Source organism: Quercus lobata, chromosome 3, assembly GCF_001633185.2.
Source record: "Quercus lobata isolate SW786 chromosome 3, ValleyOak3.0 Primary Assembly, whole genome shotgun sequence".
NCBI classification, from domain to species: domain Eukaryota; kingdom Viridiplantae; phylum Streptophyta; class Magnoliopsida; order Fagales; family Fagaceae; genus Quercus; species Quercus lobata.
In genome coordinates, this window is record NC_044906.1 from 66,376,158 (window position 1) to 66,497,818 (window position 121,661).

General features: G+C 34.8%; 9 protein-coding genes, 2 long non-coding RNA genes, 1 other non-coding gene and 2 pseudogenes across 19 annotated transcripts; 3 read left to right on the top strand and 11 right to left on the bottom strand.

Moving 5' to 3' along the window:
* Positions 1-2,321: 2,321 nt before the first annotated feature.
* LOC115982951 lies at positions 2,322-5,416 on the bottom strand. Of its 3 annotated transcripts, none has more exons than XM_031105714.1 (2): positions 4,349-5,416; positions 2,322-2,844 (listed from the first exon to the last, which is right to left on the bottom strand). In XM_031105714.1, the coding sequence occupies exon 1, from the start codon at positions 5,259-5,261 to the stop codon at positions 4,671-4,673; it is 591 nt and encodes a 196-aa protein (XP_030961574.1). In that variant the 5' UTR covers positions 5,262-5,416; the 3' UTR covers positions 2,322-2,844; positions 4,349-4,670. The 3 variants fall into 3 exon arrangements, with proteins under 3 accessions (XP_030961574.1, XP_030961576.1, XP_030961577.1); XM_031105716.1 differs by lacking the exon at positions 2,322-2,844 and adding an exon at positions 3,117-3,356; XM_031105717.1 differs by lacking the exon at positions 2,322-2,844 and adding an exon at positions 3,518-3,659.
* A 4,925-nt stretch (positions 5,417-10,341) lies between these two features.
* LOC115982952 lies at positions 10,342-13,875 on the bottom strand. Of its 4 annotated transcripts, none has more exons than XR_004089791.1 (6): positions 13,537-13,875; positions 11,798-11,874; positions 11,220-11,410; positions 10,821-10,911; positions 10,647-10,731; positions 10,342-10,556 (listed from the first exon to the last, which is right to left on the bottom strand). It is a non-coding gene; the product is annotated as an uncharacterized LOC115982952 (long non-coding RNA). The 4 variants fall into 4 exon arrangements; XR_004089790.1 differs by having other exon boundaries at positions 10,821-11,031; XR_004089792.1 differs by adding an exon at positions 13,368-13,415 and having other exon boundaries at positions 10,821-11,410.
* Positions 13,876-16,573: 2,698 nt separating this feature from the next.
* On the bottom strand, positions 16,574-23,253 carry LOC115982953. Its single transcript, XM_031105718.1, has 4 exons — positions 22,556-23,253; positions 19,018-19,623; positions 18,616-18,907; positions 16,574-17,124 (listed from the first exon to the last, which is right to left on the bottom strand). Exons 1-4 carry the CDS (start codon positions 23,147-23,149, stop codon positions 17,093-17,095), a joined length of 1,524 nt encoding a protein of 507 aa, XP_030961578.1. The 5' UTR covers positions 23,150-23,253; the 3' UTR covers positions 16,574-17,092.
* An 8,195-nt stretch (positions 23,254-31,448) lies between these two features.
* LOC115979116 lies at positions 31,449-35,797 on the top strand. Its single transcript, XR_004088948.1, has 2 exons — positions 31,449-31,678; positions 34,429-35,797. It is a non-coding gene; the product is annotated as an uncharacterized LOC115979116 (long non-coding RNA).
* A 9,717-nt stretch (positions 35,798-45,514) lies between these two features.
* LOC115982956 (LEAF RUST 10 DISEASE-RESISTANCE LOCUS RECEPTOR-LIKE PROTEIN KINASE-like 1.5) lies at positions 45,515-48,092 on the top strand. The gene has a single exon (XM_031105723.1). The coding sequence runs from the start codon at positions 45,833-45,835 to the stop codon at positions 47,759-47,761; it is 1,929 nt and encodes a 642-aa protein (XP_030961583.1). The 5' UTR covers positions 45,515-45,832; the 3' UTR covers positions 47,762-48,092.
* Positions 48,093-49,040: 948 nt separating this feature from the next.
* On the bottom strand, positions 49,041-56,152 carry LOC115982958 (tetratricopeptide repeat protein 38). 2 transcript variants are annotated; one of them, XR_004089794.1, is made up of 15 exons: positions 55,798-56,152; positions 55,552-55,704; positions 55,349-55,447; positions 54,356-54,457; positions 54,027-54,170; positions 53,497-53,591; positions 53,274-53,403; positions 53,064-53,168; positions 51,959-52,065; positions 51,828-51,879; positions 50,489-50,578; positions 50,300-50,384; positions 50,162-50,226; positions 49,794-50,043; positions 49,041-49,645 (listed from the first exon to the last, which is right to left on the bottom strand). XR_004089794.1 is itself a non-coding variant. In XM_031105724.1 (14 exons), exons 1-14 carry the CDS (start codon positions 55,885-55,887, stop codon positions 49,957-49,959), a joined length of 1,404 nt encoding a protein of 467 aa, XP_030961584.1. In that variant the 5' UTR covers positions 55,888-56,152; the 3' UTR covers positions 49,659-49,956. The 2 variants fall into 2 exon arrangements, 1 of the variants encoding a protein (XP_030961584.1); XM_031105724.1 differs by lacking the exon at positions 49,041-49,645 and having other exon boundaries at positions 49,659-50,043.
* Positions 56,153-61,921: 5,769 nt separating this feature from the next.
* Positions 61,922-64,785, bottom strand: LOC115982959 (glutathione S-transferase U17-like). Its single transcript, XM_031105725.1, has 2 exons — positions 64,210-64,785; positions 61,922-62,557 (listed from the first exon to the last, which is right to left on the bottom strand). The coding sequence occupies exons 1-2, from the start codon at positions 64,525-64,527 to the stop codon at positions 62,180-62,182; spliced, it is 696 nt and encodes a 231-aa protein (XP_030961585.1). The 5' UTR covers positions 64,528-64,785; the 3' UTR covers positions 61,922-62,179.
* Positions 64,786-65,183: 398 nt separating this feature from the next.
* On the bottom strand, positions 65,184-74,010 carry LOC115982964 (annotated as a pseudogene).
* A 1,660-nt stretch (positions 74,011-75,670) lies between these two features.
* LOC115982961 (glutathione S-transferase U17-like) lies at positions 75,671-80,050 on the bottom strand. Its single transcript, XM_031105727.1, has 2 exons — positions 79,604-80,050; positions 75,671-76,201 (listed from the first exon to the last, which is right to left on the bottom strand). Exons 1-2 carry the CDS (start codon positions 79,919-79,921, stop codon positions 75,821-75,823), a joined length of 699 nt encoding a protein of 232 aa, XP_030961587.1. The 5' UTR covers positions 79,922-80,050; the 3' UTR covers positions 75,671-75,820.
* A 556-nt stretch (positions 80,051-80,606) lies between these two features.
* Positions 80,607-83,853, bottom strand: LOC115982962 (glutathione S-transferase U17-like). Its single transcript, XM_031105729.1, has 2 exons — positions 83,414-83,853; positions 80,607-81,165 (listed from the first exon to the last, which is right to left on the bottom strand). Exons 1-2 carry the CDS (start codon positions 83,729-83,731, stop codon positions 80,788-80,790), a joined length of 696 nt encoding a protein of 231 aa, XP_030961589.1. The 5' UTR covers positions 83,732-83,853; the 3' UTR covers positions 80,607-80,787.
* A 3,762-nt stretch (positions 83,854-87,615) lies between these two features.
* On the bottom strand, positions 87,616-89,798 carry LOC115982963 (glutathione S-transferase U17-like). The gene is made up of 2 exons (XM_031105730.1): positions 89,376-89,798; positions 87,616-88,147 (listed from the first exon to the last, which is right to left on the bottom strand). The coding sequence occupies exons 1-2, from the start codon at positions 89,691-89,693 to the stop codon at positions 87,773-87,775; spliced, it is 693 nt and encodes a 230-aa protein (XP_030961590.1). The 5' UTR covers positions 89,694-89,798; the 3' UTR covers positions 87,616-87,772.
* A 13,438-nt stretch (positions 89,799-103,236) lies between these two features.
* LOC115981308 lies at positions 103,237-114,864 on the top strand (annotated as a pseudogene). Its single transcript, XR_004089353.1, has 6 exons — positions 103,237-103,467; positions 111,294-111,476; positions 112,226-113,021; positions 113,107-113,323; positions 113,659-113,837; positions 113,994-114,864. The product of XR_004089353.1 is annotated as an HIPL1 protein-like (transcript).
* On the bottom strand, positions 106,865-106,935 carry TRNAG-GCC. The gene has a single exon. It is a non-coding gene; the product is annotated as a tRNA-Gly (tRNA).
* An 882-nt stretch (positions 114,865-115,746) lies between the features above and the next one.
* Positions 115,747-120,628, bottom strand: LOC115982960 (pentatricopeptide repeat-containing protein At1g05670, mitochondrial). The gene is made up of 3 exons (XM_031105726.1): positions 120,450-120,628; positions 116,743-119,228; positions 115,747-116,394 (listed from the first exon to the last, which is right to left on the bottom strand). Exon 2 carries the CDS (start codon positions 119,113-119,115, stop codon positions 116,860-116,862), a length of 2,256 nt encoding a protein of 751 aa, XP_030961586.1. The 5' UTR covers positions 119,116-119,228; positions 120,450-120,628; the 3' UTR covers positions 115,747-116,394; positions 116,743-116,859.
* Between the last annotated feature and the right edge of the window lie 1,033 nt (positions 120,629-121,661).

Here is a 121,661-nt window from a genome sequence, read left to right on the forward strand (position 1 = left end):
ATATATATAATGAAAATAAAAATAAAAAGAAATACCAGAAAAAATTACCCCACAAAATCCACAACTCCAAGCCCAAAAGCACACCTTAACCCAATTAAAACGCAAATCACAACTAAAATCGAAGTCCTATGCCATCATCGCGTGAAGAAAAAGAAAGAATGAAGAAGAATAAAAACAAGCTGAGAAAAGAAACCAGAGTGAAGAAGAAAAAAGAATGGCGTTGTGAAGAAACAACCCATCAAGAAAAGACTATAATAACCCAGAAAAAAATAAAGAATGGTGTTGGCCAAAAGTGCCTAGAAAAAATCGGTGTGAAGAAAGAAAGAAAAAAATCAGTGTGAAGAGATGAAGAAAAAAAAAATAGAAGCAGCAGCTGCTGTGAAGAAACAAAGAAAGAAAAGAGAAGAGAAGAATGGCACTAGAGTGAAGAAGGAAGAAAGAAAAAGAAAAATAGAAAGAAATAGAGAACCAGAACCAGGAGTGTGACCCGAAGAAGAAAGGAAGAAAGAAAGAAATAAAAATAAGAAAGAGAATTGATGTGACAAGATTTTACGTGGGTTCTATTATTTTTATGAATTTACTAAAATGTCATTTAACTCATAATTTGAAAATTTGAAAATACCAAAATTGTGTTTTCAGTTTCCATCATCCAAACTAAAAATTTTAAATTTTTTAGTGATGGAAACAATTATCCAAAACCAAGCCAAATACTTCATCATCTGTGAGGCCCACTTATTTTGGATGATAGATCATGAAAATCGAGTGATATCACTCCGTTTTTATGCTATCTGAATATGAAAGAAAGAAAGAAAGAGAATTGATGTGACAAGACTTTAGGTGGGTCCCATTATTTTTATGTATTTACTAAAATGTCATTAACTCATAACCTGGAAATGTGAAAATACCAAAATTGTGTTTTTAGTTTCCATCATCCAAACTCAAAATTTTGAGTTTTTAAGTGATGGAAACAGTTATCCAAAACCAAGATAAATACTTCATCATCTGTAGGACCCACTCATTTTGGATGATGGATCATGAAAACTGAGTGATATCCAAACATGCTATCCGAAGAAGAAAGGAAGAAAGAAAGAAAAATAAGAAAGAGAATTGATGTGACAAGACTTTAGGTGGGTCCCATTATTTTTATGTATTTACTAAAATGCCATGTAATTCATAACTTGAAAATGTGAAAACACCAAAATTGTGTTTTCAGTTTTCATCATCCAAACTCAAAATTTTGAATTTTTGAGTGATGGAAACAGTTATCTAAAACCAAGCCAAATACTTCGTCATATGTGAGACCCACTCATTTTGGATGATGGATCACGAAAACTGAGTGATATCACTCAGTTTTCATGCTATCCAAACATGCTCTGAAGTTCTTTTTCTTTTTTCTATCTTATCTTGTTGGAATCATATTTATGTTTTGTTTAGTTGCTGAGAAAAAAAGAAAGTTATTTCGTGGTTGTATTTCTATAGCCAAATCGAGGATTTTGTTATTGATGATGTTTTCTACGATGATTGATATATGTATGATTTTGGATTTATTTGATTGTAGTATTGTGTTCTATATCTTTTGCTAATTCTTATGTTATTCAAGATTCACTACGTGGAAAGAATTAGTTATTGTTTTCTCCTGCGGTTGGTATCATTGTTAACCTTTTTTTTTTTTTTTTTTTGAGAAACCAAAAAGGGTGGCTCACGTGTGATATCACAGCCGACCACACCCCACAGATACATCGCCTGTGAGTACCACCAGCACATAATGGTGCCCGCGACTTGGACCCTCTGTAACTCTGTTTGGTTCAATAATACATGATATTAAATCGCATCTCTTAAGATGGCAAAGCATCTTCACACAATAGTTATCGCAACATTATTTTTCACAGATTCTACCGAATGCTTTTCATTCACCTTTAAATATCATGTTATCAAAACATGATTTTAAAAACCTTTATTTTTCAAAACAAGTATTTTCACCACCGTGCACCCTTTGTGCAGTGGTCACTCTACAAGTATAAATGCTTGTGGGGTGTGAGAAGTAAGGATCGGGGTTCAAGTCTCTAGGAGGGAATTGCACACATATGTTCACTTAAATTAAACTAGAGGAGAAATTTTATCTTGTAAAAAAAAAAAAAAAAAAAAGTATTTTCAAATAGCTGACCATGAGGACACATTGCGTGTTTTCAAGCTATCATTGACCCTACGCTGACTAACTCTCCATACACTCGAATCTTTTGAAGTTATTCACACCTTCAGCGAGATTTCTCCTTAATTTCATGCACCTTCGTGAACACATGTTTATACCAATGATGACATGATTAATACTAAACCATCAAATATATTAGATCAAAAAACCTCTGCTAATAATTATACAATAGAATTATTTTAGCAAGCCTAGGAAGAGAAACTAAAAGCAGCAGGGGAAACAAAATAACAAAACCTTACATTGCTTGAATGCAGAAGAGCGTGCATATATATATATATATATATATATACATAACCTTTGGTGAATACCACTGAGTATCATCAGAATCAGCTTCCTAGGAACCAAACAGGAACTTTATTGATGGGGGCACGAGTGCTGTTATGAGTTATGGCTCCCCATCATGGCAAATAAGAGCATGTTCTTAGAGCTTTCTCAATTTAACTGTATGGATTGCCAGTACTTAACACAACAGAGTAAGATGTGTAACCTGTGACAATTTATTCCTGAATGCTTTGAGGTCGCATATGAAGCAGCATGAATCATAATTTACAGAATAGTTGTGCATTCATACGAACAAAATTGTAATGCGCCCCATGATGCTTTTCATGATGCTCGTTTTGTGAAGTCCTGTGCCACTGATGCACCAAAAACAAAAAGAGAAAAGGTAAGGCAAAAAGGTATTAGGAAATGGAAATGAGCAATAAAAAATAAAAAATAAGAATACAAAGAGTTCGCTGTAGCCCTTATAGCTGGTGAAGATGAAAGAATTAGATAATACAAGTCAAGTCATAGTTATCTCGGTGATATTATGAAAGTAATAGAGACGCAACATCTAATATCTTGATACAATCAAGAGGATCAAAATAGTAGGAATAAACTCTCATGAAATTATATTTTTGATAATGTTTATGTCATTTGATGAACCGCATCGGAAATCCTCCAAACTCACCTATAGTACAGCTCCACATACTTAGCAATATGGTCCCTCCCAACAAACTCTTGATCTTTCAAATATGTTGGAAATTGCAGGTATTCTAGAGGAATGGGATAGAACCTCCAAACCAACCATATCTTTCACACCTGACGGTTACTTTCTTCTGCTAGCCTTCATTGTATAGTTATTCTCTCTATATCTATAAAACTCCTCCTAATGTAAAAATAGAAATAAGGATTGAACAAAAAAACTTGGGTACCTATCAAAATTCAAAAGCTACGCAAGTAGATCACATGGTAATGATCATTTGATATAGAAAGCAATCTTGCCAGAGAGTGATAATTGCTCCAGCTCAGTAACAACCATTTACTATAATTAATATCCTTAATTTCCACCTTTATAAATCTTTGTACATTCCTTGTATAACCTTAATCTTCATCCATAGTTTCCCAGTATCCTTCAGCAGTCTTATCACTTATGACCACATCTTCCTAGCATGCAACAGATGACCAATGACTGAAATGAAGAGGACAATCAGAGATTCAAATGATCCCTCTAAGCACACGTGCATTTCAAATTCAATATTTAATCTACAATCATGGTTTTGATCACTCTACAATGAGCTTCACAAAGCATGGTTGTGCTATTTTTGAATCACTTTTAAGTGCCATTTGCTTGATAATAAAACATAGGGAATCAGATCAGAGCAAAGGTAATCATACAACTAGCACCCATCCCATAATATGCCGAATCATGATTCTTGCATCCTCAACAGCCAAAGTTTCTTCGTTTTTTTTTTTTTTTTTTTTTTTTCCTTTTTTTCCTTTTGTTCTGGTTGTTTTGTTGGGGTGGGGTGGTTGGTGGGTTGGTGTGGAAAGTTGCCATTTGAGCCAGAACTCATTAGCCAAGAAAAAGGGGGGCACAAAAATGTGTACTGTGATGCTCAACAGTCAACAGGTCTACTAACCTACTTAGCATGCTACAAACTGATTTGAGTATTCTACTTATTTAGTATTTACTCAATACAAAAGAAAAAGATTCATATCATTTATCTGTTCGATAACCACTTCCACAACCTAAATCAAGATTCAAAGCCAGTCAAGAAATCTATTAACCCTTTAATCCATCGATGCGCTAATTATCACAAAATTGATTTAAAATATAAGAAAGATCAAAACAACTGAAGGTTAAAACTTAAAACTCACCTGTTGATGAAGCTAGAACCAAAACAACATGCATAGTTGTTTTGAGGAAGCTGCAATCGAAGGGGATAAAGCTTTCCATTCAAGGGACTTCGATAATACCTTCCAAACCCGTCTCTTCCTCGAATTTATGAGTCAATTCCTCAACCCCATTACCCCTGAAAGTAAAAGAATACCCCTCCACAACTTCATCATCCACTTCACCATTATCTTCAGCCACATGATAGAATATAGTCCTCCCCTCTGACCTTGGTGATGCTGCACTCACATCATTCGAACCACTAGACAGCAAACCAAAACACAAAAAAACAAAAACAAAAAACTTTTACAGCAAAACCAAAGATTTCAATTTAAAAAATAACAAAAACAAAACAAATACAGAAAACAAAAAACAACTCAGAACCCCCATAGAATTCTGATGTGATGGTGGGTGTGAGTTTTGACTCGGAGACTGAGCTTGAATCTCGACAATATCAACATCCCAGAGAATATAATTCTGAGAAGAGTCCCTGAAAGGAATGTCATGGGTGATAGAGTTTCTCCAAGGTGGCATACCACCATTGGCTCTCAAGAACTTGCCGAACCGGGTCTTTAGCTTGACCCGGGACCCTTCGTTGATGGGTTCCCACTCGTGCGAGGAGTCGAGCCTCTGAGGCAGAGATTGCACCACCTTGTGACCCGTCGCGCCCAAAAAGAAGGGGTGGTTCGAGGCAGTGAGGTACGTGTTGTAACAGCTCTTGAGTCGGACTACGGACTGTGTGCCTTTGACAAACTCGACGGTCCACCAGGCTTTCTTGCTGGAGGTGGAGGATCCGTTTCGCTCTTGGGTCACGGACACTTGGTCTTCCTCGGCTACAAGGTACTTGTCATGGTGGCTACGGAGGCGGACCGCTTTGGCGTTGCGGAAGAGGTCCATTACTCTAAGCAAAAAACTTTGTTGTTGGAATTTTTCAGAGTTTAGACAAGAAATGTTTTAATCCCCATGCATGTGAATGATCGGCCCTGAAGAGAATGGTAAAGTGAATGATGAATTTGAGCTGTTGTGCAACTGGTACTTTCTATTTAAAAAGATCGCTGGTAGCTAAATGCTAAAAACATGACGGCAATATTCTTTTTCTCTATCCTCGTACATGTCGGGTCTCTTATTTTGTGGTTGAAAATTAAAGTAAGAGAGGTGAGGTGGAGTGTATCGTCGAATGTTATCTTATGATAGATAAATTAACTTTTTGATATGTTAAAATATATATATATATATTTTTTTTAAACAACTAATGCTAATTATCTAACTGTGCTAAAGTAGTTGATTACAATTTTTAGAACATGAAAGCTTAGAAATTGACTTGCCGACGTCAAAAGACCCAAATGAGTCATGTGATTTGCATGTGATTGAGTTTTCCATCTAAGATAATAGAAGAATTGATGTCGGGTGAAAAGTTTAACATCGATATATTTAATAGTTCATGAAGATAAGTGATAACTGCACGATATCATGAAGATAAGTGATAACTGCGTATTCTGAAGATTATCGTGCAGTGTAATTCTACGGTACCTCCCAAAAAAGGGGAGTACGGTATCTACTAGTAGGTAACCTGCTATACCAGGTTACTTTTTTCTCACATTTGATAGTTCTATTATGAAAGTTTATGCAGTTCTAAGTAGGGATGGCAAAATGAACCCGACCCGCGGGTACCCGGTCCGACCCAACCCTAATGGGTCGGATTTTACCTGACCCGTTTAACATTAGGTCGGGTCTGGGTTTTCATTAAAAAAACCCGAAGCGGGTTCGGGTCGGGTCCGGGTATTAGGCATACCCGGCCCGAACCCGACCCGTATATATAATATTTAAAAAAAAAAAAACCCTAACTATAAATACTCATTTTTCCCCTAAATCCCTCAGAGTCTCAGACCCATTCTCTCTCAAGCCGCCTCCCATTCTCTTCCTCACCCTCACTCTCACTCTCACTTAAGCAAGACCGCCGGCGCTGCTGCTTCTTGCGTACCTCACCTCGCCGACGCCGCTGCTCCCTGCCTCCTTCACCTTGACGCAGCCTGCAGACACCACTGCTCCTCCCTCACCTCGCCAGGCCCTCCTCCACCTCACAAGGCCGCAACTCTCTCATCTCCCTCACCTCGTTGGGAACTCAAGCTTTTGCAATGAAAATTGTCCTTTTTGTTCAAAGAATCAAATTTGTAATTTCTAGTTTTAGTGCTATTTTGGTTGAATAGATCGGCTTGTGCAAATTGATTTTGTAGGGTCTTATTGTTCAGTCCTAGGGTTTGTATGTTAATTCTTTTTTTTGCTTTTGATGTGAGAAAATATTGTAATGAAAAAAAAGGGTTTCTGATCTGTTGGTTGCTGAGAAAATAATGGGTTTTGTTGGTTTCCGATTGTTCAGATCTATTGGTTGCTGAGAAAATAATGAGTTTTCTTGAGTGTTCTCCTGTTTGGTTACTGAGAAAATCAATATTAGGCAAACGTTTTTTTTTTTTTTTTTTTTTTTTTTTTTTTTTTGGGCCACAAAATGGGCCCTGAAGTACCACGGCCAAACGAGGCTCGTGGAGCCCGCAGGGCCTGGCGGGGGCGGGTCCGGGCTCCGGAAAAAAATCTGTTTAGTAAACGGGCCGTTGGTCTTGACCTGCGGGTCGAGTTCGGGTATGGAAAAACCCAGCCCGAACCCGACCCGTTGCCATTCCTAGTTCTAACATCACATGTGACAGTTCTTTTTCTCACATTTGATAGTTCCCTTACTTTTTTCTCACATTTGACGGTTCCATCCTTACATTGTGCAGTTCCAACATCACATGTGACAATTCTTTTCTCACATTTGGTGGTTCCCTTACTTTTTTTTCTCACATTTGACGGTTCCATCCTCACATTGTGCGGTTCCAACATCACATATGATAGTTCTTTTATCACATTGAGTGATTCCCTTATTTTTTTTCTCATACATGATGGTTCCATCCTCACATTGTGCAGTTCCAACATCACATGTGACAATTCTTTTCTCACATTTGGTGGTTCTCTTACTTTTTTCTCACATTTGACGGTTCTATCCTCACATTGTGCAGTTCCAACATCACATGTGACAGTTCTTTTCTCACATTTGGTGGTTCTTTTTTTTTTTTCTCACATTTGATGGTTCCATTCTCACATTGTGCGGTTCCAACATCACATGTGACAGTTCTTTTGTTACATTGGGTGGTTCCCTTACTTTTTTCTCACACTTGATGGTTCCATTCTTACATTGTATGGTTCCAACATCACATATGACAGTTATTTTGTCACATTGGGTGGTTCTCTTACTTTTTTTCTCATATTTGACAGTTTCATCCTCACATTGTGTGGTTCCAACATCACATATGACAGTTCTTTTGTCACATTGTGTGATTCCCTTACTTCTTTCTCACACTTGACAGTTTCATCCTCACATTGTGCAATTCCAACATCACATGTAATAGTTCTTTTCTCACATTAGGTGATTCCCTTACTTTTTTATCACATTTGACGATTCCATCCTCACATTGTGCAGTTCCAACATCGCATATGATAGTTTTTTTCTCACATTTGGTGATTTCATTACTTTTTTTTCTCACATTTGACAGTTTCATCCTCACATTGTGCGGTTCCAACATCACATATAACAGTTCTTTTGTCACATTGGGTGGTTCCCTTACTTTTTTCTCACATTTAACGGTTCTATCCTCACATTGTGTAGTTTCAACATCACATGTGACAATTCTTTTCTCACGTTGGGTGGTTTCCTTACCCTTACTTTTTTTCTCACATTTAATGGTTCTATCCTCACATTGTGCAGTTCCAACATCACATGTGACAATTCTTTTCTCACGTTGGGTGGTTTCCTTACTTTTTTCTCACATTTGACAGTTCCATCCTCATGTTGTGTAATTCCAACATCACATGTGACAGTTCTTTTCTCATATTTGGTGTTTCCTTACTTCTTCTTCTTCTTCTTCCTTTTTTTTTTTTTTTTTTTTTTTTTTTTTTTTTTTTTTTTTTTTTTTTTTTTTTTTTTTACATTTGACGGTTTCATCCTCACATTTGGCAGTTTCAACATCACATGTAACAGTTCTTTTCTCACATTTAGTGGTTTCCTTACTTTTTTCTCATATTTGACGGTTCCATCATCACATTATGTAATTCCAACATCAAATGTAACAGTTCTTTTCTCACATTTGGTGGTTCTCTTACTCTCTTTTTTCTCACATTTGACAGTTTCAACATCACATGTAACAGTTCTTTTCTCACATTTAGTGGTTTCCTTACTTTTTTCTCATATTTGACGGTTCCATCATCACATTATGTAATTCCAACATCAAATGTAACAGTTCTTTTCTCACATTTGGTGGTTCTCTTACTCTATTTTCTCTCACATTTGATAGTTCTATCCTTACATTGTGCAATTCCAACATCACCTGTGTCAGTTCTTTTATCACATTTAGTGGTTTTCTTATTTTTTTTCTCATATTTGACAATTCCATTCTCACATTGTGCAATTTCAACATCATATGTGACAGTTCTTTTCTCACGTTGGGTGGTTCCCTTACTTTTTTCTCAAATTTGACGGTTTCATCCTCACGTTGTACAGTTTCAATATCACATTTGACAGTTTTTTTGTTACATATAGTGGTTCCTTTATTTATTTATTTTTTCAAATTTGATAGTTCCATTGTTAGATTAAACAGTACCAACATCGCATTTGTTCTATTTTTGTTATATATGACAGTTCTTTTGTTACTACACCAGGTTTTATATTTTTTAGGTATTTTCATTAGATCCATGTGTATGGAAGTGTCAAATGACTATGTCCGACATGAGTATAACCACCCCAACTAAAGTGTCTACGCAGTTTTGTTTCATAAAATTATTATTATGTTCAACTCTACCTCATAAACAGGTGGCCATATTGCAAATTTAATCAGGTCAATATTGTTTTGGATTCCTATCTCATCAATACATATGATCCGTTGTCATGCAAATTATACTAGCCTTGCAATGAAGTACTTGGTAAATAAATGAATATAGCTTTCTTCTACTTTCTTCTGTTCTATTTTTGTTACATGTGACAGTTCTTTTGTTACTACACCAAGTTTTATATTTTTTAGGCATTTTCATTAGATCCATGTGTACGGAAGTGTCAAATGACTATGTTCGACATGAGTATAACCACCCCAACTAAAGTGTCTACGCAGTTTTGTTTCATAAAATTATTATTATGTTCAGCTCTACCTCATAAACAGGTGGCCATATTGCAAATTTAATCAGGGCAATATTGTTTTGGATTCCCATCTCATCAATACATATGATCCGTTGTCATGCAAATTATACTAGCCTTGCAATGAAGTACTTGGTAAATAAATGAATATAGCTTTCTTCTGCAGCATTGCACAAGGGGCATTTATTCTCCCCCAAATTCCATTTTTGCTTTTAAAAGACCCAAACTATTTGGATTGACCCATTTGAGACGTGTACAATGTAATGTGTAATTTTTTAACAATAAAAAGGTTGTCACATCACTTAAAAAAAAATGTTATGTCAATGTTCTGTTAAATACATAGGCAATAAAATTAATGGAATGACCAAATGTGCTTATTTTTTAAATTTCAGAGATTAAAAGGGCTTAGCAAACAAACTTTAAAAACCAATATTATATTTTTGCCAAAAAGTAACTTACCTCAAAACCCACTTTTTATGGATTATGGTAAATGTCAATTCCCTTTTCACTTCACTTTCTTTGAGAATATATTTTCTTCAACTTTTTTCAACATGCAGTGAAATTACAAACCAAACAAAGCCTAAAAGAGCTGTGGCAAACTTGTACAAGAATAGTAAGAGATAGAGAGGATGCAGGTTTTATCTGTTACAAAATTGGTTATTTTCTATGATTTAGTATATTATACACACCTGTAATGGCAACACCATGTCAATTACACTACAAAGCCAAAAAGCAAGAGGCTAGGCTAGGGAGATGCTCATCTGAAATATGAAAAGATACAGAATCACTGCCATTGCCAAATGAATGGTTCTATATTGAATGTTAAAAAATGGATACAATGAAATGATGTTATCTATGGTTACAAACTGGATTGAGGACCGGAGCATAGAAAACACTGGGCCTCCTAAAGCCACCCCCATGTTTTAGATCTGGAGATCATTTATTGAAAGCTCGTGTGCTGTCAGCATCTTCAATTTCTGCAATCAAAAATGAATTTTTAAGGTTTAGTTGGTCGGGAAAATAAGAGGTAGAGCTGCTAAATAAAAAATGGAACTGAAATTAATCACCGTAATAAATTGTGGAGGATCATCAATACTTAATGAGCCCAGAACAACTTCCCTCTTCAATTTAGTTGTAAGCTTGTGACAAACTCTAAGTTGAGGATCAATAAATTTTATGAGTACAAATAATCCAGAAAGGCAATTGTCGAAACTATACAAAATGCATAAAAAATTTCATACCTCAGATCTAGTAGCTCCACCAATGATGAATACAAAAATCCGTTGGCCCATCTTCTAAAAATCACTAGATGCATGTCTTAGAATTGAATCACTATAGACCAGGGGGGAAAAAAAACATTATGAAGATGAGAATCTACAGAAAGATATTAGAAAAGGCTCCTATCAATCTATGTCAGTTCCACCAATGCCTACCAGTCCTCTAAGTAAGTATCTACATAGATCAAGATAACATAAAAATATAAGGCATCACTTTGTTAAGACAAACAACATATAGAAGATAACCATCGACATATTGGGGAAAGAGAAAGAAAGGAAGGGGTGGAGGGCTTGTATAATGCAGGCTATTATTGAGTTTATTGGACTACTCAGACCCATGTGAGGGAAGCATGAAAATAGCACCTTGAATACCCATCATTAGAGTTCCGAGGCCAAGCCCATTTATGTGTCTGCTTTGATTGAGCTGTATTAGCAATTGAAGTATGATTTACTGTAGCAGTCTGAGACGTCCCATGAAAAGTTTGACTCGGGTCATTCAAACATGGGTAATCATCTTTTGACAGTTCACCTTTGTGAAGTTTTTCAATAAGTTCCTGAAAGATGTCAAGAATTTGGGCCTAGTAAGCCATTGATTCCATATAGCTTTAATTCAAAGTTACAGGATAACTAAATTGATCACATTATGAGAATGTAGAAAAGATATTGGTCACACATAAGTCCTCCATTGCCACGATACTCTCAAGGTAGCAAGATATATTTAAGACATGCAAACGTCAACTAATATGGTTTTTCTCTTAGGTCTTAAATCACTAACAAAAACAAACAACCTTAAGCAGATATAATTGTGGGAGCAAATTATAAACATCACCATTAGCCAAAACAAAGACCACAAAGGTACTCCCAAATACAAGATATCTACTGATGACAGGCATGTCCTATATACATAGAACCATCTGAAAGGAAGTTAGTGTTTATTTTACCTCAATCGTGGGGTAAAAACGTGATAGTTGCCATGTTTCTTCTTCACCAGTACGGTCTTTCTAGCACCACGCTTTTTCTGACATTTAAAAAGTTCAATTAGGCAAAAATCATCAACCAAGCTGCATTCAAAACTAACATAAAGCAATTACCTTATGCATATCAAACTTCAAAGAGAAACTTCCACAAGAGAGACTAAGAAAGTAATAAAACATAATCTATATTAATGTTTGCAATATATTATAGCGTTTGCTAGTTCATCTTGAATCAACAGAAGCCCAAATAGATGAATATGGTCCCTACTAATGAGAGAAATGAAAAAAGTAGGCCATATTATCAATAATAAAAAAGGTTGAACAAGATACAATACAAGCAGCGATGGAAATAGTGTAAAATGCCAATGACCCAATTGGTCTAAAGCTTAAGAGATTTCTAACCATTTCAAAAAATAATAATAGGGGAAAACTTTCATCTGCCTTCATTTTCATTTTCCCCTTCCCATTCTCTATCTTTCAAGTTTCAAATAGGAATTGTTTTTCTCCTAAATGTAAGTTTCAACAAACTAATTTCTCAATAAATAGATATAGTTTATATAATCCACAGAATTACTCTAAAAATTATAGCGGATTTTATTCCATAATTCTAAAGCTTGGGGAACATCATGAGCCAGAAATTATACCCCCTGAAATGGACAATCATCTTCCTTGATTTCCTTTTCTAATGGCTTTAATTTTTGTGAATAGCCATTATAGAGGTTTTGGTTTTTGTTAAAATAATGGCAAGCAAATCATTGTCACAGAAACCACTATTGTACTTTGTAAACTTGGAGTGCAGCAGCTAGGTATTTTGAGTTTTCTGACTAATTTGTTTCATTTTGTTTAGTTACTATTTAACTTTATAGTTTATTCTGGTCACTTTTTCCCTTATTCTCCTCTCTTTTACTCTCCCATCCTCCAAACATAGAGCTCGGGTGAATGGGAAGCCCAACAAACTTAAAAACACTAACAATGAACATTGAAAGTAACTTTTGGGTCTAATGCATAGGCAGTGCTCTCCTCTCTTTTACTCACCTTTCTTTATACCAGAAGATAAACCCCTTCACACTCTAATGACCAAGAATACATATATTCTTCTTTTCAATACGCCTACACACTTATGTTTATACCATAACATAAACCCCCTTCACACTCTAATGACCAGGGTCAAAGCAAGGCACTTCACTGCTTCAACTGATAATTTGGCCCAAAGGTTATCAATATATATATATATATATATATATACACACACACACATATATTTTATTTTTTTTCTTTTTTTCAGTAAGCAATTTAAATCTGATTGTAAGCGGTTTACCCAGAGAAATTATCCAACTCCTAACAAGCTAGAGAAAAAAACCCAAATTGTTCAACCCAGCCAGAAAAACCTATGATAAATAACCCAAATAGTATAAACGACAATACTAACAAACCCAGCCAGACAAAATAAAGAAAAATAAACCAAATTGAAATCAGTATTAAACATATAATTAGAAGTTTTACTAATTCAAGTATATATAATAACTTAATCTCTCACTTGCTATGAACCAAAAGGAAAAATAGATTGGTTTAGTTCCTAGCAACCCTGTGAAACCAAAAGGTAAACAAAAACAAAACAAAATTTATAACAATTCAGCCATACAAAGAACAAACGGCAACAGTTAAAAAACCCATATGGAAAATTAAAGAATAAGGATGAGACATACTGAGATTTTAGATTCGATAAACGATGGAAACTTCGAACAAAAGGGCAGAGAGACGGAAGAAGTGCCACCGAATTGGATTGGATGTGGATTTGAGGTTGGATTGGAATAGAAGAAGCTAGAGGGTGGTGCCGCCGAGTTGGATTGAGATTCGATGGTGCACCGTTGTCTGGTTCTTCAATTGTGGGTATGGGTTTGTTGAGCTAGAGAGGCAAATGTGATATTGTTATGAGATGAGATAGAGGAAAACTAGACAGAGCAGGAGAGGCTTTAGCCTTTAGCGTTGAGACGAGACAGAGCAGAGAGGAAAACCAGAGGCGTTGTTGATGTGTGAATGATTCTGCGTTCATTTGCTTTGTTTTTTTTTTTTTTTTTGGTTTATATATATAACCTGTTTAGCCAGTATCCAGTATCCCTTAAAATTATACTAATGGTTAGGATATAAATAATGTTAAATCAACGGTTAAGATTAAGGAGGGTACCGTACTCCCCTTTTTTCTGGTGGGGTACGGTAGAATGACCCTATGGTGCAATGTGTAATCGAAGATATAGTTTAAAGTGTAAAGTGTAATTTCCACTTGATATTACTTTAAGTTTGTTTGTTTCGATATTAACATTTTCTTGAAAATGAATTCGTTTCCAAAAAATATTTTCTAAATTATTTAATTTTCCTATATTTGGTAACGACTTTACATTAAGTTGGAAAACTATCTTTCTACTTTCTTTATTTAGCTTGGAGTGAGATAGAGTTGATTTTCAAAAATAATTAGTGATAAAAACAATTCTATCTCACGCTGAGCTAAATAAAAGAAGTTAGACAGTTTTTCTTTGATTTTTTTTTATTCTTTTTTATACTTCCAACCATAGGAAAATGCAAAAACTATTTTCATATAAGGTTTTTTTTTATTAAAACTTAACAATATAATAAATGAATGTTTGACTTACTTTTTATGATTCTTGATACTACAGTTTGTACTAAAAACTACATTAATATTCTCAAAAAAAAAAAAAAAAAACTACATAAATATTTCATATTTTAAAATCAAACTCTAAAATTTTTAAATTATTTTAATTGAAATTGCCAATCAAACTTTCCTTTTCTCTAAATATCAAGCCAATTTCCTTTTCTCTCTCCTCTTACATGTCAGGTCTCTTATTTTGTGGTTGAAAATTGAGGTGGAGTACTGTATCGTCGAATGTTATATACTTATATTATAATAGTTAAATTAACTTTTTGATACGTTAAAATATGATTTTTTTTAAAACCAGTTAATGCTAGTTCTCTAACTATGCTAGAGTTAACTACAATATTTAGAACATGAAACCTCCTTTTGGATACAGCTTATTTGGTTGAAAATTGAAAACATTGTAGTAAAATAATTTTTAAATGTGTAAATAGTGTCGTGGTACCCATTTTTAATATTATTTTTTTTCCTGAATAAAGTGGTTGTGGGTCCCATGAACAGTGCGTGAATAGTGCATGAACAGTTCACTTTGTCTCCTGCACAGTGAATCTATGTGCATGAACAGTGCGGTTACTATTCATACGTGCTAAAAAAAGGAAACGTAAAACTCAAAACGCAAATGCGCAATAAGCCCAATCCAAATGGGCATGAATGCTTAGAAATTGACTTGCCGACACCGTGAATTGGTCTATATTAGGAGAAATTACATTTTACCTCTATAAACTATATCCTAAATTAAATTTTGCATCATACACTTTCAAAATATAAAATGCACAGCTAGCATTATAAATTATAACTTATGTTATACTTTGCATCCTGACATAAATTTTGCCAGTATCTTAGATAGAAAACCTAATCACATGTAAATCGCATGACTCTTGCTTAAGTGGCACAAGGTCAAGTGATTCACACGTGATTGAGTTTTCCACCTAAGATAATAGAAAAATCGACATTGGGGTGAAAAGTATAATATTGGTATATTAATAGTCTATGAAGATAAGTGATAACTACGTATTTTGAAGTTTAGGGTGTAAAGTATAATTTGGGATATAGTTTAAAGGGTAAAATGTAAGTTCCACTTGATATTACTTTAAATTTGTCTGTTTCAACATTAACATTTTCTTGAAAATGAATTTAGTTTCCAAATAATATTTTCTAGAAAATTATTTAATTTTCCTATGTTTGGTAATGTCTTTACAATGAGTTGAAAAACTATCTTTTTACTTTCCTTATCTAGCTTGAAGTGAGATAGAGTTGGTTTCTAAAAAAAATCAGCGATAAAAACAATTCTATCTCATGTTGAGAACACTAGAAATAGTAAAGCTAAATAGCTATATTGTAATTTTAGTTTCACCAAAATACAAAAATTGCTCTACAATATTGAAGGTATAGCTAAAAATTTTAGCTTTAGAGCTACAGTACGTAGCTATTTTTGGTTGCATATTGGAGCTTGAAGCTAAATAGAAATTTTTTTTTATTTTTTTTTATTCCAATTAGCATTAAAATAATATTTCTTCTCTTTCTTTATTTAATTCTTTTTCTATTTCTTTACTTTCTTCCGATTCCCATCATCCTCGTCACAAACTCTCACCGATTCACATCATCCTCGTGCTTGTGCTTGCTCGTGGGTTTCAGTTTTGGGTTGCTGGAAAGAATTAGTTATTGTTTTCTCATGCAGTTGGTATCATTGTTAACCTCTGTAACTCAGTTTGGTTCAATAATACATGATATTAAATCGCATCTCTTAAGATGGCAAAGCATCTTCACACAATAGTTTTCGCAACATTATTTTTCACAGATTCTACCGAATGCTTTTCATTCACTTTTAAATATCATGTTATCAAAACGTGATTTTAAAATCCTTTTTCTAAACAAGTATTTTCAAATAGCTGACCATAAGGACACATTGCGTGTTTTCAAGTTATCATTGAACTTTGAACCTACGGGATTTCTCAATCACTGACAAATTCTCCATTACACTCAAATCTTTTGAAGTTGTTCACACCTTCAGCGAGATTTTCTCCTCAATTTCATGCACCTTCGTGAAACACTTGTTTATACCAATGATGACATGATTAATACTAAACCATCAAATATATTAGATCAAAAAACCTTTGCCAATAATTGTACAATAGAATTATTTTAGCAAGCCTAGGAAGAGAAACTAAAAGCAGCAGGGGAAACAAAATCACAAAACCCTTTTTTTTTTTTGGAGAAGCAAATCACAAAACCTTACATTGCTTGAATGCAGAAGAGTGTGCATGTATATATTTTACAACATAAACTTTGATGAATACCACAGGAGTATCATCAGAATCAGCTTCCTAGAAGAACCAAACAGGAACTTTATTGATGGGGCACGAGTGCCGATATGAGTTATGACTCCCCATCATGGCAAATAAAAGCATGTGCTTAGAGCCTTCTCGATTTAACTGTATGGATTGCCAGTACTTAACACAACAGAGTAAGATGTGTAACCTGTGACAATTTATTCCTGAATGCTTTGAGGTGGCATATGAAGCAGCATGAATCATAATTTACAGAATAGTTGTGAATTCATATGAACAAAATTGTAATGCGCCCCAGGATGCTTTTCATGACGCTCGTTTTGTGAAGTCCTGTGCCACTGATGCACCAAGAACAAAAAGAGAAAAGGTAAGGCAAAAAGGTATTAGGAAATGGAAATGAGCAATTAAAAATAAAAAAATAAGAACACAAAGAGTTTGCTATAGCCCTTAAAGCTGGTGAAGATGAAAGAATTAGATAATACAAGTCAAGTCATAGTTATCTCAGTGATATTATGAAAGTAATAGAGATGCAACATCTAATATCTTGATACAATCAAGAGGATCAAAATAGTAAGAATAAACTCTCATGAAATTACATTTTTGATAACGTTGATGTCATTTGATGAACTGCATTGGAAATCCTCCAAACTCACCAATAGTACAGCTCCACATACTAGCACTATGGTCCCTCCCAACAAACTCTTGATCTTACAAATATGTTGGTAATTGCAGGTATTCTAGAGGAATGGGATAGAACCTCCAAACCAACCATATCTTTGACAACTAATGGCTAACGGTTACTTTCTTTTGCTAGCCTTCATTGTATAGTTATTCTCTCTATATCTATAAAACTCCTCCTAACGTAAAAATAGAATTAAGGATTGAACAAAAAAACTTTGGGTACCTATCAAAATTCAAAAGCTATGCGAGTAGATCACATGGTAATGATCATTTGATATAGAAAGCAATCTTGCCAGAGAGTGATAATTGCTCCAGCTAAGTAACAACCATTTACCATAATTAACATCCTTAATTTCCACCTTTATAAATCTTTGTACATTCCTTGTATAACCTTAATCTTCATCCATAATTTCCCAGTATCCTTCAACAGTCTTATCACTTATGACCACATCTTCCTAGTATGCAATAGATGACCAATGACTGAAATGAAGAGGACAATCAGAGACTCAAATGATCCCTCCAAGCACACGTGCATTTCAAATTCAATATTTAATCTACAATCATGGTTTTGATCACTCTACAATGAGCTTCACAAAGCATGGTTGTGCTATTATTGAATCACTTTTAAGTGCCATTTGCTTGATAATAAAACATAGGGAATCAGATCAGAGCAAAGGTAATCATACAATTAGCACCCCATCCCATAATATGCCGAATCATGATTCTTGCATTCTCAACAGCCAAAGTTTCTTCGTTTTTTTTTTCTTTTTTTCCTTTTCTTTTGGTTGTTTTGTTGGGGTGGGGTGGTTGGTGGGGTTGGTGTGGAAAGTTGCCATTTGAGCCAGAACTCATTAGCACAAAAAAAGGGGGGACAAAAATGTGTACTGTGATGCTAAACAGGTCTACTAACCTACTTAGCATACTACAAACTGATTTGAGTATTCTACTTATTTAGTATTTACTCAATACAAAAGAAAAAGATTCATATTATTTATCTGTTCGATAACCACTTCCACAACCTAAATCAAGATTCAAAGCCAGTCAAGAAATCTATTAACCCTTTAATCCATCGATGCACTAATTATCACAAAATCGATTTAAAATTTAAGAAAGATCAAACCAACTGAAGGTTAAAACTTAAAACTCACCTGTTGATGAAGCTAGAACCAAAACAACATGCATAGTTGCATTGTTTGGAGGAAGCTGCAACCGAAGGGGATAAAGATTTCCATTCAAGGGACTTCGAGTACACACAATTATACCTTCCAAACCCGTCTCTTCCTCCAATTTACGAGTCAATTCCTCAACCCCATTACCCTTGAAAGTAAAAGAATACCCCTCCACAACTCCATCATCCACTTCACCATTATCTTCAGCCACATGATAGTATATAGTCCTCCCTTCCGTTTTTGGTGGTGAACTCTGATTCGATTCACTAGACTGCAGAGCAAGAAAAGCATAAAAAGTAAAAAACTTTTACAACTAAACCACACAAGATTGATAATAACTTCTACAAAGATTCAATTTTTATATCAAAAAAAATCTCAAACCTCTTGTCTAGAAAACTTCTCGGATTTGATTGAACCCGAAGAGGGTGAATTGGGATCGAAATCCAAAGAATCCTGATGTGAAAGTGGTTGAGATGGGGGCCGCTGTGAGATCTGTCTCGGAGACTGGACTTGAATCTCGATAATATCAACATCCCAGAGAATCCAATCCTGAGTGGCGGTCCTGTGAGGAATATCATGGGTGATGGAGTTTCTCCAAGGTGGTACACCACCATTGGCTCTCAAGAAGTTACCATACCGAGTCTTGAGCTTGACTTGGGACCCTTCTTTAACGGGTTCCCACTCGAGCGAAGAGTCGAGCCTCCGAGGCAGAGATTGGATCACTTTTCGACCAGTCATCCCAAGCAAAAAGGGCTGGTTCGAGGCAGTGAGGTACTTGTTGTAGCAACTCTTGAGCCGGATTATGCTATCTGTGCCTTCGACAAACTCCACAGTCCACCTTGCGTTTTTGGAAGACCCGTTTCGATCTTGGGTCACCGACTCTTCATCTTCATCAGCTAGAAGGTACTTGTCATGGTGGCTACGGAGACGCACCGCCTTGGCGTTGTAGAAAAGGTCCATTCCTGAGCGAAACATGTTGGATTTGCTCTGTGTGTGCGTAAGAAAGTTTGAAACTTTTAGTTTTGTTTTCAGACTTCAGACAAGAGATTAATGTTATGCAAAAATCTTGAAAAGTCAGTGATTCAAGAGTTGTACTTGGTATATTTATTATGTAAGAAAGCGTAACAGACTAGCGGATGTGAAGACTGGAAAAAGTATTATATTAATATTTACCGACGAGAAATGCCGGTGTCACAAATAAAATCCCAATTTTTTACGCAATTCGTTACGAATTAACTATTTTTTTTTTTCACTCATAATTTATCACGTGATAAATTAACTTATTACCACACGTAATAAAACGCGGCAAAAATTGTGATTTTCTTTTTTTGTGTCGCTGACATTTCTTTAGCTAGAAAGAAATCAAATTGAATGTGTGTAACAGTCAAAGCAATGAAAGCAACCAAGTTGTCACAAGTCACAACACGGTTTGATACACGTATATCCATCTCTTTTTTGGTTCCTTACTTGTGTGGACAATCAACAATGTGATATACACGCCTCAATGCCTCATTCCTATGACTCTTTGATACGGGTCTAAGTTTCTATATAATAACGCCAAAAGTCCTGTCTAACTAGGTGTCCTAGAATTATCACATGTCAATAGTTTCTAGTTTCTTCTAGAGTATTTCATTTCTACACAAAAATTTACCCTGTTTTTTTCTGCCGAAAGGCCAAGTAAAACAAGGAAAACAAAACAAAAGGAAACTGTGATTTTTGATTTTTATGGAGGATGGTAGGGGTATAAGTTGAAATCTTTAAATGTTTTTTGTTTTATACTTTTGTAACGTTTTGTTTATAATTTAGCAAATAAATATAGGAAAAGCCAAGTGGTATTATCAAGGAGATAAAACTTAGGTCTTTGGTCATTCCTTAGCCGAATAGGAACTTTTGGATATACCTCATCTTTTTATTTTGTCGATTTCAAGTGGTGAGGTTAGGCCATGTCAATTTCTTTTTCTTTTTCTTTTTTTTATGAGAGAAAAAATACATTTTGAGATTGCCTCATCACTTAAAATAGACAAAACAGTGGATGATACAAAAACGTCAATTTCTTTTTAAATGCGGCTGATGTTCAACATTTTTTTAAAAATATATATATATAATAAAATGGAAAGAAATCATAGTCTCATAGACTATATTAATATTTTTTGTGAAGCCAACTGAAGATGGGATAAAAGAATAAACGGCACTCTACGTCTTCAATGATGAATAAATTAGAAAGAGAAAAGATGTAAAGCAATTCTTATATTGACAGGTAAAACTTGAAAACAAACAAAAAATAATAAAAGCAAAAACAAAAACCGTCTGATACAAAATCATAGTAAAGTTTATTATATTATTTTCACCAGAAGAAGAGGATAAAAAAAAAATTAAATTTTTTTAAAAACCCAATAAATCCAATTATTAAGAAGTAATCTTAGATTCTTAATTTCACCAAAAAAATCTTAGATTCTTAATCCCCATAAATCCCACACCTATACATGTCGAGTGTGACACCTATACAAGGAAGATAAATTATTAATTTGACAACAAGACAAAATAGTGATTCTATTTTTTTATTTTCTTTTTCTTTTTTAATAAGCAAAAATCAACAAGGATACCAGTTACCAAAACCATGTGATATGCATGGTCCATTTAGCCATTTCATAAAATTTTAGGCAAATTGTTGGCCTATTGGCCATTTCTTATAAGGAAAAATTTGAAGGCAAAAAATTGAGGATACAATTGTACTTTTTTTTTGATCTATCTGTTTATGATGCAGACGTATAACAGCCAAGGAGACTTTATTTCTTTTTGGGTCTCAAAATGAATCACTACCCCCAATACCATATAATATGCAGAGTACTAAAAAACCATTAAATCACACAACTCTATTAAATACCACAAGGAGTGCACGATTGACCAAAGTTTACAGTGAGAACTTTAAACTAGTGCGGAAGGTTTGGTGGACATGTATGATTTATCTTTAGCTAGAACAGCATAGCAGATTCATTCATTCATAATTTTGTTCTGGACTGATTGAAGCCAGGCGTGAAAGTTTGGAAAGTGATCCAACTCAATCACCATTAAATTACATTAAAGTGGCTTTCGCTATGTTTACAAGATTTTAATGGTCCAGGCATGCCCATTTGGCCACGACCACTAGTGACCATCTATTACTATTTCTTGAGTTGACCAAAGTAGTTACTTTTTTTAATTTGAGCAATTTCCTCGGTGCTCAATTATTGTTCTACTGTTTTTGAAATGACACATTGCATGCTAAAAGTTTTATAGTTCCATTAATTAGTTAACAATTTACGCGCTTTTTTTTCTTTTTAATTTTATTGTTAAAATCCCCACTTTCGTAGATAGTGCCACACCTACAATTTCTGTCCTCTAGAAAAGATAATCTAACATTTCCTACCCATTGCTAAAATATGTATTAAAAACCATAATTTTAGACTTTTAGCCATGAAAAAAAAAAAATAACAATTTTATGAATACATTCTGGTAAGATTTGATGATGATGTACTTTTATGATTGTCATAACGCCAGCATGAACATATTCTAAATTCCAAAGAGAGACCTTTCTCGACAAAAACATACACTAAAAATCAATTTTACCAATCACTATACACCAAAATGATCCCCATAGATTCACACCAAGATTAAAAAGAAGGCTTATCTTATCCTTTCCATGTCGAAAAGATTGCAATTCAGAACATTTCTGAATCATTTTTCAGTCCTAGAAGATAAAACTATTTTAACTCTTAAACCCTACCATAAGTCTTCTCCTATCGTTAACAACAAGCTTTGTCACATGGAATTAAAAAAGAAAACGAGCTTATTAATCATAAACCAAAACAACCACACAAAACTAATACCAGACATATGAATTATTATCACAAACATGAATTTAAAAGTTAAAAAAACATACCAGCTTATTATTAGAAATCGACTTCGGCGAAATCGAGGAAATAACAGACATAGGCGAGCCGGGTTCAGAACCAAAAACATCATCGGACAAAGAAGACAAACTCGACTTCGTATGGAGAAAATCGATAACCAAGTCAGTCCCAGAGACCTCGACAGCCTCGACATCCCAGAGAACCCAGTTCTGAGTCGACGAGGTATGTGGGTCATCGTGCGTGATCGAGTTCCGCCACGGTGGCGTGCCACCATTGGCTCTAAGGTAGGTACCGCACCAAGTCCTGAACTTGACCTGAAAGCCGTCTCGAATCGGCTCCCACTCGTACTTCCACTCGTACCCACGATCTGGCACGGTCTGCAACACCTTGTTCCCAGTCATGCCTAGCAAGAACGGCAAATCAGTTGCCGTTAGGTACATGCCGTTCCAGCTTTTCAACCGGATTGCGTGGCTCTTTCCTTCCACTAGTTCTACGAACCACCTGGCCTTCCTCGATGTGCCGTTTCGGCTCTGCCGGACCGTTTTGTTGTCGTCGTCGGCAACTAGGTACTTGTCAAGGTGGCTCTTGAGAGTCACAGCTTGTACTTTGTTGAATTTCTCCATGAAACCCCTATTCCAAAGTCTTTCTTTAGAGTCTAGACTGACCAGCAAGAACTAAAACTAAAGCCCCACTTGCTTGTTGTTTTAGTTTTTACTTTTTAGAGAGACGGGCCTTGAATATTCAAAGGATTGATATGAGTGAAGACTGAAGAGACTGTATAGTGTGAACGCAGAATAGATTATTATTATTATTTTAATTTTTAATGATTGAAAAAAAGGTTAATTGTGTTGGGTTTTGCTTGTTTATATTGAATTGCTTTATGTATTATTTGGATTCTTTTGGTTAGGCGTATTATTTGTTTTCTTAATTGACAAGATCTTGAAAAGTATCAAATACACAGTGACATAAACTTTTGCAACTTTTTAAGAGTAATATAAGGGAAATAATTTGTTTCACAGTAATGGATATTACTAGTTTATTGTGATTGAAACAATATTACTTTTTATCTGAGTCCATTACTAATGATACTTTCATTATCTTACACACACCTTTGGGGCACTTCGGCGAGCTAAGGCTTTATAGGAAGATGTTAGTTTTGCATGGGATGTAGGTATACATAAGTGATGCAGAATTCAAATGTGACTCCAAAATAGTTTCAAACATAGAATCAGGCTATAGTAATCCATCGGTGGCTATTGATAATGTTATTGTAGGGGTTCGTCAGAAGTTACTAGAGTTTAAATTGGCACAGATTTCACACGCAAAGCGATAATGTAATAGTTTAGCACATATCTTGGTATAATACGTCAAGGGGTAGTAATAGCTATTACTAATATCTTTAGATGGGAGACAAAGCATACTAATTCAAAAACAATAAACATCTAATGACAATAAAAAATCTAATAAATAATGTATTTTTTAATCAAAATCATTGATGATATTACTTTTTTGTTATTAATGGTATATAATAAAAATAGCGTCCTCCAAATGATTTTGCACCCATCACAACTTACAACTTAAGAAGGTATTGAAGAAAGTGGTGAAATTTTAGTGTCTCAACTCTCGAGCATTATTCGTTGAGAAATAAAAGGCACATGCCACTAGTTTAAAGGTAGCAAACTTATGAGCGCTCTCACTTTCCTAAGAAGTGGTCTAGTTGGGTGTCAATGATAGGTCATGTGAAAACAATGTTACTTTAATTAAAATTTATCACATTATTAAAAAATAATACTTATCTAATTGGGTTTAACTTATCTCCAGTACTTTTTTTAATTGGAATTTCCTTTTGTTTTAAGAGAAATTGCCACATCATCCAATAACTAAATAAAAGATGGAGACTTGTCATTGTATATTTAAAACAAAAGGACATGTTCAATTAAAAAAAATACTAGAAATAAGCCAAACCTTATCTAATTATTTCCACCAACTTAGATTTGATTATGTTTCCATTGTCGTCAAAGTAATTAAACTTGAGCAATAATACCACAATTCCTAATAAATTGTCTCAATTTTGTTTCCACTGTTGTCAAAGTAACTAAATTTGTGCAATAAAACCATAAAAATCCTAATCAATTAATTCTCAATTATCTTTTAGAAAAAAAAAAAAAACTATAAAACTTTATTTTACATAAATAATTACTCCTATAGCCTTAGTTCAAATTATACATGTTGCATTTTATTATGCTTGCAAAATAGGGATGGCAATGGGGCGGGGCGGAGTTGAAGGATGGGGTTTTTGTCTTCATCCCCGCTTCGCATGGTTTTGTTTTGCCTCATGCCCGCCCCGCCCCGCATGACGGGGAAAACTTTCTCACCACATCCTTGCCCCTTGGGGCCCCGTGAACCCCTGTCTCACCCTGTAAAACTCTACTTTTTGTTAATTTGCCCTACAACTAATACAATTTTTTTTAATGAAACCTATTTCATTAATAAAAATATACTTAAAATTACAACTAAATTTATCCCATCAAATCAAATCAATTTTTAGAAAAAATTGAATAATATATCCAAGGGTTTAACAAGACAATATAAAATAAAAAAATAAAAAAAATCTCATAGTATAACACATAACAAAATAAAGGCAGAGAACTACATTGGGTAGAATAAAATAAACTAATATTAATATATTTGTTTAGATAGTAGGGTTTTAGAGTATGAAAAAATTACAATTATAACCCTTAGCAGTGTGGGGCGGGGCAGGGACGAGGAGGGGCAGGGGTGGGGCAGGTCTAAAAGGTTTAAACCCATCCCCACCCCACCCCGTGGTACGGGGCTAAAATCTTGCCCCATCCCCGCCCCATCACCTTTGCGGGGTAGGGAAAACCTGCGTGGGGTGAAGCGAGGAGGGGTGGGGAAAATTGCCATTCTTATTGCAAAATATTAAGGTGATAAACTATCAATAATTATTTTCTTTGCAAAGTATTTAAATTATAGGTTTTTTATATTTTATACTAAAAACAAAACGTAAGGTTACTAATTAACGGTAAATAATATATGATTAACACAAAAATTTGGCATGTATGTCAAGGACAATGAAAATGTGTTATCCAAACAGTATTAATTTGTTTTTAAATTTTTGGTTTGAATAATTGAAAAAATAATCTTTAAATAATTTCTAATGTTACAAATATGAAATAAATGTTGCTTTTGGAGAGTTAAGGACAATTTTCAAATAATAATGGACAAAAAGACTAAAATGACTGTATTGTTAGAGCTAACGAACTAACACAAAAACTTTAAATTAGTGGACTAAAATAAAAATTCACCAAACTTTGAAATAAATGCTAAATTTTGATAAGGTGGAAGTTTAAATGTAAAGGATCTCATAAAATGCACTACAGTATTCTCAAAAAGAAAAAATAGTAGGTTAATTCCACATTAGAAAATAAGTGTGAGTTAAAGAGATTTAAAGTCTATGTTGTGTATCAAAGAGTTAAGCCATTTTGAATATATCTCACTGTCACTCTCTTTAAGACCTCCTTCCCTTTCCCTGTGTGTGTATGTTAAAATATTTAGTATTCTAAAAAAGAAAAAATGGTGGGTTAATCCCACATTGGAAAATGAGTGTGAGTTAAAGAGGTTTAAAGTCTGTACTGTGTATCCAAGAGTTAGGCCCTTTTGAATATACATCACTGTCAGTTTCTTTAAAACTTTCTCCCCCCTCCCAGAGTGTGTATGTGTGTTAAAATATTTAGTATTCTCAAAAAGAAAAAATTGTGGGTTAATCCTACATTAGAAAATGAATGTAAGTTAAAGAGGTTTAAAACATGTGCCGTGTATCCAAGAGTTAGACTCTTTTGAATATACACCACTGTCAGTTTCTTTAAGACATTTTCCCCTCTCCCCATGTGTGTGTTAAAATATTTAGTATTCTTAAAAAAAAAAAAAAAAATTATTTGATGAGTAATGTGATTTAATAATGGTTTATATACCATTTTGGTCCCCAACGTTTATTCTACGAGTCAAAATGATCTATAATGTTTCAAATGTATAAGTTTAATCCCTAACTTTTTGGTACTGTGTTAAAACAGTCTTTGTCATTAAGAAATAGATTCAAAAAGCTAATGAACAAACAGTGTTACTAAAAATATTATTTTTTGGACAAATTTTAGCTTCAAACATGTTTGGAACCTTGGGCTGTAGTTATTAGTAAAAAGATGACATTAGTCATTGCCATGTGCAATGCATATGACTCACTTGACTCAACCAACCAAGATTTGCATTGCACATGACGGGACACATGTTATCTTCCTATTGATGGTTGGAGTCAAAGGCTCTAAACATGTTTGGAACAAAGCATTATTCCTGCCATATGATCTTAATAAAAAGAGAAATGTTGCATCCACAACAATTTCATAACAAATCTTAAGTGATAAGTTGTTAATGACTGTTATTGGTGGGCAAAAAAATAATTTTAGTAGTAGACCCATATTAAAATTAGTAACAACTTTTCATATAGGATTTGTTGTAAAATTATTATGAAAATATTGTGGACATTGTATTTTTCTAGTAAAAAAAATAAAATAAACTAAGCTAATATCTCTAAATCTAACCGATTTGGGATTAAAAACCCTAAGATATTTTAGATAGAGTTGAAATCCATCAGGGTTATTTATTTATTAGATTATATATATATGCACACACACAATTGTGGAACCCCACAGGATTTTTTTGGTTAGAGTTGTGAGATCCCTCATATTTGGGGGTTGAAATCCAATTGAGAAAATGAGAGAGTTGTGAAATCTTTTAGAAGAGGAAATAAAAAGAAAAGGGAAGAGAGAAAAAGTGAGAAAACTTACCATGAGGGAGAGAAAGCGCCAAAAAATTATGTTTCCCACGGCTATAGATGAAGATAATATTTATAGGAGATGCAACGCGTGAGAGAGAGATTGTTTTCCAAAAAACAATTTTGGAAAACAACCTATAAAAAATAAGCCTTATTTTTATTAGGGTTTTCCGTTGATCAAAGATAGTTTTCCATTTACCAGGTTTTTTTTATGCTACTAAACACTGGAAAATGTAAAAAACTATCTTTACAGAAGGTTTTCCAGCGAAACAAATAAAGCACAAGAGAAAAGTTGGTAGAACTTGAAATTTGAAGAGAGAAGAAAGTATAGACTAAGCTAACACATTTGAAATGTTAGAGATTTTTTAAATACAAATAATGAATATCAGAGACCAAAATGATAATTAAAACTTTAATATTTTATACACATAAATGATTTTATAAATTGTCATCTATTATCTCAGAGAAAATTTTTTCAATTCAGAAGAAAATTTTATCCATTTAATAAATAAATAAAAAATTCTTTTTCTAGGTAGGTATAAAAGAAAATGAAAGAGTAGGAAATGGGAAGGAAATGTCCAATGACTAATTAATTGATCTTTCCTGGAATGTTCGGAAAGTCTAAAAGGGACGCGTAGGCTTAGTCTTGTGGGGCACGAAGGTCACCATCTAGAAGGTGCGAGCGCTTAGACTAACATACGTTGGAAATGTTCTTCTAAATTTTGTGATAATTTCCTGGAAGTTGGTTATTGGTTACATTTATGTATGCAGTCAATTGTGAAAGGTGAGAATACGAGAATTTTTTTTGACCAGCTGCCAAGGCAACAGGAATCGTTGGTCCAATCTATTGGATTTAAATGCAATTTATGTATATAGGAAAATGTTAAAAATGAGTTGTTATTAATAAATTAAAATATGATGTTAATAGTGGATGTATACATAACTAATAATAATTTTTCATATCATAAATTTGTAAATGTAAAGTAGTTTTGTTCATGTAGTATTACTTTAGACAAAAAGACTTTTTGGTGTTTGATAACCCCATGCATTTTGATAACTTTTTTTATTTTTCCTTTTTTGCTGAGAACATGTATTTTGATTTTTGACAACTTTAGAGTTCGTTTGAGAACAATTTATTTATCTAAAATTGAAAACTTTCTGTTGAAAATATTGTAGATAAAGGTAAAAGGTAGCTGAAATAGTACAATGGAACCCATGAATAGTATTAAAAAGTGGGTCCCATTGTATTATTTCAACTATTTTTTATTTTTTAGCTTTATCTATTGTATTTTCAGCAAAAAAGTTTTTAGTTTCAACTAAATAAATTGTTCCAAACATACTCTTAGTTATTAAATTTTGACAAACACGGTTTGTCTAAACACCTTGTTGTTTAGTCTTTTACTCTTTTATGAATCTGGCATTATTACCAAAAACAAAACAAAAACTATGCTGTAATATGTAAGGAAAGATTCAAAAGTAGGAATGGTGAAATTCCTTCTATTGAAATTCCTACACGGTTTGTCTAAATACCTTGTTGTGATTGATCATCATGGATAGTCTTCTGATTGACTGACCACATAATAGGTTGGAAGAAATTCCTTTAAAAGGATTTGAACATTTGTTCTCCAATCCAATCTACTATTGGATTGTACAAAGTCCCAAACGTTCCTAATATAACCTTAAAATTTATAAACCAAAAAATAATTTTCCTTTAAGTCAAGTTGGAAGTTGTGAAGCAAATGAGTATTAGTAGTAATAGTACCTGAAGATTAGAGAACTTCCCAAGCAAGTCAGACCCAGCTGCCATTAGCTGATTACGAGCCCAGTTTTCCCCTTCCACCAATTCCTCCTTGTCTCCTTTATCAGCAAATTTCTTCAATGCTGCCAATGGACATTTTGGCATATCCTTCAAGGGCCTATTATTATTTCATTTTTTTTTGGTAAAAAGGAATATATTACTAGAACTAAACAGCCAGAATAGGCTCAGTACAAAGTCTATTTAAGTACAAGCCTTCAAGGGCCTATTATTATTACAACATAATATTCCAAATTCAATTACAACCAAAAGAGAAAAAAAGAAGTAATAATTCATCTTTGAAACATACTTAATTGTTCTTAATGTTTTATCTTATTCCAAAGATGATTTCGTATTTCAAGAAATTCCCTTTCATCTTAGCTGTCCTTTGATTAATATTGCTAAAATGATCTGAATTTTGCTAATGACAATTATACCTTGCAGAATTGTAAGTTGCTGCCGAAATTGAAGCCTTATGATGGCTTGTCACTTGTGTTTGTAGTTGCTTTCAAGTCACGGACCCTGAAGAAATTGTAGATGGATCCAGTCATGGAAACAGCAGCCATCATAATTCCCCCATTCACAACTTCTTTGACAAGGTACGTGTATTAGATTTCCTTAGCATTTTCCAATTGTTACTAGAGGAACTCTTTCTGCCTTTTTTAAGCAGAGTTTATGATAAGTTCTCGTCATCAACATCAATATGAGAGAGAGAGAGAGAGAGAGAGAGAGAGAGATCCAAAGTGACCACTCTTAAGAATTACCACCATTTCAATTTTTGTCTATTTTCGCTTACAGCATAACTGGAATAACTTATCTATAAGTACAACCTATAGATAACATTTTAATACCATGTATAAAATATAGGGGTCATTTGATATGGTAGTTTAAGCAACACTTTTCAGTTTTTAAACAATATTACACGTATTTTTATACATTTTTTCATCCACACATATTTCCAAAAAATATAAACAACGTTATTAGAACAACATTATCAAATGACCCCTGCCAAAATACAAGGTCGTCTAAGAGGGTGTTTGTGTTTGGATAGGATTTATTGGAAAAAGAAAAGAATGGAAAGGAAGGAAAGCTGTGAGTTATTTCTAATTTGGAGTTTTGGGCATGCAATGGACAAGGATATTAAGGAAATGACATGTTGGACAGTAACATCATACTGTAATAATGTTTCAATGCCTCTCTCATGTTAAGGGGATTGAGAAGAAGAAAGAAAATCTGTCATGAAAGTGGTAGAATGCTCTTGGTACAGTCTACTAACCACACAATTTAGCACACGAATCCCATGCCTATATACAAAAAACTCCAACTACTGCCCATTAATTATTTTTATGGCAATAGAACAGCAGCACATGGAAACAAGGTTGAACAGAACACAAAATTGTGGCTTGGCTAGAAGACGCATATCATGATGAATACTAGAATGTGAAAAAGCCATCTTTCTAAACTTGTAAGCAAAAATCTCAATGGCACAATCAATTTCACAAAAACTAGCAATCACTGAGGTTTAGACAACCCATCGGGTGCTTTCAGAACTAATTGAAATGCAAAGGACCACAAAACCTATAATAAGGTCAGATAGCCACTTGAAACAATCTCTATTAAATTCGTCTACCTACACTAACTGTGTTTTCCATCAAAGTATATGAAATTTAATTTGTAACATTACCCAGTGGTAGGGACCTTCACTGGCCAAAAGTGACCAAGTCTTTGTGAATTTCCCACACCAAAGCAAGCAATAGGCAATAGCTGAGATGCTATTGCAGAAAAATCTACTAGCTCTCACTCTACATAGATTAATAACAAAACCTCCCCCGAAATTCTATCACAATTCCAATGCATAACAAAAATCAATAATTTACTGATCCTTGGAGAGGAATAAAAAATTGAAATTCAACAGAGTCATCATCCATAAAGGATGCAATATCATCTTCTCTGAATTACATAACATTATTGCTAAGGATAGATTAAAAAAATAAAAAATAGTTTATGGTATCTATATATATATAATAGCAGAAGCTGAGAGGAAATGAGTTCCTAAAATTAAGGAGGTAATGACAAATAGGAAAAGTTCCTACTTAAAATTTAGACTTGTGTAAGTTTAAAAAGCGATACATTATATTGTTTTCAAAATATTAACACCGTTTGGCTGTAATTTTTTATATTAACAAAAAAAAAAAAATCTATTAAAAGAAAAAAAAAAAAAACGTAGAAATTTTAAAATATCTGCCGATCCCTTCAGATCACTTAACATTTTCTCTTTCTTTAAAAAAAAAAAATGCCAATATTGCGATACAGAGAAAGGGAAAAAGGGAAAAATCCTACCCTCTTCACATCAGTCTTCTTAACTTTTTTTTCTCTAAAAAAAAACCCTAGCCGTACTACGATAGAGGCGATCTCTTCACATCAAACTCCGCTAGGAGGAAAAAAAAAAAAATTACTTGCGCCACACTGGAGATTCGATTGATCATCGCTATCCCCTTTTGAGTTTTCCAGGTACGTTCTTCTCTCTCTCCCTCTCCCTCTCCTTCTCTGTATGAGTTTTTGTTGTTTTGATTCGGTTTTGAAACTTCTCTATGATTTCGGGATAAGTTTCCCCTGTTTCCGTCAATTTACGGAATATTCTGTGTGTGTTCATTCTACGTTTTTGGAGTGCTTTGTTGTGAAAATTGGACGAAATATACGCATCAATTCTCTGTGTTCATTTTTCCCCTTTTGGTGCTTTGTTGTGAAAATTGATTGTTCAAATTTCTGCAGGAATTTTCCTGCATAATTTCGTTTAAGAACTATTGTTGTTGTTTCTGTTATGTATGTCCACGGGTTGTATTTCTGTTGCTGCATATTTTGTTTTCTGTAGAACAGGTTCAGGATTATCTGCATAATTTGTGCTTACAGGGGGTAATTGTAATATCTGTTGCTGTTTCTGTATTCTATTTCCATGGGCTGTATTTATTTTGTTGCATATTTTGTTTTCGGCAGAACATGTCTTTGTTCCCCTGTATTTATGCTTACAAGGTTGTTGTGTTTGTACATGTATTTCCCTTTTATCAAATAAAATTTCTATCGTTATCCCAAAAAAAAAAAAAAAACTTCGTAAGTACTGCCAACTGCAATTTGTTGGCATCGTTTGGTTTTGTTGAACGCCTCATGGGTAGTTAGAATATCTTCTCAAACTTTCAAATGTCATTTATCTCAATTGTTAATTTAATTTTTTCCCTACCAGAAAAGTTACTGGGTTCTCTAATAGAAGAATTACCGTTGGGTTTTCTACAATAAAATGAAAGGTATGATAGCTTAAATTTTCCTCTTTGTTTCATTGTTCAATGAAATCTCTTTTCCATTTGCAATTGCTTTGTGCAATTGCTTTGATTTAGAACAAAGATTTCCTTAACAGCAACACAAATAAGACTATGAGTGCAAAAGTTTTATGGGAAAAGAAAATCTTAAAAAAAGAGATTTTGAGAACTTAACTGGAACTTAAAATAGATGAGTACATTCAAGGTTTTACTTTTAAGTTAGAAAACATTGGAGGAACTATTGTCGGGAGAGAGGAAGGAATTGAACAAATGGGGAGTAAAACCAAACTTCAAAACATAGATTATGACAAAGTTTATTAAGCATATGGGCCAACATCAAAATGAAGATTATCTATTATGTGACTAATTAGTGAAGGTGAGGGAAGAGTACAAAAAATTAAAATGAAAACTCACTAGGAAATGAAAGAGGAGCCAGTTGTTGGCATTTAAGGGCCTTGACAGCCCTTCTCTTAAACTTATAGCATTTTTTTTTTTTGCTAAATTTTAGTTGACTATAGATTTAATTTTAATTCTTTTGCTCAATGTTTTCTAACTGCAGATTTTTTTTTTCTTTTCTGGATAGGATCTAACCGCAGATTGGTGATGAATAAATGTGCCATTTTATTGTGTTTGAGCTGGAATATAATCTGTTAGGAATATAATCTTGGAATCACCTCACTTTCTCTCCTTCTCTGTATGAGTTTTTGTTGTTTTGATTCGGTTTTGAAATTTCTCTGTGATTTCGGGATAAGTTTCCCCTGTTTCCGTCAATTTACAGAATATTCTCTGTGTCTTCATTCTACCTTTTTGGAGTGCTTTGTTGTGAAAATTGGACGAAATATACGCATCAATTCTCTGAGTTCATTTTTCCCCTTTTGGTGCTTTGTTGTGAAAATTGATTGTTCAAATTTCTACAAGAATTTTCCTGCATAATTTCGTTTAAGAACTATTGTTCGATAAATCTGTGTGCTGTGATTGATGTATGTGATATATTAATTCAAGTTTCGGATACTGTGGCTTGCCATATATATAATTTTATATGGGTACAAACTTGATTCGTAAAACCGAAGGTGTTTGGGTTATAATTGATTTTGTTTTGGGTATTTGGTGTGAGATTCAATTCTGATGTATATTTGTGTTGTTGGTTAGATTGGATTGTAAGATTTTGAAATCTGAAAGTGTAATGTATTTTTGTTGTTGTAACTTTATGGTTGCTGGTAGGTGAATTTTCATTTATAAAACAATGAATGTAATTACTATTAAATTGACAGAAATTGTTTGTAATTCATTTAGTAGATCATGTTTGGTTGGAGCACACCTCTTTTTCTTTGAGTTTCATACTGTAGAATACTTACAAAGATTGTATGTGCAGCAGCCAATGTGGCATGACCCCAAAAGTGAAGCTGCAAAGGGGTATCAAACATTTGATTAAAATTAAAATTGTTTGTTCAATGTTGTTCAAGATAATATTCACCAAAATGTATAAATATTGTCTAAATTTGTTGGATTCTTTTTCATATGCAAAGTTTATGGTTCTTTGTTTTCTCATGGAATTAATTTAAAGCACTAAATACATACTAAAATTTAGAAGTTGGCAATTACAATTTACCTTAGGCTATTGGCTGTTTCTGTTATTTTGAATGGGTGTAAATATATACTAAGTTTACTTATTCATAAAAGTCACTGGTCATATGACATTGAACTATTATGTTTTATTTACAAAATATATTGTAAATTTTGCTTTAAGTTTTACTGTTTGATGTGCTTTAAGTATTTATTTATATTTATCCTTGGCTAATGGAAGCCAAATTCTTACCATCATCATATTAGAAATAGGTAATAGATTATTAAAAAGTAAAACAATCTTTCATATTTTTTGCAACTCAAACCATATTATAATGTTTGCGTCCGCTTCTTTTATAGTCTCTCTTCATCTCTCTTCTTTTACAGATTTACGCAGTTCTCTACCAGATACGATGGTTTAGTATTTTGCAAGAAGAGATGCCGAATCATATTGAAAGGTTTAGGTTAGCCTGACTTTCCTTTTGTCTCTCTCTTTTTTTTGGGTTACGTTTTTTTCATTTGATGTCTTTGGGTTTGAATTAATTTTTTCCCTGCACAATATAGTTAGAATTGTTTTTGAAGTATTTGGTTTCAATTAAATTTTTTTTCTTCAGTAAATTGACCTGTAAAAGTATTGTCTGTCTTATTTTTCTTAAAGTTTGGAACTTCACTTTTTAATTTTTGTTACTTGCCAAAACTTGCAAATCATCCAATCCTATTTCTTAAGATATGTGGATCAGTTTTTGGGGTATTTTACTATTCAGTGTAGCTCAATGATTACATTATGTTGGTTTTGAAGGATTTGAATTTCTATTTGTGATGATTATGTAATCATTAATTTCAGTTCTTATTTCACATCCTCAACGTTATTTTTGTTATTTGGAATTGAATTAAAATCCGGACATTTATTCTCTTTCACTCAATGTTTTGGCCTCAAGTTATAATCTTTAATTTTCTTATTTCCTATTGGCTTTTCTTTTATATATGGTTGTTAGATCCATTTCTTGGGTTCTTCGTTTATCTCACTTTTCTTTTCTGATTGTCTTTACGTTTTGTAAGATGGATGGTTTAAGAACTGAATGTTTGAGGAGTAAAATTATTTTGTAATTTTTAGTAAGTAAATTTTTTTATTTTTAATGTTAATTACTGAGTTTTTAATGTAAAATTTATTGTTATTTCCTTATTGATATATGTCTTTAATTTACTAGAATGCTTATAAGTCTTTGTTTCTTTTAATTTTTGTACTACTCAGACTATTACACTCAATTTATTGGGAGGCTTTTTTAAATGTTGTTGTTAGCTTTATTTATTTTGTTTACCTATTTATTTTTATTGTGTGTATCTTAGTGTTAGTGTACATAGCCAATCAAAAAATAGAAATAGGAGAAACATCTGTTCAAAGACCTGAAAGAATGCCGCTCCAAATGCTTCAAAAACGTCAAAAAAGTACTAAGCAAATTGCTACAAAGAAGAAAAAAAAAATGAACTCTATTGTATATACTACCTTACTCTACAAGTCTTTATGTATTTCATAGTATTGTTAATTATTATTTTTTTTCCTTTAGAAGAGTAAACTCAATGTACTGAATAAAGCTGACAGATTAGAACAGCGTTACTATAAAATGTAATTATATTTCACAATTTGGTATATTAGACACTGTGATGGTCCCAAAACGGTTGATTTCAAAGTGTATAAGCTGAATGAAGAATGTAGACAACAGGATTTGCTTTATTAAAATAAATAGATTTTCCCCTATTGTTCTGTTATTGTAAAGTAAAAAGTTATGTGTGTTCAGCTACTACATCTCTATTTTTTTGGTTACTTTAATTTTTCAACTAACTCAATATAGTGTATATAATTGTATTATGGCTGTTTGGATCAGTTATATATCTGCTTGAATACATCAAAATTTTCCTTATAATGTCAATTGTGCTATTTTTCCATCTCAATTGCTTAATGGAACACTATGGAGTTTTACCTAAGAAATATAATAAGTTAAAACAAGTTTTTTTTAAAATAGTATGCCATGGTTCAGATATATAAATATAACAATCTAAATTTTTCTTCCCATTTCTTTTCCTCTCTTCCTTTTTATTTTAAAAGAAATATAAAGATATCTAATTCTTACAACTTTATTACTTCTAATGAAACCATTTTTATAGCTATACACAGGTTATCATTTTGATCTCTTATTTTTTTAGGAGGGTTAGTTATAGAGTGAAAAACATGTCTGTTTATTTCAATTTAATTTGTCAGGATCCTTCGTAAATACCATAAAAAATAGAGTTGTAATGGCTAAGAGTCTTAACAATGTATAACATATATTTAAAGCAATTACCTGTATTTTCTTATACTTATGAGATTTTAAATGATCCCGCGCATTACGCAGGTTAAACACTAGTACAAATAATTAGGAGCACAATAACTCTAAAACACATTTCCACCATTTAATGAAACTAGGCTCTCCACTTAGAGCCGAGCATGGCGTGAGCGAAATGAGTTTGGAAGCCCTGAATGTTGAAAATTCTTAATTTCTTGAGAACCAGTGTTATACAAGGCTATTGTTTGATCCATCGTCACAAAGTAGAATAAGCTCTTCATTCTTCACAAATCCTAGTGGTTTCTGAATTCCTTCGAGGGGTCCTACAACAAGTTGTTTGGTCCAAGAATCCTCGACCCCATATTCACGCATCACCCATATATTGAAGTATTTCTTTGGTATGGTACGGTTAACAATAAAAGCAAGGCAATCATCCAACAAAGCAAGCGTTTTCATAAAACCTGAATTATGCAAGAGACACAACTTTTGGCACAATTTTGTGTCACAACTCGCTATATGACGAGTTATGATTGATAAGAGTATGTCAGTGGGCCATATGAGGACACACCCTTATCAATCACAACTCGTCAGCAAGTTATGGCACAAAGTTGTGCCAAAAGTTGTGTCCCTAACATAATTCATAAAACCTACAAGCCTGTCCTGTTGTGGGAGACTTTGTTTATTAAACACGTCACTTGGATACCTCATTAATCCACACACCTCACGGCTCATGCCAAAGGATATGATTACCTTAGTAAACTTACGATTTCCATCGTCGTCAGTGACAAAGATGGAACCACACCAATGATGAACTCCATTTAAGTATGCAAATTTTAAAAAATCTGGTATTATAATGTTTGAATGATCAATAGAAGTGTTCGTTATTTGCCTCCAGGAACCTGTACTTAGGGAGTAGACATGAACAAGATTGCGGCTTTGTTGGTTTCTCTCAGATGCACCCTTATAATTGACAATTCCAAGCACCTTATAGTCATTAGAATTGTGATCATGACCAAATGCATCTCCAGCAGTCTCTCTAAATTTTTGCCTAATTTTTGCCTGTTTGGAGAATGAACAGTGATATTTAGCTTTTAACTACTCACTTTTTCAAATACACTTTCCAACAGACTCTCTATCACATTCTCTATCTCATTTAAATATTATATCTTAATTCATTCTTTATTCTTTTTTTATCATTCTTTATTCTTTTTTTATCATCATTTATTCTTTCTATATTCATTATCAACAATTATATTTTTCAATGAAAAGTATTATATTCACAATATTTTTCACAATACTTTCACAAGAATCACATCAAAATCTTATGTGAAAAATTGTTACTAGTTCTAATTTGAACCCACTATTTAAATTATTTTTTTACTCACCAATATCAACTAATAATAATCTACACTTAAAATTTATTGTGAAAATACCGTAGTAATGTTACTCAATATTGATTTCTTTTATTCCTTATATTATTTTCCTTTCTTTCGTACTTTTTTTTATCATCCATACATTTTTTTTTCTTTTCTTTTTTCTTGTTTTTTCTCCTCCACACACGTCCACCTACCCCCAATATCTATCTTCACTCTTTGTTTGACCTTTTGTCTTTCTAGTTATCTCCAAAACATTTCTCCCTTCTCCCTCTCTGTTTTGTTCTCTTTCTCTTACACACACACACACACACAAATTTCTCTCCCTCAATCTCACACAAACAAACTCTCTTTCAAACACACATAAATCACCGGCAGAGAACAAAGATTAGAGTCCTCCCCACTTCTAAGAACATGCAGCTTAATCACCATATTGGTTAGATCGGCGTTCTACATGGTTTTCTTTTTTTTTTTTCTTTTTTTTTTTGGTTCTGGTTTGATTAGTTTTATTTTATTGTTCAGATTTCATTAGGCTTATCAGAAAGATTGCTTTTGTGTTTCAAATCTTTCGATTGGGTTTTTGTTTTGATTGTGGTATGTTTTAGATTGTAGCCGTTGAGATAGAGAAGCACGAGAGAGTGAAGATTAAAGAACGAAAGAGAAAAGGGATGAGAGAGAAAGAATTATTTTTTTATTCAACCGGGTATTATTTTAAGTGTGAATATTCTTTAGATATGCTACAGTGATTGCTACAGTGCTCTCCATTCCTGGAGAGCTACTGTAGCAAATCTAAAAAAAAAAATGGAGATGCCGAGTCTGTTGGAGGAGTGATTTTGCGTGAACAGTGATTTTTGCTCTCCAAAATTTAGAGAAGGCTAGCCTGTTGGAGATGCTCTTATAGTCATTAGAATTGTGATCATGACCAAATGCATATCTGGCAATAGGGTTGGCTGGAGAAGGTTTTATTGCAAGATGGGCAGGAGATTTAGGAAGTTTGGGATGAGGAACAACCTTAGATTCTGCAATTGCCGGATTCCATAAGAAAAAGCCGGAGAAACCACTATAGAATAGAAGTAACCACCAACGCAAATTAGGGCGTTGATGCAAGCAAACATGTCCATCCTATGAAGTTCGGCCACACGGCCCACACCCGTGATCTCCTGCATGTCCACACTGCATGCGTACTCCTTGATGAGAATCAACATTTTCACTTTTCAGAATGAGGGTGCAGAGACAGTGCCCAAACCCAAGGCTCAAAGTCAAGGTTCGCGACAACAAGATCTGGATTTGTTTGAGAACGGTGGCGCTGGTGTTTGGCGATCGATGAAACTCGGGTTTTGGAAGAAAATAGCAGTGGACCATGACTTTTTTACGCACTTGAAACGTGCTAGAGATTTCACTGGAAGCCATGACAGTATCTCTTCCAACATGTCTTCTGTTAAATAGGGTGTCAACCTCGACGACCTCTTGGATTACGATGATTTGAAACATGTTAGTTGAAAAAGTACTGAAAATAAATCAAACCATTTCTAAAAGAGAGGAAGACATCTATCCCTTACTACCTTTCTATTTTTTTTTTCCTAAGCCAATCCAAGGCCTAGGCCTAAGACCCCCACCAAAAAAGAAAAAAGCTAGGGAAAAAGACCCCTCTCCAATGGTAAAAGGTCCAAAATTTTTATAAAATTACAAATATTTAATGGTTGTGCATTTTTTTTTTATTAGTGATGTTAAAAATACTACAAATTTTATTATAAGTATAAAAATTAACAGGTTACCAATCACAAAAAAGTAATTTAAACATTCATTAATTAGATGGTTGAAATTCATCATAGTCATTGTCACATCATATTGTAAATATTTTGTAATAACTTTAGTGCATTTCCATTTTCATTTCTATCGTGACTTCCAAAATATATGACCAATAGAAATCTAACCTAATTGAAACCCTAAAATATTTCAAAAAAATGTTGTAAATGTGTTAAATCATCAATTATAGATTAATTTCCCCTAATAGTTTGAGACTTTAATTTTTATAAACCGATACTACAAAGCTACACATCAAATAATCTCTCTCTCTCTCTCTCTCTCACAAACAAAATAAAAAATAAAAAATTAGATTACAATTTTACTTAACTATGCATCGTCATATATCCAAAATAAAGTATATTTTTTAATCATAATATATTTTAATTAAAATTCATGAATCAACTATGATATTCAATTCTCTATATGAGATTAAGATTAATTTAGCTGATATTATTCATCAAATTATGTATTTAATGTATCAAATTAACTTTGATTTGATTAATATTAAATAATTTTATTTAATTAGTACTTATATATAACATTCACAGTAAGAGCATTCACAACCGAAAATGCCATCATATTCTATTTTACCATATCAAAAAGTTACTTTATTAATTATGCCATACCATTTTACAATACGCCCAACATTCCAACTTTTATTTTACAATACAACACATTAAAATAATATAAATTATACAATAAAATAAATTATTAAATTTTTTTTTTTTTTACTATTTCTCTCTCACCACCAAACAATGGCCAAACAACCATAACAACACAGTAAACATACTGCCACCCCCCATATATCCCAGCACCACCACCAAATCATCAAACCAAAAGCAAAACCACTAACAGAGCCACCATCAGAGCCAACAACAGAGCCACACACACAGCTCCATGCTGATTTTCCACAGCCACCACAGCTCCACACCGATTCCCACCACAACCCACCTAACCCACGCCAAACAAACCCACCACCTGAACCACGCCACCAGAGAAACCCACGCCAAAATAACCCACGCCTCCAAAGAAACCCACCACTGATTTGCCATGCTCTCAACCACAAACTCACTCGATCTTCAACCACAAACACAACAAATTCCTACCAAAAATACCCACCAATGCAAGAGCCACCACCACCACAAGATTTAACACCACCAAACAAAGCATATAGTACTCACCACCACAGCCACGGCGAGATCAGCCTCCACCTGGTCTGTGAGCATCGCACAGCCTAGAGGAATTTTGGTACTAGATTGAAGAGAGAGGCTGAGAGTTTGGGGTTGGAAAGATTAACCACCAGTCATGATCCTCCATGAACAACCCATCAACAAACTTCCATACCACGTCGATCGTTGTGAGAGACCCATCAAACCATGCCGGGTGAGACAGTGGCCAATGACGACCTGGGCTTGGGCGTCACTAGGTGAGATGCGACCTAGGATTGGCATTGCTGGGCAATGGTGGCCAATGGTGGCCTAAGGAGAGCAAAGGGAGATGGAGAAATCACTGAGAGAGAGCAAAGGGAGAAGGAGAAATCTGAGAGAGAAAGAGAGAGAGAAGTGGGAGACAGAGTGGGAGAGTCAGGGAGACAGTTAAGAGAGAAAAAGAATAAAATAATATTTTTTTTTGTTTTACAATTGAGCACAGTGCGATTCTACCTTTAGAATCGCATGGTAGCACAATTGCAAATTTTTTTGCAATAGTCAGATTTTGCAAGACTAGTTGTTGGGGGGTTTTAAGGCTTAGATGCTAAATACTACCAACATATGACATATGCCATCTCTAAGAGCATTAGCATTGGAGAATGCTAATGCCAAATCTAAGGACAATTTGGCATTTTAAACCTCAAAATGCTTTGGATCAGAGAATGGTAAACCCAACTATTGCAAATTTTTTTGCAATACTACTACAATACAATTCTAAAGTTAGAATTGTACTGTAGCAGTATTCTGAAAAAAAAAAAAAAAATTTATTCACTTTTTCCCCCGAAATTTCTCTCTCTTTTATCTCATTATTTCAGTTCTCTTCTCTCTCTTTCTTCTCTGTTTCTCCATCTGCTCTCTCCTCTCTTCAGACCCAAATACCATTCTCCTCCCAACATCAACATCACACATCACAGTGGCTCATTTTTTCTGGTAGGTTATGATTCGACGGGTTCTGTGGTTGTTGTTGTTGTTGTTGTTGTTGTTTTTTTTTTTTTTTTTTTTTTACTGTGACCGGTGCTTAAAGGGGTTGTGGGTCGTGGTTGGGTCCGGTGTTTGGGTCGTGGTTAGGTCGTGGCTGAAGTGAGTTGTTGGTTGTGGATCGGCAAAACTTCACACAGCCTCTCTCTCATCTCTCATTGTGGATTGGCGAGCTGGGTTTGGATCGGTTGATGGTGGGTTTGAAACGGTGGATCTGTTGATCGGTGGGTGGATCGGTTGGGTTGATCATCAGTAGCTCCGATGGTGGCTCCGGTGATGATTTTTTTTGAATGGGTTTGCTCCATTGGGTTTCAAATCGACTGGGTTTCAAATCGGCGGCGTGGGTTTGCTGATCGGTGGCTTGGGTGGTGGGTGTGGTGGTCGTTGTTGGCTCCAACTGGTTTGATGGTTTGTGTGTGTATGTGGCTCTGTTGATGGTTTGATGGTTTGTGTTTGTGTGTATGGCTTTGTTGATGGTTTGATGGTTTGTGTTTGTGTGTGTGTGGTGATGGGTTTGGATAGGTTGATTGGTGTATCATGGGTCTGTGTGTTGAACCAATGCTAGAGGTTGAGGGAGAAAGAGAGGAAAAAAAATGACTGTTGGAAAGCCCAGGAAAACCAAGTCTGAAAAAAAGTGACGGTTGGAAAGAAATAATAAAAAAAGATTAAAAATAATATTTTAATAAAAATAAATTTTTAGGATGCTAAAGGTATTGTAAAATGGGATGGTATAATGATAAAGTGACTTTTTGGAATGGTAAAATAGAGAAGAATTGGAATTTCCCAATGCTAATGCCCGAGAGAGCTAAAAAATTTAGTTTTTAGCAACTCAAAAACTTACTTTATATATTTTAACAATACACTTTACAATACACTCAACATCAAAATTTCTATTTTAACATACACCACATTAAAATAATATAAACAAACTAATAAAATAAATATAATAAACCATAACTCACAACCACCATCAACCTTAACAACCTACGGCCACTATCACCCATTGCAAACCACTGCCTCCATCAACCACCACAACCCATAAACACCCACAGCAACCCACTACCACAATAAAAACCAACACAACAGCAACAACCACCTCCACCATCGCCCCACCAACCACTAGCCAGAACCACAAACCACAACAGCAAAAAAAAAAAAAAAAAAAATACACAAACAAACAAACCTCCGCTGTTGCCCCACCTTCCTCTTCCACTTCTCAACAGCCATTAACAACCTAACAATCCATAAACAACCACCGTGCCACCAGCCCCATCAAAAACACCACCAAGACCCATCATCACTGTCGTTGAGGCACCACCGATACAAACAACCAAGACCCACAAGCACTGACCTACTCACCCACCAAATCAAACCCACGAACCATCGGACCACAACCGCCACCGAGACCCACAAAACCCATCGAATCAAACCCACATCACCATCGTGCCTCTTAACCACAATCACCAAACCATAATTGCTAAACCACCAAGCACAAACAAAGGCACAGGAGTGAGTAAAGAGAGAAGAGATTGAGGGGAAAAAAAAAGTTGTTGGTGAAAAACAAATTGTTTTTGTGTTTACCTTCATGCTACAGTAAGCTGTTATTAATAACAGCTTATTGTAGCATGAAGGTAAAATATAGCAAAAATTTTTAGCTATAGCAACTTTATTGTAGGCCCCTTTTTAGTGTTTGGGCCTCACTATGAGTGCTCTTAAGCCCCATGTTAAGTTGGGCGGCCTCTATCTGAGAAACCAACGTGTTGATGGATAAAAGATTAAGCCAATACCAATCTTTTGAAGATTTCTTCTAAAGACTAGTCCTTTTACACGTGTGAAAGTATCCTTGCTTTGTTGTCTCGTAATGGCTGTAAGAGACTAAAGAGGAGTTGAAGCTTCGTGAGAGAGAGATGGGCTAAGAATAAATATTCACGGGTTTCTTCTTGGTTAATGGTTGTATGGGTTATCATGGGCCAGAATATTGGGCATCTAAGTAGGTACAATGATTTATGGTAAGCTTTCAAGTTGAGTTAGGCTCAAGAGTCAAGAGAGGTCCTTATTGTACAAGATCAAAGCAAGCAACTATCTAAGACAGGCTTTGGAAGATTATAAGCTACATGAAATATCTGACCCAGTAACAAAAAGAAACCTTAGGCAGGGTGTCAATTATGCATCTTTTTTTTATATGAAATAAAATAAAATAAAAATCAACAAATCTATGAGGATAACAAATTTTACAATTTGTTTCAAAATGCATTAAAGTGTTAGATTATAATTAGTATAACATCATTTTCATGAGATTATAATTAAACATTAATGATGAAAGATTTTGTGAAATTTATAGTGTGTTTAGACTTAAATGTTAATAACTACAATTGAATTGAACTATTACATTCAGGTCATATGTGACCACAAGGGCTAGTAAAATCTTTTGCCCCTCACCGCGGAACCATGACTAATCCATTGACAAAACTGTAACTTTGGTGGACGAGGTGCTCAAGAAAAAGTGAGAAACCTTTAAAATAATTTTTGGCAGAGAACTCTATGTCTATGGCCTATAGAATTATAGATCAGACCCCAACAAGGGTCACAACTTACACAGCACATAGGCCAACAGGATCAAAAACAGGATATTATATCAGTTTGTCAGGTATTATTGAGAAGCTGTTGAAATGTTTATGGATGGTTGGGGCTCTTTACCCTCAGCACTGTTGAGGGTTGACCTTATAGGAAAATTCTGTAATTTGATTCTATAAAATTCATTATTTGATTTTGATTAAGTGAGACCCATCTGAAACTTTAAACTTGTCGAAGAAAAACCTGTTTCACCCTCTTGCCATTATATAAAAAATCTTTTGAGCTGGGTTGGACTTGAGAATTGACTTTAACATAAATTAGGAGTGTCAAGTTCTTATTAATGGTGGTTACTTGTTAGGTACCCCAATCTTGCAGACAAGGACAGGACAACCCACCCACCCAAAAAAAAAAAAAACCCTCCAATCTTGTAAGAAAAATGATAATATATCATATTCTTAGGCTAATTTCAACTTGAAATGTGAAGAAGTTTGTAATTTATTGGTATTATTTGATTTTTCTTTATAAGAAAAATAACAGTTTGAATTTCCCTTTCCATTTCTTGTAAAAATGGGAAAAAAATAAATCAAAATGAAATTTATGGAATCCTATATATCTATTTTGGAAGTAGCATATTGAATTTTAACATAAATCTTCAATAATTTAAGTGAATAACAAAGTGCTAGTGTCTTTATAAAATTACCTTAAAAAGACACTGTATCTATTGAATTCCTAACTTTTCTCATTTAATTATGGTGAATCAAGAATACCAAATCCATAATTATCACCTTCTCAAAAAAAAAATTTCATAATTATCATTTTTAAATGCCATGGTCACATATCCATGAGCTTCATTATATTCCAAATCTTTAGTAGATAATTACTTAACTAAGCATATCGCCTATCAAATTAGGCATATACACCTTTCTAAAAAAAAAAAAAACTAAGCAAATCCTTTTTACTCTATCCCTTATGTAACTAATATAATTATACATTTAGCACTTTACTTTCCTCACTTTAATAATTACTTTATTTGTTTTTAACTTTTTTTACCAATAAATTGATTCTCAGTTAAGGGTATACCTCAAGCCTCAAGGTCAACATTCAGTCACCTACCATGTCCCAAAAGAATGAAAGAGAAAGACTGAAGGTGAGAGCAAATTGCCAAATTCTAAAAGCACAAAGACATTAATTATTATAAAAGGGAAAAGAATGGCCAAGATTTTCCAATTCGGCAATTTCCACACACCACACCTCCTCAGGACCCCAATTCCCACGTCTCCTAGGCAAACTGCCCAGCCTTTTCTACTGAGGTGTTTTTGTCTTCACTCAACCTCACTTCACGTGACTCTCTCAATTCTCTAGGCTCATTCCCCCCCCCCCCCCCTCTCTCTCTCTCTCTCTCTGCAACTCCAAGAACCTATGCAGCTCACAAATCTGCATTAATATTCTTTAGAGATCAGATTTCAGATCTCACATTTGATGACTGCAATACAACAAATCTAGCTCAACTTCTTTTTCTTCTTCCTCTTCCATGCCTCCACTACATTCCACCAAACTAGTTTTCCTCTTTCTGATATTGCATCTGTACCTTTACTTCACAACTTGTGTGTTAGCTCAAAGATGCAATTCAGAGCCAGAGATTTTCAGATCTCCATGCCCACCATTCACTTCCACCCTTTCTTTTCCTTTCTCAACTTTACAAGGCTGTGGCCACCCTTCATTTCAAATCAAATGCTCCACTCCACACTCTACCATCTCCATCAACAACCTCACCTTCTCTATTCTTCACTACGACCCCAACTCTCTCTCTCTCACAATCACCCCACATCTCTTAAACACTACCACAAAAGCCAATGATTTACAGGCTCACTCAAACTGTTCCTCCTCTCACTTCCCCTCCATTCCCAATCGCTCTATCAACCTCTCAGGCTCACCATTTCGAGCCTCAGACTCTTCTTGTTCTCGACTTGCTTTTCTTCAACCTTGTTCCCATCTAAAACCCGCATACTGTGAGCATTGCGCTTGGGAATGCGACCTCATCGAGAACCCACTTCAGCTACTCCACGGTTGCACTCATAGCTCCACACAAAGTCCCATCTCAGACCAACGCTGCCAAGACGACATCTTGGGTTACCTCGACAAATTCTTCAGCAGCATTGGGATCGAACTCGAGTGGGACGAAGCTCAAGACACTTACTTCTCGAGCTGCAAAGATTGTGAGTCCAAAAACGGTGTCTGTGGCTTCAACTCCACCGACCCAGAAAAGCAGTTCATTTGCTCTCACTATGATCATAACACTCACTCCTCCCCATGGCCTCGACAACACAGCCCAAAACGACTAGCTATTTTGTGCTCGATATTCTTGTTCGCAACCTTGCTCCTCGTTGCCACAGCTATTTTCAGGTCCAAGCGTTTGAAACTTTCATCCCCTTCAGATTTAGAAGACCCCAACACTCTCTTCCTTCATCGACACCGCTCAGCTAGTCTCCTCCCACCAGTTTTCACCTACGAAGACCTTGAGTCCTCGACCAACAAGTTCGACCCGAAACGCAAAATCGGCGACGGTGGGTTCGGGTCAGTCTACTTAGGCCAACTCCACGATAATCGAATCGTCGCTGTCAAATACCTTCACCACCACAAAGCCACTAGCAAAGCCTTCTCGACCAAGTCCTTTTGCAACGAAATCTTGATCTTGTCCTCAATCCAACACCCGAATCTCGTCAAACTCCACGGCTATTGCAGCGACCCAAGAGGCTTAATCTTAGTCTATGACTATGTCCCAAATGGCACTCTAGCTGATCACCTTCATAGCAGAAACAAAGCCTCTTTGTCATGGAATATACGTGTCGACATTGCTCTACAAACTGCTTTGGCTATTGAGTACTTGCACTTCTCAGTGAAACCAGCTATAGTTCACAGAGACATTACTTCCTCTAACATTTTTGTTGAAAGAGATATGAGAATCAAAGTTGGTGACTTTGGGTTGTCTAGGCTGCTAGTCTTTCCAGAAACGACATCGTCTTCTTCTTCATCTGGATATGTTTGGACAGGTCCACAAGGTACACCTGGGTATTTAGACCCGGATTATCACAGGTCGTTCAGGCTAACAGAGAAGAGCGACGTGTACAGTTTTGGCGTGGTGCTTTTGGAGCTCATATCTGGGTTGAGACCAGTGGATCAGAGCCGTGACAAGAGGGAGTTCGCTCTTGCTGATCTTGTTGTGTCGAAGATTCAAATGGGTCTGTTGCATCAAGTGGTGGACCCAGCTCTGAGGCTCGATCATCATCATCATCATGGGGGTGTAATGGACGGCGTTGATGCAGTGGCAGAGCTTGCATTCAGGTGTGTCGCGGCTGACAAAGATGATCGTCCTGATGCTAAGGAAGTTGTGGAAGAGCTTAAGAGGATTAGGAGTTGTACAACAAGGGACATTGGGTGTGATGACGTGGCAAAGAGTTGAGTTCGAAGGTTTTTGATTTGATTTGAGAAAAAAAGTGGGGTCAGTTTGCACATGTGGGAGAGTTTGACTGATGAACTAAAAAACACATTTTGTCAGAGGGTTTTTTTTTTTTTTTTAATAATTTTTGTTTGGAAGCATATATAGAAGTTTATTAATATGATATGTGTAATAGCATTAAGAAAGAAGAATGTGAATAGATCTGTCAGCTTTTTTCAGCATTCTCAACTGTGCTCTAGTCTCTGCTTTGTTTATTGTTCTGTGTCTGTCCATACCTTTTTCTTTTCAATCTTATCAGAATTCAGAACTGCATTGCTATTAGCTATGCTGTGTAGCTTTTTGTCCTTTGCTTATATCACATGAACAAGAATATCATGAGTGATAATTATTACATTATTCGATTATAACTTTGTGTTATGTTATGATAAAGCTTAAAAAAAATTCCATGGGGTGATTCATGAATTTGCAATGATTGAGATGCTAGTAAAAATGTATTGGAGGTTCATATTTGTAGGAAGCCACAGCCTATAGATTTAAGAAAATGAGCAATGTTAATGTCTTAAAGATTCTCATGATTTATAAGGTAAATGAATTTTGATTGTAATAATAGTATCATTTTTTCACTTTATTGCCGACAACTTTTGTTAGTATCAATTAAAGTTATTGTTAAAGTATTGTTAAACAACAATGTTTTACATACTTAACAAATTTTATGACTTTTTAAGATGATAGATCTTGATTGTGCAACAACAATTGCATTGGGATCATCACTTAACATCAATTTTAATGTTAGCTAAGAGCATGTGTTATTAAAAAATTATTTTAACGCTTCCTTTCATTTCATAATGCATCCAATATTAAAAGTTCTATTTTTTTTAATTATTTTATTAATTATTTTTATCACCTTTATGTTACAGTAACGAGGGAAAATTCACATAAATAAAAAATAAAAAAAACAAGGGAAAATCTCATGAGACCTATGTCTCATGTAATGAGAAGATGTGACCCCATTGGAATAAACTAATATTTTTAATCACTTTATACTACAGTAAACTGCCGGTAGCTAGTTTGTATAAATTTTTAACTTTACCACTGCACATGTAGTGTTAGTTTGAATTGCGCTGAAAAACGTTTTTCAGCGCGTTTGTGTCTTTTATCAGTGGGTCTCGTGTACTGTTCATGAGACTTATAAATATTCTTTTTAGTAAAATTTTGATTAAAACTGAGTCCCACGATACTATTTAAATATTTAAAAGTTATTTTGCTACAATATTTTCTATTTCTAGTTTTCAACAATAAACGATATCTAAACTGACCCGTAGTGTGCTTTTTAGTGTTTTTTTGGGTGCTAAAATAGCGACCAATGTGAATGTGAATGTGAATGTGAGTGTGAGTGCTCTAATGGTAACTTATCATCTGTGAAATTTGTTGTCATTATACTTGTTTATGAATTTTTGTGTGACTAGACTTGTTTGAAAGAAAATTCTAACAAAAAGACTGATTCGTATGTGCACAACCCAAGTCACCCCATATGCTGCTAGCCTGCTAGTGAGATGACTTTTAATAAGACTTAGTCCCTCGAAACAAAAGGCTATTGCGCCTGAGATCGAACGTGCAATAATTTTTGTCTTCTTTTTCCAAAGCTGCCTTTGACTACATGCTATCATCACTTGATCACATCCATCCAAACACTCCACTAGTGCTTTATTCAATTGTGGCCTTTATCTTGATTTCAACAAGCCAATATTTTCTACACCTTCCCCTTTAACTTGAATGGCTTAAGGTCAAAAGCAGATTAAAATGCAATGTCACTTAGTAGGGTTCTTGACTTCCCCTTCTTCTCTTTCCTCTCATTTTTCCTTAATGCCAATCCACGTGCACCCAAAGCTACAAAAAGGTATGGAGGAAAATGAACTAAAGTTTAGAATGCTTTACAAGGTCACTCTACACCAAATGAGTCATTATTCACTTCAGGATTACATTATTTTTACATAAAGTATGGTATGGAGCAAGTGTACACTTGATAGATTAGTACCTTTTTATTAGCACACGTTTGAAGAAGCACAATTAAGTGCAACTTACATAGTTTGCGAAATATACTGCAGGGTATTTGTGTGATTAGCTACTCAAATATCTTGAACTGCTGAGACCAAAGATGAGAAAATAACATATCTGGCTGTAACTTGTGGTCATACTGGCTATTTGAAATATGCAGTCTCCAAAGCCCTGGCCTTCTCCCCTATGATTGCAGCTTCCTTTTTTCCTGCGAGGTTATAAGCTCTTTCCTGAAGCACAGATTCAAGAACTTATATTACTTCATGTGACTATGCCAGGTGCAAAACTTCTTAAAGCTCTTATACAGAACTACTAAGCATGAAATTCATAGATAAGGCAGAGTTATACCAAAAGTCGCCACAAGAAAGGGACTCCTTCTCGCTTCTTGATCTGCTTCTCAATTACTTCAATTGCTAGAATTAAAAATTTACAGTTAAAACAAAACTGTGTTGAAGTTTGATGGCAACAGAAAAATTTATGTCTTACCCTTCACAGCTTGTCCAGTATTAAGCAACGTACTGTACCAGATTTCATTGAATACATCAACTTGTTCATCAGATGCACCGATCACCTAGCATAAAGGAATAAAATTCATATTATAAACTCCAATATGTGAAAATACTGGCCAGATTTTGGAGCACCCAGATCAAGTTGTTCAGTAATAGATGACCATACCTTGCAGTTATTGGCATCAAAATCTGGACCAAGCAATTGCAATGCTTCTTTGTCATTTCCCCTCCCATACTCATATAAGGCTTCTGCAAGCTGAGAACAACAAATTTGAAAATGGAAAAAAAATTTTAAAAAAAAAATTAAAAATTAAAAATAGAGAGCTTTAATTTGTTCTTAGTTTTTTTTTTGGGGGGGGGTGGGGGGAAGGGGGGAGGAATGAAACCAAGTCCTAAGTTTGAAAATATTATCAGGTCTAAACTATAAACAATAACAATGAATAAACACACACACACACACACACACAACAATCATGATTTCCTGATCTCTCTCATTGATGAATGATAATAGCAATAGAGCTGAAGTTTCCAGAATTTTCTTTATCTTTTTTGGGCAAGTTTGTTCATAGTACATGTTATAAGGCCAGTTCTAATTTCTCCTAAAAGAGTGAAAAGGCTCTATCCCCATGTGGTTAGAATTTAGTAGAGCCTATTAATGTGAATAATAGACCACTAATGCTCCGTTTGTTTTAGTGAAACCTGTTTTCCGCATTTCCCAATGTTTGGTATGGTATAAAACTCTGGTCCACGAAAAACTTGTTGCATGGTCAATAAAAAATAAAGAGTTTTGAGAGGAAAATGTTTTCTGCCTTTAAACCAAAGCTGCCAGAGTTAAAATATTTTCCGTTTTTGCACGTTTAACTATTTTTTATGGTTATGTACATGTTGGGAATACATGTGCGAGTAAAATCCCACATTGAATAAGAATAACAAGAGGGAGCGGTTAACATAACATAGTTGGGCCCAAAATCATAGGCTGAAGTCTTCTTTCTTCTTTTTTTTCTCTTTTTCTTTTTTCAAGCTTAAGTCTTTTGGGTCAAGTGATGTCCTTATATGTTATATTAAGTTCATAAGTGGTATGATATGTTTAACAATTTTGGACATTTCATTTATACATATATTTATACTTTCATGTTTTGTGAACTAGTTAAAGTGTATTTGAGAAAAAATTAATTAATTTTAGATCAATTCTCTAGTTGCTTTACATAATATTCATGCTATAAACGAAAGTTTTGGTTCATATAATTATTTGGAATTACAAGAAAAATTAATATTATGGAACCATGAAAATGAGCTGAAAAAGTCAGGGTTGGAACTAAACACAAGAAAATGATCTAGTTCTCTAAAAAATATTTCCCAAAAAAAGAGTCGTTTTCCAGAAAGGTTTTACTGCTGAAACAAAAGGAGAATAAAGGTAGCTTATGAACAGACAATAGAGAAGTGTACAAATAATAGAACATAGATAATGTCATTATATGGCAAAGGAAGCAACAATCAGTACAAACCAGCATTCCTCTGTGCATTTTCTGTTGCTTCTTCTTGCTCATCCTAGAAAATCTACAGGATAACAAAATTTCATTAATTGCTGGACTACATTTTAATAGGTGTGGATGAAAGAGGACAAGATCCATCTAACCTGGATTTCAATCCCTTTAGTAAATCCTCTGCTTTGGACAGCTCTCCAGTACTAGCCAAGGCCCATAATATCAAGCAATCAAAGTGCCACTCTATGTACCAATTCACCTGAACATTTTGGGGCACACATCCAAATATTGCATTATAATTAAATTATGCTCACATGATATCTACCATGGTATATACGGATACTGTATTGAGGATGACTACCAATACAACACGAAACACGCCAACTGAGAAAATTTACATTTGATATGTGTGTTTCATATCAAGTTCATATAGACCTAGCACACATTACAGTGGCAATCTTTTAAGTGATTTATTAGTCCTTTCACAAACCTTTTTGTTACCTTGTCAACAGATGGTACTTTAAATTTCATTGTCTTTGGTCCATATAACAAGGGTAGCTTCATAACAAGATGAACTGCAATGCACTTATGGGGGCTTGAACAACATGAAAGAAACATTGTAGTTGTTGAGTGTGATAAAGAAAAAGAATTTTCTGTCGCACATTGCCAACAATACTTAGAATGAAGAAAGTAAGCACTACAATCAACAAAATCTGTGTAGAAGTTGAGAAACTATTTACACTTTCAACATCTACCAGCTTTCATGGTTTAGAGTTTCATTGCAATTTGATGTAGTGGCATGATATTGCATGTTACTGTTGTTCCACAAATGCCCAAATACACGAGAATATTATGATATACTCTTAAAATACAACACACGACACAAATGCATGCTTGATTTTTCAGTTTCTGCTAAGGGACTGTTTAGTAAGCCAATAATTAAGCCAGCATGTAACATTTGAGAATGATTATTTATTGTTTTAGATTCTGTTGAGGGCCTATCTGGAAGCCTTTTACAATCCATATAGGTGACACCATGCTCCATAGACAGAGAAACATGTGATGCCTTGATAAATATCATAGCATTTTTTCTGAGAGAGGAAAAAAAAAAAAAAATATATATATATATATATATACACACACACACATATTAAAGAATCAATTGCCTGACAGTATATAACTCCAATGAAGTCATTTTCAAGAAATTAAGCAATCAAATATACAATTATTTTGCAAGGATGATATATTGTAGCTCACTTCATCTGTTAGGCAACCTGCTAAGATCTTGAGTCGGTCATCAGCAGCATCAATTTCGCCCCGTACATACAACCGCAATAATAAACCAACGGCATTTAAGTACACCTAGAAGTAGAAGAAGTAGGACTTAGGACTCATAGTATCTATATATAAATATAATAAATAATAAATAAAAAGGGGGCTATGTTGAATTTGCACAAAACAATATACCTCTGGACATGCAGCATCACTTCTTTCCAACTCCTTCAAAATACAATGATCATATATTTCTAAGACTCTCTGAATTGGAGAACTACCTTCCAAATAACAAAGAGCTACATGCCACCAATTATGTGTCAGCCTGGAGATAACAAGGTTTTTAGGACATCCAAAAAAGCCAGAAAAGAGACTAAAATTCATGACCAAGATTATTTAGAAAACTAACTATACATACATAAATGATCCACAAGAACTCCAAGAAGATGAGCATCCTTCCATGAACTCCACCGCTTCCTTAAAGTGGCACTCATACTGTAGAACATGGCACAACTGGATGGAAAATCAATATTATGGTAATCGATCAGGGGCTGGTACTTAATTAAATCCTTCTTACTGCGACAATTTATTTACAGTAATATGAACTGACAATGTATTGATTCTTAATTTTAACTAGGTTGGCCGCATAATGAAAATTTGAAACCACACTTGTATAAATGATCAATCTTTTCTCAATTCATCGAAACTTTTTCCATGATCAGGAATTGCAAAGTATAATTATCAACTCTACAGAGCTGTGTTAAGAGTATTGAACCACTATCCTTGTATATAAAAAATCCAAGAAGCTCAATATTCCATTTTATATTGAATGATGGGAAACCAAAATTTTGACTCATGTAAAAATCTTGAGCAGGCAATCTGGTTTAATTATAAACAGGAGATAAAATTATATATCTTTTTAATTAAACTAAAATAGAGATAGCTTACAGCATGTTGTGCCCAATAGTCTTGCTTGTTGATCTCGAATCCCTTTTTTGCAGCTTTCTCAGCATCTGCCATTTTGCCAAGCTCCAGCAAAGGAAAAGCAAGCATGCCATATATGTAATTCTCTTCTTGATTTATGGGTAGAACCTGTTGAATTTACAAATCATGAATCAAATTGAGATGAGGTGACTGATTTCAGAACCTTAAGTTAAAATGTCATATATCAAGTCATATAACATTATGCTTTGTCAACATTGCTCTGCATACATCCCCAAGGAACCTGATAGAAAATACTCTTCCAACAATTTCAGGAAATAATGATAAAATTGAACCTGTTGAACAAGATCCAAGGACAGATCAGCTCGAGCCATGTAAAAGCATAGCACTTGGGCCCTCTTCAGGGATACTAGATCTCTTGGGAAATCTTTTAAGAGCTGCCAAAAATAGAGATATCACATTAAACAAGAAAAATTTGAACACACTAAAGAGTAAACCTAGACCAAATGACCATGGAGACTGGAGCTTATATCAATTACATAATACAGAGTATAAATTCAATCATTTATCACTAGTGCCAAATGCTTAAATATAACAAATTTGTGCATAAACCATGAAATTTTTATAATTTAATCATAAACAAAGATCAAACCTTAAACCATTAAAAGCAACTCTCAGCAAGATCAATTTTTTGAAAGCCACCATTGATAAGTTTTATCTATAACCTCTTTAAATATAAAAATTGTAAGAGGGAGGAGGGAAATATTAAAAAGCCAAGGGGGCATGCACCCCCCCCCCCCCTCCCGCCACTTATTTTTATTCACCTAGAATTAGTATCATAATTTTGTAGGAAAATGGTTGAAAATAATTTTTTAGGTGAATAAAAAGATCACTCGCTTATATCATAACTAGAGGACCAGAGAGGTTCATCATGAAAAATTACATTTTGTTAAATTACCGATTGCTTCAAAAGCTTAAGATGTTGGGAAATGGTGAATTTATTAATTAACCACAATTCTAACACATTTTAACAGATCATTAGAGCAAAATCAGTGACTTTACTGGTTACATTTTTTAGGTGATAAATGGAATTATTTATTTTGTTCCAAACAATATGATGCTAAAACCATCAAATATTTGTTTTAATCCACTATTCACTAATAGCTATCACATGATTCAATTCAAGTAAGTTTTCAATCTAAAAGCTGGTATTGAATTATGAATAAAGATACGTTGGACATAAGATACAAAGTAACATGTGAACTAAACAAACATATTAGCATAAAAGGAAAACTATGTCTCAATAATGAGTTGAGATCCTCACAAACCTTAAAATATAATTCGACAGCGACATCATCATCTCTGTCTTGAGATATCAAATAAATAACAGCATCAAAAACAGCTTTCTCGTACTTGGTCGCTTGCTCCTTGTGCAGAATAACGAAATTTCAGATAGAACCCCCAAAAAAAAAAAACTAGTAAAAACAAAGAAGGGCCATGTGCCCATGTCTAACCAAAACAAAAGACTCACAAGGAGGGACTTAGCGGCTTGGATATGAGAAGGAGCTCGTGAAGGATCAGAGGAGCATAGGAAACTAGCAGCCAAAATGTTGGCCAACACACAGTCCTTGTCATGGACCAGCGCTTCTAGAATCACTGATCGCTCTCTCCCATAACTAAGCACCTTCATATCATCCATAAACCATAACCCATTTCAGAAAAGAAACCAAGTCAGACACCAAAAGAGAAAGAGAGAGAGACAGACAGACAGACAGACCTGGTGATAGTAGGAGTTGATGGCAGAGATACAAGAATCCGAAGATGTCCTAACCTCGTACCCCCACATGTCCAGCTTCACTCCCTCCATCTCTATGTGTGTGTTTCTGAATTAGAAGTACAGGTGCAGAGATTGAAGAACTCTCAAAAAAAAGTCTTTCTCAGGAAATGGTATTTCTAGGACTCAAACGGGAACTGGGTTTTCATAGTTTCTACGAAATTTGGATTTTTGGTCGGCATAAAATGAGTAAATCCATCACAAGGTTTTTGTCACAGAGATTGGCGGTTCAGATGGAGATGTTTTAGTTGTCTCACAGTCGGTTGCCTAATTGGGTAACATCTTGTCTTGTTTTAACAAGATTCTATTGGCTGTGTGCCTTTAGGATAGTGGGCATCGATCCTTTTATCCTAAGTAGTGACTTTATTCTTTGGAATCAGCTTAATCGAATATTAAAAATTTAGACTATTTTTATTTTTTATTTTTTATTTTTGAACATAAATTGAGTTCAAGTTTATCTCGCAAACAAATTATAAGTTTAAATTTGGTTAATTTTCTTATCGAACAAATTCAAACTTATTTAAGAATTACTTTATTAACTTTTTTTTCTTATATATAGTAAAATCAAAATTAAAATGTTTTACCCCTACATAAATTTATAAACTTTTTCTATAAATAGACAATCTATATTATTAATAAATTACAAATAATAATATTAACCTATTTACAAACTTATAGTTTATATAAATATATTTTTAGATAAGTATACATATAAAAATATAATATTATAATAGTTAAATCAAGTTCTTGTATTCATGAGTTTGTTCACAAACACATTATTGTGTATGATCTTAACTTGTTTAACAATCAAGCCTAAACTTACGCTTGTGCTTGACTTGTTTACTAAACAAACGAATAAATCAAATTTTTCGCAAGTCAAAAACTATTTATAAATGTCTTGATTCATTTACTGTCTTATTCCTGAATTGCAATTAAATTTGGTATCTCCTACTTCTCATAGCTTATTTTGCATAGTACTTATCAAAAGATATAGTTTTTTTTTTTTAAAAAAAAAAACTTTTATCAAGTGTGACAAAAAGTTAAAAACTAACTTATTTTCAAAAAAAATTCTAAAAAAAAATATTTATTTTGGAAAAAATTTAGTTTTGCTAAATTTAAATTAAAAAAAGGAAGATAAAGCTAATTAGTTTTTGCCAAACAAACACTTGTAACCGGTACACAAGATTATTTATGGATTATAAACATGGTGTGTGTAAGGACTCGATTTGTAACGAACCATAACAGTGTTGGGTTCACACGTAAAAAGGCCCAAACAATATCATTTGTAGAGCGTGGGTTTGAAAGGCTAGGCCTTAGTCACCAGACGGCGGGTCTTTCGTGGTGTTCATACATGGTTTAAATCGTGTTCGTCCTGGGAGTCTTTCTCCTGGAGGCGGGCTGGGAGACTCTGGTTTTTGGCCATTTTTCCCAGCCCCCGCTATGAATTGCTTACTTTTCCTTTTATACTAGCCTGTGTTTTTTATCCTTCGTCCACGTGTAGGATCGACATTCCAAGATTGATACTTGTCCCATCAGCCCATACCCAGAGTGGTTGGGGGTGGTTGTAAAAGCTGGAGAGTATGGCTCTGTCAGGTGCAGAGTATTGAATGGCAATAAGAGCAACTTTCCCTGGTCGTTATACTTTCCAGCATACCCTTTTCTATTGGCACAGATATTTTAGATTTTTTCCCAAGTTGTTTCTATACCATTTTTGCCCTTTCTTCTTGTGAGATCTCGGACATGCCGAGGACTTAATCGTCCTCGGCTGTGTCCCAAGGCTATTTTGTACTTGTATTAACGATCCTGGACTATAACCCTTCTCGGCTCGGGCCTTTGTACCCCAATGAATAAATGGGCCAGGGCCACAAACTATTGGGCCCCACAATAACCCCTCAAAATCCTGTTGTCCGACCTCTTGGTTGGGATAGGAGGATTTTGGTAACGCCGAGGCTTTATTACGGCTCGTTTAACTCTGTCTTTCATTAATGCTGGTGTCTCTTCATCTACCCAGGAAACATATCGGACTACAAGACATTCCTATGAATTCATTCACAATGCATCCCCGCCGTTTGATTATCCGAAACGCGCCTTTAATGACTTACCTTTACGAGACCATTTAAATTTGACGGTTTGTTGACGATGTGGGGAAGTGGAACGGATACATTCTCGTTTACAGATTTTCTTGGAAATCTGGACGGATTAAATACCTTCCGCTCTACCCTTCATATATAAGAAAGAAGGCAAGAGGTTATTTCTCTTGTACAGAGACCCTTTTAATCCTTCTGAAATCTGAAACCTTTAGCTTCCTCCAGAGTTTACTTTATCCGCTAGTTGTATCTTAACTTGTGATACACTCGAGATAGGAGTAAGTAATGAAAGAACCATACCCCTCCTAGAAACACCACATTCTTACGAAACTCAAAATGGCTCGGTCAGGGCAAGGATGGCGGAGACTCAAGATCCTTCTTACCCTCCTTTCAGCCAAAATCCGAAGCAGGGGCTCGTCACGTCAAACTTTCGGCGCGACTGAGCTGGGGTCGCCCATTATCAGTACCAGCCGCTCTCTCATGAGCATAGCTAACATGGTATCAGCGTGTTAGGAGTCAAGACTGACGCAGGGACTAAGTGTCCCTGCTTCTTCCTCTCTTTGTTCACTGGCGCCTCCTTTTACCTCTCTTTCTTCTTCTTTCCACCACCAAATCCATCCTGGTGCTTTTCCTTCTTCCTCTTCTTCTCCTCCTTCTTTCTCTTCATCTCCTCCCTTTTCTTCTCCTCCTTCTTTCTCTTCATCTTCTCCCTCTTCTTCTAAAGAAGGTCCTCCTCTCAATATGGGCGCTACTAGGGCAGAGTTTGGAAGGACTTCGGAGACGAGTTTAAAAGGCATCTGACTGTTTATTTGTCTGTATTGTTGTGGTTTTTTTTTTTTTTTTTTTTTTTTTTTATTGTTTTTGTAATCCACCTTCTGTATAGGCTTGTTTAAGCCCTTCTTTGTACGTTGTAATACATCTTTATATTAATAAAAGTCGTTATTGTTTTACTTCACATGTTCTATCTCTTTATTTCTGAAATGGTTACGCCGTGAATAGACATATTATCTTGTGAATCCTTTTTATTTTTACACTTTGATCGACGTCTAGGACCGAAATCTCAGTTAATAGAAAGATCTTACTCTGTGTTTATTGAAACTATCCGGCTTAATTATACTGAATCGAATAAATGATACTTAGGGTTGGAACCCACATTAAGAAGAAAAAGACAGGATATTATGATGAGCTTATTGGGGCGGTCTGGCACAATACCGCCGACCTGAGAGCACAATACTTAGGACCGAAATCCCTTATCAAGGAAAAAGGTACTATTATGAACTTTTGAGAGCTGTTCGGCACAATAATACCGACTTGAACAAATGATACTTAGGGTCAAAACTCTTGCTAAGGAAAAGATATTATCATGAATTTAATGGAGTTGTCTGGCACAATAATGCCGACCTAAAAGAAAACAACACTTACCCCAAAATAGCCGAGATGACTACTGAATGCTCGGCGCGGTGTAGGAGGTAATCATCCGAAGACATATAACCCAAAAATGAACAGCCCCTCCAAGTTGCTGAGTAATAGGGCGTTTCACCATCTTCCTAACAACTTTCATAGCCTTAACCTTTTTCTGGTATTTGAGCCGAGGATTGAGCAACTCAAAAATTTTTATTAAGTAGCCGACCTTTCCATAGGTTTGAGTCTGAGGACCATGTGATACCTTGGTTCTGACCAAAACTCAGTTTTCTCATCTGAGTAGTTGGTTTCCCCATAGTTTTGAGTCCGAGGACCATACAATACCTTGGTTCTGTCCAAAACTCAGTTTTCTCATCTGAGTAGTTGGTTTCCCCATAGGTTTGAGTCCGAGGACCATACAATACCTTGGTTCTGTCCAAAACTCAGTTTTCTCATCTGAGTAGTTGGTTTCCCCATAGGTTTGAGTCCGAGGACCATACAATACCTTGGTTCTGTTCAAAACTCGATTTTCTCATCTGAGTAGTTGGTTTCCCCATAGGTTTGAGTCCGAGGACCATACAATACCTTGGTTCTGTCCAAGTCGGTTTCCCCATAGGTTTGAGTCCGAGGACCATACAATACCTTGGTTCTGTCCAAAACTCGATTCTCTCATCTAAGCAGTCGGTTTCCCCATAGGTTTGAGTCCGAGGACCATACAATACCTTGGTTCTGTCCAAAACTCAGTTTTCTCATCTAAGTAGTTGGTTTCCCCATATGTTTGAGTCCGAGAACCATACAATACCTTGGTTCTGTCCAAAACTCAGTTTTTGGCATGAGGCCTTGGCTTTAGGGGAATTAGCTCCTCGGCCAAGCCCCTAGAACCATCCATGCGATCGACGCTACAAAGCGTAGCCCCTAGTCAAGAATCATAGCCCCTAGTGGAACTTTACGTTAGAACTCTATAACCGACTGTTAGAAATGACAATGGAACTCTCTCGACCTACCGCCTATGCCAACACACAAGCCCTCCCCACAGACGGCGCCAATTGTAAGGACTCGATTTGTAACGAACCGTAACAGTGTTGGGTTCGCACGTAAAAAGGCCCAAACAATATCATTTGTAGAGCGTGGGTTTGAAAGGCTAGGCCTTAGTCACCAGACGGCGGGTCTTTCGTGGTATTCATACATGGTTTAAATCGTGTTCGCCCTGGGAGTCTTTCTCCTGGAGGCGGGCTGGGAGGCTCTGGTTTTTGGCCATTTTTTCCAGCCCCCGCTATGAATTGCTTACTTTTCCTTTTATACTAGCCTGTGTTTTTTATCCTTCGTCCACGTGTAGGATCGACATTCCAAGACTGATACTTGCCCCATCAGCTCATACCCAGAGTGGTTGGGGGTGGTTGTAAAAGCTGGAGAGTATGGCTCTGTCAGGTGCAGAGTATTGAATGGCAGTAAGGGCAACTTTCCCTGGTCGTTATACTTTCCAGCATACCCTTTTCTATTGGCACAGATATTTTAGATTTTTTCCCAAGTTGTTTCTATACCATTTTTGCCCTTTCTTCTTGTGAGATCTCGGACATGTCGAGGACTGAATCGTCCTCGGCTGTGTCCCAAGGCTATTTTGTACTTGTATTAACGATCCTGGGCTATAACCCTTCTCGGCTCGGGCCTTTGTACCCCAATGAATAAATGGGCCAGGGCCACAAACTATTGGGCCCCACAGTGTGCATAACAAATTTTTTTTTTTTTTGGAGAAAGTAAAATATGTTAATGCTTATTAAAAAGAAAAAGAAAAATAACTATCAAAAATAAAATGTGCTAATTATGGACCTATGTAAAAGTGATGGTTCATAATTAACATATTTTACTATGCACAAATAATATCGTGTTACAATTTTTTTCCGTGAAAATCATTTGTGCATAATACGAAATTGTGAAGCTTAAACCGATTTGAGGCAGTGTGATTATAATTAGATGAAAAGAGTTGGGAAGTAGTTAGTCAAAGTATGGAAATCCAAGGCACATGTAGACTCGACTACATTTCTAATAGTCTAGAAAAATATTTTGGGAACCGTGAAGGGCATTGTGGCTAGAAAATAAAAGAAATACATAAACTAATTTCACCTTTTTAACCAGCCTGTGTCCCAAAGAGATGGATGGCAAGGAATTCAGAATTGTATCATTGGTTAGTAAATAGTCCTGACCTTCGAGAAGAAGCATATTTCTTGTGAATTGTTGGGTTTAAAAGTTGATATGCAAAAGGGCTTTGATAGAAATAGAATTGAGTGGTCTTTTCATTTATTTAGAAGGTGTCCATTAGCAAAAAGACCTTTACTTCATATCCAAATGTGGGTTTTATTTGAAGGAAAATGCTAAATCCATAAACTTTTTTACAAATTACTGTTGTAATAAATGATTATTTTTAAGTAAAAAAAGTAATATTAGTCATGAACCTAAATGTGAATTAGTAAGAATTTTCCATATCAATGGTTGGTAAAAATATTGTAAGACAGGCCTTTGTAAGACTTCATCCTCTGCATTATTAAATAAAAAACAACATAAACAAAAATCCCAGCCAAGAGTAGTTTTCAAAACAGCTAATGCATCAGCAGCTATTGATCTGGAACCATGCTTTTAATGTGACACGCAAAAGTCCAAAAGGAAATTATAAAAACTACAGCTTAGTTCACACTGCATCATCCTATAGCATGTCAAATTATTTCTCACAACATTTCTTTTCAGGTACCCCATAAACCAAAAGGCCATTTCAGCTAAAACAACAAAACAGTGGCCATAATTAAGGTACTTCCATGATCAACACTAAAGTTGTTCACAAAAACTTAATTCTTAGGAGGAGGAGCCCCTTTCATTTTGGCCGCAAGAACCTTAGAAAACTCTAAAAGCTTCTCTGTCTCAGGCATGACACTCTTAACAGCAGCATCAGCACAAAACCTCTCAGCCCACTTGACCAACCCAGGAGTCTTTGCTTCATCAAGCAGCTTCACACCATTCACCTTCTCTGTCACCTTCAGCCAGCCCAAGAAGGACCCAAAAGCAATATCAAGGAGCCCAATTCGATCTCCACCAAAGAAAGCCTTCCCCTTGCTACATTTCCCAAATGCTTCCTCCAACAGTGCAAGTCCTTCAGTAACTTGATCCAGAAAAGCCTTCCTCTCCTCTCCTTGCGCACTCCTAAGGCCTTTCATGGCAGCGAACCACTGCACCCATTTGCAATTCATAATGACTTGAAAACTAAATGTTGTCCCCAAAAAAAAAATGAAAGGAAAAATGATATGCCCCCTATATATTTTGAAAAACAAACACACACAAAAGGGAGAAGGAAGGGATATGCCACATATATTGATTTAATTGGAGTGACCAAACAAGAAGCAACATCCCTTATTATTAACCATTAGTCTGTATTTAAACCTAAATTGCACATGCTAAGAATGTAATCAATTAGTCTCACTGTCTCACTATGGGATAAGTCGTCATAAAATATTTACGAAAAATTATTCTGGTTTAAGCATATCAGCAAGCCATCAACCAGGATAATATAGCAGCCTTGTACACAAAATTTTATAAGAGTAATGCTACATACATAATATTTTTCACATCACCTGAGTTAGCAAATTTTTATCAGTTCTCATTTGAGTCCAGTCACCCTTTTACCTATTATAAATAACTTGCCACTTCAGTCGTTATGAAATTTTTTGTATCTTTAGAGTTATTGAGATTATAAAGCATCAACTACTATGATCCATGGATCATAAGACAAGCTACCAACCCTTTTGTTCGCACTCCATAGACCTTATACTTATAATGAAATTTGTCCTCTCTAGTTTCTAAGGATTGCCTTTGTTGAATATAGAAGAAATATTTGAATTAACCTTATAATATCAATATGTTCACTAAACAGTAACACCACCACCACAACCAACGACTACGCTTTATTTCCAAAATTTTAGAATCAGTTATAGATCCTCAAAAGACTAATCATCATTAGCACATCTTCTTCTTCTTTCTTTTTTTATTTCTTTTTTTTATCATTCTACTCTATCTGAAATCATGGTCTCTTTTATCAAAAAAAAAAAAAATTCATGGTCTCTATTATTTCCCTAATTGTCATGTCATTTTTTCTTAGTTCTACAAAAATTATTTTAGATCTTCCTTTATACTTTTTTGTTCCCTCACCTCAAATCAACTTAGCTCTTGATGCACTAACCATTCTCCTGTGCACATAATCAAACAATCTAAAAAAACACTCATTTTTTAATCAATAAAGGCACCCCAATCATTATAATTTGTTCACCTAACCAAGGGTAAAACAAGGGATTCTTTTTTTGTTATTGTCTTAGAGTCTATTCTGTCATCTTATGGATTTCAAATAATTATATTTTCACATTTTATATTATATCAATAATATCAACTGCATAATTTCAACAAAAAAAAAAAAAAAAATTATATCTACTGCATAATATGTCACAAATATATCTTATGTTTCTAGACTAAAATGATTATATAATCATCATCATAAAAAAATAAATTAATTAAAAAAATTCAAACTATAATTTGCCGTCATTAATCAAACAACTTTCACCTTGCAGATGCTGCTGTCAATATATTTTTTTTCTTTCTTTTCTTTAGCACCATATGATATATACATGCAACTTTCAAATCCACACAAAATTAACTAGTAGAATTCTTTCTTCTTAAAAAAAAACTACTACAGTACTACTAATCATTTAAACTTGGTTAACTTCATTGGTGAGAGTAGTTACAAAACTCTTAAAAATTAAGTATTAAATTTAAAAATACAGAAATGATGAAAGAGAAATAATTAATCAAACAATAAACAAACATGTGGTACCTTCTCATCAACATAGGCAGCCCAAAATCGTTGAATAGCACGATCATAAGGATCAGAAGGGAGGATAGAGGGACCAGATGTCCAAACCTCGTCAATGTATTCAACAATGATCATGGACTCACAGATGGGCTTGTCACCATGAATCAGAACTGGTATTTTCTTATGAACTGGGTTGGACTGGAGGAGAAGCTCACTCTTTGACCCAAAGGTCTCTTCAAGAAACTCATAGTTCACAGATTTGATATTAAGTGCAATCCTAGGCCTCATCACATATGGGCTAGGCCATGCACCCAGAACCTTGACATCATTCTTTGCCATGAGTACTCACTCTCAAATTTTCCAATCACCAAGTTTTGCAAGTTGATCTGGTTCTCTGTGTCTGTGTGTGGGAAATAAATAGAAACGGTGAATGAAATAAGTGCTCAAACAAAGGGTGTCAACTAATTTGGTTTGGTACGTGAAGTAAATAAGCTTTGGAATTAGGTGCGAGAGTGGAATTTGGTCTCGCAGGTAGTGGATGAGTATGGAACTTGAATATATATATTTGGATAAAGGCATTGCTTGTGATTCGTGTTGTTCTTGGACTTACCGTTTACAGTCCCATTATTTTCCTTATTATAATTTATAACTTCTCGAAAAGAGAGTGTCGGTAGCTTGTGTGGCCGAGAGTGCAACACGACTAATATAAATAGGATTTTATTAATGTATGCCTGCATTAATCGGACTCATATAAATAAAATGATAGGACCATAATTTTTGTCATAATTTTTATTATAATTTGTCCAAATGACAAGTTATGTATGATGAAAAAAAAATAATAAACTTATATAAATTTATAATCCTATCACTCATAACTCGTCACATAATTAAATTTAAGAGAAGTGTAATTGAGTTATAGAAAAGTCTCCAAAGCAGTTTTCAAAACAGTTAATGCATTTTAGGTGATGGAGTAGAATGAACGGTACTCCCTTCTTTAGAGCCCACCACAATTTAATGAATACAACCACTTCAATGTGAGAGGAGTAGCACTGTTCACACATAAAAGTCTAAAAAGGGAATTACGTAGACAACAGCTTAGTTCACACTACATCATGTTAAATTATTTCTCACTACATTTTCTCAGGAACCACATGAACCAAAAGGCCATTTCTTGGCAAATACAACAAAACATAAGCCATAAAGCTACTTCCATGATCAACACTAAAGATGTTCACAGAAACTTAATTCTTAGGAGGAGCCCCTTTCATTTTGGCCATAAGAAGCTTAGAAAACTCAATAAGCTTCTCTGTCTCAGGCATAACACTCTTAACAGCAGCATCAGCACAAAAACTCTCGGCCCACTTGACTAGCCCAGGAGTCTTTCCTTCATCAAGCAGCTTCACCTCACCCGCCTTCTCTGTCACCCTCAGCCAGCCCAATAAGGACCCAAAGGCAATATCAATGAACCCAATTCGGTCTCCAAGAAAGAAACCCTTCCCTTTGCTGTATTTCCCAAATGCTTCCTCTAACAGAAAAAGCCCATCAACCACATGATCCGCCAACTCCTGCCTCTCCTCGGGCACCCCTGATGCGTCTCATGGCAGGGAACCACTGCACCAATTCGAAATAAAGAATGACTGGAAAATTAAGTGCTGTACTAAAAAAATATATATATATATATTTATTTATTGTGAGGACACGATTTGTAACAACCCGTAATAGTGTTGGGTTCGCACGTAAAAAGGTCCAAACAATATCATTTATAGAGCGTGGGTTTGAAACTAGTCACAAGACAGTGGGTTTTTGATGGTGTTCATACATAATTAAATCGTGTTTGTCCTAGGAGTTCTTCTCCTGGAGGCAAGCTGGGAGGCTCTGATTTTTGGCCATTTTTCTCAGCCAGTCTTTGGTGCATTAGTCTTCACATTATATAGCCATTCTTGGTTGATCTTAACCCTCCACTTGTTGGTCAGGCAAGTGCCTACTTCTGTACTCGTCCCATCAGCTGTCCCCTTTTGCTTTCTGTTAGTTGCGACGATTGAAGTTACACTGTCTAGACGTCTTTTCTCATTAACATGGTCAGGACGCTGGCAAGTGCATTTAATGCGGAGGGGACGTGTTTACCTTGAACCAATTTTGCACCGTACCTCCACGTGGACCCCATTTTACTCGCATCCCCTTCAGGGGGCTGTTTGGGGATAGCCTTCATCGAGACGTTGCTCTTCCCCTTGAAGTCCTGGAGTGCCGAGGATAGGGTCGTCCTCAGCTGTTTCCCTTGACACCTCGGCCTTTCATCATTCGTTTTCGGCACACACCCTCCTCGGCATGGGCCCTGAGCCCTAATAAAGCGTGGGTTGGATCATAAGTTCCCCGGCTCCACAATAGCCCCTCAAAATCCTGCTATCCGACTCCTCGGACGGATAGGAGGGTTTTGATGACATCAGACATCTGCCAATGCCTGTCAATCCTTGTCACCTATCGGTTCCCGAGACTTTTCATCTGCCCGAGACATGTTTCTAGAGCCCTTGGAAGGCAAAACGTGGCCTCATTAAATACGGGCGGCTCTGTGTTTCCCACGTTCTACGGCATGATGAAGATCGAACGGTAGTGATCCCTTGGTCTTTATGGGCGGGAAAATTTGTGCAATTACCCTAGAAAGTATAAAAGATTTTTTAAAACGGATCTGTCTCTTCAGCTTCGCACTTAAGAGTTCTAGCGCGTATACCCTAGGTTCATCTGAACTTTCGCCCAAACTCAAGTCTATCTCCAGCACAAAAAGCCAGTCCGAAGCGTCTTTCCTCCTTTATGTAAGTTTCCTGCCTCCATTAACTCGTACTTTTTCTTTTCTGGGTTTATTTTTCTCTGGTTCCCTTCCTTTTCCCGTCATTGGTTGAGTTAATTTAGTAAATCATAGAGATGGCTAAATCGAGATTGAGGAAATTAGTCGATACTGAAGAGGCGATGAATAAGTTCATCGCTGATTACAGGATTCCTCCCAACATAAGTCTGAGGCATTGTAAGATGGGGGAGTGGCACTATAAGAGGAAAACGGGCGAGGTAGTGATTCCCGTCCTCGCCTTTGTAGAGGTGGGTATGAAAATTCCTATGGGGCCGGTAACGAGGGGTTACCTCAGACACTTCCGATTAGCTCCCACCCAGTGCATCGGCAACATGTTTAGGATTCTGGGTTGCGTGGATGCTTTAAACGAAAAGATGGGGTTAAGGCTGACCCACCACAACGTGAATTGGTGCTATAATCTCCAAAACTTGAAGGGGAAATCCTACTACATGAAAACGAGAGACGAAAGGGTTCGACTAATTCAATGCCTCCCTGATTCCAACAAGGGGTTAAACAAGGATTTCCTAATCGTCTCCGGTGAATGGCATGATGGCAATCCGTGCCCTATAGTAGAAGGAGAACCAGGTGGGGTGTAGGGAATGGAAGGGCGCTAACCCTTTGTGCCGTTCTAATCTGATATGATTTAGTAACTAACCATGCTTATGTGTTTTTCTTTTGTAGATCCACATGCTTATCAACGGCATTTTCACTTAGTTAACCGGGTGGACCTAGAGACTGTTCTACAAGCGGCAGTTTTCATAAATGACGGGGATGGTCAAGTCCGAGCCGCTCATAAAATATTAGGGTACACCCCTGTTCAGAAGTCATTTGCCGACGCTAGGCACGTGATCAGCGTCAGCCATCCTCGACTTCCGAAAATCACCGTGGTCGAGACAGGATTTTTAATCTCCGAAATACCATCTGTCTTAGAGAGCATCCCACTGGTGGACCTCTCCTCATCTCATCAAGTAGCGGAGGACGAAGGCAAGTTAGATCAGCCCGAGGAAGGGTTTGGGGTATTTGACCTAGCCAACCAATCCGAGGATCCTCCTGGTGACATAGGTGACCCAGTCTTGTTCGAGGCGGAATTGTCATCAGTAAGCACATCTTCTCAAGCCAAGATGGGACTTAAAAGAAAGCCCCCGACCACCCTACTCGAACTCCTCGAGGGTCAACTAGGAAAGGTCTACGCAGGGAACGCCACAATCCAATGCTCCTTCTCCACCACCTCCGCCCCAAGCTATTCAAACTAGGTTATCCTCCTCAAATTCACAGCCACAATCCCCTCGCCCTAAACTTCCTGCTTCTCCCCCACCAGCTCTGCCTCCTCGGCCGGAGAGCACTGATTCAAAGAGGAAGAGGAGTCCCAAGGGTAAGGAAACCATGGATGGGGGAAAGTCTCAACCTTCTAAGGAGAGGAAGGAAGCCCCACGTGCGAAGCAATTAAAGATTGGGCACCAAAGTAAGGGTAAGGAGACTGAAGTCCAACCTTCCCAAGGCAAGGGAAAGGGGATTGAGGCCCAATCCTTGCCAAGCGCCTGGCTTCCCGCCCCAATGCTCCACGGGGGTCCACTGCTGGAAACCGCGTCCATGAGGGACCTTGGAGATGGCGAGGTTGGTTACGTGGCAAACGCACTAGGGAGAACCATGCTACTTCCCACTGACATGGATGGGTTGAAGAAAATGAGGATGCAGGAGGTCTTCCTCAGTACGAAGAGGTACCTGGGCATGGTAAGGCTCTTGAAACTTAAAACTTTATTAACTCTCACTCCCGATTTGTCATTCATGATGTATTTATTTCCCTTGACAGACTCTCCAGGCCATCTATAGGATGAAGGAAGAGGTGAACAATAAAAGTAAGGCGGCCGAGAATGAACATTCCAAACGCTTAGTTGCTGCGTGGACTCTCTAAGCTTCTGAGGAGGACCTTGCCAAGGCTAAGACTGCCCTAACAAACGCTATCCGAGAAAGGGATAGTGCCTCGGCGGGTTTAGCTAGCGCTCAAAAACAGGCCGAGGATCAAATAAAACGTCTGCTAGAAGCTGAGGATCGGTTGCGAATAGCCAAGGAGTTGATTGATGACTTAAATAAAAGACTGGTCACAGCAGAGCATGACAAAGGTGTGGCAGAGTATGCCCGTAACGAAGCCATAAGGGCCAAGCGGGAGGCCGAATTTGCCAGAAACGAGGCTGAGGCTGCCAAGGAAACGGCCGAAGATGATGGTTATAATGCGGGGGTAGCTGAAACCCAAGCCATCCTTAAAGCCCAGATTTCTGGAGTATGCAGGCTTACTGCTCCCAAGTTTAGGAAGAGGCCTTGAAACGAGCTGGGGTGAATGCTTCATCCGATTTGTGGAAAGCGGAGAACATATTCTACCCTACAGCCATCCGTGAGGTCACCTCCACCAGCTCCGTGGTTGTGAGAGACCAACCCGAGGAAGGGGTCACTCAGTCGGAAACTGTATAAGTCGGCGCCTCTCCTGGCGAGACGCTTAAAGAGTGAGAACTTTAGGATGTGATAGAAATATCTCAGCGTACGGATCTCGAGGTACCCAAAGAGGTTGCTGAGCCCGTGGTTGGCACTCAGATGCCTAATGCTGAGGAGCCAGCCATACTTGCCCAGCCCCTACAGAAAATTCCTCTTGCTGTGGTCCCCAAGAGTACCGACACTGACCCTATTCAGCCTTCCCCAGAAGGGACTATCCTCCAAGGCGTTGAAGCTAATCCCGTTCCGCCTTCCCAGGGCGTGGCCGACGCAAAATTAAAGAAGTAGAAACCCTGGCCAGGCTTCGTATTTGTTTTTAGTTTAACGATTAACTTGTTTCTTTTCCATTTTGAAAATTTTGTAATCTACTAGTAGTTTGAACCTGTTGAACATGTATATATGAAATCCTTTTCTTCCTTTTTCCTTTTGGTTACTTGTTAGTTGCCCTTGTCGATATTTACTATTGTTTATGAATTTTGAACTAATTTATCTTAACGCGTATGAATAGTTGTGCATGCGATAAATTTAGAATCATGTTTCAAAACGTTAGCTTACCTGCACCTGCAGAGCCTTGAATTCATTTCTGACCCTCATTCAATGGAGATATAGGCATCATCCTAGATGTCACGTATAGTTGCTAAGTCCTGCTTAGTACCCAGGTTTCTTTAAAGTAGTTTGCTTCCCCATAGGTTTGAGTCCGAGGACCATGCAATACATTGGTTCTGTCCAAAACTTGATATTTATAAGTAGTTGGTTTCCCCATAGGTTTGAGTTCGAGGACCATGCAATATCTTGGTTCTGTCAAAAACTTGATTTTGATAAGTAGTTGGTTTCCCCATAGGTTTGAGTCCGAGGACCATGCAATACCTTGGTTCTATCCAAAACTTGATTTTGATAAGTAGTTGGGGGAATTAACCCCTCGACTATGGCATGGGACCTTGGTTTACGGGGAATTAGCTCCTCGGCCAAGCCCCTAGAACCATCCGTGTTGCTTACACTACGAAGCACAGCCCCTAGTAAAGAAACATAACCCCTAGTGGAATTTTACGCTAGAACACTACAACCGACTGTTAGAAATGATAAGGGGACTATCTCGACCTACCGCCTGTGCCAACACACAAGCCTTTCTCACAGACAGCGCCAATTGTGAGGACACGATTTGTAACGACCCGTAATAGTGTTGGGTTCGCACGTAAAAAGGCCCAAACAATATCATTTATAGAGCGTGGGTTTGAAAGGCTAAGCCTTGGTCACAAGACAGTGGGTTTTTGGTGGTGTTCATACATAATTAAATCGTGTTCACCCTAGGAGTTCTTCTCTTGGAGGCGGGCTGGAAGGCTCTAGTTTTTGGCCATTTTTTCCAGCCAACCTTTGGTGCATTAGCCTTCACATTATATAGCTATTCTTGATTGATCTTAACCCTCCACTTGTTGGTCAGGCAGGTGCCTACTTCTATACTCATCCCATCAGCTGTCCCCTCTTGCTTTCTGTTAGTTACGATGATCGAAGTTACACTGTCCAGACGTCTTTTCTCATTAACATGGTTAGGACGCTGGCGAGTGCATTTAATGCGGAAGGGGACATGTTTACCTTGAACCAATTTTGCACTGTACCTCCACGTGGGCCCCATTTTACTCGCATCCCCTTCAGGGGGCTATTTGGGGATAGCCTTCATCGAGACGTTGCTCTTCCCCTTGAAGTCCTAAAGTGCCGAGGATAGGGTCATCCTTAGCTGTTCCCTTTGACACCTCGGCCTTTCATCATTCGTCTTCGGCACACACCCTCCTCGGCATGGGCCCTGAGCCCTAATAGGGCGTGGGCGGGATCATAAGTTCCCCGACCCCACATTTATATATTGAGTAAATTTTAAGTAATCACCCTACATTTAATATATATATATATATATATATATATATATGTAGATGAAAAAATTTAGTTACAAAATTAATTGTAACACAAGGTTACAAACTGACTCAATAAAATAAATATTATTACATATTTTGAAAATTTAACTGCTGAATTGCATATTTTTTACGCTCTTAATACACATGTCAAATTTTGTATTAATCGGATATTATTTACTATATAATATATAAACTTATATTTTATACATAATTTTAAATTACAAAAACTTGTAATTTAAAAAATTATTGATAACATAGCTATTAATCTTTAATTTTTTTGAAATTTTGTAAATATGAAGGATATAAGAAGAAAATGTAATCCAATGATGGATTTGTCAAAATTTACCTCCAATAAAAAGATATTGAGTGAGTTTGTAGCTTAAGGCTATAACTGATCTTGTAACTAAACTTTGTTTATATATATATATATATATATACATGCTCTTTAATTCATTCCTTTTAATATTGACTTTTTTGTTGTATATAAGTTATTAATTTTAGGAGCATTTAAAGCATAAATTTATAAAAATATATAATTTTTGTTGTTTTCCAAAAATAAAGTCATACACATTTATATTGAAAGAGTTAAAGCTACCGAAATAGAACGATACATTTGACTTGGACCCTTGAGAAAATTTTTAACTTCGCTACTGCTTATGAACCTACTAATCTATACCTAAACCTGAATTCCACATACAAAGAATGTAATCAAATAGTCTCTCTACATCATAGGTCATCATAAAATCTTTGCTAAAAATTATTGTGGTTTAGGCATGGCATCAAGCCATCAACCAGGATATTATAGCAGCCTTGTATACAAAAATCTTATTACAAGAGTAAGATACACCATATATATGTTTTGAGACAAGATACACTATAATTAAGTTGACTAGTTTTTATTATTTTTATCTAGGCCCATCATTTAAATCAATATTTTACCTACCATTAAACAATTTGCAATACCCCTTTTTCACACTCCAGAGACCTTGTATTCATAATGAAATTTATCCTCCTTTCTAGTTTCCAAAGAGGTGAATTGGGGTGCTTACAATGAATATAGAATAAATATTTGAATTACTCCATATGCTTTGCCCACTAAACACGTCAACTAAGCCTTAGTTCCACAATTTTACAATTTTGGGATTGGTTATAAATCATCAAAAGACTAATTTGAGTTAGTCTATATATTTTTTCTGTATCATTCTACTCTATTTGAAATTATAGTCTTTATATTACCTCCTTAATTTCCATGTCATTTTTTCCTAGTTTTACTAATGTAATTTTAGATCCACCTTTATCTTTTTTGTTCCCATGCCTTGAATCAACTCATTCCACTGATACATTAATCACTCAACTCTACACAGCACACAATCAAACTCTCTCTAAGGACTCTCTCAATAGGACACCTCCATCGTTGTAATTTGTTTGTTCACCAAACCAAGGGTTTAACAAAGGGTTCTTTTTAATTACTGTCAACCTGTTAGGTTATCTCATGGATTTCAAATGGTTATAGTTTCTTATTTTACACTACATCAATTATATCTATTGCATAAATATGTCACAAATATAACGTATGTTTCAAGATTAAAATGTCTATATCTTCATCATAATTGTTAGAGATATATTAATATAGGTCCAAATCTAATTCTACTTTATATTAGCCCATTAGCATAGGCCCAAACCTAATTCTGCTTTATGTGCAAACCAAGTTTTTTACTTGTACTAGATGTCTATTAGTTTAGGGTTTAGTCTACTATATATAACCATGTTATGGTTCATTATAATACAGGTTTTGTACTACACTCTTATATAATATCAAAAAAAGATGTAGCTTTTAAGGGTTTCCTCCGTGGACGTAGACCGTAAGGCTGAATCACATAACCTTGGTTTTCTTGTGTTCCTATTTTATGCTTCTCTCTTCCGCATCTATTCAAGCATATTCAACATGGAATATATCATAGCTAATATCTGACAATAATAAAAATCTAATTATAAATTATTGTGATTAACCCAATTTTCACCTTCCTAATGTTGTTGTCAATTATAGATTTGTTCCTCCTTTTCTTTAGCACCACACACCCACACACACACACACATACACACACACACACACACACACATGCAATGTTCAAGTCCAACACAAAAGCATAAATTAACAATTACACACATTAAGTGGAGTTTATGATGTGCCTTTGCCTTTGTGATAATAATAATGTTACTTAAAATAACAGAAATGTTGATTATAAGGAAATAATTAATCAAACAAAAAACTTGCATCTTACCATCAAGATAGGCAGCCCAAAATCATTGAATAGCATGATCATAATGATCAACAGAGAGGATAAAGGGACCAGAGGTTCAAACCTCGTCAATGTATTGACCAATGACTAGGGACTCACAAATGGGCTTGTCACCATGAATCAAAATTGGGACTTTCTTATGAATTAGATTGGATTGGAGGAGTAGCTCACTCTTTGACCCAGTTGTCTCTTTGAGGAACTCATAGTTCACAGATTTGATGTTTAGGGAAATCTAAGCCCTCATCACAAATGGGCTAGCCCATACACCCAAAAGCTTGGCATCATTCTTTTCCATGAGTTCAGTCTCAAAGATTTGCCACTGGTGGTGGTGGCACTGTCGTGAGTGCTTGAAGATGGTGAAGAACAAAGAAAAAATAATAAATTAATTAATTGTTTATTATAGTAGATAAAGAGGAGAAAAATCACCCTTGTCCATCATATAGCAAAAGAAGAGAAAAACAACATCGTCCATCAAGCTATCGTCGTCCGGTCCATGAGATGAACGACTACATTCATTACTAATGAGTAACGGTCAATGCGCCAGATAGGCAAAAGTGTAACTGACGAACCAATGGGTAAAAGACCTTTTTTTTTTTTTTTTTTGAGGTAATGGGTAAAAGACCATTGAAGTCTATAATGCCTCTGCATTCATTACTGATGAGTGTTAAGATCGTCCATCTCTCGACAGATAAATTAATGCTATTTAATGTATGGCCTAACATATGGAAATCATTGATGGACAAAGCAATAAAAGACATTCATTGCCCAAGACAGTTAAACGTACGAGCATAACGGACGAGTAGTTGTTGGTAGACAATAAAAGCCAACCATTAATACCAACGGTCCATATCCCATAAATGCAGATGTTCATTTAGACAATGAAGACAAGAGCTAATAAAACCCACACAAACCAAAGGGAGAGAGGTAGATGATTCTAATCCCAAAAACTATTTCCAAGTTAAATTCATTTGTGATATACTTCAATTGAATTCCATTCCAACTTAATCATCGGAGGCCCTTTGGCACACACCACACTAGTGTATTTCTTTTTTATCTATTTCATATCTTATTGCAGGTTCGTCTCTTGACAAATCCAACACCTTCTTTCATTTGGATTAACGAGGAGTTCAACTGACGATTTTTTGCATCATCAGTAAATATAATATTTTATTATGTTATTTATGTTATTTTATTATGTTAAAAGCTAAAATAAAGTCACTGGTATTGGATATTTTGTAAAGTGAAAAAGTAAAATAGATAAAGCAGCATTTGGTGGAGCCACAAAGGAGCCAAATAGCTAAAATTATGGCTCCACCAATGTGGATGCATGGATTCTCCAAAGTAGTTTTTAAAACGTTTAATGTACTTTAGGTCTTGGAGTAAGTGATAGTAAAATGGTAGTTCTTTTTTTCACTTTTATATTGGAGTCTACCATGATTTAATAAGTAGACCCGCTATGAATATGAGAGGAGGAACACCATTCACATGCAAAAGTCTAAAAGAAATTACTTAAAATGATAAAGTTTAGTTACAAAATTAGTTGTAGTCTAAAACATCAACTTTACTTAATATCTTTTTATTGGAGGTGAATTTTGACAAATCCACTATTGGATTACCCATTCTTCTTATATCCTTCATGTTTGCTAAGTTTCTAGAAAATTAAAGATAAAATAGCTATGTCATTAATATATTATTTAAATTGCAAGTTTTTGTAGTTTAAAATTATGCATAAAATATAAACTTATAGATCATATAGTAAATAATATCTGATTGATACAAAATTTGAAATGTGTATTAAGAGTGTAAAGAACATGCAATTCAACGGTTAGATTTTTGAAATATGTAATAATGTTTATTTTATTAAAAAATGTTATAACATTATATTACAGCTAATTTTGTAACTAAACTTTATTCTTATTTAAACAATAACTTAATTCACATTGCATCATGTTAAATTATTTCTCACTGCATTTACATGAACCAAAAGGCTATTTTTTAGCAAATAGAACAAAACATAGGCCATAAAACTACTTCCATGATCAACACCAAAGTTGTTCACAGAAGCTTATTAATATATATATTTTGATGACATTGTTCACAGAAACTTAATTCTTAGGAGGAGGAGGAGCCCGTTTCATTTTGGCCATAAGAACCTTAGAGAACTCAATTAGCTTCTCTGTCTCAGGCATAACACTCTTAACAGCAACATCAGCACAAAACCTCTCGGCCCACTTGACTAGCCCAGGAGTCTTTGCTTCATCAAGCAGCTTCACCCCACCCACCTTCTCTATCACCCTCAGCCAGCCCAAGAAGGACCCAAAAGCAATATCAAGGAACTCAATTCGATCTCCACCAAAGAAAGCCTTCCCTTTGCAATATTTCCCAAATGCTTCCTCCAACAGTGCAAGCACCTCAACCATTTGATCCAGCAACTCCTGCCTCTTCTCTCCATGGGCACCCCTAAAACGTCTCATGGCAGGGTACCACTGCACCAATTTGCAATAAAGAATGACTGGAAAAATTAAATGTTGTACCAAAAAATAAATAAATAATGCCCCCTTCATTTAAAAAATATATATACATAAGTGATTTTTAATTTATTGTAGTCTCTTCTTTATTTTCCTTTTAATATTAACTTTTTTGTCATATATAAGTCATTAATTTTATGGACATTTAAAGCATAAATTTATAAAAATATATAATTTTTGTTGTTTTCTAAAAATAAAGTTATATGCATTTATATTGAGAGAGTTAAAGCTACTGAAATACAATAATACATTTGGCTTAGCTCCCCCTTGAGAAAATTTTATGACTCCACCACTATGAACCTACTAATCTATATCTAAACCTGAATTCCACATACTAAGAATGTAATCAAATAGTCTCTCCACATCATAGGTCATCATAAAATCTTTACAAGAGATCATTGTGGTTTAGGTATGCATCAAGCCATTAACCAGGATATTATAGCAGCCTTTTATACAAAAATCTTATTACAAGAGTAATGATACACTAAAAATTTCACAATAATTAAGTTGGCAAGCTTTTACTAGTTTTTTCCAAGGAGATGAATTGAGATGCCTACAATGTATATAAAAGAAATATTTGAATTACTCCCTATGCTTTGTTCACAAAACAACATCAACTAAGCCTTAGTTCCACAATTTTAAGATTAGTAATAAATCCTCAAAAGACTAATTAAAGTTAGCATATCTATATCTTTTTTCTTTATCATTCTATTCTATCTAAAATCATAGTCTTTATATTACCTCCTTAATTTCCATATCATTTTTCCCTAGTTTACAATTTTAGATCTACCTTTATCTTTTTTGTTCCCATGCCTTGAATTTACCCATTCCACTGATACATTAATCGTATATCTCTGCACTGCACAATCAAACTATCTCATAGTGTCAAAACTGAAACAAGAAATCAGAAGAAGGAACTGAAGAAAACGGCATCGCTTTCTATCAAAGAAAAGAAGCAATTAAAGGGAAAAATGATGTTGTATTGTTAAATGAAGTTTCAGTTGCTGGCACGTGACTCAGGCGGTTAGATGAACATGTGTTGTAATTTTATTTGTTTTCCTTCTTAGCCATTAGTTTGTTACTGTTTTAGTTAGTTAGATTTCCTACTTTCCCGCCTATGTTCTGGGCTTGTATAACTGATTGCTATGATGTATAAAAGGCTTATTTGGTTAGGGTGTTTGAACAACAAATTTTAGCGTTTAAACAATGAAAACTATGAGCCAAAAAAAAAAAAAAGTACTTGTTAAGAGTGTTTTTTACTGGAGTGTTTGAGTTACGTTACTCATTTTAGAGTGTTTAAACACTAAATTTAGAAAACTTTTCCACCAGCTTTCAATTTTAAAACAACGTTGCTCAATGACATTTTTGTAAATATGTTGAAAATCATGGGGCCCACTTGATGTGACAAAACATAAATTGACTTCTTTCTCTCTTCAAAAAAAAAAAAAAAAAAATTGTATTATGCTTGTCAATTTTTTTTTTTTTAATGAAACACACTCATACTAAACACACAATTATATTTTTTTCACTCACTGAAACATGTTATTTAAAACATGGTACCAAACACATTTTTTACTTTATGAATATTGTAGACACACATTTCCACAACATTTTTTAAACTATAGTTTTCACATCATTTTAAATAATAATACTAGAAATCTCCAACCAAATGGCCCCTAAAGAGCAAATCAATGTGTAAGGTTTATTTGGTGCTTTTATTATTTTTTTTTTTTTGTGAATACAAGTTTCATTCCAGAGAATTCCAAAAAGTCCTTTTCTTTACACAAAGGACTCTCTCTCTCTCTCTCTCTCTCTCTCTCTCTCTCTCTCTCTCTCTCTCTCTCTCTCTCTCTCTCTCTCTCTCTCTCTCTCTCTCTCTCTCTCAATAGGACACCTCTATTATTGTAATTTATTTATTCATCAAATCAAGGGTAAAACAAAGGGTTCTTTTTAATTATTGTCAGCCTGCTAGGTTATCTCATGGATTTCAAATGGTTAGAGCAACCACAATGGTGGTGCTAAAAAGCTATTTTTAGCACCACCATATACAAAAAAGATGCTACATTGGTGGTGGTATAGGTAAAATTTTTACCTACACAGTTATAGTGCACAACTATATATGGCAGTGCAATGTAGTTGAAAGCTAAAAAAAAAATTAATTTTTTATTCCCACCTCCTATTAAAATATTATTTATTATTATTTTTTTCTCCTCTACCCAACAGTTCATATCTCTCAACTCTCACCTCTGCTGAGAGTCATCATCCTCTCATTGCCGCAAGCCCACCCCTGAAACTCAACTGCTAAGAGTCATTATCCTCTCATCGTCGCTAGCCCACCCTCGAAGCTTAACTCTCACCGACACATTCCCTTGCCCCATGTTGCCGACCCAAACCCCATCGCCGATCTATTGTGGCTAATTTGGGGTTGCTAGGTTTGTGTTTGTGTTATGGCCTATGGAAGGTTGGTATTGGCGGTGTGGCCTGTTGGTTGTTGGTTTTTTTTTTTGAGCCTGAGGCTACCATAATAGTGATTGTGGGTGTGGGTCGGTAGGTTGTGTGGGTTTTGATTAGGTTGTGGTGGGCTATTTGTATTGATTGGATTGTTCTTGGAGGTTATTTTACTGGTTTTTTTTCCCCTAGTTTTTTGGTTGTAAGTTGGTGGCTGAGTTTGGTTTGACACAACAATGAGTGGTGGTGATGGTAGTGGTGTCGTGAGGGGCTGTGGGTTGAAGAGAGGGAAGATAGAGAGATAAAGATGAAGAGTGAGAAAAAATAATAAATAGGTGTTTTTTTTGTTGTTTAGTGGTAGAAGATATATTATTTTATTATAGTGGATAAATTATTTTATTGTATTGTTTATATTATTTTATTGTGTTGAAAGTTAAAATAAAATTACTGATGTTGGCTGTTTGTAAAGTGATAAGGTAAAATAGATAAAGTAACTTTTTGTAGTACCAAATAGCTAAAATTATAGCTCCACCAATGTGGATGCTTTTATAGTTTCTTATTTTACATTATATCAATTATATCTACTGCATAAATATGCCACAAATATAACATATGTTTCAAGAAAAAAATGTTTATATCATCATCATAATAAAAAATTAAACTACAATTTGTCGTGATTAATTAACCCAACTTTCACCTTCCTGATGCTGCTGTCAATTATAGATTTGTTCCCTCTTTTCTTTAGCGCCACATTATATATATATGCAACGTTCAAGTCCAACGCAAATGCAAATAACTACACGTTAAGTGGAGTTTAAGACGTGCCTTTGCCTTTGTGATAATAATAATGAGACTTAAGATAATAGAAATGTTGATAAGAGGGAAATAATTAATCAAACAAAAAACTTGTACCTTATCATCAAGATAGGCAGCCCAAAATCGTTGAATAGCACGATTATAAGGATCAGAAGGGAGAATGGAGGGACCAGAGGTCCAAGCCTCATCAATGTATTGAACAATGACTAGGGACTCACAAATGGGCTTGTCACCATGAATCAGAACTGGGAATTTCTTATGAACTGGATTGGATTGGAGGAGTAGCTCACTCTTCGTCCCAATTGTCTCTTCAAGAAACTCATAGTTCACAGATTTGATGTTTAGGGAAATCTGAACCCTCATCACAAATGGGCTAGCCCATACACCCAAAAGCTTGACATCATTCTTTGCCATGTGTTCAGTCTCAGAGATTTGCCAATCACCAGGCTATGCAAGTTGATCTGGTTCTGTGTGTCGATCAGTGTGTGTACGTTTGTGGGAAATATATATAAATGGTGAATGAAATAATTAAGTGATCAAACAAAGGGAGTGAACTAATTTGTTATGGTAAGTAACTAAATTTCCGAATTCGATGAGAGCGTGAATGTGGACTTTCAGGTAGTACTGGAGTATGGTTCTCTGGGACTTGAAGCATTTAACGTAGTTTCAGGTAGGACTAGGAGTACAGTAGTCTGGGACTTAGTACCCGTTTGGGTACACCTGAAACAAACCCAGTCTGTGTTTTGGCCTTTTTTTTTTTTTTTTTTTTTTTTTTTTTTTAAGAACGTGCATTGGCGTTTTTTTCTTTTTTAGCGAATCCATGTATTGTTTACGGGACTCATAAACTTCTTTTTTCAATAAAACTTTCATTAAAAATGGATCTTACGGTACTATTCACATATTTAAAAATTATTTTACTACAGTATTTTCAATTTTCAACAAAATAAGCAGTATTCTAACACACCCTTAATACATTTAAAGTAGTTTTCAAAACATTTAATGCATTTAAAGTCCTGACGTGGAGTACTGTAAAATGATACTCCTTAATCTCTTTCACATTTATGGTGAATCCACCAAGAACGTGGGAGGAGTAGCACCATTTACATGCAAAACTCTGAAGGTAATTACTTAAACAACAGCTTAGTTCACACTACATCATGTTAATTTATTTCTCGTTACATTTTCTCAGGTACCACATGAACCAAAGGCCATTTCTTAGCAAATACAACAAAACATAGGCCATAAAGCTATGATCACCACTAAAGCGGTTCACAGAAACTTTAATTCTTAGGAGAAGGAGCCCCTTTCATTTTGGCCATAAGAAACTTAGAAAACTCAATAAGCTTCTCTGTCTCAGGCATAACACTCTTAACAGCAGCATCAGCACAAAAACAGTCGGCCCACTTGACTAGCCCAGGAGTCTTTGCTTCATCAAGCAACTTCACCTCACCCACCTTCTCTGTCACCCTCAGCCAGCCCAATAAGGACCCAAAAGCAATATCAATGAACCCAATTTGATCTCCACCAAAGAAAGCCTTCCCTTTGCTATATTTCCCAAATGCTTCCTCTAACAGAGCAAGCCCTTCAACCACTTGATCCACCAACTCCTGCCTCTCCTCTCCTTGGGCACCCCTAATGCGTCTCATGGCAGGGAACCACTGCACCAATTTGAAATAAAGAATGACTGGAAAATTAAATACTGCACCAAAAAAGATAATATTGAGTAAATTTTAGGTCATCCCCTTCATTTAAAATATATATACATATATATATATATATATACATGCTTTTTAATTTATTGTCGTATATAGTTTATTTTCCTTTTAATATTGACTTTTTTGTCGTATATAAGTCATTAATTGTAGGAGCATTTAAAGTATAAATTTATAAGAATATATAATTTTTTTTTCCAAAAATGAAGTCATACACATTTATTTTGAGATAGTTAAAGCTACCGAAATACAATTATATATTTGACTTGGCCCCCTTGAGAAATTTTTTTGGCTCCGCCGCTATTTATAAACCTACTAATCTATATTTAAACTTGAATTCCACATACTAATCAAATAGGCTCTCTACATCATAAGTCATCATAAAATCTTTACAAAAAATCATTGTGGCTTAGGCATGGCATCAAGCCATCAACCAGGATATTATAGCAGCCTTTGTATACAAAAATCTTATTACAAGAGTAAGATACACTAAAAATTTCATAATAATTAAGGTTGACTAGTTTTTACTGGTTTTTATCTAGACTCACCATTGAAATCAACCTTTTACGTACCATTAACAATTTACCATTTACTAACTCTTTTTTCACACTCCAAAGACCTTGTATTCATAATGAAATTTATCCTCTTTTCTAGTTTCCAAGGAGGTGAATGGGGATGCCTACAATGAATTGAATTACTCTTTATGCTTTGTTCACTAAACATCAACTAAGCCTTAGTTCCACCATTTTAAAATTTTAGAATTGATTATAAATCCTCAAAAGACTAATTAGAGTTAGCATATCTATATCTTTTTTCTTTATCATTCTACTTTATTTGAAATCATAGTCTTTATATAATTTTCATGTCATTTTTTCTTAGTTTTACTAATGTAATTTTAGATCTACCTTTATCTTTTTTGTTCTCCTGCCTTGAATCAACTCTTTACACTAATACATTAATCGCACATCTCTACACTGCACATAATCACATTTTTTAATCAATAGGACACCTCTATCATTGTAATTTTTTTGTTCACCAAACCAAGGGTAAAACAAAGGGTTCTTCTTAATTACTGTCAGCTTGTTAGGTTATCTCATGGATTTCAAATGGTTATAATTTCTTTTTTTACATTACATTAATTATATATACTGCATAAATATATCACAAATATAATGTATATATGTTTCAAGAATCAGTGCTGGCTCTACAATGTAAGTAATTGATGCGGTCGTCTAAGGCCTCAAGTAGAAAAAATGCCCCAAATTTTAATTTAATTAAGCTCAAATATTAGCCTTTACGTAATTTTTTTTTATCAAGTAGAAATGTTACATTCACAACATTTTTCACAATATTTTTACAACAATTCCTAAGTAGTAGGTTATTAGAGGTTGTTACTTATTGATAACAAAATAAATAATTTCAGTAGTAAGTTCAAATTAGAACCAGTAACAACTTAACAATTAGGCTTTGTTGTCAAAAATATTGTGAATATAACACATCTAAAAAAAAAAGCAATACACAAAAAAAATTCACATTGTTTTCCACAATAATTGAGTTGACAAACTTTTATTAGTTTTTACCTAGGTCCACCACTAATATTCATCTTTTACTTATCACTATCAATCTACCATATCAACAGGTGTGAAAGTTTTGTCAATTTTTTGTATATACAGACTTTCTAAAAGAAATCTACATTGTTCATGTTAATTAGTAATAATATTGCATCTAAAACAAGATAGTAGAATTTAAGTAATTTTTTTTTTATGTCATATTTAAATATATAAAAAGTCTCAATTTTAGTTTTTGTCTTAAGCCCCCAAATGTATCAAGCCGTCCCTCTCAAGAATGAAACGTTTATATCATCGTAATAAAAAAACCAAACTATAATTTGTCGCGATTAACCCAACTTTCACCTTCCCCCTGTCAATTATGAATTTGTTCCCCCTTTTCTTTAGCACCACATTATATATACATGCAATGTTCTAGTCTAACGCAAAAGCATAAAGTAACAACTACACGTTAAATGGATTTTATGATGTGCCTTTGCCTTTGTAATAATAATAACGAGACTTAAATTTTAGCAAAAAAAAAAAATAACGAGACTTAAATTTTAGCAAAAAAAAAAAAAATAACGAGACTTAAAATAATAGAAATGTTATCAGAGGGAAATAATTAATCAAACAAAAACTTGTACCTTATCATCAAGATAGGCAGCCCAAAATCGTTGAATAGCACGATCATAATGATCAGCAGAGAGGATAGAGGGACCAGAGGTCCAAACCTCGTCAATGTATTGAACAATGACTAGGGACTCACATATGGGCTTGTCACCATGAATCAGAACTGGGACTTTCTTATGAACTGGGTTGGATTGGAGAAGTAGCTCACTCTTTGACCCAACTGTCTCTTCAAGAAACTCATAGTTTACAGATTTGATGTTTAGGGAAATCCGAGCCCTCATCACAAATGGGCTAGCCCATATACCCAAAAGCTTGACATCATTCTTTGCCATGAGTTCGGTATCAGAGATTTGCCAATCACCAAGCTATGCAAGTTGATCTGGTTGTGTATCAGTGTGTGTACGTTTGTGGGAAATAAATATAAATGGTGAATGAAATAAGTGATCAAACAAAGGAAGTGAACTAGTTTGGTTTGGAACGTAAAAGTAGGTAAGTTTTGGAATTAGGTGTGACATGTGAGCGTGACTGTGGACTTTCAGGTAGGACCAGGAGTATGGTAGTCTGGGACTTAAATTTACATTGCCAATGGCATTTATGTTGTTCTTGGACATTACAGTTTGATCATATAAAGATATTAACTTCTCGATAAGAGAACATGATTTTGCATTTATGTTGCTCTTAGACATTACAGTTTGATCATATAAAAGATATTAACTTCTCGACAAGAGAAAATGATTTTGAAACCCTATTTAAATAATTGAAAAATAGAGAGGTTTAAGATTTTAGAAGTCACTAAGGTCAAATTGTAACTTGTCATTTAAATTTTTACTTAAATTTTATATATATAAATATATATATATATATATATATATGTATGTATTAATTTCCCATTTCTTACCAACAAAATGTGTCGCCCAATGTTTGGTCTTTAGGCATGCTTATCCTATTATTCACCTTATGAGAGAAAGTTATAAAATTATATATTATAATAAAATTTAAGATCTATATTTAAGAAATATCTTACTTATAAAATTATATTTTCTAAAAAAATAATATATTTTTTTAATTTTTTTATTTACAAATTTAACCTTATTGGTTATGTTTTAGAAATAATAATAAGTTAATTAAATTAGGCAAAAAAAAAAAATTTGTTTCTCAAAAAAAAATTTTAATTAAGGATATTTTTGGAAGTAAAATAGGCAATAACTAATTTCCTAAATTCTTTTAATATATAGAAATTAACTACACAATAAAATAATATAAAAATATCTATCTCACATCTCTCATTCTCTCTCTCTTCCATCTCTGTTTCTCTTACTCTGTGTCTCTCTCTCAACCATCCACCACCACTGCCAAGCAACCCAGTCACACCACCCACCACCACCGCAGCCATGGATTCAAACCCAAACAAAACCCAATACTCAAACCTAGTACCTAAACAAAACCCAAAACCCAAACCACCACATCTTTCTCTTTTCCACACCACCACCACAACTACCACCACACCAAACACCACACCCACCACCAAAACCCATAACCCACACCAAACCTAACACGACCATGCCACCATCACGAGACCACCCCACAACTTAGCAACAATCCACACCATAAAACTCACAACCCACATGACCCACAACCTATAACCCCCATGTCGCACTACCCACGTCACCGCCAAACAACCCATAACCTCCACACAACCCACACAACCTATAATATAACCTCCACCACACGACCCATGCTGCCACCACCACTTGACCCATGCCATCAATGTATCCAAGCTCTCAAGTATTACCTAAATAGAGCACAAACACACAGCCATAACAACCCCAAACCCAAATAAAAAAATCCCATAAAAACAACAAACTCACGACTTAACAATCAACAAAGAAATCAAATAATAAAAGAAAATAAGATAAGAAAATTAGAGAGAGACAATGGGTGGTCATAGTGGGTTCAACCATGGTGGCTTGGTGATGGTGTTCATGTCCAACCATAAGGTTTCAGATTTGAGAGAGAGAGAGAGAGAGAGAGAGAGAGAGAGAGAGAGAGAGAGAGAGAGAGAGAGAGAGAGAGAGAGAGAGAGAGAGAGAGAAGAAGAAGAAGAAGAAGAAGAAGAATCAGAAATATTAATAAAAAAGAAAAGAAAAAAGAAAAGTGAGACACAATTAAAAAAACAATTTTTAAAATACCAACTTGCTACAATAACATCTTACTTATAAATGTTATTGTAGCTAGATTGTAATTTTTTTTACAATTAACCTGCTAAAAAAGAAGGGAGACACAATAAAATAAAATAAAACAATTTTTTTTTTTTAATGGTTTGATGCTATAAAATGGCCATTTATATTTTGCTAATGCTTAGGTTGCTGAGATATATTTTGCTGTATCCGTTTTGTTTGGCCACTACTTTCACGTTTTTTTTTTATTTGTTTGTTTATTTTGTGTTTGTGTTTGCGTGTGTGTGTTTTTTTTTTTCACCTGTATCAATTGTTTTGGACTATGGACTCATATGTTCTTTTGTAGCGCTTTGGGCCTTTGGTACTTTTTTTTTTTTTTTTGATAGAAAGATTAGAAAGAGCCTTAGATATTTGTCTTTACCCTTTAGTACTAACTACTTTTTAATAGAAAGATTAAAAAGAGATTAGATACTATTAATGGATTCCAGTTAGTTCAATTAATAAAATTTTTTGTCATAGAATAGATAATCATTAGGAGTGAATACCGTAGGTTGAAACTTTACATTTCTAACTACTAAGTTTCCTTTCAACACCATAATCAAAATATATTTTGAGACAAATATAAAAATTGGTATATACATTTCCTATCAAAATAAATTTTAATTTTCATCAGTATAATTAGTGTTATAGTTTAAAGAGTAAGTTTAAAGAGTTATAAATTTTACTAGGAAAAAAAAAAAGAGTAAGATTAAAGAGAAAATAAATTTAATGTTATGAAATTTATGAAAATCTATGTATTTTCCAATTTAATAAGAGATTATGAATTTATTTTATTTGTATATTTTATGACATCACCAATTAGACTATTGGTCAGACCTTAATTAGACTAGAGAACCCAAAACCAATCATTTTTTTAGTTCTTTGTTTGGTCTGATTTTTAAAATCATGATTATAGTTTTTTTCGAAATAAATAATTATTTCTCATTTTAAAAAATAGTTATTCATAAAGAATGATTATTTCTTGTAATAAAAACATAATCAAATTATAAAATTGCTAAATTATAGGAATAACTATTATATTACATTGTCTATTATAGTTTACCAAACGTGCTCATAAGTATTTGGGAAGGGCAAAATTTGTAACATCATTTGGAAAACCCTAGAACATAGGGTATGTGGGGCCACGTGATGGTGATTCTTTTATACATCTTTGTCTTTGTTTGAACCTTTATAATATATTCTTTACAAATTGATTTTAAACTACTAAATCTTTTTTTCTAAAACAAGTTTCAAGCTATTAATTCGTGTATGGCGGGTGGTGTTAATTCTCCTGTAAAAAATAGCCTTTGTGATGATAATGATACTCTGGTTCTTCGCATATTGGAGCAAAGATTTTGTTATCGATTTCCAATCAATTCCATTTTTAAAAAAAAAAATTTAGGTTAATTCAACTAATCTGGTCTTTCATAGATTTTTTTTTTAAAAAAAAAAAAAATTTATATGGACCCTATCCATTGATTGTAAATGAAAAAAGAATATTGAAAAAAAAAAAAAAAACAGGGGAAGAAGTATGGCAACATAAATTAAATAGGGTAGAGGAGTGTTTAGTAACATTAAAGAAGGTTTTTATTGAGAATCAACTACTTCCATGATCAACACTAAAGTTGTTCACACAAACTCAGTTCTTAGGTGGAGAATCAACCTTTCAAAATTACTCAATCAACTACTTCCATTATTATTATTTTTAAAAATAAAAAATAATTTTTGGCTTTTAAATGAAAAGCTAATAACTCAAAAAGTAAAATTTAACAGAGCATTACTAACGAAGACTAATGGAAGACTTTAATTGAATAGTCTTGGAACTTAGAAGTTTGAATTGAACGAAAATAAAATTAGATGCTTGAATTGAATTTTAGTTAAAATTTGAGTGTGCAATTTATAATTTTGTGACCTAATAATATCTTTATTTTTTCTTCCATTGATTGTAAAAGGAAAAGAGAACCAAAAAAAAAAAAAAAGGAAAAGAAAAGAAAAGGAAAGAAGAAGAAGAAAAAGAAACACTAGGGGAAGAAGTATGGCTACATGAAATGAAATAGGCTGGTGGAGTGTTTGGGTGTTTTGGATGTTTGGTTTTTTTGCTTTATTGAGAATCAGCCACTTCCATGATCAACACTAAAGTTGTTCACACAAATTAACTTAATTCTTAGGAGGGGCCCCTCTCATTTTAGCAGCAAGAACCTTAGCAAACTCTAAAAGCTTATCAGTCTCTGGCATAATACCCTTAACAGCAGCATCAGCACAAAAGCTCTCAGCCCACTTGACCAGCCTAGGAGTCTTTGCTTCATCCAGCAGCTTCAAACCAGTAATCTTCTCTGCTACCCTGAGCCAGCCCAAGAAGCACCCAAACGCAATATCAAGGTACCCAATTCCATCTCCACCAAAGAAAGCCTTTCCTTTGCTACATTTCCCAAATGCTTCCTCCAACAGCACAATCCCTTCACTCAGTTGATCCATCAAGGGCTTCCTCTCCTCTCCTTGGACAGCCAAAAGGCCTCTCATGGTAGGGAACCACTGCACCCATTTGAAATTCATAATAACTGAAAAAGTTTATGTGCAAAAAAAAAAAAAAAAAAAAAAAAAAAAAAAAAAATGATATGCAACACAAATGAACTATAATCTTGTTTGATTCGACATTAACATTTTTCAAAAAATAAATCATTTTTTAAAAAGTATTTTCTAAAAAATTAATAATTTTCCTATGTTTAGTATCAACCTTAAAATGAGTTATTTTTTCAATTTCCTTATTTAGATTTGAAAAAAAGTCAAATCTCTTTGCTTGAGATAGAGTTGTTTTTCAGAGAAAAAAAAATAGTGAAAAACAACTCTATTTCCTGTTAAGTTAACTATAAGAAATTAAAAAATAGTTTTCCTTTAACTTAAAAAAAAAAAAAAAATACTGACACAAGAAAATGCTGAAAATTATTTTTTTCCATCGAAACAGATGGAAACCTGACTTCCACGCACTAAGAATGTAATCACATAGTCTCTCTACATGATGAATCTTCATTAAATCTTTACAAAATATCCTTGTGGCTTAGCATGGCATCAACTTGCATTTATATCAACCATGTACACATGATCTTGTAAAGCACTAGAGGAAATTTATTGATAATGATCAGGAAAAAAAAAACCTTTAAGGTGTGTTGAAAATATTTTTAAGGTGAAAATTGCTCCTCCTCGAAAGAGTTTTCAGTCTGATTAAGAGCAATTCACCTTTAGAATACAACAAAGTCATCAACAATAGACAACAATTATAAAGAGAAGTTTTACGAAATCATGAATTTAACTATGATTTAGACCCTTAATTTTTAATTTATAGAAAATAAAAGCTACAAGTTTTCATTTGAATTGTCACATTTTTCTAACATAATGACTTTTTAAAAATAATTCACAAATGAATGGCCAGTGGTATTTATAGGCAAGTATATACTTCTTGGGAAAAAAAAAAAAAAAAAAACATATATGTTATGACAGTTATATACCAATTCCAAGAGTCACACCCTTAAGTCGCACTCTTATCCAAATACGATTTATTGATTTAATTAATAATTCTCTACTGAAACATATCTCTCCCACCAAGAGAAAATATAATTGAGAGAGAATTGCACCATATGATTATCATGATATATGCATGCAAGGTCCAACACAGAAGCACAAAATCAACAACTAGACATAAAATAACAGTAGACATATTAAGAATTGAGATCGATGGAAATCATCAAAACGAAAAGCGTCGTACCGTTTCATCAAGATAGACAGCCCAAAATCGATGAATAGCACGATCACAAGGATCAGAAGGGAGGATGGAGGGACCAGAGGTCCAAGCCTCGTCAATGTATTGAACAATGACTAGGGACTCACAGATGGGCTTGTCACCATGAATCAGAACTGGGATTTTCTTATAAACAGGGTTGGATTTGAGAAGAAGCTCACTCTTAGGTGCAAATGTCTCTTCAAGAAACTCATATTTTACAGATTTGATGTTAAGGGCAATCCGAGCCCTCAACGCATATGGGCTAGGCCATGCACCCAAAAGCTTGACATCATTCTTCGCCATGAGTTCACTCTCGAAATCTTTGCTAATCACCCACTAGTGCAAGATGAACTATATATGTAAATGTCAAATAAATAGCTAGTGTGAAATGTAGACTTTAAGGTGTAGAGGTATGTGACTTTTTATACTACGCACCATTGCATTTATGCCGTAGATGGACTTTAAGAGAGAGAATTTCGGTGGCTTGTGTGGCTGAAAATTCAACGGAGACTAGTCAAATTGTAATGGACATCACGCATTTACAGGCATTTTTTTGGAACAAAGCAGCCTGCTCCAGGTGATCCTTGCCACAAGATATAATGTAAGAAATATTCATCAAAATAATAATAAAAATAATAATGTAAGAGACTAAGAGGAATAATTATAGAATATTCTCATATTTATTACAAGTAAGGGTTTCTAAGTTCAGGCATATCTATTTATAATACACACACTCTTGGAATGATTTCAGTTCATTTTTTATAAGACAAAGTTTAGTTACAAAATTAGTTATAGCTTAAAACTATAATTTTACTCAATAAAATAAATATTACTACATGTTTTGAAAATCTAACCGTTAAATTATATGTTCTTTACATTCTTAATACACATGTAAAATTTTGTGTCAATCAAATATTATTTAGTATAAGATTTGTAAACTTAAATTTTATACATAATCTTAAACTACAAAAAATAACAATTAAAACAATTTCTTGATTGTATAACAATTGATCTTTAATTTTCTTGAAATTTTGCAAGTATGAAGGATATAAGAAGAAGATGTAATCCAATTGTGAAATTCTCAAAATACACCTCCAATAAAAAGATATTGAGTAAAGTTGTAGCTTTAGGCTACAATAAATTTTGTAGCTAAATTTTGTTCTTTTTTTATGTGTGTGTATTAGTGAGTGTGTAATAGACACTACTTTTAAATTTTTGTCTTTATTAGTTCATATTATTTCTAATAATATCAATACACAACAAATTTTATAATTTTGTTTCACAACTAGTTTACGCTTAGACTCTTTTGGATATATACCACTGTAAATTTATTTAAAAACCTTCTTCACTCTCCTCGTGTGTGTGTGTGTGTTAAAAATACTTAGTATTCTAAAAAAAAAAAAAGATTACGCTTTGTTTATTTTAGCGATGATGTTTTCTAGAAAATGAGTCATTTTTCAAAAAACGTTTTCTATAAAACTATCTAATTTTTCTATGTTTGGTAGCAACCTTAAATGAGTTGAAAAACAATATCCTAACTTTCCTTATTAAGCTTACTGTGAGATAGAGTTGTTTTCAAAAAAAAAAAAAAATAGTGGAAAACAATTTCTAAAAATAAGCTAGACTTTTTATGTTGACTAAAGATATTTTTATTTTTTACATATTTTTCTAATGCTACCAAATACGGAAAACTATTTTTACACAAAATTTTTCATCGAAATTGTTTGTTTGTTTGTTTAGATTAGACCCCTGTAAACTAGATTTGTTTAACCTAATTAATTAATTTCCTAACTTCTCTTATTTAGTTTTCTGTGAGATATAATTGATTTCCAAAAAAAAATTAGTGGAAAATTTCTAAAAATAAGTCATACTTTTTATGTTGACTAAATATCGTTTTCCTTTTACATTTTTTTTTTCTTTTTTCTGATTCTACCAAATATGAAAAACTATCTTTACGGCAAGATTTTCCATCAAAATTGTCTTTTGTTTTGATTAGATAGACCCCTGTAAACCAGATTTGTTTAACCTAATTAATTAATTTCCTAACTTCTCTTATTTAGCTTGATGTGAGATAAAAAAAATTTCCAAAAAAAATTAGTGAAAAACAATTTTTAAAAATAAACCATACTTTTTATGTTGACTAAAGATAATTTTCCTTTTACTTATTTTTTCTGATGCTACCAAATACGGAAAACTATCTTTACATAAGGTTTTCCACCGAAACTGTTTGTTCAGATTAGACCCCAGTAAACCAGATTTGAGTAAAGTGTCAAATTTTAAATCACAGGTAGGCAACGTAAATTTTAGCCAAACCACATGTAGGTAAGTTGTAATTTTGCTTATATATCTATATATATATATTAATTCTGATTACAAATATATATTAAAAAAATCCTATTATAGATTTCCCTTTTAGTTCCTTTTCCAATATCCTCATTTAAGACCCAAGCATATTTTATACTTTCTACGTTTTATTTCCATTCAAATTTGAATTAAACCTTAAAAGGTAGTCTCTTGGCATTAAGGACCCAACTTATTTTGAGAAAATATTCAACCACTTTTTAAAAATTTTCCCAATAGAAATGTCAAATTAAATTTGAATTTAAGAGCTTAATTACAATGGAAATATCTTATCTTTAGTCACCTTATTTAAGCCTCTGCATTTTCCAAATTGATTTTTAGGATTCAAATTTAATATTAAAACATTAACTAACTCGATTCAAGTGAATATATATCAAAAAATGTACCAAAGTCGACGACCAAAAAAAAAAAAAAAGATAAATGTATTGAAACAAAAAATCATAAATACACGAAAGTCAGGAAAAAAAAAAGGCAATAAGAAATTAAAACCTAAAGTTGTGTTTGTGATCTCAAATAAGAAATAAGGATGGATCAATTGCTAGCCAAAATTGAAGTTTCTATAATTAGCATTCCTCCATTAAACCTTGATTCCAAATTTGAATTCCATTTTGAATTTAAACTATGCTTTGGAAGGAAATAAAATGTTTGGACTTTTTGGATATTATTGCATGTTGAATATTATAGAGAAATAAAGTGTATAGACTTTTCCATCCATTAGACTTCAATTCCAAAGAATCTCATTTTGAATTTAAACTTTGCTTTGGAAGGAAATAAAGTGTCTAGATCACTTTTTTGATATTATTGCATGTTGCATATTATTTGTAGTACATAACATAAATAGAATTATCACATTTGGAAATGTCATAACATGATCAATATTAAATTTAGAATATTTTAGATAATTTTTTTATAAAAAAAATTATTGCAGGTTATACAATGAACCATTTGACTAATAGTATATTGTTTCATAAAAACAAATAATGATTAATACGCCCTTAAAATGAAATTTTTTATTAAAAAATAATATATGAGAGACTCGACCAGACCAGATTTACTCGCCCAAACCCTACCTGACCCGAATGTGTGGGTTTCCAGTGAGAGTAATTTCGGGTCTATTTTTATTGGGTCAGGATGCGAGCAGGTTTGAACCCAACCCAACTCGGAGTTTGCTCAGTCCTAAATATAATTAGAGATGTTTACACTATCAATTTGAGTAGCACTTTTTTAATATATTTTTCTAATGTTCTATCAAAACTATTTCATTAAATAGTTTTTATATGAATAATTAAAAAATGTTTTAAAGGGCAATGATTATCACTTTATCACACATCGATCCGCTAAGCTATTGCACATTTACTGTGTACACATTATCACATTAACTAAAATCGTGTTTTGAAAACACACGAAACAAGATTTTGCTATTTCACAATTTTTTTTTTTTTTTTTGAGAAACCAATGTTAATTGAAATTGTGTTTTTACAAGAAGTGTGTAATATTAAAGAATGTATAACAAGATTTAGCCTATTTTAAACTAACTCCATTAACTAAATTCTTTTATGAATAATTGAAAAATCATTCAAAAGAAGAAATAATGAAAGAGGAATTCAAGTAAATCGAACAATTTATTTTGTTTGAGAATATAGGATAATCATCCTCAAGTATCTAGTTTAAATCGCTTAATTTTAGTATTATTATTATTATTTTTTGAATACTTCGGATTCGTATTAAAAAAAAAAAAAAATTCCCTTAATTCTTCGGGTTCGCATTAATATCCCTAGTTCGCAACAAAAAGTGTCACTAAAACATGGTAGCACCATGGATATACTCCTAAGATATTCTCTGATTCTTTTACATTTTTTATGAAAATTAATTTCATGAAAACAAGGTCAAAAACTAAAGTCGTTTGTTGATTTTATTTATTTATTTATTTATTTATGAGACATTTGTTGAGCTTGACTGACTTATTATTTTTGGTTATTGCTCATGGACCATCCGAAGATTTTGTACTATTTCATGAGAACTTGTATTTATATGATATTAGTATTATTTCCGTGTGTTGCACAGTTTTGACTATAAAATTTATAATAATTTTATTGAGAAATAATAAATTAATAATCACTTGAGTTTAGATCATATAAATTGTATATAAAGTATTGTTATTAAAGGTCTCAAGCAATCACACAACATATATATATATATATATATATATATATATATAAAAGGGGAAAAAATATTCTCTTCTAACTTATTGATTGTCTTATAAGACATTTGTAGTTACATCTAAATTGTGTGCATAGCCTACATGGAATTTTTTTCAAACATTTATTTAGACTTCGTTTTGATACACTAATGGTCTCTTTTATCTAAACGGGATCTCCTTAAAGATAAGTGGAGAGTTGTGAAAATCTAATATTAAAGGAGTCCTGATGAAGAAAAAAGATTTAGACAATTGTTAAAAAAAAGTTATTAGTTCAAGGAAAAATGCAAGATCATATTGAGGTGTGGATTCTTTTCTTGATGTAGATTTAATATTACTTGGTTATAGCAATCTTGTGAAGGAATGTGTTGTTGATATTCATAACATGCTGTGTATTAGATTTTTTTTTTTTTTTTTTCTCCAAAATGTCTTGTGGGTGCTATATATAGGTATGAATATTGACATATGTAAAAACCAAAAAAATTAATAATAATTACAGTGAAATTTTATATGCTCATAATGTTAGACAATAGACAATCACTTCTACACACATATAATATTACTAATAACAAAAATAAAAATGGGAAATAGTAACATAAAAATTTTACTATTCAAGAAAGTTAATTTAATCTAAAACGCAAATATATACATAACACAAATTCAACCCATTAATAAATATGAAACCCTATATAATGGATTTAAAATTGCCTTTATAGAGTAATACCTACTTGTAATAGTGTGGATGGTATGTTTGATAGAGCATTCTACTATGGATTTCACAAATGTCGAATTGCCTGAGTTATAAGAAAAAAACAAAAAAACAAAAAGAGAGTTAGATTTCTAATCAACATATAGAAATTATTAAAAAAGGAGAATTATTGATAATGGAGGACAAAAAAAAAAAAAATGGTTAGAACAATAAGTAGTGTTTCTATATATAAAAAAATAATAAAAATAAAAACACAAAAAAGAAGCCTTAAAAAGAAGAAGAAGTTGTGAATAGGAATATATATAAAAAAAAAATAGTATATATAGAGAATTTTCAATTGTGAAGAAGTTATACATGCTTTGTTATTTTATCCAGATAAACAAAGAAAAAGTTGATATGAACAAAACGTAGGTGGCATATTTTGTTAAAACATTTATTATTATTTTATCCAAAAAAATTAATAAAAACAAATATACCATTGTTTTTATCTAAAAAAAGAAAAAAGAAAAAGAAAACTTGAAACTAGGTTGATAGTTTGATACAGAATAGACTAATTCTTTTTTATTTACTTATTTTTTGTCTTTTGGTTTTTTATTTTATCTTATTGCTTTTATGTTTTGTGATACACAATGTATATTTTTTCTTATCTAAAAATAATAAATAAATAACTCAAACCTAGGTTGATACGCAATAGACTAATTCTCTTATTTACTTCTTTTTTGTTTTTTTAATTAATATTTTTTAATAAAGGATTAGATGAAAAATTAGGATTGTAATCAAATTAAGATTTTTATCAACTTAAAAATTATAGGAGAGAAAAAATTATATTTATTTTTTCTTAAAATCTATAAAAATTTCTACAGTTTGATAAAATTATTTAACGCAACCACGACTTCTAAGCTAAATTTTTATTATATAGTATATGATGCCTACGTACTTGTTAATACCTGCAAGTGGGAACTTGTGGCCTACTTACTTGGTACTTACTATTATCATCCCAGGAGAAGGTGTCTCAATTAGGAACATAATGTGCATTTCATTGTCAGCCTGGTGTGAAACGAAAAAGAGTTTTATGTAATAATGGTGATTTTTTTTTTTTTTTGCTGAATAATAATGGTGATAAGAGATGACCATGTCACCATTGCATCTAACCCTATCTCGTGTGAAACCACCTCAGTATCTCTGTCAAATTTGGTGGGTCCCGTCCACCTGTTTTATTAACCGGCCTATTAAAGTGCCCAACTATCCTGTCTATCCATCTTATTAATAAGAAGATATTTTTTTGTGGGACCGTTTGGCCCACTGATCATTATCATCAGCATCACATGGAAGAGACATCTCACGTACACATTATTATAATAATATACATAAGAGTAAAGCTACCATCGTAAAGTTACATTATTTTTGCTACAAACTTATATGTGGTAAATTAGAGCATTCACATAAGTGGAACTAAAAATTTAACTTTTTAACTTTATTAAAAGTAATTTTATCTATTTTATCTATACACATGTTACAGTAGTGAATTTATTTTAGCTTTTAACATAATAAAATAATATAAACATCACAATAAAATAATATATTCTCTACAATAAAATAATATATCTCACTATCCAAAAAACATCCACAATACCAACCACAACCACCTCTACTATCAGCCACACCCACAACCACCACCACCAGCCACAACCACCACTCTACTTTGGCAACCACAACACAACATAGAAAAAAAAAAAAAACAAAAAACAAAAACAAAACCACAACCATAAACCACAAAACTCATACCAAAATCCACAAAACCCATTGCCAAAGCCAAAATCATCCACCACCACCACAACCAAAATCCACAAACCCACTGTCAAAATCATCCACCACCACTACCATAGCCAAAATCACCACCACCACCACACATAGCCACCAAACCCATATGAAAATACTTAAAAAAAAAAAAAAAAAAAACTCAATCACAGCAAAGAGAATAGAAAGATGGGCGGCAGTGGTGGCTTGCGGCTTGGGGAGGACAGTGTCAGCGTGGGTCTGATCGACGAAAGAGAAATGGGCGGAAGCGTGGGTCGGAGACGTGGATCGGCGGCTTGGGGCTTGGGTCGGCTTGGGCCGGTGACGTTGAGGCCGACGGAGGCGTGGGTCGAAGAGCACGGAGTGACTGAAAGAGAGAAAGAGGCATTTTTATTATTTTAATCACGGGCCAAATAAAATAAATTTTTTTTTTTAGCTCTCATGAACTGTGCACATCTATCTATAGATGTGCACTGTAGCAGTGGAGCTAAAAAAAATAGATTTAGCTCCACTGCTGGAGCATCATTTTAGTGTTTGAGGAGCTAAAATTTAGCAATATAGCTACATTGCTGCAAGAAGCAATAGAAATGGGGTGGTGGGTTGAGGAAAATTTTTTTCTAATTATAACTTACTATATTACAAGTTATGGTAAAAATTGTGTAATTTTATGTGTTCCTAAAATGTCTCATATATATACTAGCAATTATCAATTATACGAGAGCTCTCTTCAGTCTTCACCTTGCTTTCATTTCCTCTGTCTGTGTTATAATTATTGTTTGGTACTATACTCCTTACTTTTTTGCCCAATGATGTACACCAAAATTTTATTGAGTGGTTAAGCACGGTTTTTCAATTCATTATCAACTTTTTACTCAACACCACCTTTCACTACCACCACAACCACAACCACCTTTTAGTCTTCTTTTATCATATATATATATATATATATATATATATATACACACACACACACATGAGAGCATGGGTTCCCTCCTCCCAAGCAATTATGGCGGTTTATTAACGACAGGTAAAAAAAAAAAGATATTAGTGATGACTAATGAGCCTATATGTGGAAGAGAAAAAAAAAATTGACAATATGGCAGATTACTGATGGCAAGTAAAACAAAATGATATTAGTAGTGAATTTATATAAAAACAAGTAAAAACTTGTCAACTTGACTGATGTGAAAAATATTGTCAAATTTTTTTTATGTAATGTGTAACATTACTCTTGGGAAAAGGCAAATTTTTTTTTTCTTTTGCCTCAATTTTTTTTAATAAATAATATAGATTTTAAAATTTTTAGAAATAAACTAATTTTTAACTTGTTGCCATACAATTAAGTTACCAAAATTTATATCATTCAATAAATACTATGCAAATAAATTTTCAAAAATGACACGTACACAGGGAAAATTCTTAGGTACTCTCGAGTACAAAGAAATGGTACTCCCTCCTCTCACATTTATAGTAAACCCTACCATGAATGTGAAAAAAGGAAGCACCATTTTCCATACTTTGAGAGTACCTAAGAATTACTCGGGTACCAGGGACTAAACCAGAACTTTGAGTTAAGGGGGGCGGCTTTACTGTTGGCTATGTGCAGTGATTTTAACCTTTAACTCTACTACTACTTAGCTGTTGAGTTTTTTTTTTTTTTTTTTTTTTTTTTTTTTTTTCCCTTGTGTTGGTAAGATCAAAATTATTTTTGTTTTTTTTTAAAGGGTAGGGTTGTTTATTTTAAATAAAATTGGTTAATTGGTCTTAATTTTTTATATTTCTAGTTTTACTATTTCTAATTTTTGTTGTTGATTTTTTTTTTTTTTTTTTTTGGGCTTGTATATTTTGTTTTAGATTTTAGATCTATAAATTTTTTTTATAGTCACTAAAATGAGGAAAATACTAGCGCTACAAATTTTTTTTATAAATTATTGATGTGATAAGTGGTTACTAGTAAGTAAAAAAAATAATGTAAGTGGTGGGTCCATGTGTGAACCAATAAGAATTTGCTACCAAAACAGTTTGTAAAAATATTGTGAAAAAGTTTGTGAGTATAGCTAGCATTACTCTTAAAAGAATCAATGATATTGTTTTAGAGAAAAAATATAATTTTATATAACAAAATTACTAAAATTAGTACACATATATATAATTGTAGGGACACGATTTTTAACGACCCAAGGATGATGTTGGACTCGTATGTAAAGGGCCCGAACAATACGATTTGTAGAGAGTGGGTTTGGAAAGGCCTGCCCTTGGTCGTTGGGCAACGGTTTAGTCAGGATTTTCATGGAAGCCCATACGAAGGTGGATTTGGCCTGTATAGCTAAGCCTTACACGGATGTGGTTTGAAAGGTCTGACTCCTCGGAATTAATCCGAGGAGCAGTATCTTCTCACCATTTTTCCTCCTTTTTCTCCTTCCTTTTCCCGGGGCCTTACTTTTTAGCTCTCTTTTCCCTTTTATACTAGTATTCAATTCCCCTTCTTCATCTACGTGTCAGTTTCTCCTTGTTTGGGGCAATTACTCGTCCTATCAATCCTCACGTCAGAGTGGTTGGGAAAAGCTGGATAGCATGGTATGGGGTATGGGCTTGTCAGGTGCTGGGCTCCACGTTATGGTGTTGGCAGCTTTCTCGCTTGTACTGCTCTTGTACTGAGTTTGTCCTTTTCTTCAGGTGTTTTGTGAGGCGTTGAGCGTGAGGTTGTCCTCGGCTACATTCTTGGGCCATTAAGGGGTTCTCATTATACCTCCTCGGCAGTAGGGCTCCTTGGCTTGGGCTTTGGGCCCTTAATGTGAAGTGGGCCGGGATTTCAAATTTCAGGCGCCACAATAGCCCCTCAAAATCCTGTTTCCCGACTTTTTAGTTGGGGAGGAGGGTTTTGGGTGATGCTGAGCCCGTCTCGTGACTTGCTCAAGTTCCGTGCCTTACTGCTGCTTGTGTTCTTCCATTTGCATGGGAGATGTGCCTAATTAAGAGGCGTTACTTCATCCTTCATCCGCGCAGTGTCCTTTGATGTTTCAGTACTCGAGGCGCGCCTTCACGAGGACCTTTAAATCTTGGGGTGGCGGATAGTGTTGGAAATTGTGCCAGAGCTGCCTGGTCTGCAGCGTTTCTCGGGAATCTTCTCAAATTAAATTAAATGACACCTCCTTACCCATTATATAAGTAGGATAGGCGGTTATTCTCCTGGCATATAAACCCTTCTGCTCTCTTCAAAATCATAGCCCTTTATCCATAACCAGTTCCCACCTCCAGTGTCGTCTTCCCTTAGTGCAATATGTCTGAGGCTTGGGTGGAGGTGGAGGAACTTCACCCGCCACAGAGGCACCGGACCCTTCCAAGACTTAAGGTGGTGTGGTCTGGGTAGGGGAGGCACAGATTTAAGGTGTCCTCCCACTTGGATAAGGTGGGAACGGTACCCCCACCTCTTTCAGTCAAAATCTGAAGCAGGCTCTAGTCATACCAGATTTTTGGTATGTCAGAAGAAAGGTTTTCCACCATCAGCGCCGTCTGCCTTGTCGCAGGCAAATTTTTGTGGAGGCTCCTCAACTTCCGGTTCCCGGCACCTTTTCTTCAACGGTGCGGGCCTCAAGTTGGGTTCCCTGCACCTTTTCTTCAGCTGCGCTAGCCCGAAGCCAAGCTCTCTCTGCACCTTTTCTTCAACGGTGCAGGCCCCACGTTGGGTTCTTTGGCTGCCTGAGTTATGGGCATGTAAAAGTATTGAGGAATGGCTTTCTTAGACGAAATTTTGAAGCGGCAGCTCGGCTCTTCTCTGCACCTCTTCTTCAGCTTTTCCTTCATTCCTTTGTATCTTTACTTTTTGCTTGTGTAATTAGTTTTAATATGAGCTTATTTGAGCTCCTTCATTGTACACTGTATAGTTCTTTTGTCTTAATAAGAAATGAATTTGTTTAATCTCAAATATTTTTCTCTTCTGCAACAACTTCTTTGTGCATGAATATTAAATATACACTTTCCTTTAATGATATTTAGAGCAGGAAAAAACCTTAAAACAAATTCCTACTAGTTTGAACTTGCTGACATTACCAAGTATAACAATAATAATTCTCAATAAATTAAACTCTTGGAACTAACCGAGATAACGGCCGAGCGCTGTGCGATGCATGCAAGACAAATGTCCGAGAACGATAAACTCTAAATAATTCATCCGAGAGGATAGCCGAGCAGTGAGGGACTTCGATCGTGTTTTTAGCAACATATTGCTCTATATTGCATCAATCCCTTTGGTACTGAGGATCCGAGAGTAGACTGGGGAATCTATGCGGTTTAGGGATTAACCCAACTGCTAATGGGGAGTTCTCCTCGGATAGATTCTAAAGTCCATGTAACGTAGTTTTTCTTTTGAGCACTTGGTTTCCCCATAGGCTTGAGTCCGAGGACCATGCAAGGCCTTGGTTCTGTCCAAAACCTGTAGTTTTTCTTTTGAGTACTTGGTTTCCCCATAGGCTTGAGTCCGAGGACCATGCAAGGCCTTGGTTCTGTCCAAAACTTGTAAGTTTTCTTTTGAGTACTTGGTTTCCCCATAGGCTTGAGTCCGAGGACCATGCAAGGCCTTGGTTCTGTCCAAAACTTGTAGTTTTTCTTTTGAGTACTTGGTTTCCCCATAGGCTTGAGTCCGAGGACCATGCAAGGCCTTGGTTCTGTCCAAAACTTGTAGTTTTTCTTTTGAGTACTTGGTTTCCCCATAGGCTTGAGTCCGAGGACCATGCAAGGCCTTGGTTCTGTCCAAAACTTGTAGTTTTTCTTTTGAGTACTTGGTTTCCCCATAGGCTTGAGTCTGAGGACCATGCAAGGCCTTGGTTCTGTCCAAAACTTGTAAGTTTTCTTTTGTATTTATTCATTTTTCGAACGTAAGCCCCTAGACCAGGGCGGGGAGAGCTGGCTTGAGGCCAGAAGCCCCTAGAGCTGCCCGCGCCATTAGCACTGCAAGGCGTAGCCCCTAGCAGAAGTTTATGTCGGAGCAACAACTACATGTCGCCGGAGATGGAGGAAACCCCGCGAACCTCTGCTTGCTAGAGGGTTGACTCCACCACCACCTGCGCCAACGTGCAAGCCTTCCCACAGACGGCGCCAATTGTAGGGACACGATTTTTAACGACCCAAGGATGACATTGAGCTCGTATGTAAAGGGCCCGAACAATACGATTTGTAGAGAGTGGGTTTGGAAAGGCCTGCCCTTGGTCGTTGGGCAACGGTTTAGTTAGGATTTTCATGGAAGCCCATACGAAGGTGGATTTGGCCTGTATAGCTAAGCCTTACACGGATGTGGTTTGAAAGGTCTGACTCCTCGGAATTAATCCGAGGAGCAGTATCTTCTCACCATTCTTCCTCCTTTTTCTCCTTCCTTTTCCCCGAGGCCCTACTTTTTAGCTCTCTTTTCCCTTTTATACTAGTATTCAATTCCCCTTCTTCATCTACGTGTCAGTTTCTCCTTGTTTGGGGCAATTACTCGTCCTATCAATCCTCATGTCAGAGTGGTTGGGAAAAGCTGGATAGCATGGTATGGGGTATGGGCTTGTCAGGTGCTAGGGTCCACGTTATGGTGTTGGCAGCTTTCTCGCTTGTACTGCTCTTGTACTGAGTTTGTCCTTTTCTTCAGGCGTTTTGTGAGACGTTGAGCGTGAGGTTGTCCTCGGCTACATTCTTGGGCCGTTAAGGGGTTCTCATTATACCTCCTCGGCAGTAGGGCTCCTCGGCTTAGGCTTCGGGCCCTTAATGTGAAGTGGGCCGGGATTTCAAATTTCAGGCCCCACAATAATAATATAATTTTAAAAAAATTGGGGGGCGTTGCCCCTAGTCCAAAGGTAGCTACATCCCTGTCAGGTACACAGTAAACACTAAAGACACCATAACAGATGTCAACAAGAATTTTCACATTGCATAGAAAACAATACATATCAACCTCATTCCTCACATATACTGTTCGATCAATGTTTGGGTGGGTACATCTAAACTGAGCCCAACTAGACTTGACTCTTTCAAATCAAACCTCAGTCTTGACACTCACACTCACTTCGAGTATTAGAGCCTGTTCGGACCAGTGGGTTTTTGGATCACATCACACAGTTTTCATAACTGAGTTCTCAAAACACGTGAGTCCCTCAAAATTTTTTTTGTTTGGCTTGGTTTTCAACACTTGTTTCTATCACTCAAAACTCAAAAATTTGAGTTAGAGTGATGAAAACAGGAAACATCAATTAGGTGTTTTCAAAAACTGAGAACTGATTCTCAGTGGCACCAACGTAAATATAAGGACTTTGTGGGGCCATAACTTGTGTGTTGTCAAGTCAGACCCACTCATCACCGACGGCATTTTCTTCTTCTTCTTTCCTTTTTTTTTCCTCATTTTCTTCTTTATTTTTCTTTCTTCTTCAGACCCACTCCAACGTTGTTTTTTTTTTTTTTTTTTTTTTTTTTTTTTTTGTTTGTTCTTGTTCTTGTTCTTCTTTCTTTTTCTTTCTTTCTTTCTTCTTCAGATACTCCACCATTTTCATACATGCATAAATTTATACCCAGAAACAAAAACCCACACCTCATTTTCGTGATTTTGGTTTTCGATCTAAGGATTCTTGGGTTTGGGTTTGGGTTTGGGTTTTCTGTGTTTGTGGGTTTGGATTTGGCAATTCGGATCACCAAAGATTTTATGTCGATGGGTTTGGGTTTTCTGTGTTTGTGGTTATAGCTTGAAGCTTAGGCTCCAATCTAAGGATTTTGGTTTGGGTTTTTTGTTGTGGTTGTGGTGGTTTGAGGCTTGGGCTATGGTGGAGCTTGTTCGCTTGGATTTTTGGTGGAGGTTGTGGTTTTGGTTGAGGGCTGTTGGTGGGTTTGGATTTTTGATTCATTCGGATTTTTTGGTGGAGGTTGTGGTTGTGTTGAGGGTTGTTGGTGGTGGAGGTTGTGGTTGTGGATTTCTAGGTTTGCCGTTGGTGGTGGTGGAGTTGGGTTTCAGTGTAGCTGGGTTTGAAGAGCAGAAAAGAAAAGGGATGCGAGTAGCAACCATAATTTTCTGTGTAGTGTCAATGGGTGGATCCATCATTTTGGCAAAAAGTGGAGTTAAAAACTGAGATATATGACTGAGTTTTGTGACCAAACAAAAGTGTTGGATTTTTTGAGTGATAGTGGGGTTTGGGTTATGAGTTATGGGTTTTGAGTTTGAGTTATGAAAACTGAGTACTGAGTTATGAAAACTGAGTTAGCCCTAAACCAAAGGAGCCCTAATTAGTAATTACTATAAAGCAATAGCTTCTACTTCATATTACCTTCTTTGTGTCCTATCTTCAGATATTCTATTTACTAGTAATTAAATTATTATTAGAGAACATAAAACATAATTTTGATACCATTATAAAGAGATAAAGTGGAAACAAGAGAAAGAGAGAAAACACATGACTAAATGACACAAATCGCATACGTTTTTTAATTGAATCCATGACCAAATAACAATCTTTAAATTTTGTATTAAGATTTAATAACGACTATCATTTAAAGATTTTCAAACATAAAGAGAGGAAAAAAAAAAAAACTCATAAAAAAATCAATTGAACATTATTAAAGTGCCTAGTAAATAATCAGATCATTCTGTAGAGTAAAAAATTGACAATGTGACACCATGTTTTGTTGCATTTGGGACAGAGACGGAAAAAAAAATAGCAGGAAAAGTGAAGGGAGAAGAAAATACTTTTTTCCAAATGTGTTTGGGCATAGAAATTAAAAGGAGGAATACATCTTATACTTTTTGTAAGGACGCGATTCGTGGCGGACCGTAACAGTGTCGGGTTTGCACGTGAAAAGGCCCCTAACAATATCATTTGTAGAGCGTGGGTTTGGAAGGCTAGGCCTTGATCGACAGACGGTGGGTTTTTCGCGGTATTCGTACAAGTTTAAGTTTTCCTACACCCCTGGAGTCTTTCTCCTGGAGGTGGGCTGGGAGGCTCTGGTTTTTGGCCATTTTTCCCAACCCCCCTCTATTGGTGCACCTTCCTTTTTATTATATAGTCCGTCTTGGCTGATCCTGACCCTCCACTTGTAGGTCAGGCAGGAGCTTATTTCTGCATCCATCCCATCAACCGTCCCGTCTAACTTTCTATTAGTTGCATGGATCGACGTTTGCACCGCCCAAACGTCTTTTCTCATTAACCAGCTCTGGGTATTGGCAGGTGCATTTACTGAAGGGGGTGGGACGCACTTTCCTTGGTCCGAGTTCGCACCCTGCTTCCCTATGGGCCCCATTCCATTCACATCCCCTTGAGGGGGCTGTTTGGGGATTACCTACACCAGGGTGTTGGTCTTCCCGTTGAAGCTATGGAATGCCGAGGACAGGGTAAGTTCTCAGCCGTTCCCCTTGCTACCTCGGCCACTGATCATTCGTCTTCGGCAAGGTACCTCCTCGGCACGGGCCCTGGGCCCAGATAGAGTTTGGGCCGGACTGCAGAACTCTCGGACCCACACTTTTATTTGGTTTGCAATTAATAGAGAAAGAAATGTGCTATTTGACCTTTAATTCTTATTCATTAGAACTTGATCCATTGATATAATAAAAATGGACGTATTTAATGGTTAAATTATTGAACAAAGTTTTACTACTATGTGTTCTTATTTTTGGAGGGTACCATAAAATTACCCCTTCTTGTTTTGTTTTGTTTTTTTTTGTTTTTTGAGAAAAAGAATTACCCCTTGTTTTTATGTCTTGCAACTTGATAATTTAATAGTTATAAGATTTGTTGTAAAAAGTATTATATTTGTAGCATTACTCATTAGAGCATTTACATTAAAGCTCTCAAAAGCTAAAAATGTTATTTTTTAGCATCTCATTTCAAAAAAGCATACTACAACAAAGGTGTTAGTGTTAAAATTTTTAGCATCTAAGCTACCGTGGAATGCTATGTATGACACTCCACTATAGCTCAAATCTTATAAATATAATGATATTTTAATACTACTTTAATTAAAATATCTTATCTTTTCTCTCTCTCTCACTATTTCTCTTTTCTTCTCACGACTCTCTCTCACTATCTTTAATTAATGAAGTGGTAAAAAATATAAAATCTTTGATATTGGGTGTATTATAAAGTGAGTTGTTAAAATAAAAAAAATAAGCTTTTGAGATGCTAAATGCTAAATTTTTTAAAATCCTTGATAAGAATGCTCTTATGTTATCTATACTACTATTTAAGGGGCTTCCTCTGTTTGAACTAGAATTTTTTTTTTGTTCCAAAATACCCCTACCCCCTAGGTTTAAGTAGAGACAAAACTAAAAGATAGTCAGGTAAAAATACATCTCTAACTTACACTAAAATATTGCCTACAAAATAGGAATACTCTTCTACTAACCCACTTCTTCAAAGTAACTATACGTTTATTGTTTTTTTTTTTTTTTTTTTAAAAGAAAAATAAGTTAAACAACCCACGTTGCTGCTGTTTTTTTCCTTAAAAAACACCCCATGTTTATCCAAAAACAAACTAAATATCACTTAAAAAAAGTTATCTTCAAATCAAATTTTTTTTTTTTAAACATCCTCAAGTTTATCCACACAAAAAAAAAAAAAAAAAAAAACTAAATAGATATATATTACAATTTATTTAAACTATTTAGCGCGTGCTCAAAGGCTTTTTAATTTTTTGGTAAAGGTTAATAATTTGCATTCATTATAATTTAGAGTATTTATTGTAATTTGGAATTATTACATTTTTCAATCACAAAAAAAAACCTGGGGGTGTGATGAAAAAATGTAGTAATCCCAAATTATAATAAATGCTCTAAATTATAATAAATGCAAATTATTAACCTTTACCAAAAAATTGAAGAGCCTCTTTTTCCCTCTGAGGCTAGTAAGTTATAACACATATAGGCCAATAAAAAAAGAATACATATTTCACAGGACCATCCATTGTGCCATAAGAGGGAAAAGGAGAAAGGAGAAAAAAAAAATTGCTCAGAGGCTAGTAAGTTATAACACATATAGGCCAATAAAAAAAAATACATATTTCACAGGACCATCCTTTGTGCCATAAGAGGGAAAAGGAGAAAGGAGAAAAAAAAAATTACTCAGAGGCTAGTAAGTTATAACACATATAGGCCAATAAAAAAAAAATACATATTTCACAGGACCATCCATTGTGCCATAAGAGGGAAAAGGAGAAAGGAGAAAAAAAAATTGCTCAGAGGCTAGTAAGTTATAACACATATAGGCCAATAAAAAAAAAATACATATTTCACAGGACCATCCTTTGTGCCATAAGAGGGAAAAGGAGAAAGGAGAAAAAAAAAATTACTCAGAGGCTAGTAAGTTATAACACATATAGGCCAATAAAAAAAAAATATACATATTTCACAGGACCATCCATTGTGCCATAAGAGGGAAAAGGACGGAGGAGATAAAAATAATTTGCACCAGCCGGGAATCGAACCCGGGTCTGTACCGTGGCAGGGTACTATTCTACCACTAGACCACTGGTGCTGTGAACGTTAACGGGGGAAGAATATTAGTGAAATAAAACATATTGTGAATGCTGACTGCTGTGTCCGATGAAGACTCATTAGTCATACCATGTGGACGGGTCTACCAAATATGAATGGGACGATAGATTCTTTTTTTTTTGAGGTAACGATAGATAATTTTTTGGTTACGAAGAACCCCGGAAAAAGATAAAGAAATAAAGTTTAGTATATGTTTTGGATTAATATTTTCATATAAGCTTATCAGTTTATATTTATTTATGTACAACCTTTAATACCATCATTTTTATTTTTTAACATAACCATACCTCTATCAACTCAATGCAGGGGCGGAGCCAGGGGGGGTCGAGAGGGGGCAGTTGCCCCCCCTGGCTCATCAAAAAAAATTGTTGGGTGGCTTTTAAATTTTAGTAAGAAGAAGGTTTGTATTTGGTTTGACAATATATCCATCTCAAAGTTGCATCTCTTTCTCTAGCTTTGGCTGGGACTTGGTGTCAATTCTCCACTTCACCATGTGGATCCTTACTAAAAAAAATTCTTTATGTAATAATTATCCTACTTCATAAAATTTTGTATAATAAACCAAAATTTTGAGATAATTATATAATAACACAAACTTACGTTAGTTGTATTTGGTGTTCATACTTAATTACTAAAAATATTTTCATTTATAAATGGAATTTTTACTATATATATATATATATATATAAAAGAAGATGGCTTATTTATGCAAAAAAAAAAAAAAAAAAAAATCCTTTACAACTATCGAACATATATGTAATATGTGTGTGTTTCAATATGCATGCATAGTGTATAAAAATTTTGCCCCCCCTTGAGTCAAATCCTGGCTCCGCCACTGACTCAATGAAAAAGTTAATCTAAACAATTGCTAGAGCTCTTGAACGGCTAGGAATTTGAAAACTTTATAGTAAAATTTTGTGAAATAATATATCTCCTTAATCGTTTGGATTTCTTAATAATAAAAGTAGATAAATTAAGTATTAATATAAATAAATTTAAAGCATGCGCATCTAAAGCTTTCAATTAAGATATGATCATGTGTCAATCAATGTGTGTTTTTGTAGTCTATTATTATGCATTTTAAAACAAGCTCATATCAATTTTCCCCACATCTTTAGCAAATTGTAGACCAACTTCAAAAGTGTTTGCCTCAACCTCTAAAGCACCTAAGGGAGCACCAATCTCTCCCAACCAGGTCTGAAGAAGGCGTAGGAGGGACAACATTAGCTGCTTGATTCTCTTGAAGATACTACTTAGCCCACTGCACCAGTTCCCACTCCACCGCTAGACAAAGTTTCACAGCTTATGAAAACTGCTAAAATGAGCATCACATTGTAAAACAAACAGCTTAGAAAAGTTCCACATTCGACGAGCTCTTGGACAAAACCAAAAGAGATGACTCGATGATTCATTTCCCACTTTACATTCCTTACATAGCTCTTCGCTGAGGACGTGCCTATGCCGTAAATTCTCCTTTGTGGGGAGAATATCGTGGCAAGCCCTCCATGCAAAATGACGTACCTTATGGGAACTGATAATTTCCATAGTTGCTTCCAAAATTTACAAAGATGGCTATCATATGAGCTAGAGCTACTCGTTGAATTAGCTGACAAGTCCATTGCCACCTTGTAAGCATAGCGTACAGTAAAAAAACCATTTTGTGTTTCTGCCCAATTCAATTTATCGACTGACAATCTATTACTCAAAGGAATAGTCTTGATAATATCAACCTCAAATGGGAGAAAAAGGTTTTCCAGTATACCATAATTCCAACAACATTCATTCGGATCAATGAGTTCCTAAACTCAAAGATTTGGAGAAGAACCTGCTCTTGGGGAAACAACCTTATATGTATTGGAACTAGGCAACCACTTATCACTCCAAAATCAAATGCTAGAGTCATTATCCACCTGCCATCGAATGCCCTGTTTCACCACCTGTTGGGCTGACATTATACTATAAGAAGAATTGTTATTGAGTGAGGCTTGTACAAAGTCACAACTCAGAAAATATTTAGCCTTCAAGAATTGATACACCAAAGAATTTTGACCCATCTGGAGTCTCCACCCTTGTTTGGCTAAGAGAGCTAAATTATATTGCTTAAGCTGCTTGAAACCCATCCCATCACAAGATTTGGACATACAGAGTTTATCCCAACTCAACCAAGCCATCTTTCTTTCATCCTGTTTTTTGCCCACCAAAAATTGCAAATTAGACTCGTCAATTCATCACAAAGGGAATCAGGAATTTTGAAGCAACTCATAGAATAAGTTAGGATGGCTTGAGCTGCCTTAATTAAAACTTCTTTACCCGGCTTTGAAAGCAATTTTTCTTTCCAACTAGCTAAACTTTTTGCAAGTTTTTCTTTGATATCATTGAATGTATTTTGTTTATTCTGGCCCACTAAAGATGGGAGACTTCTCATGCTGATGAATAAGCTGTGCTCCAAATTTGTGTTTGATCTCTTCTTATATAAAATAATCAATATTAGTGATAAAAAAGAGAGAAGTCTTCACTGGTTCTCTAATATATGAACAAGCTTCTAAGAACCATATCTTGATTACATTTGTTTTGTATGAACCTTGTAACCAATACAAGTACCTCATCTCAATTTTTGTTTCTAAGTAAATGCCAAGGTGAACTGCATTTTGTTAGTTTTCTCCAATATTTTAATAATTTTCCTTGTAAAAATATTATAATATTCTAATATTTTATTTTATAGACAAAATAAAAAGACAATAAGAGTGGTGTAATTATTTGATTATACTACATGTGTTTATAAATTTGAAAATTGCATGATTTTTATGCCTACTCAAAAATGCAAATATCATTTTGATAAATAAAATGTAAATATTCTTCAATAATTGTTTTTACATTCTTGATTGTGTTTTATTAGTTTATTACCTTTTTTATTCTTTTATTGTACTTTGTTTTCATTGTTGCAAAAGTAACTAAATCTGAGCAAGAATACTATAGGTCTAATCAATTGTTTCTTATATAAATCCTAGAAAACTGATATCAAAATTTCATTATACTTAAATAATTAATGCATCAATTAAAATAATTAGTAAAAAAAAATATATGCGTATTTATCATATTAGTAACCTTCTCCCTCTCTCTCTCTCTCATATCAACCCTATAATTTGTTCAAACCATTCAATTGCCCACCCCTTGGAACTAAGGGAGTATATTTTAGTATATAAATATCCAATCACTCTCTCTCCTCACATACTACTCTGGTGGTCCAAAAAAATAAACAAGAAGTTTGGCAAATTCGCAAACTCGACTTGAACCCAAATTTTTTGGTTAGAAGTAAAAACGGATTGACTCGTGACTTTACCCCTTTTTTTTTGGGTCAACCCGACTAACCCATGACTCAATCCTCTTTTTAAATCTTTTTCTTTTTTGGGTAAAAAATAATAAAAAAATACAACACGATTGGTATACTTGTTTGTTGTGGGTTTTATAGTGCACAACACAAATCAGTACAAATAATTTTTTTAACCATCACACCATATATATGTCATTCAAATACAATAGCCTCAAGAAAATAATTGAGATTTTTATTTAGTTGCTTGTAAACGAATTGAAAGATGAATGATTGAGACATTCTTTTTGCTTGAATAACACAATAAGTAAAGATTTTAAACATAATGACAAAGTACATGCCAAGATTTTTAGAGACACAAATTTTTTTTTTCTTTTTTTTTTTTTTACAATGATTGAAACATATTTTTATTGTTGAATAAAAAAAATGATGTCCATAGTGAACTCATAAGAACGATGATAATCCATCATAACTTACCACCATAACCGGCTATGAAAAGGTTTGTAGCAGTAACACTGCTCTTTTTCTTCCTCTTTCTTCTTCTCTTTTAATTATTATTATTTTTTAAAATTGTCCGGTAATCTGCTTCCCTGTATTCTTTTCCGCGCCTCACCTACTGGGAGTGTCAAGTCAAATGAACTTTTTGAATTGTTGCATAATTTGGGTATAAATTCTACACAATGATTACTAATAAAGTTTGCTTATTTTGTCCACTCTGATCCAACGTCAAATGTAATCCCACTGAAATGCTGTTTAGTAATTTATTATGTCTCTTTAATTAGAAGGTTGAAGAGAAGGGCTATTGTTGCTTCTCTTCTTTAATTTTTGTTTTTGGAGGATGAAAGCTTTTGTTACTATCCTCTTTTTGTTGTATCACTACCTACTACTTCATCAACCTTCTTCTTCACTTCCTTTATGCACTGATTTAAGTACTTCTCTCTTTCTCTCTCACATTTCAGTTTAGTTCATGTGGTTTATGTTTTTGGGTTAATAATGTCTTTGCTAAATAGCCTTTCTTTGTTTTGACTGGCATAGGGGCACCTCTCATTTCAAAGACACCATTGGTCTTTTGTCCATACAATGGAAGTGTGTGTTGTGACTCAGCCAAAGACCTGCAACTGCAGAAGCAATTTCATGCAATGAATATCTCTGATTCTGGCTGTGCTGCTCTTATGAAATCAATACTTTGTGCGGTAAGGCCTTGTCAACTCTATTATAATGACAGCTTCGTTTGAACTGTTCAAAATCCACCGAGTATTGGTTGTAAACCTCATAGAACAGTAGCTTCAAAATCCTCTAGTTTGATGTTAAAATAATGGTTAAATGATTAAATGCATAATTTCTTAATAATTTTAGCTTTTGAGACATGTGATAGTTTATTATGGTATTACCATATTGGAGTAGGTGATTATGAGTATGAACTTCGTCACCATTTTATCTCATGTGAGGGGTACCATTATCTTACAGCTTAAATTTATGGGACAAGTGCTTGTAGAGGCTGGTTTTTGTACTGGTATGGAAGTGGAATTTGTCTAGGCTGACTGCTCCTTGAGGTCATGAAATATGTTCTCTACATGTTGCTATGGATGTAAATTATGCTCAAGTTTAGTTCATATTTTTGAAATGCCATCGTTTTACATGCTTGCTTTTGTTTGGAATCTGAAGTGATGAGCATGAAATATGCACACAAACAGATGGATTCGTAGGCAATTTATGTGAAGAGTGACACATACTCTATTATTTTCTTATTATTTTTGTTGTCCTTATAAAGAAGGTTTTGGATTTACCCAGGATAATGTATTAGAGATAATGCACAGCAATGTATAGAAATGTGGGCTATCTTAATCTACTCTTTGAGCTTCTATAGTAAGTGCTAAGTACAAAAATGACAACATTGTAGTAATCAGAAAGTTATGAAATTTGGAAATTTTATTATTTGCAGATGTGTGATCAGTTCTCAGCTCAGCTATTTAAGGTTGAATCAGGACCTCGAGAAGTTCCTGTTCTTTGTAGCTCCACTCTATTGGTAAACTCATCACAGTCGAACAGGGCAGCAAGTAGTTTTTGCTCTACTGTCTGGGATGCATGCCAAAATGTGTCTATATTGAGTTCCCCTTTTGCCTCTTTACTACAAGGTAGTAATGTGGTACCAGCTGATTCTGGTTCTTCCAAACTAAACCAACTGGTGCAGTCCAAGAGTGTTTTCTGTGATGCATTTGGTGGTTCCTCTTATGATGGTTCAATATGTTTTGATGGTGAACAAGTTTCACTAGAAAAGTCTGAAACTTTGGTTCTGCCAAAGGGCTTGTGCCTTGAGAAAATTGGCAATGGGTCTTATCTCAATATGGTTGCACATCCTGATGGGTCTAATCACGCATTCTTCTCTAACCAAGCAGGCAAAATTTGGTTGGCCACAATACCTGAGCAAAGTTCAGGAGGTACTCTAGGACTTGATGTGTCCAGGCCCTTTATAGATTTGACTGATAGAGTCTTTTTTGACAGTAGCTTTGGGATGATGGGTATGGCTTTTCATCCAAACTTTGCGCATAATGGTCGTTTCTTTGCTTCGTTCAATTGTGATAAGATCAGGACACCAGGATGTTCTGGTAGGTGCGCTTGTAACACAGATGCGAACTGTGATCCTTCAAAGCTAAGTTCTTCTAATGCAGCTCCACCATGCCGGTATCATATAGTTATTGCAGAGTTCACTGCTAATGGGACTATCAAAACCTTCCTCAGTAAACATCTATACCTTTTTAGCTTGGCTATAGCATAAATTTTTCTTATGGGTTTTTGCTAAATTACATCCTTATCAATTTCCAGGAACAAAGTACTAGCCCATCAGAAGTGAGAAGGATTTTTACACTGGGGCTTCCAATGGCATTTAATCATGGGGGCCAGATTCTATTTGGACCTGCAGATGGATATTTATATGTTATGGTGGGAGATGGTGCAATCAGAGATGATCCTTACGATTTTTCCCAAAACAAAAAATCCTTGCTCGGAAAGATTTTAAGGCTTGACATTGATAACTTACCGAGTGAGCATTAATGGCATAGAACTGTTGAATGTGTAGCTTAGCTTGTTCTTGCCATCTTAGAATTTTTACTGCATATCCTGATTCTTATCAATATATCTAAATTATCATGAACTAATCTGTGTGTGTGTGTGTGTGTGTGTGTGTGTAAAGGGTTTGGTTCAAGTGTCACTAATTTTTATCAATGTTAATACCACTTAAATTTATATTGAATGTATTTTTGATAATCAAACCTTGGATTAGATTGTTTTCTTATATGCATGCATTTGAAGTGTGAAATTGGAGAAACGACCTATTTGATTTGTGCTTTATCTGGTCTTAATGCCAAACTATTACAGGTGCAAATGAAATAGGTGACCTCAATCTATGGGGAAACTATTCTGTCCCTCAAGATAATCCTTTTTCTGAAGATAAAGACTTGCAGCCCGAACTCTGGGCTCTAGGATTAAGAAATCCCTGGCGCTGTAGCTTTGACTCACATAGACCTCTCTACTTCATCTGTGCAGATACTGGGCAGGTTCAGAGGATAGATTATTTTTAATAGTCATTTACAGGCATTTTATCTTTTGCCAAGACTTTCTTGATTGTAATAGCAAGCAACAAAATATACTTAGCATTGGCTGGTTATCACATTTGTTTGATGCTAATGCTATTGGTGGTCATAATCCTATAGGATCATTATGAAGAGGTAGATATAATCACCAAGGGTGGGAACTATGGGTGGCATGTTTATGAAGGCCCCTTCCTCTTTAATCCTCAGCAATCTCCTGGAGGAATTACTCCTGCCAATTCTATTCATCCTATCTTCCCTGTGTTGGGATATAACCACTCTAATATAAACAAGAAAGAAGGATCTGCAGCAATATCAGGCGGATACTTTTATCGTTCCTCAACTGATCCATGCATGTTTGGAAGGTAAGAAAGCACCCATTTCTAATTTATATGTAATGTTTTGTAAACACTTGCTAACAATCTTGACTGTCATTGTGTATTCAGTTACCTGTATGCAGATTTGTATGGGAGTGGTATTTGGGCAGCTGCTGAAAGCCCTGAAAATAGTGGAAACTTTACTACTACTAGGATTCCTTTTAGTTGTGCTCATGATTCTCCTAACAACTGCAGCACCATACCAGGAAGTTCCCTACCAACTCTGGGTTACATATACTCGTTTGGGGAGGATAACAGGAAAGACATTTTTATTTTAGCTAGCAGTGGCGTGTACAGAGTAGTTCGTCCAAGTCGCTGCAACTACACTTGCTCGAAGGAAAATGTCACAGCTATTAGCTTGCCAACTCATTCAAGTGGAAAAAAGTTGACTAACTTGCATAGAGTGCTGTGTCTGTCTTTCTTTCTTTCTTCCATGCTTTATATTGTAATCTGATAACTATGTTGTTGCTGAGAAAGTGTCCTAGAGCACGAAACCATCTTCAGGATTATTCTTAGTTTTTGGTTTTGAGAGAAAAGGAGGTGCGGTGGGTGTTAAAGTGGATGGAGGAAACAGGCTCCTTAGTATTTTTTGCTCAATAGTGCCATGTTCTCGTATATTGTGGATCATTTGGAAGCTACTAGCTTAGCTCATTTCCTAAAAATTACATTGAATGTGAGCTAGGAAAAAGTAAAATATATAGGCGGATATTAGAGGCATACGATATACCAAAGAGTAAAATATAAAGGAACCAAAATTAGGAGTTTTCCACCATCCCATGATTGATAGAAATAATTGATGAATTAGTGAAAAAAAGATAAGTATTTTGAACTCAGGGTTTGAAGGATACCCAGTGGTTACATCACCTCTTGTGATGCTTGAGTACTGGGATTCAAACCCCACGAGCCACTCTCCCCCAGATATATATATGTGTGTGTGTGTGTGTGTGACAATCTATTTTCCAATAAATAACCAAAGATGGGGGGCAAATATTACTTTTGGCTGGAAAATTTATTCTCCTACTTTTCTATGGAGAAAACTCAGAAACAAGCATGGTTGTGCAGTCACTATCAGAACATTTCACAGAGGATATGAAAATTGAATCGCTATTGCAGTGAAGCTCAAATAATTACTTGTCATTTTAAGTGATAAGCTGAGTAATGATAGCCTGTGATAGGATGTCCATGTAACTACCAGTTAGTTAGAAGTTGTTAAGAGTAGTTACCAGTTGATCAGGGAGTCTCTAAGCCATTCTTGGCTGAGGCAGTGTATTAGGCATTGTCTTAGTCTTCGTATAAATATTTAAACACTCTTGTAACAAAGGACATTCAGATATATTGCAAAGTCTTCTCAACCCCTCCAAACTCCTCCCCCTTTGCCTTTAAAAAACATCGAAACAGGGTTCATTAAACCATACCCCTCCCCTTCCCTCTCCTCCATTCAAACAAGTGGTAAATACGCAAGGTATAATAATACAAAAAACAATTAAAAATTATCTAGAAAAAATTTTTAGATGAGGTACTTGTATTGGAGTACAAGGTTCATACAAATCAAGTGTAATCAAGATATGGTTCTCATTCTTTACAATTACAACATTATCATGCTTTGCAATTACAGTGCCATTTATTTGTACAAAGTAATTTTCAAACAAACGGTATAGCTCATTATGAGAGTGAGACCAAGTAAAAGCTTATATAGAAAAAAAGAGGAGTACCTTTTCAGTTGAGAAGGAGCTCCAATTGATGAAACTCTTTGCAACAGCCACAAAATTTTGAGGTACTTTTCCTTTGCTGGAAGCATCCAGGTCAGAAGATACAAAATTTTGAGGTACTAATCCAACTCATCTCTTTTTGCTCTAAAATTTTCCCTTGAAGTGACTTTATTTCCATTTAAACTGGTAATACCTAAAAACCTGCTTCAGCTTCTCTTCTTGGCTAAATGCTAGAATGCAAGTACCCGGTTTCCTCACAAAAATTTTATCTGGTAACCCAACTTCACCAAGATTCTTGTATCCATTCACAAAACTTCGATCTGGTAACACCAACTTCACCAAGATTCTTGTATCCCTTCACAAAACTTTTATCTGGTAACACCAACTTCACCAAGATTCTTGTATCCATTCAAGTAAGATCAGGAGAATGAATGACACCTGAACAGAGGTAACAAAATGAAAAAGGAAATTATTATTGTTTTGGGATCTATATTTATATCATCTATCAAAGTAATCAAATAGCAGCAATTTAAAAGTATGGGACATCATAAAATTATAAACCAAAAATCCTAGGAATTATATTTTCCTCAATCAAATGGGGATCCAAGATCTCAACATACTTAAAACTACCAATGATGTGTGTGCACACCTGCACACGTGCATGACTGTTAGTTTGTGTGTGTGTGACATGATCTGGGTTACTAAGTTATGAATACTTGTGCAGCACATGTACTAAATCTAAAAAGATCATGAACTCCATTGAAGAAATCCAAACATAAAAATTACCATGATTCTGGGTACAACAGGCTAGTATGTCATACCATCCCACCATGCAGGTAAATGCAACCAAAATTGATAGCTTCAGTCCGCGAAAATCACATCAAAGTATCTCCAACAAATTAGCTATGTATTTTCATTCATAGCTTTATCCACTAGACATTTCTCTATTGCCTCATCACAAAGCTCAAGAGTGATTTCCATGTTCCCTTCTTCAAAGTTCATATCGACAAAAATGTTGTATATATCTTTCTCTGCAGTCAATCCTTGTTTTCTCATCTCTTCAAATAGTTCCCTAGCCTCCATAAATTTCTTCCTCTTATAAAAACCTCTGATAAGGGAATTGTAGGAACTAGCTGTGAGATCAAATCCCTTCTCAACCACCTCCCTGTGCAAAAACCAAGCCTCTTTCATATTCCTTGCTTTGCAATGCCCCTTTATTAGAATGTTATAAGTGTTGCTATCAGGCATCACTCCTTGCGCAGACATGCACTTGTAAATCTCAGTTGTGGCACGCATATTATTTCTAATGCAGTAATGCTTCATAAGAGAATTATAGGTGGTCGCATTTGGCTTTATGCCCTTCTCCAACATCCATTTTAGTAGCCTCTCACCATCGTCCAACATTCCTGACATACAAAACCCATTCATGAGCACATTGAATGTGACAATTGTAGGTTGAAGACCTTTATCCAGCATCTCCCGCAGAAGCTCATGCGCCGTAGCCATCTCCCCCATCTTACAATAAGCGTCCATGAGAGTGGTATAAGTAATAGTATCAGGATGGAACCCTGCCATCTCCATTTCTTTCATCAGCTTTACTGCTTGCACTAGATTTCCAGCTTTACAAAGACCATTAACAATTGAGTTGTAAGTGCATACATTAAGTTGAAGGCCCTTTTCACGCATCTCATGAAGAAGCTCATTTGCAGTGTCTACCTCACCTCTTTTACAAAGGCCATCAGCAAGTGCAGTGTAAGTGACAACATTTGGGGTAATCCCTGTCTGAACCATTTGGTTGTGAAGAGCAAAGGCCTCTTTCATCTCACCTGCCTTGCAATAACCATCAATAAGCGCTGTGTAAGTAAATTCATCAGGTTCCAACCCTCCACTAATCATTTCACGGAACAGTTTAACTGCTTCCATCATTTTTCCAGTCTGGCAAAACCCATGGATAATAGCTGTATATGCTATACAATCAGGAACAATTTTCCTAGCCTTCATTTCATCAAGCAGCCTATATGCAGTTGGAACATTACCCAACTTGCAGAAACCATCAACAAGAGTTGTGTATACCACATTATCTGGAAAAATGCCCTTGTTCATCATCTCCCTGAATACCTTCTCTGCTTCAACTACTTTACCAGCCTTACACAGAAGAAGTATTATACTGTTGTAGGTGTAGGGGTTTGACTTCAATCCCTTTATTTGCATTTCCTCAATAAGTTTCAAAACCTTCTTCAGTTCGCCAAGATGACAATAACCACTTATGATGGTACCATAACTTACTACATCAGGCATTAAACCCCTCAACTCCATTTGCACAAGTGAATTGTGGGCTTCTTTTATCTTCCCTAATTGACAAAGGGAGTGAATAATGATATTATATGATGCAGTGTTCCAACAAACGCCTGATTCAGGATATTCGTTGAAAACCTTTATTGCCATCTCAATCCCATCAGAATTGTTTGAGAGACAAGTAAGTAATAGGTTACAAGATTTAACAGAGATAATCAACCCATAATTCGACAGTTTGTCAAAGAATTTCCTTGCTTCATTGAACAACCCAGCTTCAACAAGGACTTGAAAGAAAATATCAAATACATAGGGCTCTGAACCCCAGTCCTTATAAGTGTATATCAACCTGTCAACAAAATGAGAGTATGAAAGACCAATGTCTAAATTGGGTTTTGCCCAAAACTCACGAATAAGCTCATGAGCCAATTTTAGATCCTTTGATGCCACTGCAATTTGAACAACAATACAACGGGCTTCTAGTGTTGGGTCTCTCTGTAGGCACACCCAGTCAAAAAAATCCAAAACCAGTTTATAGTCATTCTTAATATCCATGAGAACCCAAATTAGGTGGTCAGGCCTGAACTTGGATTCATAAGGCTTTAGAATGCGGCGGAGAGGCTCAGAGCGGCGTAGTTTTATTACTGTTGAGATCTGATGTATGAATTCAGAGTCTCTGATGGTTGGTTTTTTGGGGGAATAATCAGGAAAAGGTCTGGCATCAGTTGAGCCTGAGATGGAATGTCCCTGGCTCAGAAATCTTCTTAGACAGAAGAGAGGCAAATAATTTGAAGCAAAACCCAAGTGTGACCGATGAGAGAAGACTCGAAAACAATGGTCTGAGAAGAAGATGGAGCACCTGTTCATGTCTGTCAGAGAAACCCATCAAAGCAAAGTTTGAGGATCCCTTGTTGATACTGCAGTGGCTCTCCTCCATGTAGAAGAACCACGCCAAAAAGGCTTACTCATCAGTCCATCACCTGCAGAACTAATAATTACTTAATACTAAAATCTGGACAACCACACAAATTACAACAGCTATAGTGCATGTGCTATACAGCAGAGATGGAAATGTTCATCATATAGAAACAAGCTTTGAGACATGCATTTCAAATATTAAATCAATTCCATACAGATGGTAGCATGCTTATTACTAAAAACAAATAAATGGAAAGAGAATAGAGATATTGTAATTTGCAAATTACAGGACTAAAAAATGATATCAACAAATTATAAAACATTAATTTGGTTGCTTTCTGTCCAAAAGAAAAAAATTAACAAAAAACTTCGATATAGTCTGTTAATTTCACTTTTTTCAATCATTATAAAAACAATCTGTTTAGAATGCTAGAGACACCTATGGGCATCAACCTTTAAACCTTAGACACCCATGTGAAGCTTAAAAGGCGACCAATAACTTTGATTTGAGTTTCTAGATTGTGAAAATTCTTCAAGATAGCACATGGAGGTGGAGGAAAATCATGAAGCTCAAGAAGTTGGTCAGACATTTCTTGAGATTTGATAGGATTTAGACCCCAACCTTATGATTTCAGCATTGCTAGCTAACTGATACTTTTGATAAGTAATAAACTTCATTGATTAAACTTCCCCCTGAGTACACCCCAGTGTACTCGGTTTGTGCTTTCTTTAACAAAAATTTTCATTACTTATAAAAAAAAAACTTGATGAGGTTAAAAAATTATTTTTTTGATAATTGTTACAATATGTGAGAGGGAGGGAGGATTCGAACTTAGTTCTCCTCATAAAGAAGACCAAATAATGCCACTGTATTACAAAGCTCTTGGTTATGAGGTTAAAAGATTCCATTAACAAAAAATGCAAGTACTAAAACCATTACTACCAACACTAATAACAGAGAACAACCAGAAACTGAGTTCCATGAGAGTATAGTTCTCACAGTCATTCTATCAAACACCTGATCAGCAATCTCAAACAACCATACTAACCATCCACAACTATCAAAACAAAAAATAAAATGCCCACATAAACCAAAATAGCAGCAGCCCCAACATAACATTTCCAGAGGCTATCACGCATATGAAAAAAAAAAAAAACAGAGATTATATTGCCCATTGAACTTGTTTACCAGTAGTGTTTCTTGACGTAAAAACTAACGTTTAAAATGCCCATATAATGAATTATGGAAAGATGACAAGGGAAAAGGGAAAAGGGACTCGTACCTTGAAACAGAGCTTCGAGTTTTTGACATGGGAAGAGGATATACGCATTTGGGTTCTTCACACTCACTGAGAGTCCCTTAGAGGCAGAGAGAAGCTTTGTTTAGCGGGTTGTTTGGTTGCTCAGAAATTAGAAAATGCCAAGTGTGTGTAGGATGTCCCAACACCGGATAAGTAAGTCTTTTTTCCTAGCCCAGACGAACAGGTTACGGTTAGGTCGATCGGGTTCAACAAAAACGGGTCATCCTAAACCAGTTGCAAAATGAGTTGGGTCCATCGGGACAAGGGACTAATTAATAGTAATAATAATATGATTATATTATTTTATCTTCATTTCAATACAAATAAAAGGATAATATAAATTACAAAATACTTAAAATAAAAGTTAAATAATACATAGATTCTTAAGTTTACACCGGTCTAAGTTTACAAATCTTATCATCACCACAAAACAAAAATTACTAGATATTGTAGACCATATTAAATTATCAACCTCTTCAAATGTACGTGCGTATAGAATATTTTGTGTTTAAATGCAAATTTGGAGAAGTCAAATCCCAAAGTTTATGCTATTTCTAACAAAGTTATTTCTTATCAATAGATTCAAGGTGTAAAACTATGGTGTTTGTTTCAAAAGCTGTAAATAAACCAAGTTGTTTATAAACAACTCGGGTTTAAATCGATAAAAAAACTTGTTTATATGCGTTTGTTTATAAAGAAACCAAATTTGAGTCTTAATTTTGTACTTGTTTAATAAACGAGTTAAGCAAAAAAACAAAAAACAAAAAAATCATAAACAAGCTTGTGAACATTATAGCTCAATACAAAATTGTTAGTATATAATAGTGATAGGTGATCACACCATAATATGGTGCACCTTCACTTATATAATAACCCCTACTTGGTGGATGGTGTTGCTTCACCAACCTACAACAGAGAATTATTTAAGCATTAAAGTTAGTTATTTATTAAAGTGTTATATCTTTTAGACAAAATACAACTTTTGGTAAACAGACATATGTCTTCCCAAGAGACATAAAGGAATCTATAAATATTGGACTCCTCATTCATTATTACTACACATTTTTCATTCTTACTGTCTATGTTGGTGATTCTAGTCTAACGACATTACCATACACAATAAAGGGCCCAATAAAAACAAGAGGAGTCCATTTTTGTTTATGAGTTTAATAAAAAGTTTGACAATCAAACATA

Coding starts and splice junctions, on each gene's coding strand:
- LOC115982951 (XM_031105714.1), bottom strand. CDS start 5,261: ATGGACCTCTTCCGCAACGCCAAAGCGGTCCGCCTCCGTAGCCACCAT.
- LOC115982953 (XM_031105718.1), bottom strand. CDS start 23,149: ATGGAGAAATTCAACAAAGTACAAGCTGTGACTCTCAAGAGCCACCTT. Junction 19,624..22,555: donor CGATTTCTAATAATAAGCTG/GTATGTTTTTTT, acceptor ACGCACACACAG/AGCAAATCCAACATGTTTCG. Junction 17,125..18,615: donor GGTTCTAGCTTCATCAACAG/GTGAGTTTTAAG, acceptor TTGGTGCATCAG/TGGCACAGGACTTCACAAAA.
- LOC115982956 (XM_031105723.1), top strand. CDS start 45,833: ATGCCTCCACTACATTCCACCAAACTAGTTTTCCTCTTTCTGATATTG.
- LOC115982958 (XM_031105724.1), bottom strand. CDS start 55,887: ATGGAGGGAGTGAAGCTGGACATGTGGGGGTACGAGGTTAGGACATCT. Junction 54,171..54,355: donor CCTTGGATCTTGTTCAACAG/GTTCAATTTTAT, acceptor TAAATTCAACAG/GTTCTACCCATAAATCAAGA. Junction 50,044..50,161: donor CTTTCTTGTGGCGACTTTTG/GTATAACTCTGC, acceptor TCTGTGCTTCAG/GAAAGAGCTTATAACCTCGC.
- LOC115982959 (XM_031105725.1), bottom strand. CDS start 64,527: ATGGCAAAGAATGATGTCAAGGTTCTGGGTGCATGGCCTAGCCCATAT. Junction 62,558..64,209: donor CTGCCTATGTTGATGAGAAG/GTACCACATGTT, acceptor AAATGGGTGCAG/TGGTTCGCTGCCATGAAAGG.
- LOC115982961 (XM_031105727.1), bottom strand. CDS start 79,921: ATGGCAAAGAATGATGTCAAGCTTTTGGGTGTATGGGCTAGCCCATTT. Junction 76,202..79,603: donor CTGCCTATCTTGATGATAAG/GTACAAGTTTTT, acceptor AAATTGGTGCAG/TGGTACCCTGCCATGAGACG.
- LOC115982962 (XM_031105729.1), bottom strand. CDS start 83,731: ATGGCAAAGAATGATGTCAAGCTTTTGGGTATATGGGCTAGCCCATTT. Junction 81,166..83,413: donor CTGCCTATCTTGATGATAAG/GTACAAGTTTTT, acceptor AAATTGGTGCAG/TGGTTCCCTGCCATGAGACG.
- LOC115982963 (XM_031105730.1), bottom strand. CDS start 89,693: ATGGCGAAGAATGATGTCAAGCTTTTGGGTGCATGGCCTAGCCCATAT. Junction 88,148..89,375: donor CTGTCTATCTTGATGAAACG/GTACGACGCTTT, acceptor AAATGGGTGCAG/TGGTTCCCTACCATGAGAGG.
- LOC115982960 (XM_031105726.1), bottom strand. CDS start 119,115: ATGAACAGGTGCTCCATCTTCTTCTCAGACCATTGTTTTCGAGTCTTC.